Below are 144,179 nucleotides of genomic sequence, written 5' to 3' on the forward strand. Positions count from 1 at the left end.
CAAGGTGACGGTGAAGATCTGCCGGCGGCGGTTCAATGGTAGGGATGTAGAGGATCTGGTGCTGCTGGATGATCAGCCCAGGAACCCAGGCTTCCCTCCCGCTATCAGCTACCCCTTCCAGCCAGAGCAGCAGGGAGACGGGCCGTCGTAGCACAGCCATGGGTCATAGAGTATCCTACGGGGGCCTTTCCAGGGTCATGTTCAGTAGGCATCAAAATGTAGTAAAATGGGGACGTAGGAATGGGGGTTTGAAATAATTTCAAATTTGAATAGTATAATGAATTTTTGTCAGATATTCGAAATACATGTGTTATTGTTTTTTTTTTACCTGAGCACTGCTGCGGGAGGGAGAGAGGCTGGCGCTCTATTGCTGCAGCTGCAGAGGGGGCGAACAGGTGGATGGAGGGAGAGAGAGAGACACCAAGGCAATTCAATGTTATTTATTATCCTATATAACAGTGCCTGTCTTGACTGGAGTAGCCTAGAGAAGCTAGCCAGCTATAGCTAGCTAGGCTAATTGAGGCCACATGCTGTGCTTTTTCCCCAACCCCATTCAGATAAAACAACAGCCTACCTGTTGGTTGTTATTCTTTCTCATTTCGCTACATTTTAATTCAGTAATTTTATTCCATCTTGCATTGCATAAGTGAACTTTCATTCCACTTGTTACACATTTAGCCTCTTTTCCACGTTGATTGGCCTACATAAACAACAAGCTACACATGGCTGCCGGTCTTTTTATGAGGTGCACTGTGCACGTCATAAAAACAACATAAAAAAGTTAGTTTTATTAAATTAGTAATTTGAAATGGCATGGTATATCCTTGTATGTAACAATGTCCCATGGATATTTTAATTTAGAAAAATAATTTTCTGTGTAAAATAGGCCTATATTTCTTTCTTCTCACAAAATTGTATACTCACACAAGTATTCGAATACTAACGTCTGTTCGAATATTCGAATAACCATGCACATCCCTAACTGGGAGGAACTACCTCTCCTGGTCCAATAATACATGCTAATTTCAGTTTCTCGTTCCGAAACGTTTTGCTACTGTGTGCCCTAATGAACACGGCCCTGGTATTTAGAAGTTGTGTGGGTTTGAATGGAGCTGCTCTATGAGTCATACAGTACCACTGAATGGATGGACTCAATGCATCACCACGACTTAATAGTTTTTATGCTTTTATTATTCTTGAGGAGCGTATACCCAGTTCTTGTTCCATAGGTGATTTGGATTCCTTCAGAGTGGGGATGGTAAGAAGTTTAGTCCCTTTTAGTATCGGTTGTGCCTGTCTGCTGCCTACAACAATGGAGAAATGTACACACTTCGTAAGGGTGTGGTTCACAAAATGTCACCACATTTTCCCTCCCTTTGCTTGGGTCTATAGTCACGCCATGCACTTTCCTTCTATGTCCTCTAGCTCAGGGCTCCGGGGTGAAGTTCCCCCTAGATCTAGGATCAGCTTCCTCTCCCTCAATCCTAACCTTAGCCATTAGTCAGGAAAATGCTAAACTGACCCAGGATCAGCCTCTAGGTGCAACTTAACCCTACACCTAGCTCAGGACTATGGTGGGTAGTGCGGCTGCACTGGGTCTGACCCTCAAGCCATTTAATCAGCTATCTGATTAACAACCCGACCACTAGACGAGGGACATTTCTACCGTTAATCAATACCGTTAATAACATGCAACTAAGGAATCCTGTGTGGCTCGTCATTCGAGTTTTCTATTGATGCTTCAAATCTCCCTGAGTGATCACATTACAAATGTTGTGCTTTTTTTGTTTAATGAAGTTACAAAGTTAGTCATGGAATGAGAATGAGGTATACTTTTGATAATTTAACACCGGCTCTCGTATTTAAAATGCACAAGTCCTCTGACAGAATCATTATTTCAACTGTTGTTTTCTGTTCACAGTAGAATGCATTGTCACTATTATAACTCAGTGTGTTTGTCTGAATACAAACGGAGGCATCTTGTTTAGTTGTTCTGCATGATGTAGATCTTGTTGATGATGGAACTTTGACATTCATTTAAAACCACTCTGTTCTATTTTGTGTGAGGAAAGCTGTTGAGAAAATGTCGGGTTTTGTTATGTTTATGAATTGATTCAGTAATTCTAAAGGAGATGATTGGCGTTAAGCCAGGTTCATAGAATTGTATGATATGTTTGATAGTGCTTGAGTCTTTACATTCAAAAATCATCAATGGAAGATCGCTGCTGTAATGTTTTGCTTTTCAAAGCTGAATGATATGAAATGGGTTGCGTTGATGTGTAAATGGCCACAATATTTAGTGACATTTTACATTTCTATGAGCGGTCCCTGTTTCTATATTTTTGTTAATAAAAATAATTTAAGAATGTTTGTCGTCCAATGATTGTCTCTTATCCACACTGACATGAAGAGGGTGAAACACATTTATCAAAGACAAGAACATAGATTAAGTCCCAATTATGGTACGGTTAGGTTGCCCTCAAGTCTTTGGGGTTTGAATTTTGATAGTTGTAGCCTTATTGATTATTGACTGATAGATTATTTCAATTCATCCATACAGGTTTTGGAGAGGTGCAGGGGCCTGCCACACTGGGCGCCCGGGGAGCTGTTGTTGTAGGGGATAAAGTGCCTTGCTCAAGGGCACAAGGGTTGCTGGATCGTCTCCCTAACCTCTAGGCTACCTGTCGCCCATGTAGTATGTCTCAAGCATAATGACTCAGGGTAATGAAAACACATGTAGGATATATTTAAGCAATACGGCACGAGAGGGTATTGTATATGGCCAATATACCATGGCTAAGGGCTGATCTTAGGAATGACGCATCGCCTGGATACAGCCCTTAGCCATGGAATATTGGTCATATACCACAAACCCCCATGCTGCCTTATTGCTATTATAAACTGGTTACCAACATAATTAGAGCAGTAAAAATAAATGTTTTGCCATACCCGTGGTATACTGTCTGATATTCCACGGGTGTCAGCCAATCAGCATTCAGGGCTCGAAACAACCCAGTTCATAATAATCAGATAATGTTCTTGCCATCCACTTTCTCTCATTAGAGTCCTTAGAGTCTGCGACATTTACAAGTAATTGTGCCTAGTCACTCTCCCTGGCATCTTCATTACGTTGGGGCGGCAGCGTAGCCTAGTGGTTAGAGCGTTGGACTAGTAACCGGAAGGTTGCAAGTTCAAACCCTGTCGTTCTGCCCCTGAACAGGCAGTTAACCCACTGTTCCCAGGCCGTCATTGTAAATAAGAATTTGTTCTTAACTGACTTGCCTGGTAAAATAAAGGTTAAAATAAAAAGTTAGTTGTAATAATAATGTAATATGCACCCATCAAAATGCATTTTGAGTCACCCTTGGTCGGCTCCTTGTTCCCGCTTAATAGGTGTTATTTGCTTTACTAGCCAAGTCAAATCCTTATAAATCGTGATTTAATTGGCATATTGGTGGCTGACCTCATCCTGACCCTCCGCTGTCTTGCGTCACCATCATAGTGTTTCCTTCAGGTTGTTGTAGTACTGCTGGAGAGTTAGTATGTGTTTACGCTACTCACAGCTAGTTAACTGTGGAATATGTTCCTTTAGATATACACTGAGTATACAAAACATTAAGAGCACCTGCTGAATATTAGGAAGGTGTTCCTAATGTTTGGTATACTCAGTGTATTATACTTAATGAGTGAAGGGAAAAGGATGTTTTAGCACAGCATGGTTACATACCATATGTATGTAGTGTGATTGTAACAACAAGGCATTGAGGGTCCTTTGGAATGAACATTATTGGATGTGGTGGGGAATTTAATCTGATGGAAAAGTTTTCTGTACAACCCACAGATGGTGTTTCATAGATAGCGATAACACTCACACACATACATGAGTGCATCTGACCCTTGTCAATTTGATGAGTCAAATATTTTAATTGTACCTGTCTCACTCCCTATCAAATAAAGACATATGCCAGAACTAGCAACAGAGCAAAATACTGCATGAAAGACAATGCTGTGTTTAGGTTATGTAAAGTTTATGTAAATAAGCCAGCTGCAGCATAATTTGCTATGTGACCTGATTTCTCTGGCTCTAAACAGCCCATTATTAACCACCATGTTTGTCCTCACATCTGAAGTGTCAGCCGAATAGTTATTTAAAGGCCCAGTGAAGTCAAAAAACAACCTTCTGCACAACAACACTCCCCACTCTGAGCCAACTCCTGTGCTCTGTTGGGTGAGACTTTTGAGCTTTGAGTGGCATGTGTTCGTGCACCGAAGATGAAGAGTTTGAGCTCTGCCCTGGACAGAACTGAATGCACGCTGCCAGTGGCGTGTATTCATGGGTGGCAAGGGAGGCCAGGCTTCCCCCAAAAACAGACCAAGAAAAATAAAACAAATCTTGAGTCTTTATGTGTTTCATAATTTTCGAAACAGCTCCCCTCTTTCTTGGTATATGTAGGCCATCTATTTGATGCCCCCTGGTGCAAAAGAGTATGGCGATGTTGCTGCAAGCCAGCGAGCACCCTTGAATAAAAAAAGCATCAAATAATAGCTAATCAGCATTGAGCTAAACTGAGTGAGCTCAACTGTGAATGGTCCTGGCATTCCAAAAAAGTGTCAAGGGAAGCCAATTTGGATTTGGCTTCACTCCTATCAAATCACATTGAGAGCATAGGTCATTGACAGAAACAACTTGTATTGTTGCACCTCCTTTTGATTTCCTCCAGCGGCTAGCTAGCTAAAATAACACCATGTGTGTGTATCACATGGGTATGTGTGAAACTCACTCCCCAGACTGAAGTAGCCCCACTTATGGCGCGACTGGTAAGATGCTTCAGCAGGGCGGTCACGTACGTTTGCAAGGAAAGGTCCTGGGCTCGAGCCTAGGTATGAGCCGATTCAGGAGTAAGCGGTACTTGCTAGGCAAGCTGCGTGAGGTCCGTTACAGGTGCGGTGACCCAGATCTGCAGTTTCGCTCAGATCAATGCTGGGGACTGGGGTTGGTGTAGAGTAAGTTGGGGGGGTGAATGTAGAAACCCACTCCTTAGCCTGAAGTTGTGCCGCTGAGGAGCCTGCTTTTCAGTGACGCGACTGGTAAGACGATTCAGGAGGGCGGACAGTGTGTTTGAAAGGCAGGCGCCAAATAGACAGAAAGAACATTCTGTTCCTTTCCTGAGACAGAGTTTATTTGTGTTGTAGAATGCAACACAATCTAGAGGAAAAAGAAACACACACCTATTTAGGCGAGGTGCTGGCTAGCGGAGTGGAACACTTGAAAATAAAGGAGAGCTGCACACTCTAAGAGCTCAGTTGCAAAAAAGGAATGCCCAACGTTTCAACAGGCAAACTGTCTTCACCAGGGTATGAACACAACACAGTCATTATTAATGAGACATGGGCCCATCGGAGAAGAGAGAGGAGAGGAATCAGAGAGACAGCCTGGACAAGTGAGGGATGGAGGGATGGAGGTGGAGATGGTGGAGATCAACCGCAGTGGGAGAGGATGGGTAAATTTGAGCTATTTAGGTATGTGGTGTTGTAAGGCAATCCACAACTATGAACTATGTCAGCAATCCCACCTCCTGCCTTACAACACTTGTCTCGGAGTCACCGATTGCATTTACAGTATATAATTAGCTGATATGACCTCACAGCCTAACAATGTCCTACGATTCAGTCCTATGTTTGAATCAGATACACACCTTGGTGTGATAATATGTGAGAGCATGTGTTCCAAATGGCAACAATTCTCTATACACTGCTCTACTTATGACCAGAGCCCATCAACAGTAACTTGATTTACAACATGTTTTGCAAACACCAACTGTCAGGTTTGTGAGCCACTTTGGGTGGAACAGACTGGAAAAATTCAAACCAGCTACTTTTGTGTTATTTCAGGAAATACTGTAATAAAAGGCTTTCCTCTAACCGAGTAATGTTGGTTACCTCACAACAATGCAAAGACACCCCAAAAAAGCATGGAGTGACACCAATGCTTCTATGGAAAAACACCACAAGGGAAATAGTTAAATAACATACTTTTTATTCACTTGAAAACCATAAAATATTCTCTACAAGTTGAACTATTGTGATTATATAACTTGTATTCATCATGAAGGTAGTGTAAATGTCTAATGCTCTAAGTAAATCCTATTTATTAGATTCAACAAATGTACATACACTACTGTTTTGTTTATGTCCGACCATATCTCCATTTGGCCTAAAAATGCTATTTCATTCTCAGTCCAGACAAGACTCAGCCCTTATGAATCCACGTACTTCATGACTAATATTATCGGTAGGTATTTTTTACTTCATGAGTTTGTAGGAAATAACCCAGAACATTATCGCACACAGCATTGCGCATCATCTTTATGCATGTGGATCATGAAATGATTGGAGCAAAGAGAGACCACTCAGACTGCTTTACAAAACAAGATAGAACGCGGTTTATTCATAGCACAACTCATTTTTGGTTACAGAAACATCCAGTTGAAAATAAAATATTTCATAACTTCAAAATAAGCCTTTTTGGGGACAATCTCTCAGAATGCAACCAGTCACTCTCCGGATAATCGTATATTGTAGTATCATAACAATATTCCTATATCACATATCGTTCTGATGTAACAGTTTTAGTTTGCCATCAACTTCTAACTTACATTCAGACCAATTCAATTCACAAGCACTTGAGCAGGTAAGAGTTGCAGAATGCTCCGCGAGGACAGTCGCACATTTTGCCGATTCTCGCGCCCTTTCTCACTGCGCACTGCTCTCCAACGTCGCACTGAAAAAGAGAAAGTAGACAAAATAAGACCGTGTGCGACATTTTTGCCAACAGATGCAAAGGTCTGTGGGGTCATATCCACCTGTCACCACATCAGATCACATCAACCACAAAACATGGCACATGAACGCATTTAGTGAAAGTTAAAATGTTGAAATGTAGTTTTACGCGCCAGTTTAGGCAATCCGTTTTTCGAAATATAGGTCGTTCCATGTTTAGAAGGTTCGTTGAAATTGTTACATTTACCGTAGGGACTTGGCCGAATTTCTTTTCCCAGAATGGAAGTCTCTTGGTCTGCAGCTTTTTAAGAACGTCATGTAGTGCTCCAAGCTGTGGGAAATATTGACACATTAGAATGAGAAATCCTTCCAAAGCAGACCTTTCAAATAGACAAAAATCTAATGCTCATTAACCATTAAAGTCGCAGGTGTTACTAGATAGAATAGAAACTAGATAGAAACTTACCAGTTGCTTTTCGTTGGTCAAATTCGGATCTTTGGGGTAGAAGTCTCTCACACTTCTTGTGTCGAGGTCCAATTCGGAATCCGAGTAGTCAATTTCAGCACTAAGAACGATGGACAGCAACACCGCGCAAACCAACGCTCTGGTCCATAGCCTGGAGCTCTCCATGTTCCTAATGAGATTGCGCACAGTAGAAGATATCATTCGTCTCCAAAAGGTCCCGTTCTAATACTCCAGTTACCGCAATCCAAACACCTTTTATCTGTGTACCGCCGTGGCCGAAGTCTGTGACTTCCGTTGCGCCACCTTAACCATAGATTTTTCATGCGTAAGAGAGATGGCGTGGGTGAGTCATTACGTAAAGTTGGATGGCTTGTAATTGCTTAAAGTTGTGGGCGCTCGCTCCTACAAGGCACAGCTTACTCACTTTTTTTCATTGACGACATGAGATGTTTTCTATGACATGGTACAGTGCCTTCGGAAAGAATTCAGACCCCTTGACTTTTTCCACATTTTGTAACGTTACAGCCTTATTCTAAAATGGATTCAATTGTTTCACCCCTCATCAATCTACACACAATACCCCGTAATGAAAAAGCAAAAACTGTTTTTTTCATGTTTGCTCATTTATTTAAAAAAATGAAATATCACATTTACATAAGTATTCTGACCCTTTACTCAGTACTTTGTTGAAGCACCTTTGGCAGGGATTACAGCCTCAATTCTTATTCGGTATGATGCTAAAATCTTGGCACTCTGCAGATCCTCTAAAGCTCTGTCAGGTTGGATGGGGAGTGTTGTGGCACAGCTATTTTCCGTTCTCTTCATAGATGTTTGATCGGGTTCAAGGCCTTGGTTTTGCTGGGCCACTCAAGGACATTCAGAGACTTGTTCCGAAGCCACTCCTGCATTGTCTTTGCTGTGTGCTTAGGGTCATTGCTTGTTGGAAGGTGAGCCTTCGCCCCAGTCTGAGGTTCCGAGCGCTCTGGAACAGGTTTTCATCAAGGATCTCTCTGTACTTTGCTCCGTTCATCTTTGCCTTGTTCCTGACTAGTCTCCCGGTCCCTGCCGCTGAAAAACATCCCCACGGCATGATGCTGCCACCACCATGCTTCACCGTAGGGATGGTGCCAGGTTTCCTCCAGATGTGACACTTGGCATTCAGGCCAAAGAGTTCAATCTTGGTTTCATCAGACCAGAGAATCTTGTTTCTCGTGGTCTGAGAGTCTTTAGGTGGCTTTTGGCAAACTCCAAGCGTGCTATCATGTACCTTTTACTGAGGAGTGGCTTCCGTCTGGCCACTCTACCATAAAGGCCTGATTGGTGGAGTGCTGCAGAGATGGTTGTCCTTCTGGAAGATTCTCCCATCTCCACAGAGGAACTCTAGAGCTCTGTCAGAGCAACCATCGGGTTCTTGGTCACCTCCCTAACGAATGCCCTTCTCCCTCAATTGCTCAGTTTGGCTGGGTGGCCAGCTCTAGGAAGAGTCTTGGTGGTTCAAAACTTCTTCCATTTAAGAATGATGGAGGCCACTGTGTTCTTGGGGACCTTCAATGCTACAGAAATGTTTTTGTACCCTTCCCCAGAGCTGTGCCTCGACATAATCTTGTCTCGGAGCTCTACAGACAATTCCTTCGACCTCATGGCTTGGTTTTTGCTCTGGCATGCACTGCCATCTGTGGGACCTTATATAGACAGGTGTGTGCCTTTTCAAATCATGTCCAATCAATTTAATTTACCACAGGTGGACTCCAATCAAGTTGTAGAAACATCTCAAGGATGATCAATGGAAACAGGATGCACCTGAGCTCAATTTCGAGTCTCATAGCAAAGGCGCTGAATACTTATGTAAATAAGGTATTTCTGTTTTTGATTTTTAATGCATTTGCAAAAATGTCTAAAAACCTGTTTTCACTTCGTCGTTATGGAGCATTGTGTGTACATTGCTGAGATGTTTTTATTTCATTTATCCATTGTAGAATAAGGCTGTAACTCAAAAAAAAGTGGAAAAAGCCAAGGGGTCTGAATACTTTCCGAAGGCACTGTTTGTACCAGAAAGACCACCCCCATATTCATGTTGGACGGGATGACGAGGTACATTTGGAGAGGGATCATTTGTTGGCAGAGGAAAGACAGAAGAAAAAGTGTTTCTCGGATAGAGCATGGCGCTTGCAACGCCAGGGTTGAGAGTTCGAATCTCACGGAGGACCAGTACAAAACTTATGTACTCACAACTGTAAGTCGCCCTAAATAATAGCGTCTGCTAAATTACGTAAATAGTTACGCTATATCAGTGTAGGAGATTTTATCAAATAATTACACCAGTTTTATAGTGTATTTTGGACACATTACAGATTACACGTGAAAAAGAAAATGTAGGACTATAGTTTTAGTTACCTCTGGTGCCATGTGCTGTAAGTTTATGTCACATTTTCTCGCCAAATAATCATGGCATTCAGAAATTATCTTACGGCAAATATGTGACCCTGTCTTTGTGTGTCACCTCTCCCCTCGTTCTGTGAAGAGACTTGGTTGGGAAACAGACTGAACTGGTCAGAACTGCACATGACGCACTAGCCTACTCATCTTTAACCATTCTGTGCATTGAGACAATTAACCACAACACAAGCAGGGTTAACGTGTAGAGATGATCATTAGAAATATTGACACAGATCACAGAATGATATACTGTGTTGCTGTCTTGCGGTTACATTATGTTTTGTTCTTGATCATCTCGGTTTCTGACGGCAGCATCAAGTGTCTCCGGGTTCGGAGCTGGCTATTCACGAAACATCCGAGACATCTCTTTTGATCTCTTATTTCCGCGATATCCCAGTTTCCTGTCTGTCAGCCCGAGACGGAGATGAGGACTAGAGCGCTTTGATTGCGCTGGGGCTGCTGCGCGTTTGTGTGAGTCACTACTCTATTTTCCAATTACCGACTTAGACGCCGATAGGCCTATTAAAACATTTTTATTCACAGCAGATTAAAAAAAACATGTTTATTAGCAGTGGTGGAAACGTACCCAATTTGTCATGGGCAACTTTGTCTCAAGTAAAAGTGAAAGTCACCCAGTGAAATGCTACTTGAGTAAAAGTCTAAAAGTATCTGGTTTTAAATGTACTTAAGTAAAGTGGTGGAAAAAGTACCCAATTGTCATACTTGAGTAAACATTTTAAAAAAGAGGAAAAAGTAAATGATATTGGCTACATCAAATGTTTTAAATAAGCAAACCAGTTGGCACAATTTTCTTGTTGTTTAAAAAAAAATCGGGGACAGTCGGGTGCAGGTTTCTTACCGTTCCACTCAAGCCAATTTCAATAACTAATTTGTTAATATTTGTGATCAGTTTGCTTTGCTTTTATTGAACGTAGGACTACACAAAGATGTCTGCATTTGTGTTGAGTTGTGATGTTTTGCATTGTGTTGTTGCCATTTATTCAACAGCAAATCAGCTGCTAGGAGAGCTTCTCCTCTCATTCATGTATTTCCTAACTAGACCCAACAACAAAGCACCAATTAACCTACAAATGGAGGGTCAAGGAAATGAAGCTTTTTATTGATCATGGAGGCAGCCAAAGCCAACCCACATTCTGGGAGATTCAGATAATTAGAACCAGATTTCTGTCAGACCAAATAAATCAACCTTGGTGGTATACATAGGGCCTACTTCAATCCATCAATGTAGAAGGCGTCAGGCACTGACTGCAAACCTTAGTCTGGCTCTACTTTTTAGTGCAACAACAGTAGTTACTCCATATATGCTTTTTTAAATCTACAATTGAATGGAAAAGTTTCATTAGACAAAGACTCCAATATTTGTATTGATCTGTCACACATAAAACACAAAAATACCAACAAACACAACAAACACAACAAACACAGTCAACACCACACAATGTCATATAAAGAGCTCCAGACCATGATATTGATTGATTCATTTTATTTTATGTTTGTGTGTGTTTAGGAGTGCAATAGAGAGGAGACAAGTGAAAATACAGTAGAAAAGTACAAGAGAGAGACAGGTTCCAGGTTAAATGTTATCCAACTTGTTTGCCCTGAGTGAGGGATTCTGTTATGATGGTATGAAGGCACACTTCCTTTCTCAGCTCTTCTAAGAGCCATCAAATCAAATCAAATGTATTTATATAGCCCTTCGTACATCAGCTGATATCTCAAAGTGCTGTACAGAAACCCAGCCTAAAACCCCAAACAGCAAGCAATGCAGGTGTAGAAGCACGGTGGCTAGGAAAAACTCCCTAGTAAGGCCAAAACCTAGGAAGAAACCTAGAGAGGAACCAGGCTATGTGGGGTGGCCAGTACTCTTCTGGCTGTGCCGGGTGGAGATTATAACAGAATTTGGCCAAGATGTTCAAATGTTCATAAATGACCAGCATGGTCAAATAATAATAATCACAGGCAGAACAGTTCAAACTGGAGCAGCAGCACGGCCAGGTGGACTGGGGACAGCAAGGAGTCATCATGCCAGGTAGTCCTGAGGCATGGTCCTAGGGCTCAGGTCCTCCGAGAGAGAGAAAGAAAGAGAGAAAGAGAGAATTAGAGAGAGCATATTTAAATTCACACAGGACACCGGATAGGACAGGAGAAGTACTCCAGATATAACAAACTGACCCTAGCCCCCCGACACATAAACTACTGCAGCATAAATACTGGAGGCTGAGACAGGAGGGGTCAGGAGACACTGTGGCCCCATCCGATGACACCTCCGGACAAGGCCAAACAGGAAGGATATAACCCCACCCACTTTGCCAAAGCACAGCCCCCACACCACTAGCCATGCATCTACACTGCAGCTGTCATCCACACGAAGAACACTATATACTGTATATTTACTGAACAAAAATATAAACGCAAAATGTAAAGTGTTTGTCCCATGTTTCATGAGATGAAATAAAAGATCCCAGATATTTTCCATATGCACAAAAAGCTTATTTCTCTCCAATTTGGTGCACAAATTTGTTTACATCTCTGTTTGTAAGCATTTCTCCTTTGCCAAGATAATCCATCCATCTGACAGGTGTGGCATATCAAAGGCTGATTAAACAGCATGATCATTACACAGGCGCACCTTTTGCAGGGGACAATAAAAGTACCACGGATGTCTCAAGTTTTGAAGGAGCGTGCAATTGGCATGATGACTGCAGGAATGTCCACCAGAGCTGTTGCCAGAGAATTGAATGTTCATTTCTCTACCATAAGCCGGCTACAACGTCGTTTTAGAGCCTCCACATCCGGCTTCTTTATCTGAGACCAGCCACCCAGACAGCTGATGAAACTAGGCAGTATTTTTGTGTGTAATAAATCCTAATTTATTGAACTAATTCTGATTTGCTGGGCCTGGCTCCCCAGTGGGTGGGCCTGGCTCCCAAGTGGGTAGGGCATTTGCCCTCCCAGGCCTATCCATGGCTTTGCCCCTGCCCCTGTGAAATCCATAGATTAGGGCATAATTCATTCATTTCAATTGACTGATTTCCTTATATAAACTGCAACTCAGTAAGATGGTTGAAATTGTTGCATGTTGTGTTTACTGTTTTTCAGTATATATATATAGCTGTTCTTCATGCACACATTCCAGATAGAACTGCAGCCAAGTTGGAGGGTGAAGTTGCCCTAGAAACTGATCTTGGTCAGCTTTCCATTTCCTCACTAATGGTTAAGGTTAAGATTGGTGGAGGGGACACTGGATCTGTACCTAGGGGAAACTTCACCCTGGAGCCAGTTACAATCCACATTCATAGTCCACATTTTGCTGACCTGACAGAAAAGTTGTTAACTTTCCACTAATCCAAAACTTGTAATGAAATCCAAAACTTTCTAGGTTTCCAACACCCAGCAATAATTATGTTTGTTATAGATACTAAATTAAAAGGCCATAACAATTGTTTGTGTGTGTGTGTTACAGCCTGTGGTGTGAGTGTGTGTGTGTGTGTGTGTGTGTGTGTGTGTGTGTGTGTGTGTGTGTGTGTGTGTGTGTGTGTGTGTGTGTGTGTGTGTGTGTGTGTGCGTGCATGCATGTGTGTATTACTGCTTGTGTGTGTGTGAGTGTGTGTTACTGCCTGTGTGTGTTATTGCCTGCTTGTGTATCAATGTTGCCTTCCTGTCTTTGAAGTAAATTCCTAGCTGAAAGGCGCTGCTGTTGTGTAGGAGATCTCATCCTTCATTATTTCCTCCCTTAATTATCCCTTCCTCCCCTCTTCCTTCCATCTTCCTCCCTTCTTCATTCTCTCTTCCTCCCCCTTTCCTTCTCTCTTCCTCCCCTCTTCCTTCCATCTTCCTCCCCTCTTTTTCCTTTCTTCATTCTCTCTTCCTCCCCTCTTCCTTCCATCTTCCTCCAATCTTTTTCCTTTCTTCATTCTCTCTTCCTCCCCTCTTCCTTCACTCTTCCTTCACTCTTCCTTCTATCTTCCTCCCCTCTTCCTTCCATCTTCCATCTTCCTCCCCTCTTCCTCCCCTCTTCTTCCCCTCTTCCTCCCCTCTTCTTCCCCTCTTCCTCCCCTCTTCTTCCCCTCTTCCTCCCCTCTTCCTTCCATCTTCCTCCCCTCTTCCTCCCCTCTTCCTCCCCTCTTCCTCCTCTCTTCATCCCATCTTCCTCCTTTCTCCCTAATAAGATCCCACTTCTGCTGTTGTTTGTCTTATCGAGACTCCCAAATCCTCCCTTTGTATCCTTTCTCCCCTGTGTGTGTGTGTGTGCTTGCATGTGTGTGTGCTTGCGTGTGTGTGTGTGTGTGTGCGTGCATGTGTGTGTGTGCATGCGTGCATGGTTTGTGTGTGTGTTTCAGTAGTGTCTAATTATCAAGCCAAAAAGGACTTTGCGATGCTGCCATTGATTCTACGTGGGAGTGGATGATTACGTCCTTCTCACCTCAGATATTTAAATGTTGTTTACTCTCTCACAGTAGAGGGCAATCATAAGATCTGGGCTCAAATGAACACAAAGAAGATGGCTGAATCCCAACTGGCAGCCTATTCCCTATATGGCTTTGCTCAAAAGTAGAGCACTATATATACAGTATAGGGAATGTGGTGCCATTTGGGACGCAGAGGAGAAGACAGCATCCTGCTCTGCACCCAGCTGCTGCGTCATGGCAGAGGGAGTTGGAACAAAGCTAGAAATGTCGTCTTTCGTTGGAATAAACTTGGACTTGCGCCTCACTTCTTTCTTGAGAAGGTTCACTGTATGCTCACACACACACACACACACACACAGTCTTCTTTATCTGGATCCCCATCAGCTGATGCAGGGGTCCAATTCGTCTCTGATCTGTGAGTTGAGTTTTTAGTTCAGTTTAGTTTTATGTAGTATATGGCAGCTAAAAGCAGGGTTGCCAAAGTTACAACTTGTTTGGAAAGCTCTGGGAAAAGTAGACTTTCAATATGTAAGAAAGTTAGACTGTCTCCTCTCTAACCTTCCTGTCTATTTCTGTGGAACCTCTTGAGCTTTGCTGTGGTGAAGCTGTGATTATCTGCACCACCAAGTCAAATCTGCTCTATCTTCATCTCTTCTCCATCTCCTCTCCTCTCCTTCATCTGCACTGATTGGAAAATACTTGGCAGGTGAAAACAATATGGTGGCTCCTCAACATTAGGCTGGCTTCCACCTGGTCAGTCCTTTCAGATAAGAGCAATCAAGGAGAGGAGATGACGATAGAAGTGGTTATGGAGCGGGCCAAGAGCTTCAAGTTCCTTGGCATCCACATCACTAAGGACTTAACATGGTCCACACACACCCACACAGTCGTGAAGAGACCTGTAACAACTTCTTTAAGAGGCTCCTCTGTCCTCCACTCGTTACCTTTATTAATGGCACCTGTTTGAACTTGTTATCAGTATAAAAGACACCTGTCCACAACCTCAAACAGTCACACTCCAAACTCCACTATGGCCAAGACCAAAGAGCTGTCAAAGGACACCAGAAACAAAATTGTAGACCTGCGCCAGGCTGGGAAGACTGAATCTGCAATAGGTAAGCAGCTTGGTTTGAAGAAATCAACTGTGGGAGCAATTATTAGGAAATGGAAGACATACAAGACCACTGATAATCTCCCTCGATCTGGGGCTCCACGCAAGATCTCACCCCGTGATCACAAGAACGGTGAGCAAAAATCCCAGAACCACACGGGGGGACCTAGTGAATGACCTGCAGAGAGCTGGGACCAAAGTAACAAAGCCTACCATCAGTAACACACTATGCCGTCAGGGACTCAAATCCTGCAGTGCCAGACGTGTCCCCCTGCTTAAGCCAGTACATGTCCAGGCCCATCTGAAGTTTGCTAGAGAGCATTTGGATGATCCAGAAGAAGATTGGGAGAATGTCATATGGTCAGATGAAACCAAAATATAACTTTTTGGTAAAAACTCAACTTGTTGTGTTTAGAGGACAATGAATGGGGCCATGTATCGTGAGATTTTGAGTGAAAACCTCCTTCCATCAGCAAGGGCATTGAAGATGAAACGTGGCTGGGTCTTTCAGCATGACAATGAACCCAAACACACCGCCCGGGCAACGAAGTAGTGGCTTCGTAAGAAGCATTTCAAGGTCCTGGAGTGGCCTAGCCAGTCTCCAGATCTCAACCCCATAGAAAATCTTTGGAGGGAGTTGAAAGTCCGTGTTGCCCAGCAACAGCCCCAAAACATCACTGCTCTAGAGGAGATCTGCATGGAGGAATGGGCCAAAATACCAGCAACAGTGTGTGAAAACCTTGTGAAGACTTACAGAAAACGTATGACCTCTGTCATTGCCAACAAAGGGTATATAACAAAGTATTGAGATAAACTTTTGTTATTGACCAAATACTTATTTTCCACCATCATTTGCAAATAAATTCATTAAAAATCCTACAATGTGATTTTTCTGGATTTTTTTTCTCATTTTGTCTGTCATAGTTGAAGTGTACCTATGATGAAAATTACAGGCCTCTCTCATCTTTTTAAGTGGGAGAACTTGCACAATTGGTGGCTGACTAAATACTTTTTTGCCCCACTGTAGGTGGAGAGAGGAAAGAGAAAGGTGTAGAAAGGAGGGAGGGAGAAAAAGAAGGGGAGAGGTGGAGAGAGAAACAAAATGAGTCTTATCAAGAGAGGAGAAGTGATCTCTGTCCAGTGCTATAATTACAGCTGGCCAATGCCACTGTCACCTACATGCTTCGTTAGTACAGGGCCCATCACTGCCACAACACTCTTTTATGGACCCTGATGTAAGAGAGGGAGGAGGAGGACACGAGGGCAAGGTGAAGCTGCTCCTCGGGTCGGTCAATTGTTCTGTGTCTGTGATCTTAACTTTTTCTCTTCCTCTCTATCTCTCTCTCGGTCTCTGTCTGTCTTTTCTCTCCTCGTATTTCTCTCCTCTTCTGTCATTCTGTCTTTGTCTCTCTTCTCTGTCGTACTCTCTCCTTTCTCTCTCCCTCCCTTTCTCTCACTCTCTCCTTTCTCTCTCCCTCCCTTTCTCTCACTCTCTCCTTTCTCTCTCACTCTCTCCTTTCTCTCTCCCTCCCTTTCTCTCACTCTCTCCTTTCTCTCTCCCTCCCTTTCTCCAATTTTAATGTCTTCAGACCTCTAATTTCTTTAAGGTTTTTTTTGTCAATGAGAGTGCCAATCAACACACACACACACACACACACACACACACACACACACACCACACACACACACACACACACACACAGGTTTTGTGTTGATACCAGCTGTGACTGACACCTTATTGGTAGATAGCAAGTGAGACAAGAGAAGCCATGTCCAAATCAAATCAAATTGTATTGGTCACATACACATGGTTAGCAGACATAAATGCGAGTGTAGTGAAATGCTTGTGCTTCTAGTTCCAACAATCCAACAATCCAACGATGATAGCGAGGTGAACAGGCAGTGACTGGGGTGTTTGTTGTCCTTGATGATCTTTTTGGCCTTCCTGTGACATCGGGTGGTGTAGGTGTCCTGGAGGGCAGGTAGTTTGTCCCGGGTGATGCGTTGAGCAGACCTCACTACCCTCTGGAGAGCCTTACATTTGTGGGCGATAGGATGCCAAATTTCTTCAGCCTCCTGAGGCGCTGTCAGCCTCCCACTGTAGTGTCGTCTGCAAACTTGATGATTGAATTGGAGGCGTGCATGGCCACGCAGTCATGGGTGAACAGGGAGTACAGGAGAGGGCTGAGAACGTACCCTTGTGGGGCCCCAGTGTTGAGGATCAGAGGGGTGGAGATGTTGTTTCCTACCCTCACCACCTGGGGGTGTCCCCCTGAGCTGCATGCAACTGGAGCTCAGCATGCTAAATGCAGTCGATGAACAGCATTCTTACATAGGTATTCCTGTTGTCCAGATGGGTTAGGTCAGTGTGCAGTGTGATTGCGATTGCGTCGTCTGTGGACCTATTGGGGCGGTAAGCAAATTGGAGTGTGTCTAGGGTGTCAGGTAGGGTGGAGGTGATATGATCCTTGACTAGTTTCTCAAAGCACTTCATGATGACGGAAGTGAGTGCTATGGTGCGATAGTCGTTTAGCTCAGTTACCTTAACTTTTTTGGGAACAGGAAGAATGGTGGCCCTCTTGAAGCACGTGGGAACAGCAGACTGGGATAGGGATTGATTTAATATGTCCGTAAACACACCAGCCAGCTGGTCTGCGCATGCTCTGAGGACGCGGCTAGGGATGCCGTCTGGGACGGGCGTGTCTTGCGAGGGTTAACACGTTTAAATGTTTTACTCACGTTGGCTGCGGTGAAGGAGAGCCCGCATGTTTTGGTAGCGGGCCGTGTTGATGGCACTGTATTGTCCTCAAAGTGAGCAAAGAAGCTATTTAGTTTGTCTGGGAGCAAGACATCGGGGTCCACGACGGGGCTGGTTTTCTTTTTGTCGTCCGTGATTGACTGTAGACCCTGCCACATACTTCTTGTGTCTGAGCCGTTGAATTGTGACTCTACTTTGTCTATATACTGATGCTTAGCTTGTTTGATTGCCTTGCGGAGGGAATAGCTACACTGTTTGTATTCGGTCATGTTTCCGGTCACCTTGCCCTGATTAAAAGCAGTGGTTTGTGCATTCAGTTTTGCTCGAATGCTGCCATCAATCCACGGTTTCTGGTTGGGAAGGTTTTAATTGTCGCTGTGGGTACAACATCACCGATGCATTTGCTAATAAACTCGCTCACCGAATCAGTGTATACATCATTGTTGTTGTTCGACGCTATCCGGAACATATCCCAGTCGACGTGATCGAAGCAATCTTGAAGCATGGAATCAGATTGGTCGGACCAGCGTTGAACAGACCTGAGCACGGCCGTTTCCTGTTTTAGTTTCTGTCTATAGGCTGGGAGCAACAAAATTGAGTTGTGGTCAGATTTGCCGAAAGTAGGGCAAGGGAATGCTTTGTATGCATCGCAGGAATTTAGAGTAACAATAATCCAGGATTTTGCTGCAATGAATGCAGCCTCGGGATATGTGGCTTCCAGTTTACATAGAGTCCAATGAAGTTCTTTCAGGGCAGTCGAGGTGTCTGCTTGGGAGGGGATATACACCACTGTGATTATAATCGAAGAGAATTCCCTTGGTAGATAATGTGGTCGGCATTTGATTGTAAGGAATTCTAGGTCAGGTGAACAAAAGGACTTGAGTTCCTGTATGTTGTTATGATCACACCACGTCTTATTAATCATAAGGCATACACCCCAGCCCTTCTTCTTACCAGAGAGATGTTTGTTTCTGTCAGCACGATGTGTGAAGAAAGCAGGTGGCTGTACAGACTATGATAACATATCCGGAGTGAGCCATGTTTCCGTAAAGCAGAGAATGTTACAGTCTCTGATGTCTGCCTGGAAGGCAACCCTTGCTCGGATTTCATCTACCTTGTTGTCAAGAGACTGGACATTGGCGAGTAGTATGCTCGGGAGTGGTGAGCGATGTGCCGGTCTATGGAGCCTGACCAGAAGACCACTTCTTCTGCCCCTTCTGCGGAGCCGTTGTTTTGGGTCGCCGGCTGGGATCCGATCCATTGTCCTGGGTGGTGGACCAAACAGAGGATCCTCTTCGGGAAAGTCGTATTCCTGGTCATAATGTTGGTAAGTTGACGCTGCTCTTATATCCAATAGTTCCTCCCGGCTGTATGTAATAAGACTTAAGATTTCCTGGGGTAACAATGTAAGAAATAATACATATGACAAAATACGGCATAGTTTCCTAAGAATGTGATGCGAGGCGGCCATCTCTGTTGGTACCGGATGTAGTGCAGATAGATTAGTGCAGATATATGCACTAATGACGATTATGTTGGCATGCTCACATGGACAGCCAACAATTTCCTTTCCCAGAATGGGATGGCAAATTACTTAGACATCTGCAATAACTACAGCCTGGTGTCTGTATGTATTATTTTCTGAGTAGTTGTCATGTCTATTGTGTTCTGAATGAATGACTCATAGGAGTAACTGCCTTGTTGTCTTGGTGCCAGTTTGAGCTGTGATTTAGACAGTGTTTTAAGGATCATCCCCCTCCTCTCTGTCTCTCTCTGTCTCTCTCTCTCTCTCTCTCTCTCTCTGTCTCTTTCTCTCTCTGTCTCTCTCTCTCTCTCTCTCTGTCTCTTTCTCTCTCTGTCTCTCTCTCACTTTCTCTTGCTTTCTCTCACTCTCTACACATTGAAAACAAAGCCGTGTATAGTTTCCGTGACTGCAGCGGAATGGTCTCTTGGGTCCTCCTCTTTTTTCATATGACGTGGATGTTGATTAAGGTAGCCCTCCACACCTCCTCTTCTTTCTGATGACGTGGATGTTGATTAAGGTAGCCCTCCACACCTCCTCTTCTTTCTGATGACGTGGATGTTGATTAAGGTAGCCCTCCACACCTCCTCTTCTTTCTGATGACGCGGTGTTGATTAAGGTAGCCCTCCACACCTCCTCTTCTTTCTGGTGACGTGGATGTTGATTAAGGTAGCCCTCCACACCTCCTCTTCTTTCTGGTGACGTGGATGTTGATTAAGGTAGCCCTCCACACCTCCTCTTCTTTCTGATGACGTGGATGTTGATTAAGGTAGCCCTCCACACCTCCTCTTCTTTCTGATGACGTGGATGTTGATTAAGGTAGCCCTCCACACCTCCTCTTCTTTCTGATGACGTGGATGTTGATTAAGGTAGCCCTCCACACCTCCTCTTCATTCTGATGACGTGGATGTTGATTAAGGTAGCCCTCCACACCTCCTCTTCTTTCTGATGACGTGGTGTTGATTAAGGTAGCCCTCCACACCTCCTCTTCTTTCTGATGACGTGGATGTTGATTAAGGTAGCCCTCCACACCTCTTTGATTCAGAGGAGTTTGGTTAAATGTGGAAGACACATTTCAGTTGAATGCATTTATTTGTGCAACTGACTAGGTATCCCCTTTCCATCTCTTTCTGTTTCTCTCCCTCCCCCCTCTATTTCTCCCCCTATCTCTCTCCCTCCCCCTCTATTTCTCCCCCTATCTCTCTCCCTCCCCCCTCTATCTCTCCCCCTATCTCTCTCCCACCCCCATATCCTCCCTGTGAATGACTGCTTTAAATGTTTGTTATAGTTTCACCTTTCCACAGAGGGGTCATATTAGTGTGTAGTCCAAACTGTTGTGACCCTACAGACAGAAGTTGGCAGATCATATGTACCGACTTCAGACGAGTCCTAAGACGCTTGTAGGGGTTGTAGAGTAAAACAGAGAACGCCATCGCGTTCATGAGTCTCCTCTTTCCATAATAGTTGTAGTCCAAGTGTTTTTAAGTAACTGGGGGTTGTGATAAGGTACTTTAGTGACACCAAGCAGACAATTGTATCAACATTTCTGGGGCTTGTTGAGTTGGAGGGAGGAGATGCCAAATCTATAGCCCGTGCTGTTGTGGCTTTCCTCGAGAAGTGTTGTCTTAAAAAAGAGAAACTCATGGGGATAGGGACTGACAATGCCTCTGTTCTGACAGGGATTAACAATGGGGTTCATAAAGTGCTGAAGGAGGAGTATGGCCTCATATCTGGTTCTTATTCATTGTGTGTTCCACTCTCTGCAGCTTGCTGTAAGTCATGCTTCCAATGACACCATCCCTCGTAGTGTGGAGTACTTGGTACGAGAGACTTATAACTGGTTTTCAGTGTCTCCAAAGCGCAGGGAGGCCTACAAGGCCATATGAGACAATCAACTGTGGGGAGAAACCTTTACAGATAACCAAGGTGTGTGCCACGCGTTGGCTCTCCATTGAACCCGCGGTTTCAGCACAGTGGATCTGGGCTGATTCCGGTAGAGAGTCAGACTCGGCTGATGTCATGTGGCCAGAGTCTGGCCCGCCTTCGGCAGTATTAGTTATGGCTAGGATGCGGGGATTGAGCTCATGCTGAGTTATCTGGCCCAAATGTATTACTTGGGGCTCGGGCCGATTGTGCCTACTCTCTGGCAAGATGATTACACGGGCTGCTTTATATAATTAACATTTATTTATTTATTTTTCCATTAAATGGTCGTTCAAATAGAACGCATACGGAAGAAAACTACATTTAGATTTCAGCTTTGAAAGTCATTTTGCGCGTTTTCAGTATGGCTACTCGTTGAGCAAACTCCCTTGGGTGCACGTTTTGAACCTAGCTAATGAACAGCTGGAACCTAGCTAATGAACAGCTGGAACATAGCTAATGAACAACTGGAACCTAGCTAATGAACAGCTGGAACCTAGCTAATGAACAGCTGGAACCTAGCTAATGAACAGCTGGAACATAGCTAATGAACAGCTGGAACCTAGCTAATGAACAGCTGGAACCTAGCTAATGAACAGCTGGAACCTAGCTAATGAACAGCTGGAACATAGCTAATGAACAGCTGGAACCTAGCTAATGAACAGCTGGAACATAGCTAATGAACAGCTGGAACCTAGCTAATGAACAGCTGGAACATAGCTAATGAACAGCTGGAACATAGCTAATGAACAGCTGGAACATAGCTAATGAACAACTGGAACATAGCTAATGAACAGCTGGAACCTAGCTAATGAACAACTGGAACATAGCTAATGAACAGCTGGAACCTAGCTAATGAACAGCTGGAACATAGCTAATGAACAGCAAATGATGACAAGAGTGGTGTCTCAAATGGCACCCTACATAGTTCACTACTTTTGGCCAGAGCCATATGAGTCCTGGGGAAAAGTAATGCACTACAAAGGTAATATGGTGCCATTTGGGAAGAAAATTACATCCACTATTGCTGACTGATTCGTTTGTTGTGCCTTGTACCTTACTGACGAGTGACAACATTTTTAACATTGTTCTGTTATTAAAGGTTCAATCTATATTAATTACTGATGTTCAATGGTCATTTCAATTAATGATAAAGATATACCCATTGACTCCTGAAGAATATGGGGTCTCCCGTTTTGGGGTGGGGGCTCCTGTTTTTCTGGAAATCATATTATAGATTGTGGCTTTAAGATATTAATAACTTCAACGTAAACAAATGATTGAATACAAAGCATCAAACGTCTTTTCAAAAAAGAAATGAAAGAAAACATGAAGAAGACGTCACCAGAACTAATCCAATTACATCCTCAGCGCTCTGCAACAACTGACCTTGAAAGCGAGGGAGGTAAACTTTAGATTGCGTAACATGCCCCGACTATGTTTATTACTCTCTTGTTTTTCTCCAACTGCCCCTTTTATCTTTTCTCTCAAATAACTTTGCCTTGAATCCTGACCCATTTCATGTTCTCAGGCTGCTGGGAAGGTCTTCCTGTCAAAACCAATCTCCTCACTTTTGGGAGATGTTTTTTTTTCTTGTGCTTTAAATTTCTTTCTCATCTCTCTGTCCTCTCAAAATCTGGTAATCTCTTTCTGTGTTCTCTCTCTCCTCTCTCTCTCTCTCCCCTCTCTCGTTAAAACCCTCTGTATATTTGACATTATCTACGTCTTCAGTCCTGATGCATAATTCAGAAAGAAAGAAAAAGATGGCCTCTTTCACAGTCGAGTGGGTGGAGGCTATGATTAATGCTTAGCTTTGACAGCTACCGACATTAAATGATAACATTGAGATCTTTAAAGCCTGCCTAATAAAGCCAAACACCATCTGTTGAGATGCTAAATGCGTGGGTAGGTAAAGTGTGTTTATAGCTGTGTGTTTGACAAGGCTTTATTATTCAGAATAATACTCGTCAAGAATGGAATGGCATATCATAAGAGCCTGCCTTGTTGGAATAGATAGACTTGTTAAATTGGGTTAAGCAGTTGTTCCCTGGCCTCTTTCTAATAATGACAAAGAGGAAACAAGCAGCAACTCATGACAGAGAGAGACAGAGAGAGAGAGAAAGGAAAACAGAACGAGGGACAGCGAGAGAGAAAACGGGAGAGATACCTCAATCCACCCATTCCTTGTCCTCTCATCAGCCCTGAGGCAAATGGAGCAGTGGGGTTCATGTGTACACTCAGACTACCTCCCCTCGTCGGCCCTGCAGTCCCTCAGCACTGGCCTTGTGCGTCATCTTGAGGTAATTGAGGGTTCCAAGTTCGGAACCTTTCTGTCAGCCTCCACATCTTGGTATTTTTGTTATTGTTCCTAAAACGAACATGCTTATTTCTGTATTTGCACTATATGGAAACCTTGGCGTCACAGGAGGTTGGTGGCACCTTAATTGGGGAGGTCGGGCTCGTGGTGATGGCTAGAGCGGAATAAGTGGAATGGTATCAAATATGTCAAACACATGGTTTCCAGCACCCTCAGCACCCCTAGTTCCAGTGGCTATGGACAGTAGTAAACACACACACACACACCCTCAGCACCCCTAGTTCCAGTGGCTATGGACAGTAGTAAACACACACACACACACCCTCAGCACCCCTAGTTCTAGTGGCTATGGACAGTAGTAAACACACACACACACACACCCTCAGCACCCCTAGTTCCAGTGGCTATGGACAGTAGTAAACACACACACACACACACACACACACACACACACACCCTCAGCACCCCTAGTTCCAGTGGCTATGGACAGTAGTAAACACACACACACACACACACACACACCCTCAGCACCCCTAGTTCCAGTGGCTATGGACAGTAGTAAACACACACACACACACACACCTAAGCATTATGGGATGTTAATTGCTTAAAGGGAAGTTCCACCCAAAATCTTTTGATATTTATTTCATTAGTTCATTGTTGACAAAACGTTTAGTCCCATTTTTTCTGTTCCATCCATTATAATGAGCTGTCCTCCCCTCAGAGCCTCCTGTGCTTGGCGTTGAGTGAGACATTAAACTTTTGTAATGTTGATGAAAATCTTCCTCTCCTTTCCTCGGCTGCAGCCTGCGCAGAAGTACGTACATGCACACACACATACACAAATGCACACACATGCTGTACATGCGCACACACACACACACACACACACACACACACACACACACACACACACACACACACACACACACACACACACACACACACACACACACACACACACACACACACACGTGCACCCACACATTCACTAACACACAGACACACATGCACACACACGTGCACACCCACACACCGCAACCTTTTTTCATTCACATAACCTTTCACATTCAACGGTTTGGGCTCTCCACAGCACATTAAACACATGTGACAGGAGAGGTGACATGGAAGAAAATATCATAACATGATAAACACGATGTGTTGTGGTTAAGAAGGCAAACAGTCACAGACTGACACACACACAGAGACAGACAGACACACACACAGAATAAAATAGTATGGATTTACTATCAAAATAATGTTATCAATGAAAATACAGGTAACTGACAAAATAACGTAAACCCTTGAATAAATGAGGAATAGAACGTATATTGAAAGAAGGTGCTTCAACACAGGTATGGTTTCTGAGTTAATTAAAGGAAAACTCCACCCAAAAACTATCTTGGAAACTTGAGTGCTGACAAGCAAAACATTTTGGGACTATGTCAACAATGGACTAATGAAACAATTACCAAAATATCGTTTTTGGGTGGAACTTTCCTTTAAGCAATTCAAATCCCATAATGCTTAGCGTCATATTTAAAAATTCCCAGTTGGTCATTATTTAGCTACCATGGCTAGAAGAGATCTCAGTGACTTTGAAAGAAGGGTCTCAAAGGAGTATAGGGTCTTTAAAGGTTGTGTGTGTGTGTGTGTGTGTGTGTGTGTGTGTGTGTGTGTGTGTGTGTGTGTGTGTGTGTGTGTGTGTGTGTCTCAGTCACCAGATCTTAACCCAACTGAACACGTATGGGACATTCTGGAGCAGTGCCTGAGACAGCATTTTATACCACCATCAACAAAACAACAAAATGAAGGAATTTCTTGTGGAAGAATAGTGTCCTTCCAATAGAGTTCCAGACACTTGTAGAATCTATGCCAAGGTGCATTGAAGCTGTTCTGGCAGCTTGTGGTGGCCCGGAGCAAATGGAATGGCATCAAACACCTGGAAACCATGGAAACCATGTGTTGGATGTATTTTATTACCATTCCACTGATTCCGCTCCAGTCATTGCCACAAGCCTGTTCTCCACAATTAAGGTGCCACCAACATCCTGTGAGTCACAGGTAAATTAATTGACTGGCCCTCCGATTTGTGTCAGGCCGAATAACCCTGTTTACCTACGACTATATCCATGATATAGCACTGCCTCTTGTGCCTTACTACTTCATTCATTTATTTTGGTTTTAGAAACACCCCTCAAGATTAATCAGTTCTGTCAAAATTCTAAAAAAGCACTCCCACATCTGAGTTAGCTTGTTGCAAGTGTGGGGGAATCATTTAAAGAAAAAGAAAAACCTGCACACTGCTCTTACCAGTATCACTTATGTGCCTCTTTAATCAGAAAACATCTTCAGCTTGCAGAAAGGGTCTGGAAAACATTGATTACCCCCAAAACGTTTCCCACAAACCAGGGTTGTATTCTCCCATGTAAAACAGTCAGAACAAACATTCTAGGCAATTCCAAATGGAATGTCCTGCCACTTTTATAATAGCAATCCTTCAAACCCCTGTTTGAGTCAGTTATAAACCAAGTGAGCCGGAAGTAGACCAGGACAAACATTAGCAAACCCCAAGACACAGGAACTGACTAATGCCTAAGTTTCATTTGACATTTAAGTAATGAAACTTCCCCTGTGAGCTCAATTGCTAATCACACTGAAGGTGTTTGCGTTGAGTATTTCCATGGATATAAACTTTATTCCCCACTAATTGCCTTACCTCCCATCCCTTAAAATAACAAGCATTTATGGAAATGTCATTCTGAGTCATTGTAATTCAGATCAACTTCAAGGAAGCACCACCTACTCAGATATTGCCTTTGGACTTATTTTCCCCTGGAGGTAGACTGTGACAGGCAGTTGAACTGGGTCGTGTTCATTAGGCACAAAATCGAAGAAAACAGACTGAAAAGGGGAGGGACAACCTAATATTGTCCAATTAGAAACACTTGTTTTCGTTTTCCGTTGCTACCGGTACCTTAATTCAATTACCACAATGTTGCTGCTATGATAATGTGACCAATTCACACTAACATACAGTAATTGCTTACTTTTGTTCCACGATTAAAGTCAAATCAACTCAAATTTATTTATATAGCCTTTCTTACATCAGCTGATATCTCAAAGTGCTGTACAGAAAACCAGCCTAAAACCCCAAACAGCAAGCAATGCAGGTGTAGAAGCACGGTGGCTAGGAAAAACTCCCTAGAAAGGTCAAAACCTAGGAAGAAACCTAGAGAGGAACCAGGCTATGAGGGGTGGCCAGTCCTCTTCTGGCTGTGCCGGGTGGAGATTATAACAGAACATGGCCAAGATGTTCAAATATTCATAAATGACCAGCATGGTCAAATAATAATAATCACAGTAGTTGTCGAGGGTGCAACAGGTCAGCACCTCAGGAGTACATGTCAGTTGGCTTGAAAGTATTTCTACCGCTCCTGCTGTCTCTAGAGAGTTGAAAACAGCAGGTCTGAGACAGGTAGCACGTCCGGTGAACAGGTCAGGGTTCCATAGCCGCAGGCAGAACAGTTGAAACTGGAGCAGCAGTACGGCCAGGTGGACTGGGGACAGCAAGGAGTCATCATGCCAGGTAGTCCTGAGGCATGGTCCTAGAGCTCAGGTCCTCCAAGAGAGAGAAAGAAAGAAAGAGAGAAGGAGAGAATTAGAGAGAGCATACATAAATTCACACAGGACACCGGATAAGACAGGAGAAATACTCCAGATATAACAGACTGACCCTAGCCCCCCGACACATAAACTACTGCACCATAAATACTGGAGGCTGAGACAGGAGGGGTCAGGAGACACTATGGCCCCATCCGATGATACCCCCACACAGGGCCAAACAGGCATGATATAACCCCACCCACTTTGCCAAAGCACAGCCCCCACACCACAAAAGGCTCTGACTGGCCATTTGAATGGGTTATTTCTGACTAAGATCTTTACCCATTTTAAGTTAGATTGCCATTAGTTAATTGACTCTGGCAAGGGAGAGTTGGGATCTGCAAAAAACAAATTTCCAATTTACTCATGCATATTAATACACCCTTGCACATGTGTGAAATAGGACAAATATAAGCACCCATTAGATACTTATAGAGAGAGCAAAGGTCATGATATCAATCTGATCTGAGAACAGACAGGTCATGTGACTTTCTGCCAACCTGGAAGACTTGCTCGCTACATGCTCTGAAATTCTCAATTGCATGCTCCTCGTGTCCTCTCTCTCTCCTCGTCTCCTTCTCAAAACCGATTGGAGGAGAAGGTCAGAGGGTTTTGAAGAGGAAACAGGACTCAAGAAGTATGCAATTGAGATCCTATAAATGTAGACGTTCTAAATAGAAAAAGGATAATCTCTCCTCTCCTCAGGAGAAAGATCTCCTGTTCTTTCCTGTTTATTCCAGTCCAGTCCCTTCTTAGCAATGCAGTTGAAGGAAATTAGACATGGAGCCATTTAGAGTATTGAAATACCATTGGACTGACCACAGGGGTAAAACCGCAACAATCAATCGCCCGCAGCCACCTCATATCTACTCCGTTCACTCACTTTATCGATCATTCTCCACTGACTCACTGGGAAAAACCGAAGCCCTCAATATAAAGTCCTCGTCCAACAAGCCTCCAAAGTAATTAGAGACAGTAAATCATTTATATCGAGAGAGAGGTGTTTATTACAGTTCCTATAATGACTTGCATTATTCACGTAGACCCAGGTATTGAGGTAATGTCTTACTTTCACAATGTCTTACAGTCACATTAGAATCATTTCTGGGTTTGGGGAATTACCCCTGGCCCCAGAGGTCGTTAGTGACCTGGTTTAATCTCCTCTACTTGGCTTTGATGGAAGACCATGGCCGCGCGTTCCAAATGGCACCCTATTATGTACATAATGCACTACTTTTATCTCGGGTAAAACTAGTGCACTAGGGAATAGGATGCCATTTGGGCCACAGTCCACGTTTCAGACTGCAGACACTTTCTGTCTGGTGGGAAATATAGTTGGACGGACGGCGCCCAGAGAGAGAAAGACGAGAACAAAGTGGCCATTGATTAAAGTGAATTACATGATTAAAACCAAAATGTCTTAATTTGCTTTTGGCGAGTGAAAAAAGCAACAAATTGGTCTTTGCCAATCGCCATTAATTTAAAATTTAACATAAATGAAAACATGATAAAAGGTAGACCAATACTTCTGCCGAGCCTATTATAATTGGTATACACAGAAACAAATTTAAAATACAGTAAGGGAACTTTAAACATGCATGCACAGTCACAGCATAATCCTACAACTAATTTAAAATACAGTAAGGGAACTTTAAACATGCATGCACAGTCACAGCATAATCCTACAACTCATTTAAAATACAGTAAGGGAACTTTAAACATGCACAGTCACAGCATAATCCTACAACTAATTTAAAATACAGTAAGGGAACTTTAAACATGCATGCACAGTCACAGCATAATCCTACAACTCATTTAAAATACAGTAAGGGAACTTTAAACATGCACAGTCACAGCATAATCCTACAACTAATTTAAAATACAGTAAGGGAACTTTAAACATGCATGCACAGTCACAGCATAATCCTACAACTCATTTAAAATACAGTAAGGGAACTTTAAACATGCACAGTCACAGCATAATCCTACAACTAATTTAAAATACAGTAAGGGAACTTTAAACATGCACAGTCACAGCATAATCCTACAACTAATTTAAAATACAGTAAGGGAACTTTAAACATGCATGCACAGTCACAGCATAATCCTACAACTAATTTAAAATACAGTAAGGGAACTTTAAACATGCATGCACAGTCACAGCATAATCCTACAACTAATTTAAAATACAGTAAGGGAACTTTAAACATGCATGCACAGTCACAGCATAATCCTACAACTAATTTAAAATACAGTAAGGGAACTTTAAACATGCATGCACAGTCACAGCATAATCCTACAACTCATTTAAAATACAGTAAGGGAACTTTAAACATGCACAGTCACAGCATAATCCTACAACTAATTTAAAATACAGTAAGGGAACTTTAAACATGCATGCACAGTCACAGCATAATCCTACAACTCATTTAAAATACAGTAAGGGAACTTTAAACATGCACAGTCACAGCATAATCCTACAACTAATTTAAAATACAGTAAGGGAACTTTAAACATGCATGCACAGTCACAGCATAATCCTACAACTCATTTAAAATACAGTAAGGGAACTTTAAACATGCACAGTCACAGCATAATCCTACAACTAATTTAAAATACAGTAAGGGAACTTTAAACATGCACAGTCACAGCATAATCCTACAACTAATTTAAAATACAGTAAGGGAACTTTAAACATGCATGCACAGTCACAGCATAATCCTACAACTAATTTAAAATACAGTAAGGGAACTTTAAACATGCATGCACAGTCACAGCATAATCCTACAACTAATTTAAAATACAGTAAGGGAACTTTAAACATGCATGCACAGTCACAGCATAATCCTACAACTAATTTAAAATACAGTAAGGGAACTTTAAACATGCATGCACAGTCACAGCATAATCCTACAACTCATTTAAAATACAGTAAGGGAACTTTAAACATGCACAGTCACAGCATAATCCTACAACTAATTTAAAATACAGTAAGGGAACTTTAAACATGCATGCACAGTCACAGCATAATCCTACAACTCATTTAAAATACAGTAAGGGAACTTTAAACATGCACAGTCACAGCATAATCCTACAACTAATTTAAAATACAGTAAGGGAACTTTAAACATGCATGCACAGTCACAGCATAATCCTACAACTCATTTCTCCAGTGTCAGTGATGTAGATTCTGAATCCCGTTATATTCTTTTATGTTCTTACAAGGGAACTTCAGTATTTTGGGATTTTGTATTTTAATTACCGACTTTAATTACAGACAAACGCATGGATAGCATTTTTATGTCTCTGCCTGCAGCTTGAAGGAAGCTGAAGGTAGCATATCGTCTATGGGTATCTACTGGCCAGCTCCTTTCAAAAGCAGGGAAAAACTTACATGTACCTAAAGCATGACAAAACTGTTTTGTCCAAATAAGTAGCTCTCATTTGTCACTTTTTGTCCTTTCTTGTCAAAAGTAGTTTTCCTCAACATCTTTCTAACCTGATGAGACTCACCTGATGAAATACACGTTGTTTTAATGTTTTTTATGTTTGGGGCTGATTTTTTTTTGAATACATATATTTATTTATTTTGTATTGTATGAGCACTATAGTAGAAATAAGTCATTGTTTGATAGTAAATCTGAAAACTGTGGGTACAGTAGGCATAAACATAGTTGCTAGCTCTGCTGTCCACTACAGAAGACATTTATAAACAAGCTTTTATTTAGTTCTCATTTAATGTGGAAAAAAGATCACCAAACTATTCCTGGGATAATTGCTTATTAAAAGAAATTTGAATAACAAACTCACAAAAAATATAATTACACAATAACACACACCTTTCTTCATACCATAAAATATGCTAATTGTGTTGGCAGCCATTTTAAAAAACCAGGAGGACAAAATTATCCAGGTCACACATGTGATATCACTGAAAAGCCCAGAATGTCCTCTCAAAGGTACAGCAGTACTTAACACAGTGGCATGTATGGCCTTAGAGATGCGGAACAACAACGAATGTCTGCTAGAGAGGACATAAATTCATTGCTGGGTCTCAGGATGATATCAGTCCTTTCTAAGTTCACTAACATCTGGTGATTTCCCTCTTGGTCTAAGGTATATTTAATAACCAAAGAGCGCCATCTATTGGTCAAAAAACAGAATACAGCAACTCAGTCAGACTATACAATGAATAGCAGCAGCAGTAGAATTGAAACCAATCACTTTTGAAGATGGATCAACCAAAATGTAATGTTCTTAATATTTCAGAGAAATGACTTTGTTTGTAAAGCCTTGTTTATAAATATCCTACTTTTTAAGATATTAGTAGTGGTAAGCAATTAGTGCTTTTTGAGGTGGGTTCGGTTTCGTTTAGAATAGATTATACAAAAATAATCATGGTTTTCTGGTTGACACAAAAAAAACATAATGGTAGTGACTGCAAATTACTGCTAATCACTTATTAACCATAATTTATTCACTTTAATAAAATATTTCAGTTGCTGTGTATATTACATTTGTTTTATTTGATGACTTTATTATTTCATTCCAAGTCTTTATATAGCTGCTGTCTATGCAGTCTGACAAAATGTTGTATTTGTTCAAAGTAAATAAGGTATACTTTTATGACGGCGGAATACCAACTATCAATCACTTTGATAATGTATTTTCAGGTAGAGACACCTAGTGAAGCAAAAGCTGCGTTATTGTCTCTTCCGTAGCAGGCATAAAAGAAACACAGACAAGTAGATGAACAATGGATTATGGTAATTGAAGTTAATTACCACGTGTTATGCTATGTTGAATATTGGCCTGTTGGAAACTACAACTCCCTACTACATCACACAGTTCAGGCTTGATTTGATTTATCCATAGAGAAACTGTGTAACGTGTGCAATGAGCTCACAGAAGAAAAAGGATATGTTATTCTATATATATCAATAAGAACAGTATATAGGACTATTGAATGTGATTGTAACTATCTACTTTACTTACAGTATGTCAGGTTAGAAAGAAACAAAGTTATGTCAAAAAAGTTGACATAAAGTGAAGAACTTGAGAACTTAAATACAATACCCACAATACAATGCAGGGCTCCTGAGTGGTGCAGCGGTCTAAGGCACTGCATCTCAGTGCAAGAGGTGCCACTGCAGTCTCTGGTTTGAATCTGGGCTGCATCACATCCAGCACAATTGGCCCAGCGTTGTCCGGATTTGGCCTGGGGTCGTCCGGATTTGGCCCGGGGTAGGCTGTCATTGTAAATAAGAATTTGTTCTTAACTGAATTGCCTAGTTAAATAAAGGTTACATTTAAAAAGTGGCAGTGGGATACATTCATTAGACTGAAGCGTTCACATACCGTATAACAGACAGTTGTGCCCCCAGCAGAACCAGCTGTCACAGAGTGCTGTGCAGCATGTGGAGGCCTGGAAGTGGCTGATGGATAGTCTTGCCAATCAGAAAAGTGATCCAGCCCAAGAGGCCTAAACTGGTTATCTGGTTATCCCAGACCACAGAAGCAGCAGTGACAGAGGAAGAAGCCCACCACCGGTACATCAGATGAGGCGCCTGGCAACAGGTGACAGCAGAGCAGCCAGCCAGAGTGAAGGAGGAGACCTCAGCTCACCCAAGCGCTTCCTCAGTAGCCCCCTCAGCCAGAAAGAAGAGGGATGTAGTCACTGCTGTTCACTCATACTGATATGGATACATCAGAATTGTGGTCAATTCCATTTCAATTCAGTCAATTCTGGAAGTAAACTGAAATTCCAATTCTAAACGTACTCCTAGAGAGGCATTAACGAAAATTGGAATTTCCTGAATTCCTGAATTCCTGAATTGACTGAATTGAAAAGGAATTGACCGCAACCGAGGCAAACAAACATGAGCATTATTCAGTCATGTGTTTTTATTTACCATTTAGATTTGAGTTACATTTATGTAAAAGTAATGATTGTCATGAGAGATTAGAAGCACAGCACATCAAAATGGCCCTGACAGCAAAAGAGCAGGGTTCTTCAACCTTTTGTTGCCCAGGGACCCCTCCCAGGAAAACTGGCAACCCAGGGACTGCGATCATTATGTTAGCAAAACAATTTCACGTCTTGTATTATCATCAGGTGAATGATAATGACAAGGAGAAGTAGTTAACAATTTAGAATGAATACATTTGGTAGATAGTTTTCCATTATTTTGATCTCCCCACATTATAATCAAAGATACTGGTAAATAACACAAGATACACCACCGGTGAACAAGCAACGAGGTGGGCAGAGCCAAGCACGAGCTAGTGCGATCCTATTGGTGCGTTCTAGCAGGTATTTGCATATTTCCATTATGGAAAGCCTACTCTCTGAAGTGTGCATGTGCAGTAACTCCACTCGCCACATCACTCCAAAAACATTTTTTTCCTAACTCTTAGAAAGGGTCAAGTCTACAAAACATAGTGCACTCTGTTCACAACAGATTCTAGTTTTGGGAGCAGAAAACACGTGCACAATATTTGGCCAAGTTTAATCTAGCTCCATCTCCCACTTCACGCCAGGGGACTTCCTCTCATCACCATATTTGGGATGAGACGTTCTAAATGGAGGCTTCAGATTTATACATCCGATGTAGCATCTGTCTCCGACTTCTATCTGTGTTATAATTGGAAGAGGAAGTGTAAACTCCTAGTCTATTAGCTAGAAAGGTAACTCCAAACACATTTCAACTAAGAGCAGTTATAGCTGGTTAAACAAATGTGTTGGCAAAAATGTATGTTCAAGTCAACAAAGCTTACCAGCAGTCCTTTCACGGGTGCTTTTTCAAAGCCTATGTTAGATACTGCAGTGAGTGTATTGACTCCAACCAGTGTAATTTGGTCAATATTAGGAGTTGAGAAATAAAGTTGAGAAATAAGATATTCTCTTATTTTCTACTGTAGGTATGCAAGTCAAAATGTGTTTATTCTGTTGTTACTAGACATATTCATAAAAACATTGAAATATGTTTAGTTTTTTTATTCATATTTTTGCGGACCCCTGGTTGAATACCTCGGCCATAGAGTGGTAAAATATCACTCTGAATGGAGTGACTGTGTAAAAACCAACTAGCTTTTATTAAAAAACAATAATGATCCGGACCAGGGAACACAATCAAAAGAATGTTGGCTCGCACTGGTCAGGGATGAGTTTCCCAAAAACCTAAAGATCATGTTTAGCATTAAGATCATCATTCCTTCATTGCCTAACCAATCTTAAAGCTATGTGCTGTAGTCTTAGTCTATTACCTCATCAGTTTAAGATATGAAGCCTATTTTTCCTCTTGACTGTTGTTCCCCTCAGGTGGACTGGGATAGCTGACAAATGATTACATCTGTGAAACACACTAAAAGACACAAACCATAAAATATGAAAGATGACCTTGCTGAGCCACCCTGTTGTGGCATCTTACCTCACATACACATTTGTAATCTAAGGTGCTCTATATTGCATTTATGTCACACTGTGAACAGAGGTTTGTCCCACAGGCACAATCACATGAAAATTCTTCCTATCTATGCTATCGAAGAAACAAGAAAGGGAAATGTGTTAAAAATGCCTACAGTCCATCCACTTTCAAATCCAATTGGATTTTTCAAATGGATGCATTCTTTGTTATTTCAAAGCTCAATCTGCTCACTATGATAGTACAGAAGGGTATTAAATTCCTTTTTAGACACAGAGGCTATACAGTACCTGATGGATCATTTGCCTAAGTTACTTTCATTAGAGCCCAGCAGGTGTCATTTGAATGGTTTAACGTTTGCTCTGAGAGTACATTGGAACATCGAAAGGCAGTGCATGATGGGAAACCAACTCTAACAGGTATATTAATACATAATGTTTGTTTAATCTCAGATCGACGTGTAAGATAATACTTTCTAGAAAATGTTCATCGTGACTTGTGATTAAAAGGCATAGTTAAAACCTTTTAAAGGGATCATTTACATTTGTCAAAGTTTTTCAGACCTCAAACCTTATCTAAAGAGTGAAGGCCATTTGCACGTCATTTATTGCGTAGGTAGATGTACACCAGGAGGCCTTGCCATCCCAAATGAATAGTAAAAAATGTGTACCTTAAATCCAATATTAAGACATTCTTAGCAACTGAGTGTACATTTACCTTCACCACCAGCAGAGGACAAAATCTGCTTTCCTTAAGTATTTATTTTGTATAATTCCATATAATTTGGTTAAATGACTATTATATAAACTTTAAAACATTAGACAAGAAGAGCTAAGGGTCTATCTTTTCCTGAAGAAATTCTGCTGTATTAAAACTTCTCTTTGTTGACAGTTGTTTGAAATGCAGTTATGCAAGATTATGGTTCTGGCTTTCCAAGATTACATTAAAACTCATTAACCTAATTAGACTCTACATGGCATTGCATTACTGGCTTTGTCGCAAAGGGCATCCTATTCCCTATCCACTATTTGGGATGTACTCACAGTCTTCTTTAATTCCATTACAATGTTTATGAAAGACTGGCTTATCACACCCTATGGAAATTAATAACACAATGTAATTAATTTTGCCACATGTATCTGTGCTGTAGAAATAGCTTTGAAAATTGAACAACCATATTATCCAAGTCACGCACCTCAATATCCGAGGGCTGTGCAATCCAAGAAAAGCAGTTCTTGTTAAATTAATTAAAAATAAAGAGAGTCGTACACTCTTTGTATGAACTTCCAGTAATTTACTGGGTAAACCACCAACGTTTTAGCCTCAGCTTACCTTCTGCAGGGTCTTTTCTTATTAAATGCCTTGTTACCAATGAATCAGAGATACTCTGAACCTTTTTATCAATATTTTATTTTTTTTTTTTTTTTTTATTTCACCTTTATAGGCTTCATATCTTAAACTGATGAGGTAATAGACTAAGACTACAGCACATAGCCAATATATGTGGCATAAATGTCAAGACCTCCCGGGAGAAGTATTGTGTCTAAAGGGAAGCTATAGTATTGCCAGCTTAGAAACAGAATGGGCAGAACAAACATTTCATATGAATGTCCAAAACACGGTGGAAAGTGAAGGGCGAAGAAAGAAGCCTTACTGTAAGTGACATAATTCTCCAACTGGTCATTTAAACCTTTACGGACACATTTCATTTCTTTCATGCTCTGTAAGAGATGCAGAAAACTGTTCATGTCAAAAGGTTCACATACCACCAGCTTATCAGAAGTTAAGTTGTTGGACGATGGTGGTCTTGTGAAGCGCTGTGGTTTAGGCCTGCTTGAAGCTCACTCTTCTCTGGGGTGGGACTGCAGTATGTGGACAGCATTGACTTCTGCCGATATCTTCACCGCTTCCTATTCACGGTAGCTCTTCAGCTGCCTCTTGAGTTCTGAGACAGATTCCTTCACTGGATGGTGGCATGTAAACTCTTTAGACACAGGGGGGGGGGGGGGTAGGCTTTGTTGACTGTGACTGCAGTATGTGGACAGCTTTCACTGCTGTTGATAACTTCATTGCTTCCTTCTCACAGTAGCTCTCCAGCTGCCTCTTGAGTTCTGAGACAGATTCCTTCACTGTCTTAAAAACCAACCTTGGTTAAGGATGGTGGCAGGTAACTCTTCAGACACAGGGGGGGGGGGGGGGGGGGGGGGGGGGGGGTACTATGGTCTTTGAACCTCTGAAGGAACAGGATGTTGTCCTCAGTGTGTGAGAACTGCTCCATCTCAGCACATCTCCTCCTGAGCTCAGTCACTTCCTGCTCCAGTTGCTCCAGGAGTCCTTCAGCCTGACTCACTTCATCCTTCTCCTGGGCTCTGATCAGCTCCTTCACTTCAGAGTGCCTTCTCTCAATGGAGTGAATCAGCTCAGTAAAGATCTTCTCACTGTCGTCCACTGCTGACTGTGCATGTCGTCCACTGCTGCCTGTGCAGATCGTCCACTGCTGCCTGTGCAGGTCGTCCACTGCTGCCTGTGCAGGTCGTCCACTGCTGCCTGTGCAGATCGTTGTTAAGATACACAGAAAGAGAAGATGGATACATTTCAACCAGCCCACTCACTCACCCCGGACATGTAAATATTATAGACTTATACACTGAGTGTACAAAACGTTAGGAACACCTTCCTAATATTGAGTTGCACCACCTTTTGCCCTCAGAACAGCCTCAATTTGTTGGGGCATGGACTCTACAAGGTGTCTAAAGCGTTCCACAGGGATGTTGGCCCATATTGACTCCAATGCTTCCCACAGTTGTGTCAAGTTGGTTGGATGTCCTTCGGGTGGTGGACCATTCTTGATATGCACGGGAAACCGTTGAGTGTGAAAAACCCATCAACTCAAACTGGCACCTACTACCATACCCCATTCAAAGGCACTTAAATCTTTTGTCTTGACCATTCAACCTCTGAATGGCACACATACACAATCAATGTCTACATTTTCTACAGGCTTAAGAATCCTTCTTTAACCTGTCTCCTCCCCTTCATCTACACTGATTGAAGTGGATTTACCAAGTGACATCAATAAGGGATCATAGCTTTCACCTGGATTCACCTGGTCAGTCTATGTCATGGAAAGAGCAGGTGTTCCTAATTTACACTCAGTGTATATAGACATATACTGTATATTTATACTATAAATGTGTGCCTAGTATGCATGAATTCCCACAGAAAGTGAAAACTGGTTTTATAGAACAGCAAGGATGTATTCGCTTGTGAACCATTCTTTTGTTGATTAGTTCTTTATAATAAATAAAAAAGCTAATCTAGAGAGTGGGACTGATGCTGCAAATCGGCACATTGCTAAAGCTTGATGGTACAATGCATTAATGATTCAATGTGTTAATGTTATATTTTCCTTGTTTCTGTCCCGAATAAAATACATATCTATTAACCAGGTAGTTTGGTTCCTGGATGCTGATTGGCTGAAACAGCATTCCTGCCGTGTATTTCATTCAGACAATATACCACGGGTATGACACAAAACTACTTGTTTATTGTTATATTTATGATGGTAACCTATTTATAATAGCAAAAAGGCACCTCAGGGGTTTGTGGTATATGGCCAATATACCACCACTAAGGCCTGTATCCAAGCTCCCCGCTGACAGTTATGCCTAAAAACAGCCCTTAGGCGTGATATATTGGCTAATATACCGAAACTCCTCCTCCTTAAGTCTAATAGAGCTCCCCAGCTTGTTCTAAAAACCCCGAAATGAGTTACCTCTGGTTTGTTCAGTCTTTCCTATGGGGAAAATTACTGCGGAAAGAATAAACGCCGAAAATAAGGTTTGAGGTTAGCACAGACTTAGGAGATGTTACAGGTTTTTTTCACACCCTGATCTGTTTCACCTGTCTTTGTGCACGTCTCCACCCCCCTCCAGGTGTCGCCCATCTTCCCCATTATCCCCAGGGTATTTATACCTGTGTTCTCTGTTTGTCTGTTGCCAATTTGTTTTGTTTGTGAAACCTACCAGCGTTTGTTCCCCTACTCCTGTCTGTTTCTTGCTCCTGGTTTCTAGTCCTTCCCGGTTTTGACCCTTCTGCCTGCCCTGAGCCTGCCGTTCTGCACCTTGCCCACCTCACTGGATTATTGACCCCTGTCTGCCCTGACCCTGAGACTGCCTGCTGTTCTGGACCCTTTGCACCTTCTCTGGATGACTGACCTCTGCCTGCCTTTGACCTGTCGTTTGCCTGCCCCTGTATTAACTTTTTTCTTCGACCCATCTAGATCATACCTGAAATGTGATAGTTTTGTTCTGTGAGACAATACTAGTCAGTTAACATTAACTTTTATGAAGCCTTTACGTGCTTTGTGCTTTTTATGACTACATAAAGGCTTAAATTCCCAAAAAGTGAAGTTAGCTGATGAAGATGATCTCATAGAACTAAACTTAACCTAAGTCTGTTTACCACAGACATACTTTTTTAGAACTTATACAAACCCCTAGATTAATTTTCCCATAGGCTTTGTCCAACGAACCTGGCGGAGTTAGTGCCTACAAAAAGATGTCACTTCTATTGCTCTCTATGTAGATGGTCCCAACACTCACCTTCAGAGAGTCCACAGCCTGTCTCAGCTTCTGCATCTCCTTCTTTATCTTCTGGATTCTCTGCAGGGATTTCTGTTGATTTCCCCTCACCTGCTTCTGTTTCTCAGTCCTTTCTCTTGTAGCTGAGACTGTATCATGGCCTTTATGTTTATCTATCATACACAGTAAACTTCCAGCAGTTTGTCATGATGAGAGTAGATCTTCTCCTGTAGTTGTGTGGAGGCTTCGACCAGGTTGTGCTTCTTAAAGGCAGGAGATTGATAGTGAGGCTGGAGGTCAGTCTCACAGTAAGAGGCCAGACACACCAGACAGGATTTGGGTATGTACTGAATAGGTCTATTCTTGTCAACAACAGCCAGTGCAAGAATCACACTCCACATCTCCAGGTTCAGCATAACAGTGTGCAGGAAAAGTAGCTTGAAGCAAAGTGTTTCTGCTCAGAACAGGTCTTGGGACAACGTGTCTGTCGGCACTCTGGGCAGCTGTAGACAGCCTTCAGATCATCCTGATCCCAACAGCCCTGAATACAGCCCATACAGTAGCTGTGTCCACAGGCAGTAGTCACCGGATCCTTCAGTAGATCTTTAAAAAATGCCTCTGCCATTTTGATACGGCACACTAACAAACTGTGCTGCCAAATAGGAGAGATAACTTTAGTTTTCCTTGTTTGTGCTGAGGAATAGGAGTGGCTGCCACATGGCTATTATGTAACTTCCTGCTTCAATGTGTGTGCAGAGTGCAATGTTCAGTCAGTGCCTACAGGGGGGCATTTGAGTTATCCTGCCCCTGTTACTCTGTCTTTTCTGCTCTGGCTGAGACTGTTTCATCATGGCCTTTATGTTGATCCATCGTACACAGACAACAGATACACTGCTAATCGGTACGACAGTTAACCTCCAGCAGTTTGTCATGATGAGAGCAGATCTACTCCTGAAGACTGGCTGGCTTTGAGTTTTGCCTTAGTGCAGAGCAGAGGTCCCAATTCTCCTGGTCAGTGTCTTTCATGACTCAACAGAGGAATCTGTACGTCCTGATCTCCAATAGACGGAATACACACACTACTGACCTGCTCTGTGCTACTACAGCACAGCATGGGAAGAGTTATACTGGTGCAAAGTCAATAGACTCAATGCAGGGGTAGGAGGAAGTCAGAGACACAGTTCTTTCTGTATAGTTCACTGGTGAAATGGGATGGCGGTATTACTATTCAGATACCCTAGAGAGGTGAAAGAGAATGGACCTTAAAACAGATGGAATACCCTAGTAACAGTGTCACACCCTGACCTTAGTTCCTTTTTTACGTCTCTATTTTGGTTTGGTCTGGGTGTGAGTTGGGGTGGGCATTCTATGTTTTTCATTCTATGTTTTTCATTCTGTTTTGTTCTGTGTGTTGTATTTCTATGTGTTTGGCCCGGTATGGTTCCCAATCAGAGGCAGCTGTCAGTCGTTGTCTCTGATTGAGAACCATACTTAGGTAGCCTGTTCCCACCTGTGTTTGTTGGCAGTTGTTTCCTGTTTTGTGTTTTTTCACCTTACAGGACTGTTTCGTGTCGTTCTCTCTCTTTGTTGTTTTTTGTCATTCAGTGTTCAGTTTATTTAATTACATTTACGATGAACACTTACCACGCTGCATGTTGGTCCGATGATTCCTATTCCTCATCATCAGACGAAGAGGAGAGCCGTCACAGAACTACCCACCACCAAAGGATTAAGCATGGAAGAATGGACTCCTGGACATGGGAGGAAATCTTGGACGGCAAGCGACCATGGGCACAGCCGGGAGAGTATCGTCGTCCTAAAGAGGAGCTGGAGGCAGCCAAAGCGGAGCGGCGACACTACGAGGAGTTGGCTCGAGGAAAAGTGCACGAGAGGCAGCCCCATACTTTTGGGGGGGGAGGCACACGGGGAGATTGGCGGAGTCAGGTAAGACACCTGAGCTAACTCCCCGTGCTTACCGGGTGGAGCGTCGTACTGGTCAGGCACCGTGTTATGCGGTAGAGCGCACGGTGTCTCCAGTGCATGTTCACAGCCCGGTACGTTACATCGCAGCTCCTCGAATCGGCCGGGATAGAGTGGGCATCGAGCCAGGAGGGATGAAGCCAACTCAGGACATCTGGTCTCCAGTGCGTCTCCTCGGCCCGGGATATATGGCACCAGCCCTACGCACGTGTCCCCGATTCACCAGCACAGCCCAGTGCGGCCTGTTCCAAGTCTCCGCACTTGAAGGGGTACAGGGGGTATCCAGCCAGGACGGGTTGTGCAGGCTTGTTGCTCGAGACCTCTAGTGCGCTTCCACGGCCCTTCACTCCGGCGCCGCCAGAGTCTCCCGCCTGTCCGGCGCCGCCAGTCTCCCTCCTATATGGGGCACGCTGTAAGGTTGGGGGCGTGAGTTGGGGTGGGGGGTCAGGGCGTGAGTTGGGGTGGGGGGGTCAGGGCGTGAGTTGTGGTGGGCATTCTATGTTTTAACATAACTTAATTTTTCCCGCTAAGGAACTTATTTTTTTATATTTGAAGTATATATATAAATATATACATGTCTAATGCATGTGTACAATATTTACATATTGGGGTCCTGGTGAAAGCCGATTGAGTGTGCTGGTTGAAATATATCCACCGTCTCTTTCTCTGTGTATCTTAAAAGTGCTCTGCACAGGCAGCAGTGGACGACAGTGAGAAGATCTTTACTGAGCTGATTCACTCCATTGAGAGAAGGCACTCTGAAGTGAAGGAGCTGATCAGAGCCCAGGAGAAGGATGAAGTGAGTCAGGCTGAAGGACTCCTGGAGCAACTGGAGCAGGAAGTGACTGAGCTCAGGAGGAGATGTGCTGAGATGGAGCAGTTCTCACACACTGAGGACAACATCCTGTTCCTTCAGAGGTTCAAAGACCATAGTACCCCCCCCCCCCTGTGTCTGAAGAGCTACCTGCCACCATCCTTGTTCAAGAGGCAGCTGGAGAGCTACTGTGAGAAGGAAGCAATGAAGTTATCAACAGCAGTGAAAGCTGTCCACATACTGCAGTCACAGTCAACAAAGCCTAGCATCGGAGACCCACAATACGCACAAATCTTAAAATACCCTGTAATGTCAAAGTGGAAGATAAATTAAACAATTTTTTAAAATAAGTTACATGGACTCAGTCTGTGTGAAATAATACAGGATATAATTTCTTACCCTTCCTCTGTCCCCCACACATACAACATTAGTATGTCAAGTATTGAATTTCAAGCATAGATTCAACTACAAAGACCAGGGAGCTTTTTGAAAGCCTCATAAAGGAGGGCAATGATTGGTAGATGGGTAACAATAACAAATCCAGACATTGAATATATCTTTAAGCATGTTCAAGGTAATAATTATGCTGTGGATTATTTATTAAACCACCAAGACACATCAAAGATACAGTCATTCTTCTGAACTGAGCCGCAGGACAGGAGTGAAACTGCTCAGGGATGTTATCATGAGGCCATTGGTGATTTTAAAATATTTACAGAGTAAACTGAGGATGGATCAACAACATTGTATTGACTCCACAATCATGACCTAAATGACGGAGTGAAAAGAAGAATACAAATATACAGAATATTCCAAAACATGCATCTTTTATCCAACAAGGCACTAAAGTAATACTGCAAAAAAACACTAAATGCACTAAATGCAAAGCCCTATTTATGATGCAAATCCAACACACCACTGAGTAACTGCCTCCTTATTTTCAAGCATGGTGATGGCTTCATCATGGTATGGGTATGCTTGACATCAGCAAATACTTTGGAGTTTTTCAGGATAAGAAGAAACGGGATGGATCTATGCACAGGCAAAATTCTAGAGGAAAACCTTCTTCAGTCTGCTTTACAGCAGACACTGTGTCCTTTCAGCAGGACAATAACCTACAACGCAAGGCCAAATATACACTGGAGTTGCCTACCAAGAAGACAGTGAATGTTCCTGAGTGGCCAAGTTACAGTTTTTTCTTAAATCTGCTTGAAAATCTATGGCATGACTTGAACATTTCTGTGTAGCCATGACCCCCAACATCTTGACAGAGCATGATGCATTATGAGACATACCCAAGAAGACTCAAATCTATAATTGCTGCCAAAGGTGTTTCTAACATGTATTGACTCAGGGAGCTGAATATTCATGCAACAACTATATTTTAGTTCATTTCTAACCATCTTTAAAATCAAATAAAAATGTCTTCCACTTTCACATTACAGAGTATTTTGTGTAGATTGTTGACCAAAAATTACAATTAAATCAATATAAATCCCACTTTGTAGTACAATAAAATGTGAAGAAATCCAAGGGGTATGAATACATTTGCAAGGTATTGATTCTTGAAGAATATTACTGATAGATGCCTCATGAGCTTAGTTTAACTGTCTTACCCCATCAGAACCCAGAATATAAACTTGTTTTACCCCCAGTGTTTTTTAACAATGTTATTGTAAACTAACACAGTACAAAAAGTGTACACAAACCCTGGTTCAAAACACGAATATAATAATAATAACATGTGCTGTGTACTATGACACAACTTAAAGCCAGCCAGTCTTCAGGAGTAGATCTGCTCTCATCATGGCAAACTGCTGGAGGTTTACTGTCGCACCAATCAGCAGTGTATCTGGATCCACTGACTACTGCCTGTGGACACAGCTACTGTATGGGCTGTATTCAGGGCTGCTGGGATCAGGATGATCTGAAGGCTGTCTACAGCTGCCCAGAGTGCCGACAGACACGTTGTCCCAAGACCTGTTCTGAGCAGAAACACTTTGCTTGCTAAAGTGGTGGAGAAACTGAAAAATACTGCTCTTTGAGTTGTTCCTCCTGCTCAATATCTTAGCTACTTAAAATAACTAACAGTTCATTAACTGTAATTTGGGTTTCTGTATGATGATATACGTTTCAGTAGTCTTAAAATATGTACAGATTGTATGAAAATCAAAGATACAAATCAATGAAATGTACTATATCCATAAAACGTGAAATGACTGTCCATTCTGATTCTAAGCAGGCAATAGTATAACCTTCCTGTAGACGCAATACTGCTTCTGTCAAGTCCTGACCATAGAAAGTCTTTATTTTCTATGGTGGAGTAGGTCAGGGCGTGACTGAGGGGTTAGTCTAGTTTATTCTTTCTTATGTGGGTGTTCTAGTTTTCATGTTTCTATGTTGGTGATTTGTAGGATTCCTAATTAGAGGCAGCTGGTAATAGTTGTCTCTAATTGGGGATCATATTTAAGTAGTGTTTGTTCCCACCTGTGTTTGTGGGATATTGTGTTTTGAGTTAGTGCACAAAGCATCTCTGTAGTCACGGTTCGTTGTTAGTTTATTGTTTATTTGTCTTTGCTTAGTTTCACTTTCTAATAAATAATGTGGAACTCAACATCTGCTGCGCCTTGGTCAGACATTTATTCCAGCGAACGTGACGGCTTCTGCCAAGTAGTCTGGACTTCCCCTGTAACTACAGGCTTGCATGTTGACTATGGCGGTTCCCCCTTGATCACTACATTAGTGTTAGTCTGACAGACAGTGAGAGGATGGAACCCTGCCCCCACCGTCAGTATGATAGCCTCTCCTTACTTTAACATGATTAACACATAGTCTCAGTCTGGTCCTTCCTGTCTCCATTGCTTTGACAGGAGCCCAGGGGGCGTGACGGGTCTGACAGACGTTAGTGAACACACAGGTTCTGTTGTGCCCCATCACCAGGCCCTCACCAGACCATCACTAGAACACTGATGTAATAAGAGGGGTTGAGAGAAAAAAGAGACCCAGGCTGTGTTCAGGCAGATTGGAGCCACGTCTATAGACACTGTGTAGTGAGGCTAACTGAAGACAAACAGGATCAAATTAGAGAAACGAGGGTAGTAGTTGTCTGTCGGCCATCTTAGGATAAGTCAAGGCCAACTGTTTCACCAAAGATAAGTTGAGATGAGGCCAACATGTGGGCAATGAATATTCACATACTTTCAAAGAGATAATTGCTGGAGAGAAGAAGATTGCAAAAAGTGCATAAAAATCATATATTTAGATTATTACAAAAGGTGCATTAAAATCATATATTTAGATTATTACAAAAAGTGCATTAAAATCATATATTTAGATTATTACAAAAAGTGCATTAAAATCATATATTTAGATTATTACAAAAAGTGCATTAAAATCATATATTTAGATTATTACAAAAGGTGCATTAAAATCATATATTTAGATTATTACAAAAGGTTTAAAATCTTATGTTCATAAAGAAGCCTGGAGCGCCTGGCGTTGTAGAAGGTTCTCCAGAATGCCTGGAGACATTCGTCTACATTTCAGCGAGGTATCGCACAAACTGTTTTGGTTGGGCAGTTAGTGTGATTGACCATGATTTCACCACCCCATCTGCATGTTATGTCTTCACAGGAAACAGAATGGATCTTACTTTTATCCTATATAAATATCATATATGAAATAGATTAGTCTTACATAAAACGTGCAATTTGTATTTGATTTTATATATTTTTGTCCATACCTTTTGCAATAGAGAGAATGAGAGAGAGAGAGAAAGAGGAAGAGAGGGAGAAAGAGAAAGAGTAAGACAGAGAGTGTGTGAGAGAGAAAGAGATTCTCATTCACTTTAAGATACCCAATCTGGATATCAGGATGCCTAGTTTCCCATTAACCAGATTCATATTTTTCTTGACACCTCCAATCCCAACAAATACATTTCTTCACATACACACACCAGACGCGCCACCACCCAGACGCATACATTACAATGACACCCCTTAATAATGTATCGCTCACAGCGACAAATATCCCAAACAGAGCGACATTCAGCCATAAAGATGTATCATTATGTTTTTTTTTGCACACTGAAATGGTGCATCATGGTTGGAAAGGCAGTACCATGGGGTTTGTGCTTGACTCGCTATAATTTCCCCCCAAAGCAAGAAACCAGGGGATCTTTAAATGAGCCATGCTCTCTAACATTGCTGTCCTTTTATGGACTTGTGGATGGAGACACTCTGAATTGCTGGGATGTGCACTCAATGCAGTCTGACAGCTAGGTTATGGCCCACTGTGTTTTATACCTGGTTTCAAGTAGTATTTTTTTTCTTTCAAATACATTGAGGGTTTGATTGCGCTTGGCTGAAGTGCCAGATGGGCAGAGGACACAGGGTTTGGACTTCTGGGACGATTTCATTGGTTCCATTAAGCCAGAAAAACTCAATCAAGTGCCGCTAAAGTATTTGAAAGGAACCCAAGACTGTTTGAACCCAAGTCCTTTCTGTTTAAAGATGTTGTGCATTTGAATGTTTGACCTGAATATTTACAGTAATGATGCATTATAAGAGGGTTTGGCTCATATCACAGCGGGAGGATATGGGTCCATTTCTGGTCACAGTGTGTAGTATTTAAGTGAAACAGTTTTGTGTGAATAAACAAACATTATACAGTGTGCAGAACCATGTGCACATGGCTCAATAACCATGATATTGTGTGGAATGAGGGGTATCTACCAGGAATAACAAGGACAGTCATTTATCCTAATCCATAAGAAAGCTTCCATACTTTCCACTGTTGTAAATATGTGTAGGCATGACACTGTCATTTTCACAACAACAACAATTAAACTAAATGACACCAAATTCAGTTACATTTCCAACTGAATTAGGCTGGGATACAATCCAAGGTGTGTTATAGAGCAACACACTGACAATGTGACTTTTAAAGGCAATTTTACAGACGTTTGCGGAGATCACATTCATGGAAAACAATGCGCATGTTGGCTCAAGCATAAATTACCTTTAAAGGTCAAGTGCAATGCCCTGCTCTATAACATGGTTTGGATGGAATACAGGCCTAAGGCTATTGAGCGCAGTAGTGTTTTCACTCAAAAGAGAAGGATGACACTGAACTTCACTACCTGAGTCAGGCTGCTAAACAAGATGGCCGACTTTCCCCATGTCACATACTTATTTTTCTTTGGTATTATGGCGGTCTGCAAACAAATGATATAGGTGCATGTCGCCACCTACTGTTTTGGCTGTATATCAGCCTACTATTCTGTAATATGAATTAATTACACTTTGATAGAGAAAATAAATTCCCTACCAACTAACCCTACACCCATTAAAACCACTATTTCACTACTTTGGCCCTATCTGATCCTATCCCAGGCCAACAGCCTGGGAGAACAGGACACTATCATTCAAATCTGGGGCCTGAAAGGGAATGTCACGCCCTGGTCAAAGTATTTTGTGTTTATCTTCATTTATTTGGTCAGGCCAGGGTGTGGCATGGGTTTTTGTATGTGGTGTGTATGTATTGGGATTGTAGCTTAGTGGGGTGTTCTAGTTAAGTCTATGGCTGCCTGAAGTGGTTCTCAATCAGAGGCAGGTGTTTATCGTTGTCTCTGATTGGGAACCATATTTAGGCAGCCATATTCTTTGAGTGTTTCGTGGGTGATTGTCCTTAGTGTCCTTGTTCCTGTCTCTGTGTTAGTTTACACAAGTATAGGCTGTTTTGGTTTTCGTTACGTTCTTTGTTTTGTAGTGTTTGTAATTGATTTGTGTTTTACGTTTGTTTATTAAACATGGATCGCAATCTACACGCCGCATTTTGGTCCGACTCTCCTTCACCACAAGAGAACCGTTACAGAATCACCCACCACAACAGCACCAAGCAGCGTGTCAACAGGCAGGAGCCGCAGGAGAGGCAACAGAGGCAGCAGCAGCAGGAGCAGCAGCAGCTGCAGTGGGAGAGGCTGCACCACCTGGAGAAATGGACATGGGAGGACGAACTGGACGGTAAAGGACCCTGGGCTCAGCCTGGAGAATATCGCCGCCCCAAAGAAGAACTGGAGGCAGAGAAAGCTGAGAGGTGCAGGTATGAGGAGGCAGCACGGCGAAGCGGATGGAAGCCAGAGAGTCAGCCCCAAACATTTCTTGGGGGGGGCTCACAGGGAGCATGGCGACGCTAGGTAGGAGACCTACGCCAACTTCCTGTGGTTACCGGGGGGCTAGAGAGACCGGGCAGGCACCGTGTTATGCAGTGGTGCGCACAGTGTCCCCAGTGCGGGTGCATAGCCCGGTGCGGTACATTCCAGCTCTGCGTATCGGCCGGGCTAGAGTGGGCATCGAGCCAGGTAAGGTTGGGCAGGCTCGGTGCTCAAGAGCTCCAGTGCGCCTGCACGGTCCCGTCTATCCAGTACCACCTCCACACACCAGCCCTCCGATGGAGCAGCCAGAGCTGCCAGCCTGCATGGAGCAGCCAGAGCTGTCAGTCTGCAAGGAGCTGTCAGTCTGCATGAAGCAGCCAGAGCTGTCAGTCTGCAAGGAGCTGCCAGTCTGCAAGGAGCTGCCAGTCTGCAAGGAGCTGCCAGTCTGCACGGAGCTGCCAGTCTGCAAGGAGCTGCCAGTCTGCATGGAGCCGCCAGAGCTGCCAGTCTGTAAGAAGCCGCCAGAGCTGTCAGCCTACATGGAGCCGCCAGAGCCGCCAGTCAGCGTGGAGCAGCCAGAGCTGCCAGTCAGCGTGGAGCAGCCAGAGCTGCCAGTCAGCATGGAGCAGCCAGATCTTTCAGTCTGCCAGGATCCGCCAGTCAGCCAGACTCTTCCAGATCTGCCAGTCAGCCAGACTCTTCCAGATCCGCCAGTCAGCCAGACTCTTCCAGATCCGCCAGTCAGCCAGACTCTTCCAGATCCGCCAGTCAGCCAGACTCTTCCAGATCCGCCAGTCAGCCAGACTCTTCCAGATCCGCCAGTCAGCCAGACTCTTCCAGATCCGCCAGTCAGCCAGACTCTTCCAGATCCGCCAGACTCTTCCAGATCTGCCGGATCCGCCAGTCGGCCGGGATCCGCCAGTCGGCCGGGATCCGCCAGTCGGCCGGGATCTGCCAGGATCCGCCAGTCGGCCGGGATCCGCCAGTCAGCCAGGATCTGGTAGATCCATCAACCTGCCTGAGCTTGCCCTCAGTCCCGAGCTTGCCCTCAGTCCCGAGCTTGCCCTTAGTCCCGAGCTGCCCCTCAGTCCCGAGCTGCCCCTCAGTCCAGTGGGGTTCTGGGTGAGGACTACTAGGCCATGGTCGGCGGCGAGGGAGGACTATCCAGGGACGCGAGGAGGGACTAAGACATTGATTGAGTGGGGTCCACGTCCCGTGCCGGAGCCGCCACCATGGACAGACGCCCACCCGGACTCTCCCTATTGTTTTGAGGTGCGTTCAGGAGTCCGCACCTTAGGGGGGGGGGGTTCTGTCATGCCCTGGTCAAAGTATTTTGTGTTTATCTTCATTTATTTGGTCAGGCCAGGGTGTGGCATGGGTTTTTGTATGTGGTGTGTATGTATTGGGATTGTAGCTCGTTGTCTCTGATTGGGAACCATATTTAGGCAGCCATATTCTTTGAGTGTTTCGTGGGTGATTGTCCTTAGTGTCCTTGTTCCTGTCGCTGTGTTAGTTTACACAAGTATAGGCTGTTTCGGTTTTCGTTACGTTCTTTGTTTTGTAGTGTTTATAATTGATTCGTGTTTTACGTTTGTTTATTAAACATGGATCGAAATCTACACGCTGCATTTTGGTCCGACTCTCCTTCACCACAAGAGAACCGTTACAGGGAACTGCATCTTCAGACAACATTCCCAGGAACTTTTCAGCAGATCCAGAACCATGTTCGCTGCCTTCACAATTATGTAGCGTTTCTTTGCTTTCTTGTTAGTTTGACTTGTACAGTTGATCACCTGTGTAATAAACACAACAAAATCCACCTTCTTCACTATCAGTACTTCAGGATCCCTCAAATGATAAACAACACTCTCTGCAGGCTGCGGGGCATCCATTGCCATTTCTCCCTTTCGCTATTTGCGCTGCCTCTGCATAAGAGACCTGGTGAACAGCCCAGATTCTTGCTACTTCGACCTCCTTCACCCTGACAGGGCATTCCTGGAACGTGGTTCCCACCACAATTGCAACACTGTGTATCCACCGACTCTTCCACAACATATTTATTCCATCTGCACACACTTGCCACGTGGCCAAACTTTTTACATTAACAACACTGCAATGGTCTGTTCACAGAAGCTCTCACTGTGTATCTCATATACCCCAGCTTTACATCTGTAGGAAGAGATGTACCATCAAATAGCAATAGCACCGATAGGCTTTGCTCTTTCCTTCACCATACAGTTCAATCATACACCCATTACTCCTGGTACATTGTCTATTTTCAGTCTCAATTTCCACCGCAACGCCAGACATGACATTTTACCGGTTCCCTCTTCAGAAAATATCCACTTAGAATTATACTCCGATAATTCAGAGAGACACAATGCACTTTCCTTTTGTTCTTCTGACACAAATCAACACCATACAGCTCCTGGTCACTTTGATTGACACCACCTTTTCCAGTGGGTCCTCCACCATCTCCTTGACTGCTAATGGATCTCACTAAAACAGATTTTCCCATGAAACTAACTCCAACAAGGAACAGACCATTAATAGACCAAGGCCTGTCTTCATGAACAACTTTATCCCGTTTTGCTCCATTCCTCAACATGACAGTTTTCCACTCATTTCATTAACGTTACTTAACTCGTCATCTGACTCAGTGCTTCCTCTTCTGCCAACTTTCCTTCAGTTCGGAGGCCAAGAAGACGACCTTCCATGTCACATACTCCTTCACGTGTTTAAATTAAGGTGGGAAGCCGTAGTACTGACAGAATATTGGCACTGAAAATGACACCTCCTTTACACACAGCTCAGGCTACCAGTCATGCTGTACTGCCTTTTGTTACAGTGGCAAGCAAATAGGTGATGCAAATGTGTTTTGTTTGTGATACCCATGTAAATATTTGCTATGTCCAGGAGCAGCCGTCGGGTTACAGTTGTCTTATGGAACGATGGCATTGAGTTGTATTGACGTTTACTAGCAAACAGAATCATATCTAACCTCCTCAGTTTACATAATGGTTGGTTTCTCCTGTGCGCTGAAAGATGTCCTAAAAGGCAGGGTTGTGATTATTAGGCCATAACGTAGGAAAACATTTTGCAATGAAAACTAATTCAGATAGTCCTACCTCCCCGTTTGACTTTGTTTTCTTCAATGTTGTACCTAATGAACAACACCATGGGTCGTATTCATTGGAGCACATCATAGCAAAATGTTCAGGTAGTCCCTCCCTCCCGTTTTCTTCATTATGAACACGACCCTGAGGTGAACATGTCCTGGATCAACACAGGACACTGGAATGTAGATAGACTGCGAGACTCACATAGACTGTGTTACATGATAATTCCAGCTATGACATTAAGAGACTATAGTAGATCTATGTGTTGAACTATTTTGTAATTGTGTTCTTAATGATAGCTGGAATGCATCATATCTTAAAGTGAATGATTTCTTTAAGTCACAGTTTGATCCCAAAATTACCTTTTGACTTTTGCATTGAGGTATTGAAATAAGAACAGTAAATCCAAAACAAGTGAGATGACCAACATGTTTATTTGTTTGACAGAGTGCACATGCTGTAAATGCTTTGTGGGTTACAGAACACCTCCATGCTCCTCTTTCAATGGAAAGGACTTTATCAAAGCACAAGGACAAAACAAGACAAAACTCAAGTGCCATAATGTTGGCCTACAGCTTGTGGATGCTGCATATCCCTTGCGGTTGTGGACACAGTGGTTTGTCGCAAACTCCCCATATTCCCTAAATATTGCAATAATATTGACCCGAGCCCTTGGGGACATGGTCTAAAGTAGTGGGAATAGGGTATCATTTGGGATACAGGTGATGATACAAGTTGATGATGATATTCCTCTGTCTTGGCTGGAGCGTTGGATGTGGTGGTTCTAGTGAAGTGTTTCTCCTTGAGGGAGTTTAGAGACATTTGAGGAGGAAGGAGTTGCAGCTGCTGACTCTGCCACAGTCACAGAGCTTCCCAATGCGGGGTCCATGCCTCAAGGCACACCGGTCACCCATACCACACTGAGAGACCGAGAGAGAGTGAGGGAGGGGGAGAGATAGATAGACCGAGAGAGAGAAAGAGTTAGTCAGCGATGGTAATGAAAGTTCGAATTAGTTTGCTGTGTGAATGAAGCGGTGTTCGCTGGTTCTTTAGACTCTTCCTCCTTTCAGTTAATTAGACTTAGGGACGCTATCTAGAATAGGCTGTATAAATCCACTCAAATCAAAGGCTGTTGGCATTTCTCCGCTTGCATTTAATTATACTGACAACTTATACTCGTTAATTGGTTTTACATAAACTTTCAATTGAACTGCATTGAAATGGTGGCCAGACTATAGCACAGAGTGGGAGAAACATGGGGGGCTTAAAGGGGATGTTCAGGATTTTACAAAAAAAAGCCAAATGCCCGTGACATCAAATAAAATATGGAGTTGATTTGAGTTGATTTCAGGTGATTTGGCCATTACAAAAAAACAGCTCACATGCCACTATTATTGATTGTTAGCTTGTGGTGGCTAAAGTTAGCTGAAATAGGGAATATTTCAAGTAAACCAAACCATGGATTAAAGCTTCTCCTGACCCATGGACTGCTTTCAGGGTGAGGAACAATCTAACATAAAGTTGTCAAATCCTAAACTTCCCCTTTAATAACAGGCATCCACATTTTGTTCCAAATAAATAAACTCCTATAATATATTTCAGCAATAAGGCCTGAGGGGGTGTGGTATATGGCCAATATACCATGGCTAAGGGCTGTTCTAAAGCAAGACCCAACATGGAGTGCTTGGACACAGCCATTAGCTGTGGTACATTGGCCATATATCACAAACCCCTAAAGTGCCTTATTGCTATTATAAACTGGCTACCAACTTAATTAGAGCCGTACAAATAAATGTTTTGTCAGACCAATGGTATACTCTGATATACCACAGCTTTCAGCCAATCAGCATTCAGGGCTCGAACCACCCAGTTTATAACACCCCTTTGATACTTGAAAAGTACTAAGGATTTTAAATGCAGTCATAACCTCCATTTGGTCAAAAATAACATTGGTAAAAGTTAGTTTTAAACAGGAACATATTAGGACTCACAGGAGGGATCATCCCTCTCTTCTCATTAGAAGGCAGATGGCTCTGCATCTTCACTAGAAGAGCCTCCATCGCATCCACCTGTGACACGGAGTAAAGGAAACAGGGTCAATGGAATTTCTCATTGCTTTTCTCAAGGGGAGTTTTAAAATCTAAACTCCTACATGAGTGCAATTTCCCCATGAGTTGATGTACTACCTAACGACAATGTCAGTGTTATAGAGGCTATATTTTTGTTTCCAGAAGATCCTCTTGTGGAACTTCATCTCTTCAGGTGTCACATTTGACATTTAGCGATATGTTCCAGAGGTTCAACCAGGGATGGACATTAATTAAGATATCCAGCTAGACCGAGGCCGGTACTTTTCAGACGGGCTAGCATAAATGTTGGTCCTATAGCCCGCTGGCCAGTGGACAAAATCTTTAGCTCCATCCCTGTGTTCAACCATGGATAAAACTGATGGATAAATCGGATTCTCAAGGACACCTTTATCAGGACGAACTGCTGAATAAGGTTATGTTGACCATAATACAATCATGGGCGAACATTTAGATTGCATTTATATTTCGAATTATATTGACTTAGATTTAGATATTAAATTGAGAACCTGTAGTGCATGAATATATAGATCAGGACCAACATGCCAGGGTAGCCTGAAACAACTAAAGTGATTCCCTATATGAACTTACAAGTTCTTTCTCTGCGGCCGCGGCAGAGTTCTGCGCGCCAAAGTCCTCTGCGGAAACTTCATGTGACGCCTGTCCTCGGCACATAACGGACATCAGGCCGATACACAGCAGTCGGAGCAGCACTCCTGAGCTATCCATGGTTCTGATGCGGTGCGTGGTAAATGCTGTGCAGTCGTGGCGGCAATAAGAGAGCGCAGGGGATCAAAGTGGAGGGTCGGAAGTTCAGAGTGAATAAATGTGCAACGGACTGCCGGACCTCTGCTTTTATACTAGCGAGTAGCCCCGCCTGTAAGGTAATTTAGCTGGGTTTCAAGACCCATTGCGAGGAACTCCAGTCTTCAATGCATCTTGAATGGCTCTTAATTGTGTAATTGTGTTATTTGAACTGGTGGGTTCAAATCCCACACGTTACACTTTCATCCCATAGCTTCTTATTTTGTCAATTGTTCAGATTTAAACCCCCTCTATTTATAATTGTAGATTATGACGTTGTTTTTCACTCTGTTGCAAGTCCCACCTCAATATATACCAATTACATTGCGTAAGGCAACTGTAGGCTATTAAATCAAATGTTCCTTGTAGGGGCCATTTCTCACGTTGAATGAGACAATTACAATCCCGCAATAGAATTTCAACGGTGATTTTAACTGAGTTGGGGATCAATTGTGATTTCAACATAATTAAAATATCTAATCACTGATATCCATTACAAAACAACCCCGTGTCTCATTTTTCCTTCACAAACCTAATATACAGTGAAATAGAGAAGGACAATGTTCTAATACTGAAGCTAATATAATAACATAAAAGCTCCATTCCCCTTCGACTTTATAAATGATTGCTCAGTTTACACGAAGAGATAATTACATACTACAGAACATACCTAACACATAATACAGAACATGCCTAACACATAATACAGAACATACATAACACATAATACAGAACATACATAACACATAATACAGAACATACATAACACATAATACAGAACATACCTAACACATAATACAGAACATACATAACACATAATACAGAACATACATAACACATAATACAGAACATACCTAACACATAATACAGAACATACATAACACATAATACAGAACATACATAACACATAATACAGAACATACCTAACACATAATACAGAACATACATAATACAGAACATACCTAACACATAATATACATAACATATAATACAGAACATACATAACACATAATACAGAACATACATAACACATAATACAGAACATACCTAACACATAATATACATAACATATAATACAGAACATACATAACACATAATACAGAACATACCTAACATATAATACAGAACATACATAACACATAATACAGAACATACATAACACATAATACAGAACATACCTAACACATAATACAGAACATACATAACACATAATACAGAACATACATAACACATAATACAGAACATACATAACACATAATACAGAACATACAACAAGAATCATGATACAGTACTTTCACTGCCCCCCCCAACACCCCCAACACACACACACTGGGGAATTATAGAGAAACACTCATCTGTTCCAGTCCATTCATCCCCTATTGATTCCCTGGCTTAAAGGTGTGTGACATGATACACCTCAGCACTATGTCCAGTCCTCACTTGAATATAACCTGCAATTAAAGCTTCGTTGTATTTTCCTTTAACTCACAGCAACATGTTAATACAAGACAACACACTGGCATACCTTTCGGCCTGAGCCTTCCTCAGAGTGTTAGTGGCTCTAACTGGCTCACCCAGAGTCTCTCTGGACAAATTATGGAAATGATTTGCAATTCCTTAAAACGAGTACTCCAGTGAACTCAATGGTGTTGTTCCTGTGTCTTTATCTACAGTCTGAAGTTTAAATACACTTAGGTTGGAGTCATTAAAACTCATTTTTCCACCACTCCACAAATTTCTTGTTAACAAATTATAGTTTTGGCAAGTCGGTTAGGACATCTACTTTGTACAGACAGATTATTTCACTTATAATTCACTGTATCACAATTCCAGTGAGTCAGAAGTTTACATACACTAAGTTGACTGTGCCTTTAAACAGCTTGGAAAATTCCAGAAAATGATGTCATGGCTTTAGAAGCTTCTGATAGGCAAATGTACATAATTTGAGTCAATTGGAGGTGTACCTTCAAACTCAGTGCCTCTTTGCTTGACATCATGGGGAAATCACAAGAAATCAGCCAAGACCTCAGAAAAAAATTGTAGACTTCCACAAGTCTGGTTCATCCTTGGGAGAAATGTTCAACACCTGAAGGTACCGCGTTCATCTGTACAAACAATAGTACGCAAGTATAAACACCATGGGACCACGCAGCCGTCATACCACCCAGGAAGGAGACGCGTTCTGTCTTCTAGAGATCAACGTACTTTGGTGCGAAAAGTGCAAATCAATCCCAGAACAACAGCAAAGGACCTTGTGAAGATGCTGGAGGAAACAGGTACAAAAGTATCTATAACCACAGTAGAACGAACCCTATATTGAGATAACCTGAAAGGCCACTCAGCAAGGAAGAGCAAGGAAGCCACTGCTCCAAAACCGCCATAAAAAAGCCAGACTACGGTTTGCAACTGCGCATGGGGACAAAGATCGTACTTTTTGGAGAAATCTCCTCTGGTCTGATGAAATAAAAATATAACTATTTGGCCATAATGACCATTGTTATTTTTGGAGGAAAAAGGGGGACGCTTGCAAACCGAAGAACACCATCCCAACCATGAAGCACAGGGGTGGCAGCATCATGTTGTGGAGGTGCTTTGCTGCAGGAGGGACTGGTGCACTTCACAAAATAGATGGTATCATGAGGAGGGGAAATTATGTGGATATATTGAAGCAACATCTCAAGACATCAGTCAGGAAGTTAAAGCTTGGTTGCAAATGGGTCTTCCAAATGGACAATGACCCCAAGCATACTTCCAAAGTTGTGGCAAAATGGCTTAAAGGACAACAAAGTCAAGGTATTGGAGTGGCCATCACAAAGCCCTGACCTCAATCCTATAGAAAATGTGTGGGCAGAACTGAAAAAGCATTTGCGAGGAAGGAGGCCTACAAACCTGACTCAGTTCCACCAGCTCTGTCAGGAGGAATGGGCCAAAATCCCCCCAACTTATTGTGGGAAGCTTGAGGAAGGCTACCTGAAATGTTTGACCCAAGTTAATCAATTTAAAGACAATGCTACCAAATACTAATTGAGTATATGTAAACTTCTAACCCACTGGGAATTGATGAAAGAAATAAAAGCTTAAATAAATAATTCTCTCTACTATTATTCTGACATTTCACATTCTTAAAATGAAGTGTTGATCCTAACTGACCTAAAACAGGGCATTTTTACTAGGATTAAATGTCAGGAATTGTGAAAAACGGAGTTTAAATGTATTTGGCTAAGGTGTATGCAAACTTCCGACTTCAACTGTATCTAACAATGACCTCTTATCTCTTCTGCAGTAGATAACCACCTTTGAACTGTGTTGCAGCTTGTTGTCATTGTAGAGACATATTGCACAACGGTATTCCCAGGGAATAATGTCAAGTAGAAAACTCAATAGTCGTAGAACAGCATTTACCAAATGTTGGGTAGAGACAAATAGGCTGTGGCTGATACCGTTTGAGTCTAAGCTTACATCGGAGTACTGGCTAGAACTGCAAACTGCAAACTGCAAACTTAACATGTGTAAATATTTGTATGAACATAACAAGATTCAACAACTGAGAAAAACTGAACAAATTCCATAGACATGTGACCAACAGAAATTGAAAAATGTGTCCCTGAACAAAGGGGGGGTCAAAATCAAAAGTAACAGTCAGTATCTGGTGTGGCCACCAGCTGCATTAAGTACTGCAGTGCATCTCCTCCTCATGCACTGAACCAGATTTGCCAGTTCTTGCTGTGAGATGTTACCCCACTCTTCCACCAAGGCACCTGCAAGTTCCTAGACATTTCTGGTGGGAATGGCTCTAGCCCTCACCCTCCGATCCAACAGGTCCCAGACATGCTCAATGGGATTGAGAGGCTCTTTGCTGGCCATGGCAGAACACTGACATTCCTGTCTTGCAGGAAATCACGCACACAACAAGCAATATGGCTGGTGGCATTGTCATGCTGGAGGGTCATGTCAGGATGAGCCTGCAGGAAGGTTACCACATGAGGGAGGAGGATGTCTTCCCTTAAACGCACAGCATTGAGATTGTCTGCAATGACAACAAGCTCAGTCCGATGATGCTGTGTCACACTGCCCCAGACCATGACGGACCCTCCACCTTCAAATCGATCCCGCTCCAGAGTACAGGCCTCATTGTAACGCTCATTCCTTCGACGATAAAGGCGAATCCGACCATCACCCCCAGTGATACAAAACCGCGACTCATCAGTGAAGAGCACTTTTTGCCAGTCCTGTCTGGTCCAGCGACGATGGGTTTGTGCCCATAGGCGATGTTGTTGCCGGTGATGTCTGGTGAGGACCTGCCTTACAACAGGCCTACAAGCCCTCAGTCTGAGCACTGATGGAGGGATTGTGCGTTCCTGGTGTAACTCGGGCAGTTGTTGTTGCCATCCTGTACCTGTCTGCAGGTGTGATGTTTGGATGTACCGATCCTGTGCAGGTGTTTTTACACGTGGTCTGCTACTGCGAGGACTATCAGCTGTCCGTCCTGTGTCCCTGGAGCGCTGTCTTAGGCTTCTCACAGTACGGACATTGCAAGTTTATGCCCTGGCCACATCTGCATTCCTCATGCCTCCTTGCAGCATGCCTAAGGCACGTTCACGCAGATGAGCAGGGACCCTGGGCATCTTTCTTTTGATGTTTTTCAGTCAGTAGAAAGGCCTCTTTAGTGTCCTAAGTTTTCATAACTGTGACCTTAATTGCCGACTGTCTGTAAGCTGTTAGTGTCTTAATGACCGTTCCAGAGGTGCATGTTCATTAATTGTTTATGGTTCATTGAACAAGCATGGTAAACAGTGTTTAAACCCTTTACAATCTGTGAATTTATTTGGATTTTTACGAATTATCTTTGAAAGACAGGGTCCTGGAAAAGGGACGTTTCTTATTTTCTGAGTTTAATCAGTGTCGATGCGTAGCGTGCCTTTCGGAAGGTTATTTCAGTGCCTGTAGTAGGCAGCAGAGGGCGCTGCGCCTGCAGTTTCGCCGAGTGGCTGCTGATGGGCGTTTCCTCGAACGCATACTTTAGGATTTAGGAAGGAACACACACCCCAGTGACATCAGTTAGGTTTGAAGAAGAAAAAAAGTCTCAGCTCTCGACTCAAACCGTGCAGTGGAGCAACAAGGGGGCCGAGAGCGCCTTCCCGACTTTTTCAATTATATAGCCCGCAAAGAGAACTGGACGCGACTATAGGCTATCATCTCAACTACTATAACTTGACCTCGTCAACCCGGGGAGTGAGGATTATAACACTTATTCAGAGAATATGTCAACCTCAGACGAGGCAGACGGGCTTCGGCCGAGATATGGGTGTGAGTATCTAAAAACTTTTCCTGCTCGCTCACCTTGGGATCATATTTTACCTCCGTTTACAGAAGTTTAACAATTTAATTGTTTTAATCAATACATACATTTTCACAGGCGTTTTTTCTTCGTTCTATCTATATTCACATGTTTGATTTTGGTTCGACTTTTGACAGCGTGGTAGGTAGGCTCTGACTTCCGCGTTTTCATCTACATCGGCTACAATATTGCAATTTTACGTGGCTACATCGAATTAAATTAGCCTACATTGAATTTGGTCAATGCAATCCGGGATCCTTGAGACGTCATTGAAGTAATAGAGTTTCAAATGGTTAGGTTTAGTCAAGGGTAAAGGTAGGGGTTAGGTTTTTAAGGTAGGGACGTCTATGGTATAGCACCAACTCATTGAATTTTGACATGTTTGTATTTTTCACAGTAAAGGATAAGGCGCTACATTGTTTTCTTATAGGGAATCTGAAGTAGCAAGACGATGCAATAGTTGAGTGGTTTACCTGGTCGATTCATTGAAATTTATTGATGGCCTACTATAGTCTATTGATATGTGAACTAGTATCCATTGATCTTAATAAAAACACTAACGTTCGGATATTGTCTTTTTCAATTATATTTTATAAAATAATTATAGCATTTTTGTATTGGTTTACATTTGTGATTTTATGCACTTTGAAATGATTCTGTAATCTAATTTATTCGTTTTTAATTTTTATTTATTCGTTATTTTACCAGGTAAGTTGACTGAGAACACGTTCTCATTTACAGCAACGACCTGGGGAATAGTTACAGGGGAGAGGAGGGGGATGAATGAGCCAATTGTAAGTTTGGGATTATTAGGTGACCGTGATGGTTTGAGGGCCAGATTGGGAATTTAGCCAGGACACCAGGGTTAACACCCCTACTCTTACGATAAGTGCCATGGGATCTTTAATGACCTCCGAGTCAGGACACCCGTTTAACGTCCCATCCGAAAGACGGCACCCTACACAGGGCAGTGTCCCCAATCACTGCCCTGGGGTATTGGGATATTTTTTAGACCAGAGGAAAGAGTGCCTCCTACTGGCCCTCCAACACCACTTCCAGCAGCACCTGGTCTCCCATCCAGGAACTAGACTTTCCTGAGGCAGTCGGTAGCCTTGGCTTAAGTGGGAACCATACCACTGTACTTGCTGGCTTGTCAACTGCTTTCAACATTACTGCCACTGTAAATTACCAAGTTGTTTGATACATTTATTAGGCTAATAAATGAGATTAAGGCCGCTCAATAATAATAATTGTAATCATAGTCAGTAGAATAAAACCCCACAATAAAATCCTGGAAATTGTAAGTGGCAATTTTTTTGACTTTTCCATTCTCTAATGGTCACGTAGCCTAGGTTATAATGAATATGCTCGTTATTCAGAAGGCCTAGACATCACCAGAAGGAGCCTGAAACAATTAGCTCTTGTAATGGAGTGCTCATGCCCACTTTTTTCTCTCCCTCCCAGCTCTAAAAATATATTTCCAGCAACATTACCATGCAGGTCTCTTTAGCCTAGGCCAGTGGATCCCAACCAGGGGTACTTCGACCCCTGCTGGTACTTGGCCTATCCACAGGGGGTACTTGAGTAGACTCATGAGACCATAGGTCTACTGGTAAAATGCACACGAGGGGGTACTTCAGGGATACTCCTGGCCGAGAGAAATTCAGTTGGTGGTAGAGTAACAGAAAAAGGTTGGGAACCAGCGGTCTAGACCCTAGCCTAGACCACAGAACTGTGAGCTACGAGCTTTGTTTACCTGCAGAATAGGTTTGATTTATTACGGTCTCTTCAGAGTTCTTTGAAAGAATGCCCATGAATTTCATTTGGCCTATTTGCTGGATCACTTGAAGTGATAAGAAAGACATTTTCCACAGAAATAAAAAATGTCAAACAAACGCTGGAGATTTTTAAACAAAGTTTGCATAGGCTAGCCTACATTTACCTAGCCTACATTTACCTACTGTGTAGTGAGTGACTAAAGCTAAGTTGTCCTCCCCGATCAGTAACCCTTGAATCATCTCATTATGTGGAACTGGCGGTGAGGCCAAGTTGTAACCAGACTGGGAGGGGATGGAGTAGCCTAGCGCTGAGGACAGTTCAACATGACAGCTGAGCTGAATCAGCCTGTCAATCAATCAACACATGATTTCTTGGGACTGTTTACATCTTTATGATGGCGGCCAACACGACTGTCAGTTGTGATATTCAGGATGGATGGGACAGTCTCTACCCCTCCTACATGCAGAATGAGAGAAGTCTGTCTCACTGTTCATTTGAAGGTTCTTGCATTTTATCTTGTTAATCGTCCCTACTTGTTTGTGTGTCTGCTAGTCTGTGTGTTTACTATAAATCTGAGTGTGAGCTAGACTCAACTCAGTGTGTGTACTGTGTATGTTTGTAAATGGAGTGTTTCTTGTACAGCTATGCTGTTATGAGCGAGCTAGTATTCACCTAGTGAGTGTTGTTTTCCAGCCGTTCTGGATGGTGTCGAGCGACTCACAGCAGAGGAGATGGACGAGAGGAGGCAGCAGAACATGGCCTACGAATACCTCTGTCATCTCGAGGAGGCTAAACGGTAAGACTGTTTTTCATTAGTTGGTATATTGCCTTTTCTTCTGGCTGGTATAAAATGAATAAAAGCAGACAAATACAAATTCTGCCGGATATGTACCTGGGGAGACTTCAACCCGCAGTAGGAAAGGAAGGGAAATGGCTCTCACCACAGTCTGTGAAGGACAGAGAATGCAAATAGTCTGCCATTGATCCACACTTCCAATGTGAGAGAATACAGAAGTGTTCTTAGGGAATCTGGGGCCCTATAAGGAAACAGGGGCCCTGTTTCGTATTCTAGCACCAGTGTTGCATCTCAGCTATTGCAATGGTTTGTTGTAATTGCTGTCATGGGCTTTACCTCAGAGTATCATAACATGTGGGTGAACTGCTCCCTATCGGACTTCCGTGTTCAGACTTTAATTGGGCTTTACCTCAGAGTATCATAACATGTGGGTGAACTGCTCCCTATCGGACTTCCGTGTTCAGACTTTAATTGGGCTTTACCTCAGAGTATCATAACATGTGGGTGAACTGCTCCCTATCGGACTTCCGTGTTCAGACTTTAATTGGGCTTTACCTCAGAGTATCATAACATGGGGGTGAACTGCTCCCTATCGGACTTCCGTGTTCAGACTTTAATTGCTTTATTATTTTTTTGAGGAACAGATAGTTGGAATTGTCACATACTGCTGAGATCAACAATGGTTGGCAATGTGATCTTGAATAGAAAAGCTTAAGTGTTGTAGATTAAAACTAGGTTTAATGAGCGTCATGCAAGGTAAAAGTGTGTGTGAATATCCTTGTTAATTTCCAGCACCTGGAATGGAACCTGTTGTTCTGGCCTAGTAGTACAAATGTCAGTATTTTCTGAAACGTTGACTTCTGTAAGGTTAGACATGTTTTTATGTCCATGTCAGTCATAGTGCTCCCTAGGTATCACATTTCATATCATTTTTGGACTGCCTTATTTGGTGGTCATTATCACTGTGTGTTAGCAACCCCTCTTGAGGTTGAGGTTTTTGTATGTGTGTTGAAACCTGCTTGCAATGCTGCAGTTTCCACATTGGATGTGCTGTTTACTTTCTCCCTGTATAACATGTGGTACCAGAACTAACATGCTATACTCATTCATTAATACCTGCTCACTGTCATGTGATGTTTGAAGTGTTTCATATTGTAGAAGTATTGAAAAGTGTGTTTTGTCTGTTGTGCTGATCAGGCCTACAGGTTAATGATGCCTGAAGTAGCTAGTGGCCTAGGTTTTGAGAGGACTCTGACACACACCCATCCCCTAGGTCCCCCAGTGGACTCACACACTCAGAAGAGGAAGGAGTGAACGAGACAGGAAGTGACTAAGTCCCTGTTGAGTTTAGTATCTTCTGCTGTTGCCACAGAAACCCCTGGCCGTCATAGCAACGGTTTCCGGTGTGAGTGTTTGACTATGTTGTGAAGATAAAACAGTGGTACGCTGGTCTGTTGGGTCTTCCTCCTCTCCTGTGTTTTACCACTGTCTACTAGTTCTCTAAACATGGCTTGACAAATATATTGCTAAAGAGGTGAGAAGAGCCTTATGTCAGGGCCTAGGCCCTGTTAAGTCTACATACAGCGTTTTCCAAACACCTCTGAAGTTGTCTGTGGTTCGCATGCAGTTCTGTCCCTACAGTATCTTTAGCAGATGAGGTATCGCTAGCTGGTTAGCCTAGCACCAGAATGAGCGTTGTGTGGCGACGTCACCCTGCCTGAGAATTAAAGTAGTGTCACCCTTGCTGAACAAAGACTATAGTTTGTTGTAGCGATTGGTTAGAAGTTACAATGCTGCTAAGTGAGTGTGAATTGTGATGTTCTGTGAAGTGCAGAAAGCCCTGTGTTGACTCCCAGGTCAGAACAGAGACTGGACTTACTCTGTATATAATGAGACTCCAGCTCCTGATAGGTAGGTGCTTGTTGTTGTACAGTGTCAGGCTGGGGAGACCATTGTGTTCCAAATGGCAACCCAGCCCATAGGGCTCTGGTCAAAAGTAGGGCACTATGTAGTGCACTAATGTAGGGAATATGGTGCCATTTGGGACACTCCTAGAGAGAGAGCGAGAAAGTGAGTGTCAGGTGAAGGAAAGCGGCAGACAGGTGAACTATTAGCTTGTGAACACAGCCTGGAGGCAAGGAATGCTTATGCTCATGAAGGTGATGTGTGGTATGATGGGAATGCTTCTCACACAGATATGAACACACTGTGTATGTGGACATGTGAGTAATTACTCTCCCTGTCTCTCTCTCTCTCATATATGCAAAAAAGACCTTTGTGTTATCTGTACCAGTCATTTCCATGCATTGCAGTGTTTAGTTCTATAGCTGTCACTTCTGCCTGTAGATTATGATGTTATCAGAGGAGATATTTGAATATTGCTCATCTCTCACTGACTATTTGAGGAATTTCCTAGGTGGCCAATGACAAATGACCAATAGCTGTAGACATACTGTGTGAGAAATAGGCCTACAGTTGCTGAAGTAAGGTTGCAGGTTTTTTGAAGAGTTGTTCAGGACTTTGATTCAGGTGTACAGTACTACTGTTTGTTCTTCTCTTTGTGACACAACAACCACGTGAACCTTCTTTTCTCTTTAGTCTCGTTCTCTCCCTTTCTCTCTCTGTGGGAATGGTCTTTCCTGCATGTTATTTATTGCTTTACACCGGAGGCTGGCTGAGCTTTCTCTGCCTCCAATTCAATCTGAAACTACATCTGGAGAAAGTAGTTAGCAGTCAGCTTCTAGGGTAAAGTGGTGAAGATGCTCTGTAAGAGGGTTCCCCTTGGGTTCCCCTTGGGTATAAAGAAAAGAAGGCTGATGCTTAACATTAATAAGTTGTACAACTGAATGCATTCAACAGTAATGTCTTCCTCATTTAACCCAACCCCTCTGAATCAGAGAGGTGTGGCGGGATGCCTTAATCGCTGTCCATGTCATCGGCGCCCAGGGGGTGGGTGTTGGTGGTTAACTGCCTTGTTCAAGGGCAGGACAGCCTTGCTGGCTCTGGGATTCGAACAAGCAACCTTTTAGGTTACTGTCCTAATGCTCGTAACCAACGCTCTGACCGCTAGGCAACCTGTGACCAGAATACCATATCGGTAGTTATGTTAGTCTGTATAGACATGAAAAATAGATACTTAGTTGAACTGTACACGTGCAACAATACCACAACTAAACTACATTTAACAAAAACAAAGCTAATTGAAATGTGCAGTTGTTTAAGGCTCCACCTACTGCTTCCGCTCAGTGTGTTCAGTATTACTAGTGTCTGATTGTCCCATCCTGGTATGGGGACATGCAACATTAGGTGGCAGTTGGAGGGTGGATGAAATCTGAAGACAACACCAGGTTTTGGTCTTGTCAGGTTTTTGATTGGGTCGTGTTCACTAGGCACCAAATGGAAGAAAACGTGTTGGAACATTGAGGGATCAACATGGACTTGTCCAATAAGAAATGATCATTTTAGTTTTCTGTTTAAAAATGTTTCTGTTGTGCCCTAATGAACACAACCTTGGTAAACCAGCTCCTAACCTTGAATTGAAGAACTTCCCCCTGTCATCTTAAGCCTGTGAACAGACAGCCTAACACTTTCAGATGTTTTATTGTGTACTTGTGTCCTGTTAGAATGTGGGAAAGTGTAAGATAAGGACCCGTTTGCCTTCCCCATTTTGTGTGTGTAGCCTACCCATCCACCCTCTACATGTATCAGCAGTAGTTGAGCAGGGGCCTACCTCCGTTTAACAGTTAAGGAGAGATGTGGATAGCTGGTACATGAGATTACTGGGAGATCTACCCTGTATATACTTGACCTAGCAGCACAGACCAACGATGAACCAGAGATCATTCTGAGAGGGAGATCATTCCTTAGTACATCTCAGAACTATGTAGTGCTGTTAATCCTCCTCCCTTCACTAGTGTATTATAAACTCACTCCACAACCACACTTTATTTACCACCTTATTTCTCTCAAGCCGCTGCTATTCATTGTATTTGCTCCCCTCTGTGGTGACGAGTTGGTGCTCGTACACAAAACGGGTCTTTTTTTTAGAGCGGAGTGAGAGCATGACACACACACACACAGGTCCGCCAACCATGTCTTCCCATAACTCTTCTGAGGCAAGGTCCCATCTGTGTGTTGCATACGGCCCTCCTGCTGTTGACAAAGATGCACAAGTGGAGTCCAATGTACATAGGTCTTTGATACCATATGGATTTTAGAGGGTTAAATGTACCATCTTGCAGGCATTTACAAGAACATCAATACACACTATTGTATTATCTACTGCTATTTGGCTTTCATCTGCCAGTGGTTACATGTAATGAACATACAGCTAACCACTAAGCAGCATGTTATGCTCTCATGAATATATTTTCAATTGTTTGTTTTAGTGAGTTGGTGTAAACCAACGGATGAATTTTAGATCCGCTGTCTGCTGTGAAAGGGTCTGTAACTACAGTATGTAACTGTAGTTGGCTCTGTCAAACACAGCAGGCTTTGTGGAGAAGTATTGGTGAATGGAGGGATGTTTCATGGCAGTAGACGAAGAGAAGACGTGCAGAGTGAATGTGTGTGTTAAATCATACCGTTCTGACTGAGTTACTGTATTTCTTGAGAGCCTCCATCTAATCTTCCCTCTTCTTTAGTTCGACAGTATAGTTGTTGCAACGCGTTATGGAGCCCCAGCCGTCAACAGAAGAAATCTGCTCATCTGCCCTCATTCCTTCCCTTGATGCCTCCCTCCATCTCTTTACACTGCCTTCTCTCTAGTTGTACAGTAATTTTATCGCTCTCCCTCCCTCCCATTTACCTCCCTCTTCTCTCTGTGTACAGTATATTTGATCGCTCTCCCTCCCATTTACCTCCCTCTTCTCTCTGTGTACAGTATTTGTTTCATCCTTCCATGTGAGAAACAAATTAGAATACTTTAATGAACTACAGTTGCTTAGCTGTACTAAACCACCAATCAACAAGAGATACACAACATAGTTGCATGCAGGTAGTGAATGCAGTAAATACCCAGGTCTCTGGCTGTTGCCATGAAGGAAGTCTACCGTGCTTAATGTCCAATACTTTCTCACACACTCTGAAATTAGGGTTGTTCATTTAGGCACCAAACAGAAGTAAACATTCAAACAGGGAAGGGACTTATTTGACTTGTCCAATAAGAAACGCAAATTTTTATGTTCCCTAATTAGTGCTGAGGGATTCACTGAAATTGCTGTACATTTTCAGTTTTTAAACCACGAATTCACCAACGTTGGCTCAAGAATTTGAATTCCATCTTGTAAATTTGTAAAAAAAAATGTTTTACCCAAACCGACCTCAAAAGTAACTAATCACTCAGCACTATTTACATTTTTAAATTTAACCAGGTAGACCAGTTGAACAACTTCTTCTCATTTACAACTGTTCGACCTGGCCAAGATAAAGCAAAGCAGTGCGACCAAAAACAACAGAGTTACACATGGAATAAACAAACGTACAGTCAATAACACAATAAATCTGTATACAGTGTGTGCAAATGAGGTAAGGCAATAAATAGGCCATAATGGTGAAGTAATTACAGTTTAGGAATTAACACTGGAGTGATAGATGTAGAAATACTGGTGTGCAAAAGAGCAGCAAACAAAATAAAAAAATAAAAAATATGGGGATGAGGTAGGTGGTTGGATGGGCTATTTACAGATGGCTGTGTGCAGCTGTAGTGATCGGTAAGCTGCTCTGACAGCCGATGCTTGAGGTTCGTGAGGGAGATGTCTCCAACTTGAGTGATTAAAATTTTTTAATTTTATTTCTATTTTTGTGAGAAAAAAAATGGTGTGCAATTTGCTCCAGTCATTGGCAGCAGAGAACTGGAAGGAAAGGCAGCCAAAGGAGGTGTTGGCTTTGAGGATGACCAGTGAAATATACCTGCTGGAGTGTGCTACGGGTGGGTGTTGCTATGGTGACCAGTGAGCTGAGAAGGCTTTTCCTAGCAAAGACTTATAGATGACCTGGAGCCAGTGGGTTTGTTGACGAATATGTAGCGAGGGCCAGCCATCATACAGGCCGCAATGGTGGGTAGTACATGGGGCTTTGGTGACAACAGATGGCACTGTGATAGACTGCATCCAATTTGCTGAGTAGAGTATTGGAGGAAATTTTGTACATGACATCGCCGAAGTCAAGGATCGGCAGAATAGTCAGTTTTACGAGGGTATGTTTGGCAGCATGAGTGAAGGAGGCTTTGTTGCAAAAATCTAGAATCAGCTTTTTATTACTTTGGAGTTTATACTCTAGCCAGACACCTAGGTATTTATAGTTGTCCACATATTCTAAGAACTATCCCAAATGAACAGGACCCAGTGCTGCTCAGTCAGCCCAAGTTCCCCTTTACTGAAGCCATTTTCAAGTCATTTCCTGTTTCAGTCTTTTCCAGGCTGGAGTATAGCAGCTGCATGGAGGATGATGTAATCACTGGGTTGTTCTAGACAACAGAGATACAGAATGTATCTAGGGCCTTGATGAAATCAAACTGTTTTGATAACATAATGATGCCATATCTCCTCAGGTGATTGTTGTGATATCATGACAAATTGTATTGATTATTTATGAAGTCATTTCTGCACAAAGTGCTATACAGAAACCCAGCCTAAAACCCCAAACAACAAGTGACGTAGAAGCACGGTGACCTGGAAGAAACCTAGATAGGTTCCAGGCTCTGAGGGATGGCCAGTCCTCTTCTGTGTTGGGTGGAGATTATAGGAGTACATGGCCAGAGTACATTGTACATTTAGATTGTAATTTACCTGAGATTATAAACTGGTCAAAACATATTCAATGGTGGTGAAGAAAGTCCTGCAGGCTCTAGTTTTATCTTGATTATTGTCCAGTCATATGGTCGAGTGCTGAAGGAAAGACCTAGTTAAGCTGCAGCTGGCCCAGAACAGAGCGGCACGTCTTGCTCTTCATTGTAATCAGAGGGCTGATATAAATACTATGCTGCCAGTTTTTCTTGGCTAAGAGTTGAGAGACCGACTGCATCGCTTCTTCTGTTTATAAGAAACGTGTTGAAAATCCCATTGTTTGCATAGTCAATTTACACACCGCTATGACACACACTTATCCCACCAGACATGCCACCAGGGTCTTTTCACAGCCCCCAAATCGGAAAAAAAAGCGTAGTGTTGTATGTATGTCATTGTTGCATGGAACTCCGTTCCATATTGCTCAAATAGTTTGTTTTTTAAACAGTGACACCTCATGGCACAACACCTCTCCTGTATTTGACCTAGATAGTTTGTGTGCATTGATATGTTGTCCACATGTTCCTTTTTTAATGTACTTCTGTCCTTGAGCTGCTCTGGTCTATTTAATGTTCTGTATGATGTCATGTTCTGTATGGACCCCAGGAAGAGTAGCTGCTGCTTTTGCAACAGTTAATGGGGATCCTAATAAATACCATGATGTCCTCAGGGGACTGTTGTGATATATCATGGTCATAAATCCTTAGTTATTGTTCAGTAAAGGCAGTCTGTTTAATATTTGTGGTGGCTATATGTACAATGGTCACATCGTAGTTTCATTTTTATTGTCAAATTTGAAGGTACAACAATCATTTTCTATTGGCCCATAAATTAGAAGCTGCAACGTAGTCCTTTTTGAATGGCCCTTAAACTTGGCCTGGTAATATTGTCCTGTTTGAATGGCCCTTAAACTTGGCCTGGTAATATTGTCCTGTTTGAATGGCCCTTAAACTTGGCCTGGTAATATTGTCCTGTTTGAATGGCCTTTAAACTTGGCCTGGTAATATTGTCCTGTTTGAATGGCCTTTAAACTTGGCCTGGTAATATTGTCCTGTTTGAACGGCCCTTAAATTGTTGTTGAAGGAGAGCCGACTCTGTTGGTCACCTGTGGGTGTCACTGGTTGCTTGGCAACAACAGGGAAAGCCTAACTGTTGTGGTGATAGGTTCTGACAGTGTCCGCCCTACATTATCTGCCTCCAAGGGAGAGATATGGAGGGAGAGAGAGGAACTGAGAGATGGTGAGAGGGAGAAGGGGACAGAGGGCAGGAGAAAAGAAACGAGAGAGGGAGGGGTCAGCACAGCAGTCCGTAGAACACTAGAAGTGACTTTTCCGGTTTAGATATCAGTTAGGGGGTAAACCTCAGTTGATAAGACCAGGAAGGGAGGTGTGTGAGAGCTATAGGGGTAGAGATGTTGCTGCAAAGTGTGTGATGGAGAAATGTGGTTTCGTGATGTGACTGGTCTGTCCTTCCTCTTGCTTGATCACCAAGCTTTGCCTCGTCTGGTCTCCTCCCCTGTTTTGAAAAGACACACACACACTGACACACGTAGGACATAGAAGTGTGTGTAGTATTCCTCTTGGCATTGATGGGTAGTCTGGCGTGAGTCAGGCAGGTTGGGCGGAGGGGAGATTTCAGACGAGACACTGACTGAACAGAGGAAATGCTTTGTCTCTTTGAACTGCTCTGATCTGGAGCGCGTGTGTGTAAGTTGTAAGCGTTTGAATGTGTGTCGTGTGTTGAATGTGTTTCCCAGTCACTAGCCCCCATGAGTCAGTCAGGTGTCATCTCTCTATCCTAACCAACAGCTGGAAAACTCATGAATAGATGACCCCCCCCCGGTGATGAGAAGAGGATCGGTTGCTCCTGGTAGTTTGTGACGAGGGGAGGTCAGTCGGGTCCGAAGGATTCCTGTGTTGCAGCAAGGCATGTAATGGGCTATTTTGCTTCCTCTCTCTCTCCCCCCTCTCTCTCTCTCCCTCTCTCTCTCGCTTCCCCGGGCTCCGAAGACATGGACGTTGATTAAGGGAGCCCTCCACATCCCTGATTCAGAGGGGTTGGGTTAAATGCGGAAAACACATTTCAGGTTGAATGCATTGTTGTACAACTGACTAGGTATCCCCCTTTCGTTTTGCTCTCTCGTTCCATCTCGCTCGCTCTCTCCATCTCGCTTTCTCTCTCTCGCATTCACTCTGGTGAATCACTGTGTAATTACTACAGGAACCTGGTGATAAAGGCCCACTGTGTGGGGCCATCCAAGTGGAAGAGATTGGGTTACTCACTGTAAAATTATTTGCACATAATTGAATAATATTCTCCTCCAGTTTCCCATCAAAATACAAAGAGAAAAGACAGCTGGGAGGAAGAGGAGAGAGTAAATAGAGAAATGTTTCTAGACCTCCACAACATTGTTCTCTAACTAGATAAGGAGCACCATGGATTTGCCTTTTCCTCCCATCTCAGCCCTCTATAAACATACCTGTCCACACACACAGACCCACGCCTACACAGACTTGACATTGTGGAGAAAGGAACTGGTCATTCAGATCAGTGATTTCATTAAGATGGGAGACAAGGGGTGGCACAATTCTAAGTCCACAGCCTGATCAAATCATACGGATGGAAGGATGGATCTTCGAAGTGTTGGAACTGAGCCTGCAGCCTGATCGGATCAAAGGGAAACATTAATTAAAGCAAGAAGGGAAGAAAGGATGCACTTTTGAAGTATTGGAATGGCACCGGCGGCCTGCTCTGCTCATAGTGGCTATCATCCTGCTTGTGTTTGGAAACAGGCTGCGAGGCAGAATGTGTGTGTTTGTGGTCTGCTGCTCTGGGAGAAACACTCTGGGGTAAAGTTTCCCCTACGTACAGTTCTAGAATCATTCAATTCTCCCAATCCTAATATTACCATTAGTGGGGAAAATGCTAAACTGTCCCAGGATCAGCTGTCTAGGGGCAACTTAATCCTGGGAGAGAGGAAGGCTAGAGGGAGTATGCTCTAGGGATTCTCCATGGCCACAGCAGCTAGCGCTACAGACTGTACCTGTCACCTGATTCAAATGGGGGAGGTACTAGTAACTTTCTTCCAGCAAGGTTCCAGCATCTTTGTTGGATGCGTAGCCAGGCCTGCACAATGCAGCTTTGCTCGGCACAGCTTTAGTATTGTGGTGTGAAAACGGTATTAAAGGGGACTGGCTAGGCTAACAGCTAGCGGTGCCATAGTGTCCAGGAGAGTCCAGTCCCCCTGCTCTCACACTTCCTGGTAGTGTACATCAGGAAGCTTCCCACAGCACAGAGGTCAGGGGTCAATCCAATAGGAAGAGACTGCTACCTGACAACTGTCTCCTCAGGAAGACATACAGATTGTGGAGAAACACTGACTGTTTTTCGGTACAGTGGAGGCTGGTGGAAGAAGACATTGAAAGACCATTTCATTGTAATGAATGAATTTGTTTAATACCGTTCCATTGAATCTATTCCAGACATTACAATGAGTCTGATTTAAAGTGACACCAGCCTCCACTGTTGCAGTCATACCCTGTTGAAGACCGAGAGAAGACATGCTAGATAAAACAGTTCTAGTATCTAATAGGCTAGCCTCCAATGTTATCTCTCTGCATTCCTGACAACACTGCCATATTTCACGTTGTCATTTTATCTCTGGAAAATTGCTTGTGTGTGTCATGTTCACAACTTTGACATTTCTTCTGGCATCTCTCCTGCGTGCGGAATTCAATTGTCATTGACATTCTGCAGTCCCATTCATAGGTGTGTGTTTGCTTTGGTCTGGCCCCTGTGCCTCTGATAAAATACCCATTAGTATGGCACCTTTATGAAGCCTTTCACTGTGGAGCAGTGAAAGGAGTATTTGTTCCCCTCTACCCACCACAGCCCCGTTACCTGTGGCCTGGCCACACTGGGCCTGTGTTGGGAGACCCAGAGTCATGACTTACTGGGAGGGAGGACTTGTTTCAGATGGAGGGTTTGGGTTTGTTGGCCTGTGTACTGCAAATCGTGTGTGTGTGTGCGCGCCTAATACAGGATGTGTGCCAAAAGTGGGAGTGTACCTTTTTCTTTAGTAAAGGGTTCCTACACACTGAACAAGGCTGAAATGTTTGTGTTCTGTAACTCTGATGCAGTGAAAACAATACAAACCATAATAGAAGAGTTAAGGGAGCTTCATACTACATTTTTTTGACCACACACCTTTTTGCTGATCTGAATTCACCTGTTTTATGTACCAACCAAACTTCTGGGAGCGCGAGGTCCCCTTTTTGAAAAGGGACGTACAGAAAGTGTTTTCCTTCCTTCAAAGCTGATTTTTGACAAACTCACGTTGTCTTCCAACTGTGAAATGGCTTCTACCCAAGGATAGACTGGGCTTTCACAGCAGAGAGCACACTGCTATGGGTACTGGGACGTTACTAGAATGGTGACCTACTGGGAGGCATGGAACTACTGGTTGGTATCCAGGCCCTCTGGTTCTTCAGTGGACTAGCACGATCACGTACACTCTGTAACGGGGGCCGAGCACCGTCGCGTACACGCTGTAACGGGGGCCGAGCACCGTCGCGTACACGCTGTAACGGGGGCCGAGCACCGTCGCGTACACGCTGTAACGGGGGCCGAGCACCGTCGCGTACACGCTGTAACGGGGGCCGAGCACCGTCGCGTACACGCTGTAACGGGGGCCGAGCACCGTCGCGTACACGCTGTTGATAGTTTAAAAGTGGCGTTCTCATCTCTTCTGTCCCCTGTACCCAGAACTGCAGGTTCCTCAGTGGCTTAGCACGACACATACACACTGTAAAAATGTGTCTTCAGGTCTGACATCAGGGGATTTACATGCCAAGAGGAATGCTGAGAATGTTTAGGTGTGGTTTGTTAGAGGTGAGAGTACTCTGCTGTACTACGTACTGGACTGGATGTAATCTGCTCCCCTAGTTGACATCTACACCGGGAAGCAAAAGTATGTGAACCCTTTGGAAATACCTGGTTTTCTGCATAAATTGGTCATCAAATTTGATCTGCTCTTCATCTAAGTCACAACAATACATTGTGCTTAAACTAACACACATTATTGTATTTTTCTTGTCTATTGAATACATACTTTTTCCAACCTACCCTTTTAATGTTTAAATTATGTGAACGCCCTAGGCTAATGTTTTCTCCAAAAGCTAATTGGAGTCAGGAGTCAGCTAACCTGGAGTCTAATCAATGAGATTGGAGATGTTGGTTAGAGCTGCCTTGACCTGTTAAAAAAAACTCACAAAATGTGAGTTTGCTATTCACAAGGAGCATTGCCTGACGTGAACCATGCTTCGAACGAAAGAGATCTCAGAAGACGTAAGATTAAGAATTGTTAACTTGCATAAAGCTGGAAAGGGTTACAAAGGTATCTCTAAAAGCCATGATGTCCATCAGTCCACAGTAAGACAAATTGTCTAGAAATGGAGAGTTCAAGACTGTTGCTACTCTCCCTATGAGTGGCCGTCCTGCAAAGTTGACTGCAAGAGCACAGCGCAGAATAATCAATGAGGTTAAGAAGAATCCTAGTGTCAGCCTAAGATTTACAGAAATCTCTGGAACATGCTAACATCTCTGACGAGTCTATTATACGTCAAACACTAAACAAGAAGGGTGTTCATGGGAGGACACCACGGAAGAAGCCACTGTTGTCCCCCAAAAAAACATTGCTGCACGTCTGAAGTTTGCAAAAGTGCACCTGGATGTTCCACAGCACTTCTGGCAAAATATTCAGTGGACTGATTAAACTACAGTTGAGTTGTTTGGAAGGAACACACACTATTGTGTGAGAAAAAAGGCACAGCACACCATCAAAATCTCATCCCAACTGTAAAGTATGGTGGAGGGAGCATCATGGTTTGGGGCTGCCTCAGGTCCTGGACAGCTTGCTATCATCAGAAAAATGAATTCCCAATTTTATCAAGCCTACATTCTGCATGCAGAATGTAGGCTATCTGTCTGCCAATTGAAGCTCAACAGAAGTTGGGTGATGCAACAGGACAACAACCCAAAAGACAGAAGTAAATCAACAGAATGGCTTCAACAGAAGAAAATACGCCTTCTGGAGTGACCCAGTCAGACCTCAACCTGATATTAAAATGCTGTGTCATGACCTCGAGCGGTTCACACCAGACATCCCAAGAATATTGCTGAACTGAAACCGTTTTGTAAAGAGGAATGGTCCACAATTTCTCCTGACCGTTGTGCAGGTCTGATCTACAGAAACCGTTTGGTTGAGGTTATTACTGCCAAAGGAGGGTCAACCAGTTATTAAATCCAAGGGTTCACATACTTTTCCCACCCTGCACTGTGAATGTTTACATGGTGTGTTCAATAAAGACATGAAACCATGTTATTAGTTTAAGCAGACTGTTTGTGACTTAGATGAAGATCAGATCAAATTGTATGACCAGAAATCCAGGTATTTCCAAAGGGTTCAGTTTTTCTTGCTGCTGTAACTCTGAGGTTCAGTTGGTATGAGCCTGGCAATGCCAATGTCATGGGTTCAATTCCTGCAGGGATTACATATTAGTGTTAGTACACAGATTAATATACATTTCTGCAATCCCTGTGACTGGATGAAATTGACTGCTAAGTGGCATCTTAACTATGGTGATATGAACACATGAGTTGATGATATACTGTGTATTGGTTCAAATGTAGTGTACTAAACACACTGTTAGTTTTCTAACAGTAACAGAACTGATACTTTCAGCTCCTAGGAAATGAAATGCTACACTGTGGTAACTAGAGGCAACAGGAGAGAAGAATAGTCCTCTCAGAGATTTACAAACTCCGGAGGGGTGAGCAGTTGAATGTCACTGAGTTTAGTGTGTGTGTGTGTTCTGCATGTTTCGGGGCTTTAAGCTGACCTTTTTTTACAAGGCGCCTGTCTGCTCCTAAGTTAAAATGTAGGCGCACACAAATGTAGGAGCACAATGAAAATGAGGTAGTAAAACTAGAATCCTTAATTTTCTGTGTACTGTTGGTGTGTTTCTGAAGGCACTCAATTCTGTGTATCATGCAGCTCTGAGGTTTATTACCAACCGAAAGCACCTGACTCACCGCTGTGCTCTCTCTAGTGATGTTGGCTGGTCTTCACACCGCTGTGATCTCTCTAGTGATGTTGGCTGGTCTTCACACTGCTGTGATGTTGGCTGGTCTTCACACCGCTGTGATCTCTATAGTGAAGTTGGCTGGTCTTCATTGACTCAGGCTTAAACATAGATAGTATAGCAAAGTGGCAGTTTTCCCAAAAATGGCATTTCTCTGTTCTTCTTTGACAAAGTCAGAAAATAAATGCCAGTTACGGTCTCACTCCTTCTTACTTTTAACGGTTACTAAAATCCAGAATGGATCATGGAAAAAGGTGTTTTAGCTACTCAGCTCTGTGGTCTTGGAATCATCTCCAGACCAGCTTGAAACCCAGCATCTTGTTTCCTTGGAGTTTAAAGGTTTGGTTGACTTACATGTTACTGAAACATGATAGTCATTAGGACTTTACGTGGTTCTACTTATGATTAAAATCATATCTGTGACGCTTGTATGGTTCTGGAATTCTAATAAATGTGTTTTACGTATAAAAAAAAGTAAGTTGTTAGTTTGACTGTTCCAAACATTGTTCCCTTCTGCTGCCATCCTGGATGGACCAGGTCTTAATGAGACGAACCTGGATGAAGGTTAAATAAAAGCTCTTTGTCCTCCAGGTGGATGGAGGCGTGTCTGGACGAGGAGCTCCCGCCCACCACAGAGCTGGAGGAAGGGCTTAGGAACGGGGTGTACCTGGCCAAACTGGGCAACTTCTTCGCCCCACAAACCGTTTCCATCAAGAAAATCTACGACCGCGAGCAGACCCGCTACAAGGTGAGGACCGAGGAGATGCACTGCAGACTGTAACACACACACACACACACACACACACCAGATAAGTGCAGGTTAAAGGGACAAAGATGTTCTTATATTAATTAAGTTACCAGGGGAGACAAACAACCTTTTGCCAAACTCACACCGGACTATCCACCAAGGTGTAGGGACAAGTTGCACCTAGACACTGATCTGGGGTCAGTTTAGCATTTTTCACCAATAATAGTAAAGTTTATGATTGGGGGAGGTGACGCTGATCCTAGATCTGTTTCTAGGGAAAACTTCACCCCGGAGCACCTATCAATGCCCCGAGGAACAGACATGCATCAATGGTCCTATTCTATCAACACAGTTTGACTTAAGTTAAATAACCACATTGTTATTACACTGCAAGAATGCACCCAAGAAATCCCCCATCTCCAGTCTTACCTTAGAAATGTTTTAGTTGAGTAGGACCCCAGGTTACTCACTGTCTGAGTCAGGCTTGATTTACTCAATGGGGAAGGAATGAATCGTGTATATTACTATAACTGTAATTGTTTGTTTGTGTCACATTGTAACTCACTGTGTTTTGTTTCATTCCTGCAGGCCACTGGGCTTCATTTTAGACATACAGACAATGTCATCCAGTGGCTAAACGCCATGACAGAGAAGGGCCTGCCGAAGGTGAGTGATGGGCTTACACACACACACCCAGACAGACAGACATAGCAGTCACTGTATTCTCAATATCAGGGAAGGGTATTTTCCCCGTACCACTCCTGTGTAACAAGCCGGGGGTTGCCTGGATCCCACTCCCAGACTACTGAACCCTCAGCCCTGGGTCACGTTCAATAGGAACAAACAGAAGAATGTTTTGAAACATTCACATTCTTATTGGACAAGTCCAGGTAATAAGTAATTAATTACCTAGTGTTTTAGCATGTTTCGTGCCTAATGAAGATGTCATCTGTCCTCAGATCTTCTATCCCGAGACTACAGACATCTATGATAGGAAGAACATGCCGCGCTGCATCTACTGCATACATGCTCTCAGGTACACACACACACACACACACACACACACACAATGAATTTAAATTTGTATAGATTTTCTGAATACTCTAGGAAAACCTTTCATCACAAATCAGAGATGGCAGTGGTTCAAACTGTAGAACCCAGTTCCTACATCTGAATATCAAAATGTATTTTATCAAACAAAACTATGTTCCATTTTATCTCTGGGACCCTCAGGATGACAAATCAGAGCAAGATTACTGAGTGCATGTTATTTACCTTCAGAGATGAATGTATCAAACCAGTTGATAAGTGATCAGTGTCACGCCCTGGTCAAAGTATTTTGTGTTTATCTTTATGTATTTGGTCAGGCCAGGGTGTGGCATGGGGTTTTTGTATTGGGGTGTGTTGTTTTGGTGTTAGTATTGGGATTGTAGTGTAGTGGGTTATCTAGCAAAGTCTATGGCTGTCTGGAGTGGTTCTCAATCAGAGGCAGGTGCTTATCGTTGTCTCTGATTGGGAACCATATTTAGGCAGCCATATTCTTTGAGTTTGTGGTGGGTGATTGTCCTTAGTGTCTTTGCTCCTGTCGCTGTGTTAGTTGACAAGTATAGGCTGTTTCGGTTTTCGTTACGTTTATTGTTTTGTAGTGTTTGTGTTATTTCGTGTTTACGTTTGTTTGATTAAAAATGGATCGCAATCTACACGCTGCGTTTTGGTCCGACTCTCCTTCACCACACCTAGAAAGCCGTTACAATCAGTTTGTTGTTGTGCTCTCAAACCATATCATGCTATTTCTTTCACTATAATAGCTACTGTAAATTAGACAGTGCAGTTAGATTAACATGCATTTAAGCTTTCTGTCTGTATAAGACATATCTATGTCCTGGAAATATTGCTGTTACTAATAACGTCATTCTAGTCATATTAGCGCACTTTAGCAACAACCGTCCCGGTATAGGGACACCGATCCTGTAGATCCTTAAGAGGTTTAAAATTATATTAAACCCTGATCTGCCTCTCACAGTGCTACCTGAACTCTCACAGAAAAGTCACAATAGACAAATTGTCTATCGTAATATTTTATCTCGGTGAAAAATGTTCAACTTTTTCTGCTTTGCTCTGTCCTACTCAATACTGCCTGTATGTGAAGTTGAAAACGTAGACTGGATTTGTGCATGTTGACTCTCAGAACTAGGTTTTTGGAAACCTGCCACGTTTATGAGGTGAATGGTACGATTTTGGACTGGTGAGGTATTCGGCACCAAGGAGAAACTCCAACCGCCTCAGCCTTGCGATGGCAGTTCACGTCCCAAATGGCACCCAGTTCCCTATAAAGTGCACTACTTTTCACCAGCGCCCTATTGGCCCTGGTCAGAAGTAGTGTACTAAATGGGGAATAGGGTGCCATTTGGGACACAATAAATCTGTTAATAGAACATTCCAGCTGCATGTAAAATGGATGCTGAGCCTGTTCAGTCCAGAGGCTGTACATCTACTGATCCATGTCCCAGATTGCACCATATTTCCTTTGTAGTGCACAATCTAGGGAACAGGGTGCCATTTGGGAAGGGTCCTTGGCCTTTTAGAGTCAGGAAGTCAACACTACAGGACTGGGTGGCAGAGGGGGGTAGGAGGTGTGTGTGTGTGTAACCCCCAGCTCCAGTCCACACTAGATGAATGGCTGTTGACTACAATGCCTTCTGGCCCCCTCCCCTGGTGCCGCACACATGCCAGAACACAGCTCCAACAGCATGTTTATCTCGCTCTCTTTCCCCCCACACAGTTTGTACCTGTTCAAGCTGGGTCTAGCCCCTCAGATCCAGGACCTGTATGGCAAGGTAGACTTCACAGGTGAGTCCCAATACCACAGTGTTCAATTTTCTTTCACTCAACTCATTCAGTTTGTCATTGTTATTTTTTTTGTTTTAAAGTCAAACAGTTAACACGACTAACATAACATATGATGTTAAACATGATATGTGGTTCAGTTGCTCACATACTAAACATGGATACATGTACTATTAGTGACTTTAGATAAAGTGTCTTCTAAGTGAAAAGCAGGCATAGTGTTGGCTCCAGTCCTAAGTTACAGTTCCACAGGGAAGGGGTTTTACCAGGCAGCTAGCAACAATGTGAAAGTCATTAGTGATAGAGCAGCAACAGGAAACACCATCTGTCTGCCAAACGCCTGACCAGGGGGTATGTGTATTACTCTCAGGCCAGGAACAATCACTGTCTCCTGTCTGTTTAGCGTCTAATATACAGTTAGCCTACTATTTACAGTATGAAGGGTACTTATGTCCATTAAGTACAGCGTTTGGCTCCAACCTAGCACTATAAAGTCTGATTCTACGAATCGCATACTCCTCAAGAGATAATTAGTTGAATCTCTCTAGTCTGTCTAATCTACAGTTTGAAGGGTACTGTACTTTAGCCAGTGTGGTCCAGTATGTGTAGGGTGTGGTTCCAACCCAGCACTAAAAAAAATCTGTCCAGCCTCTAGCTCCTCTCTCCAGCCTCTACCCTCTGTCTTAGCCATGCTCCTCTCTCTAGCTCCTCTCTCTCCAGCCTCTACCCTCTGTCTTAGCCATGCTCCTCTCTCTCTAGACTCTAGCTCCTCTCTCTCCAGCCTCTACCCTTAGTCTTAGCCATGCTCCTCTCTCTAGCTCCTCTCTCCAGTCTCTAGCCTCAGTCTTAGCCATGCTCTCTGTCCATGCTCTAGCTCCTCTCTCTCCAGCCTCTACCCTCAGTCTTAGCCATGCTCCTCTCTCTAGCTCCTCTCTCCAGACTCTAGCTCCTCTCTCTCCAGTCTCTAGCCTCAGTCTTAGCCATGCTCTCTGTCCATGCTCTAGCTCCTCTCTCCAGTCTCTACCCTCAGTCTTAGCCATGCTCCTCTCTCTCCAGTCTCTAGCCTAAGTCTTAGCCATGCTCTCTGTCCAGCCTCAGTCTTAGCCATGCTCTCTGTCCATGCTCTAGCTCCTCTCTCCTGTCTCTACCCTCAGTCTTAGCCATGCTCCTCTCTCTCCAGTCTCTACCCTCAGTCTTAGCCATGTTCCTCTCTCTCCAGTCTCTAGCCTAAGTCTTAGCCATGCTCTCTGTCCAGCCTCAGTCTTAGCCAAGCTATGCAGAGACGCCTACAGCTCAGGGAACACCCAGTGCCTAATACCATTTCCCTCCAAGTGCAAGAAATACACTCCCCTTTTGTACCATGATTGTTTACAGAACAACCCCTGCCCTCTTTCAGTACTCCCACCAAACAACTGTTGATAGACCTAATGCCTAACCAACTCTTTCTCCCTCCCCTCCTTTATACCTCACTTCCCCTCCTTTCCACCACTCAGAGGAGGAGATTAACAACATGAAGAGTGAACTGGAGAAGTACGGAATCCAGATGCCTGCCTTCAGCAAGATTGGTGGCATCCTGGCCAATGAGCTGTCAGTGGATGAGGCTGCGTGTAAGCACCTATCAGATATCAGAGGGGCGGGTCTAACTGCCTGTTTGGTTGAGTGGCAGGACTAAGACTTTGGTTGATTTCAACATTTTATAACAAATTGAAAATGATAGTATAATATTACGTAGCATCTCTTTCCTTTTAAATCCATTTCTGAAAATATTCCACACATTTCTGATAATGAACTCCTCTCCAGTGCATGCAGCAGTGATAGCCATCAATGAGGCCATAGACCAGGGGGTTCCCGAGGGCACCATGGCTGCCATGCAGAACCCCAACGCCATGCTGCTTCAGATGAACACCTGCTCTGCCCAGCACTACCAGGACATGCTGCACAGTGCCAAGGCTGAGAAGGTGGCCAACTCACGCAAACGGGTATGAGAGCTTGCTGTAAATACTGGGATAGAGAATGAGTGGCAGGGTTGGGGAGTCGATTCCATTTAAATTCTATCAATTCAGAAAGTAAACCGAAAGTCAAATTCCAATTGTTTTCAGTAATTCAGTTGACTGTCTGAATGGATTGAATTGGAATCCACCCCAATATTGGCTGCTGTAGTAGTAGTGTTTTTATTAGAAGTGTATTTGGCTTTCTCCAGCTGTATAGTTCCTGTAAAGCGGTGACCATCAATATTTCTCCTGGCGAGCTGGACTACAGTAGTGTTTTGGCCTCTAAGTGCTATTTAAATAATAATCTGATGGTCAACACCCTGATTAGCTGAATCAGCTGTTTCACTGCTGAGCTTGGACAAAAACCTGCAATACATTGTTTTTCCTTGAGCAGACTTCAGGATCACTGGTTGTACAATGTTGACGTCACAAATCCATGCTTCTATGTGCAACAGAACTAAAATATATGTATCTTGATGAGCAAGTTCAGATGGTACCTCCCGGTTTCTGAGTGTTTTGTTCCGTTTCATGCCTATTGAACACTACCCTGATGTTGCTCCTGTTGCGCTGTCCCTCCTACTGTAGCTGGGGGAGAACTCTGACGCAGAGAGAGATGTCTATGAAGAGCTCCTCACACAGGCTGAGATCCAGGGCAACGTCAACAAGGTCAACTGTGAGTAACACACACTTCATTCTGTATGTTGATGAATCCACATGAGAATGCAGACGTGTTTTTAAATGTTTATTAAGTTTGTAGTCAACAGACTCGCAGATTTAACATCCCTGCGTTGTTTGTTTTTTGATTCACTGAAGTGAGTTTTGCTTCTAGCTGATCTGGGGTCAGTTTTAAAACCTTATCCTAGATTTGTACCTAGAGGAAACTTCATCCCAGAGTGTTCTAATAGGTTTTTCTAACACTTTCCTCCCCCATCAGTGACCAGTTCCCTGAGTGCAGCCGAGCAGGCCCTGCTGAGTGGTGATGAAGACCGGCTGTATGAGGCACTTCGCTCCCAGGCTTTGGGCCTACACCGCCTGCAGGCCCAGAACAAGGGCTGGTACCTCAAACAGCTGATGGCTGCCCGCGAGGACAAAGAACAGGTACAGTAGGTGGAATTATTCCAGGTTATTTGTGATTCATCCCACGTTGGGATATCTGGAAGACCATTGCTTACAGCGGGGTTGTGTTCATTAGGGCAACAGACAATTGACAATGTTTTGAAACAGAAAATGAAAAATGTCTGTTATTGGACAAGGTAGTCACTCCCTGTTTCAGTCCGTTTTCTTCCTTTTTGGTGCTTAATGAGCACAACCCTGGTTGCTTTTCTATGTGATGTTGATCACCTCCCCCATATCTTAGATGTGAGCTTTTTCACACTGTTGAAAATTAAACTGAATATTACGCAACCCTGTTTAGAGTAGTTCCTCTTTCTTTGTCTTTCCCAGAATTCTCCAGGGGAGGTGCTGACTAAAGATGAGTTGCAAACTGGAGTAGATGCAGCCAATGGGATTGCAGCAGGCTACCAGAAAAGTAAGCAGCGGTGACTGCTCGGTCTGGGGTGAGGTGGACCCTGGGTACACATCTAGGATGTGCTTCTCTCGCCCAATCCTAACCTTAAAGGTCCAATGCAGACGCTTTTATCTCCAAAATCATTTCTTAGTTGGGTAACAAATTAAGTGCCTTGCTGTTCTATTAGAATTGTCGAAAATAAACAAAAATAGCTTCTAAGCAAAGAGTCATTTCTCAAGCAAGGGAGTGCACTCTGGGAGTGGTCTGAGTGGGGAGGGGAAAACTGAAATCTAGCTGTTATTGTCGAAGAGGTTCGGAACATAATATTCACAGTATTATATTCACAGTATTATATATTCACAGTATTATTCATAATATTCACAGTATTATTCCAACCTCATTGTATATCTATCTATCTCAGAGTACCATTCAAAAGACACCTACTCATTCAAGGGTTTTTCCTTATTTTTTTCCTATTTTCTGCATTGTAGAATAATAGTGAAGACATCAAAACTATGAAAAAACACATGGAATCATGTAGTCACCAAAAAAGTGTTAAACAAATATTTGAGATTCTTCAAAGTAGCCACCCTTTGCCTTGATTACTGCTTTGCACACTCTTGGTATTCTCTCAACCAGCTTCACCTAGAATGCTTTTCTAACAGTCTTGAAGGAGTTCCCACATATGCTGAGCACTTGTTGGCTGCTTTTCTTTCAATCTGCGGTCCAACTCATCCCAAACCATCAATTGGGTTGAGGTCCGGTGGTTGGAGGCCCAGTTATCTGATGTAGCACTCCGTCGCTCTCCTTCTTGGTCAAATAGCCCTTACAAAGCCTGGAGGTGTGTTGGGTCATTGTCCTGTTGAAAAACAAATGATAGTCTCACAAAGCATGAAATGGATGGGATGGCGTATCGCTGCAGAATGCTGTGGTAGACATGCTGGTTAAGTGTGCCTTGAATTCTAAATAAATCAGACCGTGTCACCAGAAAAGCACCTCCACACCACCACTCCTCCATGCTTCACGGTGGGAACCACACATGCGGAGATCATCCGTTAACCTACTATGTGTCTCACAAAGATATGGCGGTTGGAACCAAAAATCTCAAATCTGGACTCATCAGACCAAAGGACAGATTTCCAACGGTCCTAATATCCATTGTTCGTGTTTCTTGGCCCAAGCAAGTCTCTTCTTATTATTGGTGTCCTTTAGTAGTGGTTTCTTTGCAGAAATTCGACCATGAAGGCCTGATTCACGCAGTCTCCTCTGAACAGTAGATGTTGAGATGTGTCTGTTACTTGAACTCGGGGAAGCATTGATCTTGGATGCAATTTCTGAGGCTGGTAACTCTAATGAATTTATCCTCTGCAGCTGAGGTACCTCTGGGTCTTCCTTTCCTGTGGCGGTCCTCATGAGAGCCTGTTTCATCATAGCGCTTGATGGTTTTTGCGACTGCACTTGAAGAAACTTTCAAAGTTCTTGAAATTTTGCCGATTGACTGACCATGTCTTAAAGTAATGATGGACTGTCGTTTCTCTTTGCTTATTTGAGCTGTTCTTGCCATAACATGGACTTGGTCTTTTACCAAATAGGGCTAACTTCTGTATACCCCCCTACTTGTCACAACACAACTGATTGGCTCAAATGCATTAAGAAATCAAATGAAATCAAATTTATTTATATAGCCCTTCGTACATCAGCTGATATCTCAAAGTGCTGTACAGAAACCCAGCCTAAAACCCCAAACAGCAAGCAATGCAGGTGTAGAAGCACGGTGGCTAGGAAAAACTCCCTAGAAAGGCCAATACCTAGGAAGAAACCTAGAGAGGAACCAGGCTATGTGGGGTGGCCAGTCCTCTTCTGGCTGTGCCGGGTGGAGATTATAACAGAATTTGGCCAAGATGTTCAAATGTTCATAAATGACCAGCATGGTCGTATAATAATAAGGCAGAACAGTCAGATGGACTGGGGACAGCAAGGAGTCATCATGTCAGGTAGTCCTGGGGCATGGTCCTAGGGCTCAGGTCCTCCGAGAGAAAGAAAGAGGGAAGGAGAGAATTAGAGAATTCACACAGGACACCGAATAGGACAGGAGAAGTACTCCAGATATAACAAACTGACCCTAGCCCCCCGACACAAACTACTGCAGCATAAATACTGGAGGCTGAGACAGGAGGGGTCAGGAGACACTGTGGCCCCATCCGAGGATACCCCCGGACAGGGCCAAACAGGAAGGATATAACCCCACCCACTTTGCCAAAGCACAGCCCCCACACCACTAAAGAATGCAATTCCACAAATGAACTTTTAACAAGGCACAACTGTTAATTGAAATGCATTCCAGTTGACTACCTCATGAAGCTGGTTGAGAGAATGCCAAGACTGCAAAGCTGTCTTCAAGGCAAAGGGTGGCTACTTTGAAGAATCTGAAATATAAAATATGTTTTGATTTAACACTTTTTGGTTACAACATGCTTCCATATGTGTAATTTCATAGTTTTGATGTCTTCACTGTTATTCTGCACTGTAGAAACTAGTACAAATAAAGAGAAACCCTTGAATGAGTAGGTGTCCAAACCTTTGACTGGTACTGTGTGTAAGAAAATACATAAAAAATATGTTTTACATACAGTACCAGTCAAAAGTTTGGACCCACCTACTCATTCAAGGGTTTTAATTTATTTTAACTTTTATATTCATAAATTATAAGTGTCTTCAGACCCCTTGACTTTGTCCACATTTTGTTACGACAGACGTTTTCTAAAATGTATGATTTTGATTTAATCCATCTACACACAATACCCCATAATGACAGAATGAAAACAGTTTTTTTTTTTAATGTTTGCAAATGTATTAAAAATGAACAGATACCTTATTTACATAAGTATTTAGACCCTTTGCTATGAGACTTGAAATTGAGCTCCGGTGCATCCTGTTTCCATTGATCATCCTTGATGTTTCTACAACTTGATTGGAGTCCACCTGTGGTAAATTTTATTGATGGGACATGATTTGGAAAGGGACACAGCTGTCTACATAAGGTCCCACAGATGACAGTGCATTTCAATGCAAAAACCAAGCCATGAGGTCGAAGGAATTTTCCATAGTGCTCAGAGAGGATTGGGTCAAGGCACAGATCTGGGGAAGGGTACCAAAACATTTCTGCAACATTTTGAAGGTCCACAAGAACACAGTGGCCTCATCATTCTTAAATGGAAGAAGTTTGGAACCACCAAGACTCTTCCTAGAGCTGGCTGCCTGGCCAAACTGATCAATTCCGGGGTGAAGGGCTTTGGTCAGGGAGGTGACCAAGAACCCGATGGTCACTCTGACAGAGCTCCAGAGTTCCTCTGTGGAGATAGGAGAACCTTCCAGAAGAACAACCATCTCTGCAGCACTCTACCAATCAGGCCTTTATGGTAGAGTGGCCAGACAGAAGCCACTCCTCAGTAAAAGGCAGATGACAGCCTGCTTGGAGCCTGCCAAAAGGCACCTAAAGGACTCTTGGACCATGAGAAACACAATTATGGGGTCTGATGAAACCAAGATTGAACTCTTTGGGCTAAATGCCAAGCATCACGTCTGGCGGAAACTTTGCCCCATCCCTACGGTAAAGCATGGTGATGGCAGCATCAAGCTGTTGGGATGTTTTTCAGCGGCAGGGATTGGGAGACTAGTCAGGATAGAGGGAAAGATGAATGGAGTAAAGTACAGAGGTCCTTGATGAAAGTCTTCTCCAGAGTGCTCAGGACCTCAGACTAGGGAGAAGGCTCACCCTCCAACAAGACAATGACCCTCAGCACACAGCCAAGACAACGCAGGAGTGGCTTCAGGAAAAGTCTCAATTCCCTTGAGTGGCCCAGCCAGAGCCCGGACTTGAACCCATCTCTGGAGAGACCTGAAAATAGCTGTGCAGCGACGATCCCCATCCAACTTGACAGAGCTTGAGAGGATCTGCAGAGAAGAATGGGAGAAACTCCCCAAATACAGGTGTGCCAAGCTTGTAGCGTCATGACCAAGAAAACTCGAGGCTGTAATCGCTGCCAAAGGTGCTTCAACAAAGGAGTAGAGGGTCTGATTACTTATGTAAATGTGATATTTAAAAAAACATTTATTCTAAAAACCTGTTTTTGCTTTGTCATAATGGGGTATTGTGTGTAGATTGAGTGAAAAAACCAATGTCATCCATTTAAGAATAAGGCTGTAACGTAAGTGTGGTTAAAGTAAAGGTCTGAATACTTCTAGAATGGGCTGCACACTCATACACAACACAGGATAATCACTTTTAACTGCACTGGTGGGGAAACTACCTTAGGGTTACCTCTTCACTCATTACCAACTGGTGTTCACGTTATCCTCATGAGGACATGGCCTGCAGCAGAACACTGCAGTTTACCCTTTAGTTACCCATATCACTGGCTGTTTCATGTTCCTGTGCTGATTGCAGTATGCTTATCACGTGTCTTTTCCACATGGTTTTTAACCCTACGTATAGTCAGGCTACTCTGTGTTCCGTTTGTGGGTTTGACCCTTTGTGTCTCTCTCTTTGTGCTGTGTATTTAAAGAGGTTTATTTTTGCTTGTTGACGTTTTAGCTTATTTTTCACTTCACAACTGCCGCAAGGATTGGGTTACACTTCCCCTCTACCTCTCTTCCCCTATATACAACCACTTACTGATTCAATCTGTTTCCACTAGTATTGCTACAGAACATGCTCAAAAAATACTTGCCACCCTGTATCGCTCTGTCTAGTGTGTTAGTCCTGTCTCTGTATTTAATCATGTTCCTCACCCTGTCTCTCTGTGTTGTGTATTTAATCCTGTTCCTCACCCTGTCTCTCTGTGTTGTGTATTTAATCCTGTTCCTCACCCTGTCTCTCTGTGTATATAGTGTTGCAGGCGGTGGAGAGGATAAACGCGGCCGTCAGAGCGGGTGTGCCCGAGAACACGGCAGCAGAGCTGATGAACCCTGATGCCCAGCTGCCCGAGGTCTACCCCAGCGCTGCCGACCTCTATCAGAGAGAGCTGACCAGCCTGCAGCAGCAGAGCCCAGATGTACGCGCACTCACACACTAATGCACACACACTGTCTCAATCGATGTGAGACACAGTTGGTCTTTGTCAGGCATTACAACTGTATTGATGATTGTACTTATTGACAATACATCTTGAAATATATTTTCAGAAAGACATATTAGTTAGCTAAACTGTCAGTGATGCACAGGGTTCAACATGGTTGTGCATTAGAAGGCAACTATATTGATGACTTAAGTACAATATATTGATAAATGTATCAGAAGTATGGATTAGTTGAACGTTCTGGTTGTGTTCCCCAAGGGTTCTCTGTCCCATCCGGAGCTGCTGGTTGCCGTGGAGATGTTGTCGTCAGTGGTGTTGATAAATAGGGCGTTGGACGTGGGCGACCGGAATTCCATGTGGAGACAACTGGCCAGCGCCGTTACTGGACTCAGTAACGTAGAGGACGAATACGCACAGAGGTACGCACAGAGGCAGACACTTGTCTGTCACTAGTTGTGTAGATCCTGCTGTATGCCTTTGAAGACATCTTCAGGCCTCAATCCCAGATTTGGATAGACTGGCACCATCTACAGTAACCTCAGAGATATGAAACTATAAATGATGTATTAATGTGTTTTCTAACCAGATCTTGTAAACGCCTGTCATGTTTTTGTTGCTGATGACAACTACATTTACGTTGTAGTAAACATGTACGTCTGTAATCGACAGTAAATCATTTTCTGGCACTCAATAAATGTCCCGGTTTGATGTCTGTTCAGTTGACTGGTTAGTCTGTAACTATGAGGTTTAATGTTGTCTTTTCAGTTGACTGGTTAGTCTGTAACTATGAGGTTAGTTAGAATTAGAAGAGATGAGATGGTAACAATAATTCCCATTAATTTAGGATCAGCACTCATTAACCCTGGTGTTGGTGTCTCAGGTATATGGATGAATTGATGAGGCTGAAGGCAGTGGCCAGGGAGGAAGGCAGTGACTATCTGACCTGGAACGACATCCAGGCCTGTGTTGACCAGGTCAACTTGACCATACAGGAGGAGCACGAACGTGAGTGGACCACACACTTGCATGCACACACGCAAACACACGTGTGCACACTTGCAGGAACACACATGCACATACTTGCCAGAATGCATGTACACATACATGCATACATGCATACATACATGCATACATACACACACACACACACACACACACACACACACACACACAGCAGAACTCTACTTCCAAGACGTGTAACCATAAAATAGTTCTGAAAGAGGAGACTACTGATAATGAGTCACTCCACCTCCATTTATTTGGCTTTTCAAGATCACTTGACCTCAGTATTCCTCAACATGTTTGAAAGTCTGAGACATTCCCATAGAGAAGTACATGAGAGCTCATCTCCTATCTTTATAATGTCCTCTAGTGTGACATTGGCAGTGCTGTGAAAGCAGTCAACGGTGATGCCCAAGCTAAACAGGCTTTGGGCCAAGTGCACCCTCTATGCAACTCTATGAACATTCCTCATCAGTCTGAAGTCTGAGTTGAAAAAGAGAACATAACGGTGATGTCATAGAAACAGTGGTGTCATAAGATCTTTAAAAAGATAGCATTACTTTTTCAAAAATAGATCTCTTCCACTAATAGATGGACAATGCTAACATATGGGTTTTAAAGTGTCTAACATACCAGATTGTCTCTTCTACCTTCCCATATCTATGTCTCAGGCTAATCCTTATGTTTGTCACTTGTGATGTATTATATGCCCTTGTGCTCATAAATGCTTCAAAGGATTTGTCCTTTGCTAACAGTAAAGATGTGTTCTCTTAATCAACCCTTTGTATGTGTGTGTAGGTATTGTGGCCATCGGTCAGATCAACGAAGCTCTGGATGGGGGAGACCCACAGAACACCCTAGAAGCCCTCCTGCACTCTGCAGCCAAGCTAACAGACGTAGACCCCTCTGTCGCCCAGCACTACTACGACAAACTGCTTGAGGCGCGCAGGGAGAAGGCACATGTAAGGACCAATTCATGTGTACACACACACACACACACACACACACACACAATGGGTGTGTTTTGGCACAGAGCTGCTTGACTGGGTTGGTTTTGGCACTGAGCTGCTTGACTCATGTCACACCTTAAACACACTTTACGTAGCGCACAAACCCATATTACACCCTCTCCTTTCTGCTTTACTGGGACAGTGTCTTTTTCACCTCATTGTAATGAACTGGACCAGTCACCTGGGTAGAGGTGTTAGACTCCTCCACTTTCTCCTTCTGTGCTTGTCTCTGGTTTCAGAGCATTACTGACTGATGGGAGTCTCTGGTTTCAGAGCATTACTGACTGATGGGAGTCTCTGGTTTCAGAGCATTACTGACTGATGGGAGTCTCTGGTTTCAGAGCATTACTGACTGATGGGAGTCTCTGGTTTCAGAGCATTACTGACTGATGGGAGTCTCTGGTTTCAGAGCATTACTGACTGATGGGAGTCTCTGGTTTCAGAGCATTACTGACTGATGGGAGTCTCTGGTTTCAGAGCATTACTGACTGATGGGAGTCTGTCTGGTTTCAGAGCATTACTGACTGATGGGAGTCTGTCTGGTTTCAGAGCATTACTGACTGATGGGAGTCTGTCTGGTTTCAGACCATTACTGACTGATGGGAGTTTGAGCATCGGTGTTGGATGCCCTTGAATCACACTAGCATAGAGCCCTGCAGATGTTTTCATCTGATAGGCTTTTTTGACCTAAAATTACAGAAAATTGAAAGTTTGATGCAAAAACACACTTGACCCAACTATTTGCATGTAATATGCAAAGTAGAAGCAGATCATGTGGTACTGTAGATATTTAACACTTGTTTACAGTTGAGTAGAGCAGCAGTTTCTCGTCAAAGCGTCTGTTTGCTTGGTGATGGATAGGTCCCGAGGTCGGCAGGGGTGTGTTGGAGTGCACAATGCTACGTCGGCATTATACAAACACCCGAGGCACTGTATGCAAATATAGCTCATCTACAGTTAGTTCACAGGTGTTTTTTCAATAGTTTGTTGAGTGTGTCTCTAAGACAGACCTTCAAATATAGTGCCTAACCTTTGTTCCAACATATGCTTAATAAGTATGGTTTATAAAAATTGGCAACATTGGTGTCAGAAGTGGATGGGGCTACCTTAAGGACTACAGGCTCTGTACTATAAGTAAACATTTATCTTTAACTTTCTTTTAATATACACATCTCTAAACAACCAGAATATTATTGTAGTCGTGTAAATATAATTGTTAGTCTGTGTATAAATATTATTTTTGAGTGGTGTTTTCTTGGCTGATGCCCTGAGGGACAGTGGACTGACTCCATGTGATTCAGCCCCATCATCCCCACATGACTCCCACTAACCCCCCTCAGTGATGTCATGGTGTGATCATGCTTTCTGCTCCCCCGGCTGGTCCTGCTTACCCCTCCCACTCACTTCCTGTCTGTCTCGCACCCCCATCTTTTCTTTCATTTTCATTCTCTCTCTTTTTGACTCTCCTTCCCCTGGTCTTTTCCCTTTATCATTTGAATTTAATTCAAGAGCTTTATTGGCATGGGAAACATTAATATTGCCAAAGCAAGTGAACTCTCTTTCATCTCACTCCCTCTTTCTCCTTTCTTTCAACTTAACAACAAAAGGACTGACTAAAATAGCCTTTATGTACAGCAGTCAAACTCTACAGCCCAATTCAAAGCCAAACGGGCTGACCGAGACTATCAGTCTTGTTACTGGGAAGTAGATTAGTGCAGATACAAGCCATAAACTCATTAGACCTCACACATACACACACACACACACACACACACACACACACACACACACACAACCTCTGACTAACTTAACTGTGTTATCTTGCCTGGGTGGGGTGATGAGTGTCGTTGTTCTTGTATGTGCACATCTATGTAATGGTCCCATATGATGTCACCACTCTAGTCCCACATTTGGTTGTGTTTGCTGGTAAAACAGAAACAAGACTGTAGAAGATGCAGGTGGGGTCAAAAGGGTAAGGGCCATGGTTTACCACAGACAAAAGTGCCGATGTGAACTGCTGTGGGGAAGACTGTAGATGTAGAACCACACAGAGAAGTCACATATTAGGAAATTCTGATAGTTATTGGGCCAAAGCTTTAGTTTAGCTCAGTGAGCTGCACTTTCCACAGAAGCTGGCTTGTCCAAGTTTTTAACCAGAATGACTCATCATTGCTAAAACTTAAGGCCAGAAGCATTAAATAGAAAGTGTCCACAGTGTGTGTATTTCTCACAATTTTTCCTGTTAGAAGTTGGCTTATAGAAGTTGGCCTCCGCCCTTGTACTCTCACAGCCAGTGTGCGGGAGAATGTTTTAATTGTCAACAATGGGCCGGTCACATCTCAAGCGTTCCCGTCGTGGCAATGTGACGTTTGTTTGCCAAGACCTTTTTCCAAATCACGCTTTTAGGGAAAGAAGAAAGGAAGGAAGGAGAGCGAGGGAGGAGGGGAGTGGTAAAGAAAGCAAGCCATTTCCCTGGTGATCTTTTTCACAGGCATAGGAAATAACAAGCCAGGACTACTCTGTCTGCTTCCTTAAAAGGGCACGAAGCTGAGCACTATATCAGAAGGGGACTTTTCATAGTAGACCCATTTAGTTGGTTTCACCTGGGGCTCTCGTGGCCCCTCCATGGTTCTGATAACTGAGGGGAGCATTCTCCTTTGTGGTGGGTTGGTTTTGGACAAGACCGACAGACATACACCGAGTGTACAAAACATTACAGACACCTGCTCTTTCCATGACAGACTGACCAGGTGAAAGCTGTGATCCCTTATTGATGTCACTTGTTAAATCCACTTTAATCCGTGTAGATAAAGGGGAGGAGACAGGATAAAGAAGGATTTTTGAGCCTTGAGACATGAATTGTTTATCTGCCATTCAGAGGGTGATTGGGCAAGACAACATATTTTGAACAGAGTATGGTAGTAGGTGCACCGGTTTGTGTCAAGAACTGCAACACTGCTGGGTTTTCACTCAACAGTTTCCTATGTGTATCAACAAGGGTCCGACACCTAATGGACATCCAGGCAACTTCACACAACTGTGAGAAGCACTGGAGTCAACATGGGCCAGCATCCCCATGGAACACTTGAGTCCCTGCCCCGGTGAATTAAGGCTGTTCTGGGGGCAAAAGGAGGGGGGTGCAACTCAATATTAGGAAGATGTTCCTAATGTTTGGTATACTCCGTGTGTACACACACGTAGGGGTCAAGTATCTTCATTGTCTCCAAAGGATCAAATCCATGGCTGAAAGTCCTGCTCTAGGAGGGACTCGTTCAGATTTGGATGACTCAGTCAGACACGTGGCACAGACACAGGAAGTTGTTAGAAACAAGAGGTTCCGGCTGGATTTCAAAGGACTGATGCTGCTCATGTGCTCCACAGCTGCAGGTGGAGGGGGTTGATGGGATATGGGGATAGTAGCAGATGGGAAGGAATGGGAGCTGTTGAAGGAGAACGAACACAGGGGTATATTCATTATGGTGGAACTTTCAGATCATATCTGGCTGTATCTGTTCTATTCTTTTCTGTAACATCACGCCATCCTGAACAGGCCCCAGGTTAATACATAGAATCTGATTTCAGACTCTAGACCTACTGTAGATCTATACTTTTGTGCAATGATTCACTAATGAATTCTTTAGCCTTTTGGTGGACCATAGAGCAATAGGTTTGAGATATAGTTTTGTATACACATCTAGGTTTCTAGTGTGTGACTATAGGCCCCTGTTTGTTAGAGCACGCCGCAGCAAAATGTTTGTAAAAGAAAATGAGTTTCTTATTGGACAAGTTCAGATAGTGTGTCCCTGTTTCACTCCACGTCGTGCCTTCTGAACACGGCCCAGATTTCCTTCTCAGACGCTGATGTTTCATCAGGGATTGTTCATGTGATGCCAGACATCCATGTACAGCCTGTGATATTTTTCTGTGCCAGTCTTGTGGTCTGAGGGTTCAGCTTGACGGCCAAAGTAAACACAGTGGGGGGGACAAGTCTGGAGCTCTGTACGAGTCCAGCTTCATCGCTCACATCATCATTAAAGCATGTACGGCTCTGTGTGTGTGACTCATGCTCACTGTGTGTGTCCATGGGCTGCATGTGCACTTGCTGTGTTGTGATGTTTTTATGTTATGTATACATTCACAAGCTGTGTTGTGATATGTGTACGTTCGCAAGCTGTGTTGTGATATGTGTACGTTTGCAAGCTGTGTTGTGATATGTGTACGTTTGCAAGCTGTGTTGTGATATGTGTACGTTTGCAAGCTGTGTTGTGATATGTGTACGTTTGCAAGCTGTGTTGTGATATGTGTACGTTTGCAAGCTGTGTTGTGATATGTGTACGTTTGCAAGCTGTGTTGTGATATGTGTACGTTTGCAAGCTGTGTTGTGATATGTGTACGTTTGCAAGCTGTGTTGTGATATGTGTACGTTCGCAAGCTGTGTTGTGATATGTGTACGTTTGCAAGCTGTGTTGTGATATGTGTACGTTTGCAAGCTGTGTTGTGATATGTGTACGTTTGCAAGCTGTGTTGTGATATGTGTACGTTTGCAAGCTGTGTTGTGATATGTGTACGTTCGCAAGCTGTGTTGTGATATGTGTACGTTCGCAAGCTGTGTTGTGATATGTGTACGTTCGCAAGCTGTGTTGTGATATGTGTACGTTCGCAAGCTGTGTTGTGACCACTGACTCCTCTGATACCAGTCAACATCCTGGAATAGAGGACTTCTCTGTAGGAAGACTTTATATATATATTTTAAGGACATGTAGGGACTAGACTGCATTACTGAGGCAATGAAGGGAGGGTTCACTGGCTAAGAACACCACCCTATCGGCTTTCACTTCCTCTATTCTGATCATGGTTCATAAGGGCACACAGTGAAAAACATTTAAAAATCTGTTGTAATAAATTGAGCGTTTCAGTCCCTCCCTGTTTTAGTCTGTTTTCTTCTGTTTGGTGCCTAATGAACACAACCCAGCAGTTGTGTGTTTGTCAGGAGTCCTAGTTAATAAGATGTGTCCTTTTACTCCCATCCCCTCTCTGGCACCACACCCTTTCTGTATCGCTTACCTGCCCCCAGCTGCAAGGCTGATTTCCAAACCAATATGAATTAGCACTAACCCCTTAATTACTGTCAATAAAGCTATCCTGCCACTGACGGATTGAGAGCCAGTGTTCCCCTTAGGTAGAGCTCTAGGATCTGCTTCCCCACCCCAATCCTAACCTTAACCATTTGTGTGGGAAATACAAGACTGACCCTGTATCAGCATCTAGGGGAAACTTCACCCTGGATGTTGCTAGCGCAGCCACTACCTGCCTACCTGGCTTGCACAAAGAACCACACCTACCTAGAGTTTTGGTATCGGTCTCTCCCAGCCCCCCTCCCCTGAAACACTGCAGGTAGGTGGGGGAGGGCCAGGTAGGTGGGGGAGGCACAAAGAGGGCCTGTCCTGTTGGCCTATTAGCAGCTAGCCCCGCTCCCTCCGGAAACCAGCTAGCAGAGAGAGAGAGTTAGCTAGCTGTCTGTGCTACTGCGTACTTAAAACACAGACTTGACAAACTCATGTCATGGTTTCAGTTAGCTAATATGCTCATCCAATTGACTTGTCTTGATGGCCAAGAGTATACACAGGGAGGGAATGCTGTTGCAGGAATGTGGACTGATATGAGAGGTATTTCATACTTCTGCAACTTAGATATCAGACTAAAGATGTAGATTCTCACTGCCTGCTGTAGGCCTTTACACTAAGCAGGTGTTTAGTGCTATCAGATGTTTGGTTTATAACATCAGCCATTATTGACTTCTGTTCTCCATCTTCTGCGATTGAATTGGATTTCTGTTGAAATAAGTGGAATGACCAATGTCCTGGATTTTCATATGGAATTCTGTTGTAAGTTGTGTGGGCATGACATTGCCATTGTGGTTGGATGCCATTTAGACCCAAGTCCTCTTATTCAGCAGGAGGAGATCGCCCTCCAGTGGTAATTCAGTAGAATGGCAGTAAATATGCTGCAGACCCGGTGGGTGGGTGTGTGCTGTTTTGGAGTTAGACTGACCACCTCACTGTTCTTCCAGGAGACCGAGGACCCCTCTGCTGTGCTCTGGTTGGATGAGATCCAGAATGCCGTACTGATGTCCAATAAGGATACCCAGGAGGCCTTGCAGTGTAAGAATAGTACACACCCTAGCTGTCCCACAAGCACCTTTTCCTCAGGGTTCCAAGCAGACCTGGGTTCACATAGTATCTGTTTTATTTCAAATACATTTGATTGACTGCCTGAAGTGTCATATGGGCAAGCTTAGCACATTTGGGACTATTCCATTTTTCCAGCGTTTCAGAAGGGCAAGCTTAGCACATTTGGGACTATTCCATTTTTCCAGTGTTTCAGAAGGGCAAGCTTAGCACATTTGGGACTATTCCATTGGTTCCATCGTGTCAGGCAATCTCAATCAAACACAGCGAAGGTATTTGAAAGAACACATACTATTTGAACACAGGTTTGGTTCCAAGCTATTTCCTGTAAGTAGAGTATGATGAAATACTGAAAAACCAAGTAAAAAAACCTTGCTAAAAAAAAATGACTAGTCTCCCTGTTTCCTCATCAGTCTCCCAGGCCATCCAGGCCATCAACAGAGCGGTGGACAGTGGCGAGGCGCCTAAGACCCTGGCTGCGCTGCGCTCCCCTGGGGCCGGCCTCTACGGAGTCACCCCTGAGTGTGTCCAGAACTACCAGGACGACCTGGCCAAGATCAAACAGGACAAGACCCAGGATGGTGAGGAGGATGGTCATGGCTGCATCCCAAATGGCACCCTTTTCCCTACATAGTGCACTATTGACCAGACCTCTATGGAGGGGGATATACTGTATATGCCCTATATAGGGCATTGGGTGCCATTGGGCCACAGTCACACACTGTGGCCAGTTTTCTTTCATTACTTTTATTGTTTTGTGTTCATTACCTGCAATTAGTTTCTTCTACAATGGAGTTAGTGCAGGAACATGTAGGTTCCATTAGTAGTTGTGACTAAATGGCATCAGCCAGAGCAAGTTAATGTTCATAGTCAAAAGATGTTTCTTACCCAGGAACTGCAGATATAAAGGAGCTTGATCACTTGCTTTAGTACAACAGACGAGGTATACATGGTTCCCTGACTGACAGATGGATGGAGCTAGATATATCAAGATGTACAGTCTGTAAATAACTTGGTGTTCATGTTCCAGGTGACAACGGCAGTGACTGGATGAAGCACTGGGTGAAGGGAGGACACAACTACTACTACAACCTGAAGACAGGAGAGGGTTCCTGGACTGAACCTGCAGACTTCCTCCAGAACAAGACCCAGCTCAACAAGGAGGACATCCAGGTAGGCTAAGATGGATACTGGGAGCCCTGGGGTGAAGTTTCCCCTGTGTACAGAGCTAGGATCAGTTCCTCCTGCCCAAATCATAACGTCAACCATTGGTGGGGAAAATGTAAGACTGACCGTGTCTAGGGGCAATTTCACCCTACACCATACAGGGCTTTGCCTCTTCCTCTCTGGCTGTATTCATTGAGGTGAAACATTCAGAACCTTGTAGATAGGATTGTAATGAATAGAACGTACATGAGACTCTGTTCTACAAAATGCTTTTCTATGTGGACGATCTGTAACACTGCACCCAGCTGAACAGGCCGCAGTACTGTGGTGTTGTAGTGATGTAGCTTTGTGGAGCATGCTAACAGCGCTCCTCCTACCACTCCCATTGTTTTTAAAGGAAATGCTAATGCTAAACTCCTCCGTAGCTAAGTGGACAACCTCAAGTCTTACATTGTTTATGCTCATGCAAGCAAATGTATAGTTGAGATCATTGTGCGCAACTCAGACCTTAATCAAATATATATATTAGTAGTTAAGTGTGTGGATCCCAAGTCTGAATACTGTCATGGTCCATACAGACTACTTTCTTGGTATCTGTATGATTAGGTGAATTTGCCATTTGAGATTTTCCTTTATCATTCTCACTTAACTCCCATCTCTTTTGCTAAAAACAGACACACCTTCCACTGCCACCCCTAAAGCTGTGTTGATAGTATGTCATTATGTAAATGGCCCTGTGTGTGACTGGCTCTCTGTGTTGTCAATCAGTCTGTGGTTTCCGGGGTGACCACCACCTACAACCGGGAGCAGCTGTGGCTGGCCAATGAGAGTCTGATTGCCAAGCTGCAGGCCGGATGCCGTGGCTACCTGGTGAGGAAAGGCCTGAAGGAGAGAAAAGACTTCCTGAAATCTCAGGACCCAGCCATTACCACCATACAGGTCAGAGGTCAAACTCTTCCCTTCCTTTGGACATGGAGTGAATCTCAATATTTCCTTGATTCCTCAAATCCTTTCTCATCTCCTTCTCAAAGATTCCTCCCCTCGGATCTTCTCCTTCAATGCGCTTTGAGGAGGTGGCGAGGAGAGGGGGCGCGAGCAATCAAGGAAATACAATTGAGATTCACCCATAGTCATTACACATTTCACAGTACACCCTTTGAAAATGTGTATATTTTAAATGTGACCTTTATTTAACTAGGCAAGTGAGTTGAGAACAAATTCTTATTTACAATGATGGCCTAAACCCGGCTGACGCTGGGCCAATTGTGTGCCGGCCTATGGGACTCCTAATTCTATATGCCTATGGGACTCCAGGGGAGGCAGGTAGAGCTTGGACTAGTAACTAGATCGAACCCCCGAGCTTGTCGTGGTAATTTCCTGTATTACTAAGTGAAAGGAGAGTTTACAAACCACACAAAAGTCAGAGTTATACTTTAAACTTAATATTTTAGTAATATGAGCTTCACCATAGCCCTTTGACTCTCAGATCAATTCAGTGTCAATAAATTAATTCTGAGAGTGTCAACATAATGGCAACAGATCTTTTATAGCAAAGATCCACCCCTCAACTCACAATGACGAACCACAGGTCTTAGGAAAACTGCACAAAGGAAGACTTTTACTTGAGAGATGAGTATCCCATAGCCAGACAGCATTGGCTATAAATTATCGTTCAGTTTGCTCTTAGACGAGGTTCTACTTCTCGTTCTTGATATTACCAAAACATTACCTCATCCAATGGCATATATCAATTGTCAATTCTAGATTCTCCCATCTCAAATACAATCCCTCCAGGACAACTCACGGAGAGGAGTGAGCCTCTAGGTCATATACCATGAAAGACAAGTTTGGACATCAGAGGGGACATACAGTGGTTCCAGACATTGTCATACTCCCCCCCCCCCCCCCCCCCCCCCCCCAAATGGGAAAAGTAGGGAGTGACTGGTGTACAGACATTGTGGAGCCAAGAGATAATTGTTCCCCCTCAATCATCTGTTCACATATGAAGACAAGCCTGACCTCTCCCCTCTCTGGGGCCCAAGTAACTTTCCCACATAAGCATATTTCTGAAAGTTGATATAACATCTTATTTATCAATGTTACCTAACTGATTCTGATTCTGCTACGACAAGCTGACGAGGTTAAAATCTGTAGTTCTGCCCCTGAACAAGGCAGTTAACCCACTGTTCCTAGAGCGTCATTGTAAATAAGAATTTGTTCTCAACTGACTTGCCTAGTTAAATAAAAATCATGTCTGGATGTGATAGAACATACACAACCCCAGTGCTACACAGCCAGTCTCAAATCATTCCCTTAGCCCTAAGCCTTCAACAGTATCTACCCAGTTCTGCAAACACTGAAGGCTTTGGGCCAAGTGGGAACTGCTGACATTTTAAAGAAAACATTCTACCACTTTATTGCCATGTTTCACTTTAAGGGACACTTTCTCAGACTCAGATTAAGCCTGGTCTAAGAGCACTTTCAATGGTGATTCTCCATTGAGCATGATTTTTAGTCTAGGACACAGACCGTCTGTGAATTTGGCCCTAAAAATGCTCTTGTGCTTAACACTGGTCCTGTATATTTGTCTGTATCTTACAGGCTCATTTTAGAGGCTACAAGCAGAGGAAGGTCTACATAAAGAGGAAGGAGTACCTGAATGACCACAGCGAGGATGCTGTAAAGGTAAGGTCTCCACCTACTGTACGTGTAGCCATCTTTATAATTAAACAACAATACAGGACCTTGATTGGTGGGTCCTGTTCATTGGGGCATGCAACGTTCTAAACGCTTTGCAAAATAAACATTTACTTTTCTTATTGGACAAGGCCAGGTTGTCCCTCCCTGTTTCAGTCCATTTTCTTTTGGGCCTTAATGAACATGAGCCTGTGTTGCTGCTTTTCCTTTAAGTCTGAGGTTTTTGGTGAATTTCAAATCTTTTTTAGTATTGACCTAGTTGAGTTATTGTTTTAGATCCAGTCGATGGTGAGGATGCACCAAGCTCGCAAGAAGTACAGAGACCGCCTGAAGCACTTCAAGGACCATGTGAGTTGATGTATTTAGTTAACCCTTATTGTACAAGATACACAAGTCATTTAAATGTATTAGTAGCGGTTAGTTTGAATCCCAGATTGAACAAATGTTAACCATTTGATATTAGGGGTACTCAACTGTTACCCTACGAGATCTGGAGCCTGCTGATTTTCTGTTCTACCTGATAATGAATTCCTGGTGTCCCAGGTCTAAATCAGTCCCTGATTAGAGGGGAACAATGAAAAAACGCAGTGGAACTGGCTTCCAGGTCCAGAGTTGAGTTTGAAGGTTAATTACTATTTTTTTTTTAAAGAAGATATTTCTGTAAAATGAGTATGAATCTTTGACAAAGGTCCAGTAGCTTGTAGAGTCTGGTTCCTGTTAAGGTTTCCTGCTGCCAGGGAATGTTGCCTTGTTACTATGCTACTACTTGACTCTAGCCCAGGTAACAGCTACGCACGTTGTCAATTTTGTGAAAAGTCCTACATAAATGTGATTGAGGTGAGTTGTAGTTATATGGTGTGCCCCAGGGCTGTCTGTTCTCTACTCTTCTGTATTCACTGAATGACATCACATCTAACTCTTTATATCCTCGCCTGACACATCCACTGACATTTACTCTCTCTGCGTCCTAATGGCACCCTATTCCCTAAATAGTGCACTATTTTCAAATGGCGCACTACTTTTGACCAGAGCCCTATGGGCCCTGGTCAGAAGTAGTGTACTATATAGGAAATTGGGTGCCATTTGGGACACACTCGTCCCACATTAAATGTCCGTTCAGCTTAATGAGGTTACTAGGCTAGATGGCTCTCTGTACCCTGACTAACTGCAGATTACCAACGTAATGTTTCTCTTTACAAATGTCACCCTATTCCCTATATAGTGCACTACTTTTGACCAGCGCTCTATTAAGGGAATGGGGTGCCATTTGGAACACAGTCATGTTCTTGATCAGTGAAGTGACTGCTGTTTGCTCTGTTGTGGCAGATCAATGATGTGGTGAAGATCCAGGCGTTCATCAGAGCCAACAAAGCCAGAGACGACTACAAGACACTCAGTGAGTATGATGATGATGAGAACCCTCACCCACCACTGGCTGTCTCTTTTCACCATCTTCTCTCGGTACGGAGTCTCGTCTCCCAGCTGTTCTTTCTGCCACATACGACTCCATCCTGACTGAATCCCTCTCTCACTGTCTCTCACTGTCTCTCTCACACAGTCAACGCTGACGATCCTCCCATGGCGGTGGTGCGCAAGTTCGTCCACCTCCTGGACCACAGCGACCAGGACTTTCAGGAAGAGCTGGACTTGATGAGGCTCCGGGAGGAGGTGGTCACCAACATCCGCTCCAACCAGCAGCTGGAGAATGACCTGAACCTGATGGACATCAAGATCGGCCTGCTGGTCAAGAACAAGATCACCCTGCAGGAGGTGGTGTCCCACAGCAACAAGCTGACCAAGAAGAACAAGGGCGAGCTGTCCAACCTGATGATGATGAACAAACAGAGAGGAGGCCTGAAGGCTCTGAGCAAGGAGAAGAGGCTCAAGCTGGAGGCCTATCAGTATCTTTTCTACCTGCTGCAGGTACTGTAGATGCTGTGTCAACGCATATATGTATCAATCTCCTCAAACAGTTAGCAAAGCTGTACTGCAAAGGGAATCGCACTCGCAAACAGTTGAGAAACATAAAATACTGTATGTGACAGTAAGCGAGAGACTAGAAACAGAACAGGAAAACGATGGTTAGATTGGATGTTAACGTGTTTCCTTTCTGTCCTCCCTGCAGACCAACCCCACCTACCTGGCCAAGCTGATCTTCCAGATGCCCCAGAATAAGTCCACTAAGTTCATGGACTCTGTGATCTTCACCCTGTATAACTACGCCTCCAACCAGAGAGAGGAGTACCTGCTGCTCAAACTCTTCAAGACCGCCCTGCAGGAGGAGATCAAGTAAGGAGCTAATACTTGAAACAATCGGATTCATCAATAAGGCCTGGGGAGGTGTGGTATATGGCCAATATACCATGGATAAGGGTTGTTCTTACGCATGACGCAACGTGGAGTGCCTGGATACAGCCCTTAGCCATGGTATATTGGCCATATACCACAAACCCCCATGGTACTGTATTGCTATTATAAACTGGTTACCAATGTAATTACAGCAGTAAAAAGTGTTTTGTCATACCCGTGGTATACGGTCTGATATACCACGGCTGTCAGCCAATCAGCATTCAGGGATTGAACCACCCTGTTTAACTTAGCATATGCCACTTACAGTCATGCATATTTCATATGGGTAGCCCTAGCGGGAATCGAACACATGAGCCTTGGCGATGAAGTGCTATGCTCTACCAACTGAGTCACAGAAACACTTATACAGTCTAGCAGTGTCTCACATGTTCGTAACCTTGTGTTCTCAGATCCAAAGTGGATCAGATCCAGGAGATCGTCACGGGCAACCCCACGGTCATCAAGATGGTGGTGAGCTTCAACCGCGGCGCCCGAGGCCAGAATGCACTGCGTCAGATCCTGGCACCTGTCGTCAAGGAAATCATGGACGACAAGACGCTGAACATCAAGACTGACCCGGTGGACATCTACAAGAGCTGGGTCAACCAGATGGAGACACAAACTGGAGAGGCCAGGTGAGAGGAGGAGGAGTCTGGGTAATGGAGTTCAGAGGAGACTGTCAGAGGAGTTGGAGTTTGGCGTCAACTGTTCAAAGATGGAAAGTATTAGAGCTGTGGTTGACTGTGTACCTTTCTCTCGCTCTTTCCCTCCCCCCTTTCTGTACCACCTCTTGCCCCTCCCCCTTCTCTCCTCCAACAGTAAACTACCCTATGAGGTAACACCAGAGCAGGCTATGAGTCACGAGGAGGTGCGCACTCGCCTGGAAGCGTCCATCAAGAACATGAGGACGGTCACAGACAAGTTCCTGTCCGCCATCATTGTCTCTGTGGACAAAATCCCGTAAGTGTCTCTAGCTCTGTTCTCAATAGAATTACGAGAAGGGACAGAGCCCTTCAGACCACAGCAATTTGATTGGAACACTCTATGTCTGCCTGTCCACCCGTCATCTTGAATGAGAATGTCCATTCTAGTCATTTATATTTCCATGCTGCTCTCATTTAATAGGGGTTGGTCCAAACTACTACTGCCCTCGAGGGCCACATCTACTAGTTCTCAACCTTACCTTTTTATCAACAGGTGATTTAGACCTGGAATCTGTGACATGAATTGCTAGTTTTAAATGTTGTAAAGGAGAAGCAGCAGACATTAGATGTAGCCTGTGACTCCCTGTTTTTCATCCCTGCTCTACAGAACATGAACCACAACTGTGGGTTATGATGCTTATCACTTCTATGAGAGAGGGTCACTTATAGGGAATAAACCATTTCTAAATACACGCTAGAAAAGTAAAGAAATAGGTATTTGTGTGTGTCAGGTATGGGATGCGTTTCACCTCCAAGGTGCTGAAGGACACACTCCATGAGAAGTTCCCCGACGCTACAGAGGACGAGCTTCTAAAGGTGTCATTATATCATTCTTATACCATAGTCAACCGTTCCACTGTACTGCTAGAACTGTGCTCTGCTCTACGGTGCTCTGCTCTACGGAGCTCTGCTCTATGGTGCTCTGCTCTACTTTGCTACTTGCACTGTTATCCTGGTGAGCTTGACTTGGTATCACCCTTCTACTGAATGTGGTTTCCTTCTCTTTCTCTTCCCTCTCCTTAACTCCATCTCTCCTCTCTCCCTTGTTCTCCTTCTCTCTTCCTCCCCTTTCTACAGCTATGCTCTCCTCCCTTGTCTTCTCTCCTCTGTTGGAACATGTCTTTCTGTACTCCTGCTGAGACAAGGTGAGACAGTCCCCCCTCCTTCTCTACAAACACCCAGGCTGCATACCAATTCTGTTAAAAACCTTCCTTCCTCTTCGCTGCAAACTTCCCTCGTCTCATTTTCTCCCTGACTACAAAGTTTGAATCTCCGAACATTACTTAACTTTTCAAGTCCAAGATTAGTGGCTATAATATATTTGCTATAAAGAAAAGGAGTCCAAGATTACTGGGACACAGCAACAGTTTTATACAACCAGTAAAACCCTGTCCACTGGTGTCCCTTGACAGGCTTGTTGTTGCCTGTGATGCCTACAGGAGGTACAGTGCTCTATCTAACGGGGGTGTGTCTGTTCAGATCGTGGGTAACCTGCTGTACTACCGCTACATGAATCCGGCCATCGTGGCGCCCGACGCCTTCGACATCATCGACCTGTCGGCCGGAGGTCAGCTGACCACAGACCAACGGCGGAACCTGGGCTCCATCGCCAAGATGCTGCAGCACGCCGCGTCCAATAAGATGTTCTTGGGGGACAACGCCCACCTCAACCCCATCAACGAGTACCTCAGCAGCTCCTACCAGAAGTTCAGGTGCAGTGGAGGACGTTCTTTATGGGTCGTGCTCATTAGGGCATGCTATGGAAAATGTTAAAATGGAAAACATTTATCACTTATCTCTGTCTTGTGCTATAAATATTATCTTGGTGCATTTAATCCCCACCTAAGTGTTGAAATGGATGCAGATCAAAAAACATTGTTCCATTGTTGATCCTTTGAAGGGGCCTGGCATGTGTTTGAAGGGGCCTGGCATGTGTTTGAAGGGGCCTGGCATGTGTTTGAAGGGGCCTGGCATGTGTTTGATGGGTCAGAAGACATTTACAGGATCATAAAAACATGAAATTGTGCTTTGTACAAGCAAGAGTTAGAATATGTGTTGCTTCTCTTTTTTTAAATAAATTGTCAACCAAAGATTGTGACACGTGAATTTACATCTAACTTAAACATGGAAATAATGGCTGGTAAGAGTGCGTCCTGAGGTGGGAGGGGCATGTGCGTAGCTTCTTACCCTCCTTGTATCTCTGTCCCTCCGCAGGCGTTTCTTCTTGGCGGCGTGTGACGTCCCGTCATTGGAGGACAAGTTCAACGTGGATCAGTACTCTGACCTGGTCACGCTTCAGAAACCTGTCATCTACATCTCTATAGGGGAGGTCATCAACACACACACGGTCAGTCTCTCTCTCACACACACACACAGGAAGACATGCTTATTTCTGCCCTCATAAATAAATGAGTACTCTCTTACACACACACACACACACACACACACACACACACACACACACACACACACACACACACACAGGAAGACATGCTTATTTCTGCCCTCATAAATAAAAATGAGTACTCACACACACACACACACACACACACACACACACACACACACACACACACACACAGGAAGACATGCTTATTTCTGCCCTCATAAATAAAAATGAGTACTCTCTTACACACACACACACACACACACGAAGACATGCTTATTTCTGCCCTCATAAATAAATGAGTACTCTCTTACACACACACACACACACACAGGAAGACATGCTTATTTCTGCCCTCATAAATAAATGAGTACTCTCTTACACACACACACACACAGGAAGACATGCTTATTTCTGCCCTCATAAATAAATGAGTACTCTCTTACACACACACACACACACACACACACACAGGAAGACATGCTTATTTCTGCCCTCATAAATAAATGAGTACTCTCTTACACACACACACACACACACACACACACACACACACACACACACACACACACACACACAGGAAGACATGCTTATTTCTGCCCTCATAAATAAATGAGTACTCTCTTACACACACACACACACACACACACAGGAAGACATGCTTATTTCTGCCCTCATAAATAAATGAGTACTCTCTTACACACACACACACACACACACACACACACACACACACACACACAGGAAGACATGCTTATTTCTGCCCTCATAAATAAATGAGTACTCTCTCTCACACACACACACACACACACACACACACACACAGGAGGACATGCTTATTTCTGCCCTCATAAATAAATGAGTACTCTCTCTCTCACACACACACACAGGAAGACATGCTTATTTCTGCCCTCATAAATAAATGAGTACTCTCTCACACACACACACACACACACACACAGGAAGACATGCTTATTTCTGCCCTCATAAATAAATGAGTACTCACACACACACACACACACACACACACACACACACACACACAGGAAGACATGCTTATTTCTGCCCTCATAAATAAATGAGTACTCTCTTACACACTTATCTCAGTGAGTTTACTTTTTCTCTGTTGTGAAAAACCCAAATTATACATGGAGTCATTTTGTAAAATGTTGTACAACTAGTGTATTTTCTCATAGCCAGTACCACAGAGGGATAATGTGTTTGTTTGCTCCCATATGAAGCCAAAGGCAAATGTCCACATTGTGTGAACAATAAAGATTTTCACATTGTAATGTTCCTGCTCGTCCCCACCCCCCCAGCTGCTGTTGGACCACCAGGATGCCATCGCCTCAGAGCACAACGACCCCATCCACGAGCTGCTGGAAGACCTGGGAGAGGTGCCCACCATAGAGTCCCTCATCGGTCAGTACCGTAGATATGCCATAGTCCCTCATCGGTCAGTACCGTAGATATGCCATAGTCCCTCATCGGTCGGTACCGTAGATATGCCATAGTCCCTCATCGGTCAGTACCGTAGATATGCCATAGTCCCTCATCGGTCAGTACCGTAGATATGCCATAGTCCCTCATCGGTCGGTACCGTAGATATGCCATAGTCCCTCATCGGTCAGTACCGTAGATATGCCATAGTCCCTCATCGGTCAGTACCGTAGATATGCCATAGTCCCTCATCGGTCGGTACCGTAGATATGCCATAGTCCCTCATCGGTCAGTACCGTAGATATGCCATAGTCCCTCATCGGTCAGTACCGTAGATATGCCATAGTCCCTCATCGGTCAGTACCGTAGATATGCCATAGTCCCTCATCGGTCGGTACCGTAGATATGCCATAGTCCCTCATCGGTCAGTACCGTAGATATGCCATAGTCCCTCATCGGTCGGTACCGTAGATATGCCATAGAGTCCCCCATGGGTCGGTACCGTAGACAAAAGTATGCTGTGTTCATATATTCATACATGTAAAATGTAGAGGGGCAAGATGAGAAAGGAACAGGCCTAATAAATGTTTCCTATGTGTCCTGCTCTGTCCTACTCCGTCAGTGAAGAAACCATAGTCTTCTAAATGTCTCACCGGTCATCGCTCTCCCCTCTTAGAGCTTCCTTCCATCCTCCCCACAACTTCATGGGATTCTACAGTGGATGTGAATGACACAACTTCCTCTCCTCTAACTGTCCCCTGTTCTCCCTCCAGGTGAGAACCCCCTCCCCCCAGGGGACCCCAACAGGGAGACGATGGGGAAGACAGAGGTGTCCCTCACCCTCGCCAACAAGTTTGATGTTCCCGGAGAGGCCAATGCCGAGATGGACGCCAGGACTCTACTGCTTAAGTAAGAGTAATATTTGTATACAATAAAAAAATACACACTTTCTTAGGGCTCTTTCTCGATTGTCTAAATCGGTCCTCGCTTCGCCTTCTCGACTGCTCTTATCTGAAAGAACTGACCAGGTGGAAGCCAGCCTAATAATGAGCTGCCACCATATTGTTTTCACCTGCCAAGTTTAATTTCCAATCAGTGCAGATGAAGGAGAGGAGATGGAGAGGACAGATTTTTAAGCAATTAAATCCAAGGTGTTAGTTCAAAAGGAGGCCAAATTGAGTTCCCGGACTCAGTTGTTTGTGCGTTCCCAGCTGAACCTCATCTTCCCTCTTTCTAGCCTGCTACACTAGAGGCGTAACCTTTGCAGAGCGTGAGCCGCTCCAATGAATTTAAATGAAACCTGGGTGTGAGCGCCGGCTCCACGGGAGGCTCGCGCTGCTCAGAATGTTTTTTCGCTCTGGTTGTAATTTCCAGATTTCGACTCTCAGCTCACACCCAAGAACAATCGCATGAAGTGGCTTTCGCTCTGCTCACACCGGCTAGAAGTTACGCTTCCTCTAGCAGCTAAAATAAACCTACTGTTGTCTTGACACCCTAGAATAGCTCCTATGTCTCTTTCCCCCTATCTTTCTCTCTCCAGCACCAAGCGGCTGATCGTGGATGTGATCCGGTTCCAACCTGGAGAAACACTCACTGAGATTCTGGAGGGTGCTGCCAATCCTGAACAGGTGAGACACTGAGGAGGTAGGGATGAATGAGGGAGACCTGGACAAAATGTTTCAGTGCAATAGTGAAGGTGTAAACTTGGCAGTATAACGCCTAAACAGTACATTGAGCTCAAAGTATTGGGACGGTGACACATTTAGTTGTTTTGGCTCTGTACTCCAGCACTTTGATTTGAAATGATACAATGACTGAGGTTAAAGTACTGACTGTCAGCTTTTAATTTGAGGGTATTTTCATCCAAATTACAGCGCTTTTTGTACATAGTCCCCCCCATTTTAGGGGACCTATTAAAGTAGTCTCAACTTTATGATTTGTTCCTAGCAATGATGATAAAATCAAGCTTGTGACTACCTTCTTGTTGGATGCAGTTGCTGTCTTGGTTGTGTTTACGATTATTTTGTGGCCAATAGAAATGAATGGTAAATAATTGAAGTTGCTTTAAGTGTCTTGTTTTGAACACTTCTACATTGTGGATGCGACCATGATTACAGGTAGTCCTGAATGAACCGGGATGAATGTTAGAGGCATAAATATCATACCCCCCGTTATTGTAATGGTGAGAGTTCAGCATGTCTTGGGGTATGATACTTGTGAGCCTAACTTTCGTACCCTGCACACACTAATTGACAAAGAAACAAAACAAATGCTTTGTTTATATCAAAAAGGCTTTAGGCACCTCGAGTGGTGCAGCGGTGTAAGGCTCTGCAGGGCTTGAGGTGTCACTACAGATCCGGGTTCGATCCCAGGCTGTGTCGCAGCTGGCTGCAACCGGGAGGCCCATGATGCCGCACAATTGGCCCAGCGTCGTCTGGGTTAGGGGAGATTTTGGCCTTGTCCCATTGCTCTCTAGTGACTCCTGTGGGGGGTTGGGCACATGCACGCTGACACGGTCACCAGCTGTACAGTGTTTCCTTCGACACATTGGGTTAATGGAGCAGTGTGTCGAAGCAGTGCGGCTTGGCAGGGCCGTGTTTTGGAGGACACATGGCTCTCGACCTTTGCTTCCCCCGAGTCCGTACGGGAGTTGCAGCGATGGGACAAGACTAACTAACATTTGGGTACTTTTTCCAACACTGCAAAACAAGGTAGAAACTGAGATGCACTTCCTATCCTCCTTCCAAATGTATGACCATATTAGATACACATATTTGCCTCAGAGTACACAGAACCACAAATGATTTGAAAACAAATCAGATGTTGATAAACTCCCATATCTATTAGGTGGAATACCACAGTGTGACATCACAGTAGCAAGATTTGTGACCAGTTGCCACAAAAAAGAGCAACCAGTGAGGCACAAACACCACTGTAAATACAACCCATATTTACTTTTTTATTGATTTTCCCTTTTGTACTTTAACTATTTGCTCATTTTTACAACACTGTACATAGCCATAATAACATTTGAAATGTCTCTATTCTTTTAACTTGTGTGTAATGTTTACTGTTCATTTTGGATTGTTTATCTATTTAATTTGGTTTGGCAATGTAAACATGTTTCCCATGCAAATAAATTCCTTTGAATTGAGTGGGAGGGGAGGATGTAAACCTGTAATATTAGTTAGCAGCTCACTAACACTCTGTTTTTGATGATATCGTTGTGCCATAGAGGCAAAGCAGAGAGGACACACCTCTAAGGACTGGTAGTTTGCACCAGTTTAAAGTAGTCAACTGAGTAGAACTACTCTGGGTTCAGGAGTTATCACTTTTGCTTGGCTTTATTCAACTATGATTTGTGCACAATGACAGTATATGGTGAAGTTGCCCCTAGACGCTGATCTTGAGTCAGTTTAGCATTTTCCCCACTACTGTTTAGGTTAGAATTGGGGGAAGGGAAGCTGATCCTAGATCTGTGCCTTGGGGAATCTTCACCCCAGCGCCACAGCAACACATGACACCACCCCTGTTTTCCCCCTTCCAGGAAGTGGAGTACCAGCGTGCTATGCAGCGGCGGGCCATCCGCGACGCCAAAACCCCAGAGAAGATGAAGCAGGCCAAGCCGGTGGTGGATGACAGCCTGACGCTGCAGGGCAAGAAGGACAAGATCAGGAGCAACCTGCAGCGCCTGGCAGAGCTGGGCAAGGTGCACCCTGAGAACCGCTACCAGGACCTCATTAACGACATCGCCAAGGTAATGTACAGCTCGCTAGTTGAAGCTGTGTGTGTCCACCCCTTGAACCACTTCCAGGACCCTAATCAATGACATTGTCATGGTACCTTGTGAAAGAGAGTCAGTGTTTCTGTCTGTCACGTGATGTGTGTGTGTGTGTGGTACTTATAGTATATGTGTTTTTGTGGATGTGCCACATAAAATATAACGTGTTTGTTCCAGGACATCCGAAACCAGCGGCGGTATCGGCAGCGGAGGAAGGCGGAGCTGGTGAAGCTCCAACAGACAAATGCTGCCCTCAACTCCAAGACCGCCTTCTACAACGTCCAGATTGACTACTACAACCAGTACATCAAGACCTGCATGGACAACCTGGCCAGCAACAAGGGCAAGTGAGTGGCCTTTGTCTTCATACCAGAGGGAAGACGCTAGCCTCCAGGTTTGAGAGGTGGGCAGGTGACCGGAGGGATGCAGGTTGGAATCCCAGGGTTCACGGAGGATGTTTTGTGTGTCAGTAGAATAAAGGATCAAGAGCTCAACTCTGAATTCTTATTACAGAAATGTTTGTTTTAAGTGAATAAGATGGACGGGGAAACTTGCACTGCAGAGGTCAAGGGTTTGAACCTATTAGAGGGCTGGGTGGAGCCATTTTCATACTTTTTACATCTGGGTTGTGTTCATTAGGACACACGTTAACAAAATGTTGAAAAACGTAACAAGTGTTTGTTATTGGACAAGTCTAGGAAGTACCCCTCCATTTTATTCAGTTTTAATTCCATACCTAGTGAACATGACCCTGAAATGGAATGGAACTACCAAAATGTTAAGTTTCTAAGAGGAGGGAAAAGCAACTCAGGTTGCAGGAATGTCATTACATGGACTGCTATTTCCTCTATGTTACGATGTGTGACAGTGTTATGGACACTATTCTCTCCCTCCCTCCCTCAGGCTGTCAAAGAAACCAGGTGACACCAAGGCCAAGAAGAGTAAACAGGTGTCTCAGAAGTACACCGCCGCTCGCCTCCATGAGAAGGGTGTGCTGATCGAGATTGAAGACCTGCAGACAAACCAGTAAGTTAAAGATAGACCTTGGATGTTTAGTTAATAATTGTTTACCAAATGTTGTCTTGAAAGTTAGCTGTATGGGATTTATGATGTAATATGGATACATCTCATGACATCACACAAATCCTTAGTTTTAGGCAAACAATTGTGACATCCCCTCCCCCACACACAGGTTTAAGAACGTTATCTTTGAGATCTCTCCGTCGGAGGCGGTTGGAGTGTTCGATGTGAAGGCCAAGTTCATGGGAGTGCACTTGGAGACGTTACAGTTGGAATACCAGGTATACATGTGAATGATGTACAGTGATGCTGGGATGTGAAAAAGGTGGTCAAATGGGATTTTATGGTTGATATTTCTGTCTTTTTTAATACCTTTTCAAATGATTCCTTCTCCATTTCTCCTCATCTCCCTCGCTCTCCCCTTTCTCTGCTCCTCTCCCTCTTCCTGCCTCTCGTGATCTCCCTTCCTCTCCATCATCTCTCTTACTCATCTCTTACTCTCCCTTCTCTTCTCTCTCCCAGGACCTCCTGCAGCTGCAGTATGAGGGTGTGGCTGTGATGAAGCTCTTCGACAGGGCCACCATCAATGTCAACCTGCTCATCTTCCTGCTCAACAAGAAGTTTTATGGGAAATAGATGGATGAGACTGGGAGATGGATGGAAAGAGAAGGAGAGGGGGCTACAGACACTGTTGAGAACAGAACATCTAACAGAGAGCCTTGGCTCTATGCTGTCTGATCTTAGCTCGGTTTCTTCCGCACTACTTTAAGTATATGTATTCATTATGTGCCTTATTGAGATGGAATATTCACCGTACGGTATGTGCCTTATTCGCCAAGGAAAAGTCCACCGGAAGCCTGCTGGATGCTCCAAGTGTATCCTCGTCAGGATCCAGAGTGCTTGTTGCGTTTTGTGTTACTGTAAGACTGTCAAAGGTATAAGATATGGATTTGTCTGTCAGGTGCTTGTTTTCCGGTAATTTGAAACGCAATTCAACAGTTGCATGTTGATGACATCGCAAGCAATTTTGTCATACAGTATAACTTTAAGAAACTTGCAAATCCACTATTGGCATAGGAAATAGCCTTTCAAGAGTAGACTGAACAATCAATGTAGAAAAGATGTGTTATGCTTTGTGTTGAATAAATTTATAAAATAACTGTCCTTATTTATTCTTTGTGTTGTCAGTTCTCCAAGTATAGTTAAGGTTACTTTTATTTTCCTTTTAAGGAGCATCGTTGTCAGAGCAAATCACGTTTCTTAGTTCTTTAGTCACACATTCACTATTAATTGAAAATACGGTGACTTCAGTTGATTTGACTCCGTTCACCACTCTGAAGGAAACTGTTCACACACTCAGTCTAGAGTGCAGTATTATAGAACAATGACGAGAGATATGCTTTAGGTTCCAGTAGATGTCACTCACTGTACACTAAACAAACAGTCTCAGCACAGAATCCTTATGACAATCTGCTCCCTTTCAGAAGACTGGAAAGCGTGATATACAGTACTGCCCTGTCAGAATGGGTTTGAAATGTTTGTTTTTAACCAGTGTACCCTTGTGTTGAAGTTAATCTACACTGGGCCTAACCAGGATATAGTTATCTAGGAGCCTAAGCTCTTTCTGTGCTATGTTTCGGCCGTAGTCCATAGAATGTTTTACATGTTTTAAAACAAATAAAGCTTTAATAATTTAATGTTTCGTGAGATGCATATTACCAGTGACGTATAAAAAAAAAATGGTGACACTTTAAAACATTAAGATTTTTAAATGATTAAATGCTAAGAATGCTTACACATGATTATACATTTTAATGTTTAAAAATTGCTAAATACACATTGGTTATTATGCACACTTTATGAATAGTAAATTAACTTGAAGGGAAGGTTTCCCAAAACCAGCTCCAGCCTGGAGCAGCAGGGTAGCCTAGTGGTTAGAGCGGTGGACTAGCAACTGGAAGGTTGCAAGCATCAACCCCTGAGCTGACAAGGTACAAATCTGTCGTTCTGCCCCTGAACAGGCAGTTAACCCACTGTTCCTAGGCCGTCATTGAAAATAAGAATTTGTTCTTAACTGACTTGCCTAGTTAAATAAAGGTAAAATTAAAAAACTAAAAGTCCTGGACTGAAATAGAGATTCAGGATGAACCTAATCTGTGTCTGGGAAACTGGCCCTATTAGTTAAAATGGATTGTTTTGCAGAATGTCAGTATAATTTCATTTGAATTGTATGATGTAATATTTTATATACAATATTTTTTCTCCATGTGGACACTAGCCAGCAGGTTCTAGTTCTGTATGTCCATGGATGATTGGATAGGTTTGAGAATTAAAAGTACAATTTAAGAACCTGAATAAATCAAGCTAAATTACTTTCACGTGTGTGCCACTGTGGTAAAATACATATTTACGATTGTTATGAGCACTTAAATGTTTCCTTCATTTATTTAGTAGACATTTGTATCCAGGTCAATTACCATTCAGTTCACTAAATAATGAGTGAACAACCGTATGATAAAGGCTAGGCCGGAAGTAGGACAAATATAAGCACCCATCTAATTTGTATTATTATTTAAAGGCAATTTCCAATTGAGACGAAAATATCTGCAGCGTTTACCTAGAATGTGAACATGGTAACATTACTTTTAAAAGGCCCATTGTTGACAGGCCGATCTGATTAAATCCTGGCCTAGGTGTCCTAAGCAAAACACGAACAGAAATAGCAACATGTTCCCCATGGTTTCAAATACACAAAATGATGTAATATGCAGTTTCTTATCTTAGTGGATGCTATGATTAAATGATGTACAAAATGAAGCAAAAACATGTTTTTTTTCCAGACAAAGGCTATGTTTGAATTCCTAGGCTATATTCAGAAGTGGTTACAGTCATATTTCAGTGTATCAAGTGATCCCTAGTGTCAAATAATCTCAGTTTGGCAACCATCTCTACAATGAACTAGGTTTCCATCCAATTGATGCCAGATTTTCATACAAATATTTAAAAATCTGCATAAAGAAAATCTGACTTCTTGTGGATAAAAATCAGTGTGATGACGTAGTGCACACAAAATGTACTTTTTCGATTAAGTTTTCATGTCCCGAATAAAAATCAAGTTCATTGCGTTTCCAGTCCATTTTCAACTCTACCAATAGTTTTGTCACAAAACTGTGCTCTTGGCACATGTGCTCAAGCCAACAGCTCACAGATACATTGAGGGTAGGCTAGTCTACATGACAAGATTGTGGATAAGAGCGAGAATATTTGTATTTGTCAAATGGCAGTTAAGCATCGATCATCATGTCTCCAGAATAAGACCCTCGATATTTAGTGGAAAGAAGCATCAAGTCCATCATTGTGCACTTTCACCACGCTGTGAAGTTCATAACTTATTTCATCTGTAGTCGAATCAACTACACGGTTTACTGAGTCGTAGTGGGAGGACCACACACCATATCATCATGTGACTCCAAGTTTACTTTAATATGATGGTTATTATATCAATATTTGCGCATAAAGGTGCTTGACCGACATTTCTTGCATAATTTATTTTATCGAAACAAAAAGATCCCACCATGTCGAACAAACAATTTATCTGTTGGCTTTTATAAAATTGTACCAAAACCTCTGTTTCTATCACAGCTGTCTTGACTTTGTATTTATACTGTATGACTTAACTCGCATAAAAACTGGATGGAAACTTGTTATTGGCTGCAGTGAAAATGATTCCGTTGAAGTGTTTCTATGCTACAATATTCAGTTGGATAATGCGGCCAGGTACACATCCCCTTTAAGAGTTCTTCATTGCCCTCCTGTGGACATAACCGGTAAAGGTTGTTTTACAGTTTCAAGCAGTTTTTTTATTTTTATATGGCAGGATCAGTGGGAAAGGGATCTCACCAACAAAACTATGGAGCGATATGCAACAGGAGACAAGACGAGAAGAAGCTCGACTTTACCGCATGGATTTGAATGTTTACATGCTAACTAAATATAGCCTGTAAAAATAGTTGTTACAGTCGACCTGCCTGCCTAATCAGAGGACCAGAATCGAAAGCAATGTTTTTGAGATCGAGAGAGTGGATTATGTTACATGCTGATTTGGATAACCCTCGCGCTGCTACTGCAAGATCTTTCCGACACTTGTTGAAATTACATTTTGAAATCTTCTCCACAAGGGAAAGTATTCGCTAATGAAAACATTGCTAACAACTATATTTGGGCAACGTTAGCAAATATTGTTTTAGTTTACAAATCTTTAGCAAACGTAAGTTGCGCTTCTCTTCTGCTGTTCGTGTCGCGTTACGCGGTAGCTACTGTACGAGCTTGCTGCGTAGCTGTAATTTTTATCGAACATTTTTATACACTGCATAAAATGACAGTTTTGATAGCTTTGAAGAGGTTGAAGTACTTATTATTTGTTATTTAGCTACGCGTGTTGCCTCAATTGACAATGCATTGCTGGATACGTCCTCAAATAACGTTACTATTTTAAGCTAAATTGTTAATGAAGAAAATGGAAGTGACAGGTAGCTAGCTAGCACTGGCACTCTCTCACGCTAGCTAGTTAACATAACTAGCTACTGATTGAGTTTCAAACAAGTTGTTGGCTTATTAGTTTAGCTAACTATTTACAAATGTAAATATTTTCCCATGCATTAACAATACGTTGGGATGTATAGAACTCAACTTCGGTAAGCGTTACCTGCTGGCACCGAAAACACATATTTTGGAATTTGTTTGTTTACAAACACTTGTCAGCTGAACTGTCCACTATTGTTAACTTATGTGGCTATCAAGCTAACGTTAGCTAGCACCGACAATTTGCCAACGCGACGATTTGAAGCAGCACTGATGGATTCGCTAAAAGTGGACTGACAATCAAAACCACACTCTCTATATTTGTGCCCCAAGCACTCGCTTTACATTTTTTAAGTAACATTTATAAACTGTGCGGCCCACACCATGTCCGGATCCCCGGGCTCGGGTGGCTCAAACCCCAGGAAGTTCAGCGAAAAGATAGCGCTGCACAACCAGAAACAAGCAGAGGAGACGCTGGCCTTCGATCAGCTTATGACAGATCTCACTGTCTCAAGGGTAAGCAGATCCCTGTCTATAAATATCGAATTATTAAGTGTGATTTATTTGTGCATGAGTGGTCTCAAGCTAGATAGGAATGCCATGTTTAGTTTGATCAAGGAAGTTGGACAGGCAAGCCAGCAGGGTGTGAATGCTCTCTGCTGTCAAGCAGCGGGGCACCTGTCAAACTTGTGTCACAATTCATTGAGGTTATGGTTAGGCAGGTTACTTCGAAATAAGGCTAGCTGTTTAAAAAAATAACCATATGGCTATTGTTTACTATATAACTACAATGACTGTAGTTAACAATACGGTTTTTAATACTTACAAGGATAATCCTTAAATAAAAGTTAAATTCATCAGGGTTGTTTGGAAATATATTTAGCCGAAACAGGAGGCTATCAATCGATGGGTGATTAGTGGCTGACAGTTCACACTCACTACTTAGACATAGGTCAGCATTGATCATTGCCGTGTGTGATGTGAACAGAAACATCACCAGTAAACATGCTTTCTGCACCACCCACTCTTGCACTCATCAGCCTATTTTTGAATGAAATGATTGGTTAATAACCAGCCAGCTGCTGCATATTATTCTATGAGTCATCATTAACATCAATGTGTTGTTGTCATATGATGTATAGATGGCAATTGTAATGGCGCCTCTAATTTTGCCTGCACAATAAACTGTGACTTAACTACATTCCCCTGTAATCATCCATTTGAATATACACTCAAGAAGTGAGATCTTCGGGCCTGCCTTTTCTGCACTGAATGGGACCCAAACTGCAAATTATGTGCCGATCTCATCCATTTAACTTTTTATAAAATTTTCATTTGAGTCATTTAGCAGACGCTCTTATCTAAAGCAACTTACAGCTACTAATGTTAATGTAGCTACGGTAACATTGAATTGGGCAGTCCTTTACATTTGTGTGGACAATTGCATTCTAAAACACCCAAGACCAGTTTACTGTGTTAGGCTGCATCAAGGTCTCAAATCAATCCCCTCTATTGTGAACGAGCAACTCTCACATTGCTTTACAGTGGGACATACACAAAGTCATGCTTCTCTTATCTTCAATTGAGCCCTCGAGGGCTTTATCTCCTGCATGTATCTTAATGGAGTAAAAAGGCAGAGTTATTGGGGGCGTTGGGTGACTCATTCCTGGTTTTGCTCATTGTTGGTAGCCTGCAACCGTTGGTTTTTGGCAGGTCGAATATAAAGATGACAATGGCATCCTTGTATTGGGGACTTATTTGTTGAGGAATGTAACTGTTTTTCTGGGTGATTTGTGAGGTTTTAATTGCACTTCCCAAGACTGTGTTTTAATGTGTGTGTAAAATAAAATGAATGGCCAAAGCTTGCTGGGAACCATGTGTAGACATACCAGCCCCGCCTCATCTACTCATAACAAGTTCACCATGTGTATCCAGCTAGATGGGAAGGAAACTTCTTGTGTGTCTGATTAATTTGAAATGTACCAGCTTTGCATCCAATGTCATGTTTTTCTTGTTGCCGACTACTTGAGACTATTTTAATACCAAACAACTAGCACCACAGCCTCTATGTAGGGACACTCTTAGGGACTTACAGTCATTCTTCTCACAACTCCACACAGATGGAATCTACAAGGGTAGCATTTCTTGCAGTTCCTACATCCATTTTAGACTTTAATGATGTGTATTAGGGCTGCACGATATGGGAGAAATCGAATAGCGATAAAAAATTTTTTTTTATGTAGTTCTTTACCAAATATTGTGGTTTGACAAAGGTCATAACTCTTGGTATAACTTTTGGAATCCTAGAAATAAAATTACTTATATTAAGAAGCAGAGTGGAAAGCAGAATTGTTTGTTTTAGAATAGAGGATGACCGATTATGATTTGTCAATGCCGATACCAGTTATTGGAGGACCAAAAAAAGCAGATTTTCTTAAAATATTTTACACACTTATACAATTTTATTTATTTGTAATAATGACAATTACAACAATACTGAATGAACAACGAACACTTATTTTAACTTAATATAATACATAAATAAAATCTATTTAGTCTCAAATAAATAATGGAACATGCTCAATTTGGTTTAAATAATGCAAAAACACAGTGTTGGAGAAGGTAAAAGTGCAAACACAAACACAGTAAAGTTTGAATGAATGCTTACGAGTCAGACTGCTCTATCAAATATCGAATCATAGACTTAATTCTAATATAATAAACACAGAAATATGAGCCTTTGGTCATTAATATGGTCAAACCAAGACACCCAATTTCGAAATCAAAACATTTATTCTTTCGGTGAAATACAGAACTGTTCCATATTTTATTGTACGGGTGGCAACCCTAAGTCTAAATATATGCTGTTTCATTGCACAAACTTCAATGTTATGTCATAATTCTGGAAAATGAGTTCGCAACAAGCCAGTCAGCCCAACTGTAGCATATACCCTGACTCTGCGTGCAACGAATGCAAGAGAAGTGACACAATTTCCCTAGTTAATCTTGCCTGCATGAATTTCTTTTAACTAAACCATGCAGGATAAAAAAAAATATATATACTTTTGTGTATTGATTTTAAGAAAGGCATTGATGTTTATGGTTAGGTACATTCGTGCAACGATTGTGCTTTATTCGTGAATGTGCTTTTGTTAAATCATCCCCTGTTTGGCGAAGTAGGCTGTGATTCGATGATAAATTAACAGGTACCGAATTGTTTATATGCAATGCAGGACAAGCTAGATAACTACATATGGTTGATGATATTACTAGGTTAACTAGTGATTATGTGAAGATTGATTGTTTTTTTATGAGATACATTTAATGCTAGCTAGCAACATACCTTGGCTCCTTGCTGCACGCGTGTAACAGGTGGTCAGCCTACCACTCAGTTTCCTCATGGAATGCAATGTAATCGGCCATAATCGGCATAAAAAAAAAATGCAGATTACCAATTGTTATGCAAACTTGAAATCGGCTTTAATTAATCAGCCAAATGACTACATCGACCATAATCCTTTGCTAGTTACAGCCACTTTCACTTAATATTTTTTTGTTGTGTCATTAAGAATTAAGGCACTTCAAATACTTCCAGCTTAATGCGCCGTCGGGAGTTTCCATAGCGCTGACGTCATCCACTTATTCCTATCACCATCTACTGGTTTTTATGACAAATGGGAGGCACTTGGTGTGGGATGCAGCTGCAAGAGGAGAAAAAAAATGGAGTAAACTATAGCAAATGTTACAAGTGGCTGAGGTGTTTCAGAATATGCGATATAAGTCTGCATGCGATATAAGTCTCTTGTGATGTGGATATTGCACATGTCAATATTGCGATTGATGTGATCTACACACAATACCCTGACGACAAAGAAAAAATGTTGCTAGTTTATAAAAAAATATGACATTTACATAAGTATTCAGACCCTTTACTCAGTACTTTGTAAATGCTGCCAAAAGGTGCTTCAACAGTCTTCTTGGGATAACGCTACAAGCTTGGCAGACCTGTATTTTGTGAGTTTCTCCTGTTCTTTTCTGCAGATCCTCTCAAGCTCTGTCAGGTTGGAAGGGGAGCATCGCAGCACAGCTATTTTCAGGTCTCTCCAGAGATGTTTGATTGGGTTGAAGTCGGTGCTCTTGCTGGGCCACTCAAGGACATTGAGACTTTTCCTGAAGCCACTCCTGTGTTGTCTTGTTGGAAGGTGAACCTTAGCCCCAGTCGGATAATCTGCTCCAGAACGCTCAGGACATCAAGGATCTTTCTGTACTTTTCTCCCAGTCCCTGCCGCTGAAAAACTTCCCCCACAGCATGATGATGCTACCACCATGCTTCACTGTAGGGATGGTGCCAGGCTTCCTCTACCTGAATGCCAAGCATAACATCTGATCTTGGTTTCATCAGACCAGAAAATCTTGTTTCTCATGGTATGAGAATCCTTTGGTTACCTTTTAGGAAAGCCCGCTTGGCGTTTTTATCTTGTGCCTTTTTATTGAGGGGCTTCTATCTGGCCACTCTACCATAAAGGCCTGATTGGTGGAGTGCTGCAGAAATGGTTGTCCTTCTGGAAGGTTCTCCCATCTCCAAAGAGGAACTCCAGAGCAACCATAAGGCTCTTGGTCACCTCCCCAATCAAGGCCCTTCTCTCCTGATTGCTCAGCTCTAGGAAGAGTGGTGGTGGTTACAGACTTCTTCCATTTAAGAATGATGGAGGCCACTGTGTTCTTGGGGACCTTCAATACTGCAGAAAGTTTTTGGTAACCTTCCCCAGATCTGTGCCTCAACACAATCCGTTCTCTGAGCTCTACGGACAATTCCTTCGACCTCATGGCTTGGTTTTTACTCTGACATGCACTGTCAACTGTGGGACCGTATATAGGCAGGTCTGTGCCTTTCCAAGCCATGTTCAATCAATTGAATTTAGAACAGGTGGACTCCAAGTTGTAGAAACATCGCAAGGATGATCAATGGAAACAGGAAGCACCTGAGCTCAATTTTGAGTCTCATAGCAAATGGTTTGAATACTTAGGTAAGGTATTTCAGTGTTTTAATACATTTGCAAGAATGTCTAAACTGTTAACTTCATTATGGGCTATTGTGTGTAGATTGATTTTGAATTCCATCCTTTATTATACAATGGATTTAACATAACAATGTGGAAAAGTGAAGTGGTCTGAATACTTTCCGAATGTGCTGTATATACAAAAATATAAACGCAACAACAATTTTACTTAGTTACAGTTCATGTAAGGAAATCAGTCAATTGAAATAAATGAATTAGCCCCTAATCTATGGATTTCACATGACTGAGCAGGGGCGCAGCCATGGGTGGGCCTGGGAGGTCATAGGCCCAGCCACTTGGGAGCCAGGCCCAGCCAATAGTAATTTGTTTTTCCCTACAAAAAAGGGCTTTATTACAGACAGGAAATACTCCTGTTTCATCAGCTGTGAGGGTGGTTGGTCTCAGAGGATCCCACAGGGGAAGAAGCTGAATGTGGAGGTCCTGAGCTGGCGTGGTTACACATGGTCTGCAGTTGAGTCCAGTTGAACGTACTACCAAATTCTCTAAAACAACGTTGGAGGAGGTGACTTATGGTAGAGAAATTAACAGGTGGATGGATAACCTTGGCAAAGGAGAAATGCTCATTGATAGTGACAAAGCAACAACCTAAAACTGTCCCAAACACAGGATTAAAACAAGCTTATATTTTGGGTTCTGATTGGGTACGACAGTTGAACTCCGCTCATGAAGCATATATTCTTCAAGATATATATATGTATGGTATGTGTGTGTGTGTGTGTCTGTGTGTGTGTATATACAGTGCCTTGCGAAAGTATTCGGCCCCCTTGAACTTTGCGACCTTTTGCCACATTTCAGGCTTCAAACATAAAGATATAAAACTGTATTTTTTTGTCAGAGTCCATGAGACGCTGCCAGAAAACATCTAATTAAAACTCACTGTTTCAACATTCACAACAGGCCACTACAGAGTTGAAAGTGCTCGAGTGGCTCTCTGTTTGGGTCTGTTTTAGGGCTGGGAATTGCCAGGGACCTCTCACAATACAATATTGTCGTGAAATGTTGGTGCCGATATGAATTACAATTCTATACAGTGAGCTCAAAGTATTGTGACTGGGACACTTGCCAGAACAGCATAGGCAGATGCAGAAGATGGTATAGAGTACAGTAGATACATATGAGATGAGTAATGTAGGGTATGAAAACATTATATAGAGTGGCATTGTTTAAAGTGGCTAGCGATACATTTAATTACATCAAGATGGCAAGATGCAGTAGATGGTATAGAGTACAGTAGATACATATGAGATGAGTAATGTAGGGTATGTAAGCATTATATTAAGTGGCTAGTGATAAATTGATTACATCAATTTTTCCATTATTAAAGTGGCTAGAGTTGAGTCAGTATGTTGGCAGCAGCCACTCCATGTTAGTGATGGCTGTTTAACAGTCTGATGGCCTTGAGAGAGCTGTTTTTTAGTCTCTCGGTCCACCTCTACTGACCTCGCCTTCTGGATGGTAGCGGGGTGAACAGGCAGTGGCTTGGGTGGTTGTTGTCCTTGATGATATTTTTGGCCTTCCTGTGACATCGGGTGGTGTAGGTGTCCTGGAGGGTAGGTAGTTTGCCTCTGGTGATGCGTTGTGCAGACCTCACTACCCTCTGGAGAGCCTTACGGTTATGGGTGGAGCAGTTGCCGTACCAGGTGGTGATACAGCCCGACAGGATGCTCTTGATTGTGCATCTGTAAAAGTTTGTTTTTGGTGACAAGCCAAATTTCTTCAGCCTCGAGGTTGAAGAGGCGCTGCTGCGCCGCCTTCACCACGCGGTCTGTGTGGGTGGACCATTTCAGTTTGTCCGTGATGTGTACGCCCAGGAACTTAACTTTCCACCTTCTCCACTACTGTCCCGTCGATGTGGATGGGGGCTGCTCCCTCTGCTGTTTCCTGAAGTCCACAATCATCTCCTTAGTTTTGTTGACGTTGAGTGTGAGGTTATTTTCCTGACACCACACTCCGAGGGCCCTCACCTCCTCCTTGTAGGCCGTCTCGTCGTTGTTGGTAATCAAGCCTACCACTGTAGTGTCGTCTGCAAACTTGATGATTGAGTTGGAGGCGTTCATGGCCACGCAGTTGAGTGAACAGGGAGTACAGGAGATGGCTGAGAACGCACCCTTGTGGGGACCCAGTGTTGAGGATCAGCGGGGTGGAGATGTTGTTACCTACCCTCACCACCTGGTGATACCATCAGGAAGTACAGGACCCAGTTGCACAGGGCGGGGTTGAGACCCAGGGTCTCGAGCTTAATGACTAGTTTGGAGGGTACTATGGTGTTAAATGCTGTGTACAAAAAGTGCTGTAATTTTCTAAATGATTCACCCGATATGGTGAAAATACCCTCAAATTAAAGATGAGTCTGCACTTTAACCTCTTGTCATTTTATCATTTCAAATCCAAAGTACTAGAGTACAGAGCCAAAACAATTGAAAATTGATAGTGTAACTTTATTGCAATTTGATGTTCCAAACATATTGCTCATGCAGAGGGACGAGAGACCCATGAGAAAATACGTTTTGATCATTCATGGAATTAAGTGCTTAAAACACATTGGCTCCCTTTTTGTTAAAATATGGAGAACATGCTATGAGGGAAAAATGTTTTTGGTGCAGGTACAGCCAACTAGTGCAAAAATCATGTTGCGATATTGTCAAATAATATCCCAGTATGTAAACTAGCGATTTGTATTTTATTTTTATTTATTAAAATCTTGCACCTCACTAGTCTGTTTTCACCGGAGGGTAAACTGCTTTCCCACCACTGTGCATAGTAGACCTAGGCTATTTCACTGAATGGTCAAGGAGTTTGCCAGCTAATGTGGATAAATGCATAGGGTAGCCTACATGTAGGCTTATACAGATGTTTCTGTTTCTACTGAAAGCAAAGTGTTCATGTGTCTTTATAAAGTTGTTGTTGCACACTCTCTTTAGGAAAGTAAACTAGCAAAGTGTCTTCCTGCTCTGTGAAAAATGTCTACACCGGTGCTTCGTGGTCTGCAGATGCTTTCGGCTTCTCCTATGTTGTTCATCTGCAGTTTGTCACTAAGGCCCTCGTATGGGTTGTTGTGGAAATCGCCTGGATTTCCTCTCTTAACCCGTGGGAATAATGTCACCGCAAGGTCTTTGACATTTTGTCCCTCTGTGCCATCTTTATGAATAGTATTATTGGATACTCTGAGGCGCTGGAATGTGTGTTCTGTTTATGATGGATGTATTTTTGGGTTGTCTTGTTGCATTATCCCGTCCTCCGGAACCCCATTTGTTAAGCACTGTTTTACCCGATTGGCTGGGAGTATTTAAAATAGTCCTGCATTTTGTCTTTGGTGGGACAATCTTATGATAGGTAATTTTTTATATTAAGGTGTGGTCTATGCCAAGTTAGGCTATGACCATGTTAGGTAGGCTACCTATCTGGGAAGCTGGGGAAAACAGATATGGTTTTGGCAATGAGATTGCTATGCATTAAGGGGAAATTCCCACTTCTACACAGACACCAAGACCCTCCCCCTGCCACTCAAGACTAAAGAACACTTCTTCCTCACTCACAACAAGCAGTTTAAACTCTCTTTTTGCATTTGAGGTTTGGTCCTACAGAATCGGTCAAATGAACACCGAAACGATTAAACTTCGTACAATTAATGAAAAATGTTCTCACGATACCCTTTTTATGTCTCAACTCCCAAAATGTAGAATAGAGCAGACCCTACTAAAATGAGAGTCCCAATAAACATGATTTGGTTGAATGTAATACCACTAGCAGCATTTTAGCAACAGACTTATGTGCTAGCTGTCTGGTCTGTGTTTTTATAAATGTGCAGTGAGTATACAAATACAGATTTATATAAGAAATTGGCAACTCCTTCTGATTCTTAGTAATAAGCATCTTATCCCGGTAGGCCACTTGATTTCAATATCTAAACAAAGTGAACAGAGTTCTTCAAACAGGTGGAGATGGACAGGAGGGTGTATTCATAACAGTTCAACTGTTATACCATGTTAGCAAGCAAATACACCCAAGTTGGCTAGACTTGAAATATAAAGTTTAGGTGGCTACTCATTAGCACGTGATTGTTTGAGACCTGTGTTAATATTTTATGACTGCTACAAGAAGTTGGGCACTATTGCTGAAATGTGCATATTCTGGTAAAATGTCTAACAACATTGCATTTTCATAGACTTGAAAGCCAGATCAATGATTATTGCAAAAAAAATGCAGGTGGAACTTTTGATGAAATTGGGTCTTTATGGTTGTGGAAGTCATATTTTTAGCCAAGGTATAATTTTACAAGCCGTGAATTCATTAGATTATTCCTGACTGTTTGAAATGGGGTGTTTTGACCTTTAAATTGTGGAACAAGGCTTTATTTAGAGAAAGTTAAAATCTCTCTGTGTGTACAGTTGTGGGCAAAAGTTTTGAGAATGACAAAATATTAAAGTCTGCTGCGTCAGTTTGTATGATGGCAATTTACATATACTCCAGAATGTTATGAAGAGTGATCAGATAAATTGCAATTAATTGCAAAGTCCCTCTTTGCCATGCAAATGAACTGAATCCCCCCAAAAACATTTCCACTGCATGTCAGCCCTGCCACAAAAGGACATAATTTCAGTGATTCTCTCGTTAACACAAGTGTGAGTGTTGACAAGGACAAGGCTGGAGATCACTCTGTCATGCTGATTGAGTTCGAATAACAGACTGGAAGCTTCAAAAGGAGGGTGGTGCTTGGAATCATTGCTCTTCCTCTGTCAACGATGGTTACCTGCAAGGAAACACGTGCCGTCACCATTGCTTTGCACAAAAAGGGCTTTATAGGCAAGGATATTGCTGCCGGTAAGTTGCACCTAAATCAACCATTTATCGGATCATCAAGAACTACAAGGAGAGCGGTTCAATTGTTGTGAAGAAGGCTTCAGGGCGCCCAAGAAAGTCCAGCAAGCGCCAGGACCGTCTCCTAAAGTTGATTCAGCTGCGGGATCGGGGCACCACCAGTACAGAGCTTGAATGGCAGCAGGCAGGTGTGAGTGCATCTGCACGCACAGTGAGGCGAAGACTTTTGGAGGAAGGCCTGGTGTCAAGAACGGCAGCAAAGAAGCCACTTCTCTCCAGGGAAAAACATCAGGGACAGACTGATATCCTGCAAAAGGTTCGGGGATTGGACTGCTGAGGACTGGGGTAATGTCATTTTCTCTGATGAATCCCCTTTCCGATTGTTTGTGGCATCCGGAAAAAAGCTTGTTCGGAGAAGACAAGGAGAGCGCTACCATCAGTCCTGTGTCATGCCAACAGTAAAGCATCCTGAGACCATTCATAAGTGGCGTTGCTTCTCAGCCAAGGGAGTGGGCTCACTCACAATTTTGCCTCAGAACACAGCCATGAATAAAGAATGGTACAAACACATCCTCCGAGAGGAACTTCTCCCAACCATCCAGGAACAGTTTGGTGACGAACAATGCCTTTTCCAGCATGATGGAGCACATTGCCATAAGGCAAAAGTGATAACTAAGTGGCTCGGGGAACAAAAGATTGATATTTTGGGTCCATGGCCAGGAAACTCCCCAGACCTTAATCCTATTGAAAACTTGTGGTCAAGCCTCGAGGTGGGAGGACAACCAAAAACCCACAAATTCTGACAAACTCCAAGCATTGATTATGGAAGAATGGGCTGCCATCAGTCAGGATGTGGCCCAGAAGTTAATTGACAGCATGCCAGGGCGGATTGCAGAGGTCTTGAAAAAGAAGGGTCAACACTGCAAATATTGACTCTTTGCATCAACTTCATGTAATTGTCAATAAAAGGCTTTGACACTTATGAAATGCTTGTAATTATACCTTAGTATTCCATAGTAACATCTGACAAAAATGTCTAAAGACACTGAACCAGCAAACTTTGGAAATTTAATATTTGTCATTCTCAAAACTTTTGGCCACGACTGTATACACACAACTGTTCAAAAATGTGGGGTCACTTAGAAATATCCTTGTTTTTGAAAGAAAAGCACTTTTTATCCATTTAAAATAACATCAAATTGATCAGAAATACAGTGTAGACTTAATGTTGGAAATTGTAGCTGGAAACTGCAGATTTTTAAAAATGGAATATCTACGTAGGCGGACAGAGGCCCATTGTCAGCAACCATCACTCCTGTGTTCCAATGGCACGTTGTGTTAGTTAATCCAAGTTGATCATTTTAAAAGGCTAATTGATCATTAGAAAACCCTTTTGCAATTATGGTAGAACAGCTGAAAACTGTTCTGATTTAAAGAAGCCAGAAATTGCCAAGAAACTGAAGATCTCGGACAACACTGTGTACTACTCCCTTCACAGAACAGCGCAAACTGGCACTAACCAGAATAGAAAGAGTGGGAGGCCCCGGTGTCCAACTGAGAAAGAGGACAAGTACATTAGTGTCTAGTTTGAGAAACAGACACCTCACAAGTCCTCAACTGGCAGCTTCATTTAAACAGCACCCTCAACACCAGTCTCAATGTCAACAGTGAAGAGGTGACTCCCGGATGCTGGCCTTCTAGGCAGAGTTCCTCTGTCCAGTCTGTGGTCTTTTGCCCATGTTAAAATTTTATTTTTATTGGCCCGTCTGAGGTATGGCTTTTTCTTTGCAACTCTGCCTAGAAGGACAGCATCCCGGAGTTGCCTCTTCACTGTTGACGTTGAGACTGGTGTCCATCTGATTTTTAGCCATATCGCTCAGCCTTAGTCCAACATCAGTGGTCTTCTCTCTTACTTTGTAGACAGACATTGGCTCATCTTACACCTGCAAGCAAGATGTTGCCGGCTTGTCAGACACACCGAGAGAGAACAGCTTTCCCTGGAGCTCGAGCCACGTGTTCAATTTGAATGACATTTAATCACAACAAGAGCTAAAGGTCTCCTGAATGTCCCTGAGGCTGTATAGTGTTAAATTAAACCTAGCTTAGCTCCTTGTCAACTATTTTACTGTCCTCTCTTCTCTGAGAGTTCCTCTTCTGTGTAAACCCATTGATTGCATCAAATGAGGTCAGTCTTTGAGATTCAAATTTTGTCCTTTGGTTAGTGTGAGGAAGAAATGCCCCACGGATTTGCCTTTTCCTGATCAGAATTGATAATTGGAACTGTTTACCTTAGCCGAACAAACCATGCTCTGTGTGGTCCCTGAGTTGGTCCTGTGTTGGAGGAGCACAGGGTCTGTATCCACAAAGTGTCTCAGAGTAAGTGCGCTGCTCTAGGATCTGTCCATATACCCTACTGTTATTCATTATCAGCTCTCCTACTCTGAGACACTATGGATAAGGGGCCCGGTGTGGAGACGGGCTGCTATACCAGATTAATTTCTATGAATTGGTGAATGGATAGGTTACAAAACATTTGCTTCTGGTGGTTCCCTTTAATGAACAGATGTATTCTCCAGATCCTAGACTACGTCATTGGACAGAAATGACACTTCCCCACACCCATGAGCAAAAGCGTAACCTAAGTATTGTTTGTCTAAAACCTAAGGATTTCTGTAATTTCATTAAATAAGAAATTGATAGTATATCATGTATATGAACCATACAGCCAACATTGAAGGCAATGTTTGATTTGAACCAATAAACTAAACCAGCAACACAACTTCCATTGTCTTATTTCTCTGATGTACAACTTTCTGTCACTCTTGCTGTCTTGTACATATTTGCCCAGGGGTGACCATTGGCCAATCTTAGTCATGTAGGCAGGAGTATGAGAGGAGTTGATGCTGGGCTGGAGCAAAATAAAGCGGAGGGCATGCTAAACAACTGTTTTTTTAGCGCGGCTGTGCTGTGGTCATAGGTACAGGGCGGAGCAGAGTAAAAAAAGTTGTTTCGCACAACCTCGAGCGTACAGTAGCCTTTCTTCAACGGGTTACCATTAAATGTTGAAAATAGGCTACTTTCATCCCTCAAAGAAAATATAGGCGTAGTTCTGACACATCTATGGTTGCTAGTCAAGCGGGCTGGCCGTTGACTATCGCTTTGGTTGCCAGAGACGCGACACATACGTTCGTTGTTAATGTTCCGTTGCCGTCCTGGCTGGCAACGCTCTTATCCTTTGCTAGCTAGCAAACTACGGCTAACACAGTCAGCTCAAACAGTGCAGCTAGAATAACAGCAAAGTAGCTGCAATTGCATTTGTTTAAGATGTTTTGGATACATCCATAACAATGAGCTAATGATGTGTGATTTTTGCCCTTCATAGAAAATGTGCTTTCTTGTCAGGGCACTGTTCATAGGAGCTAGCCAACTACACAGCTAACGCAATTACTTCAAACTGAAGCTGGTAGGACCGCAAACTAGCTGCATGTCGTTTGACCTGTTTCTGTATTTCTTTGTATAGATCCATAAATATTATGCTGATTTCAACTGGTTGAGAAAAGATTGAACGTGTCAGGACGAGACTTTCTTTTGCAGGACCGCTATTGGACATCCCTCTAATAAATCCTGCTCCTCCTCCCCCTGTGGCTCCTTGGTTACTGACTGCCGTTCTGTTGTTGACCAACAGGTGCAGTTCCAGAAGATCCAACAGCTACGTCAGACCCAGACCAGGGCCCAGTACTATGGAGGCTCCCTGCCCAACGTCAACCAGATCGGCAACGCTAGCGCCGACTTCCAGGTGAACCCCTTGACTTATTCCACATGTTGATGTTACAGCCTGAATTCAAAATTGATTAAATATATTGTTTTATTCTCATTCATCTACACAAAATGCCCCGTAATGACAAATTGAAAACATGTTTTTAGACATTTCTGCAAATGTATTGAAAATAAATTCAGAAATATCTCATTTCCATAAGTATTCACACCCTTGATTCAGTACTTTGTAGAAGCACCTTTTGTGGTGATAACAGCTGTGAGTCTTTCTGGGTAAATCTCTAAGAGCTTTGCACTCCTGGATTGTACAATATTAGCCCCAACGTCTTCAAGCTCTGTCAAATTGGTTGTTGATCATTGTCCTGATTACAAGTATTCCCATAACCATTGTTCCCTCTAAGTTGCGTGCGGGCACGCAGTACCCCCAAGACTTCATCGCAGCTCCCCAGTACTGCTGCGCAGAAGAAATATCAGCCCACGGAGAGAAGCACGAGGATTGAACTACATTCAACTTTCTAGAGATTTCCCCATTAGTTAACACTATCAACCATTCCCTTTACTCTGGCAATTGTGCTTGTATCAAGGCAATATTAGCCACTTTCAATGCAACATACCGAAACTAAACAAATAATGCAAAATATTTTGTTGTCGGCAGAACGCATCCGAGTAGGATTGTATTACACAGGACTCCGCCCATAACCAAACAGCGCTGCAGTAGGTCTATATGCAAATAGGCCATTGCCGTATATGGATCTGTGCCATTTACTTTGAACTGGACTCTGTTTACAGCTGTGGTCATGAGTAGATGCTATTGTGTTGAGATCAAAGTGAGCGCTGCATGTAGCCACGTGTGCACTTTTAGTTCATATCCTTTGCTAGTTAGTGAGTTATTATGCCAGGTACAGATTAGAGGTTGACCGATTAATCGGAATGGCCGATTTAATTAGGGCCGATTTCAAGTTTTCATAACAATTGGAAATCTGTATTTTTGGGCGCCGATTTGCCTTTTTAAACAAAAAAAAACAACAAAAAAAAAAAAAATATATATATATATATATATATACCTTTTTATTTAACTAGGCAAGTCGGTTAAGAACACATTCTTATTTTCAATGACGGCCTAGGAACCGTGGGTTAACCGCATTGTTCAGGGTCAGAACGACAGATTTTCACCTTGTCATCTCGGGGGATTCGATCTTGCAACCTTACAGTTAACTAGTCCAATGTCTAAAAACACAATAACGACCTGCCTCTCTCTCGTTGCACTCCACAAGGAGACTGCCTGTTACGCGAATGCAGTAAGCCAAGGTAAGTTGCTAGCTAGCATTAAACTTATCTTACAATAAACAATCAATCATAATCACTTGTTAACTACACATGGTTGATGTTACTAGATATTATCTAGCCTGTCCTGCGTTGCATATAATCTGACTGAGCATACAAGTATCTAAGTATCTGACTGAGCGGTGGTAGGCAGAAGCAGGCGTGTAAACATTCATTCAAACAGCACCTTCGTGCGTTTTGCCAGCAGCTCTTCGTTGTGCGTCAAGCATTGCGCTTCGTTGTGCGTCAAGCAAGCCTATCAACTCCCGAGATGAGGCTGGTGTAACCGAAGTGAAATGGCTAACTAGAGGGACGGAAGCTATACTGTTACACTGGCAATACTAAAGTGCCTATAAGAATATCCAATAGCCAAATGAAATACAAATGGTATAGAAGGAAATAGTCCTATAATAACTACAACCTAAAACTTCTTACCTGGGAATATTGAAGACTCATGTTTAAAAGGAACCACCAGCTTTCATATGTTCTCATGTTCTGCGCAAGGAACTGAAACGTTAGCTTTTTTACATAGCACATATTGCACTTTTACTTTCTTCTCCAACACTTTGTTTTTGCATTATTTAAACCAAATTGAACATGTTTCATTATTTACTTGAGGCTAAATTGATTTTATTGATGTATTATATTAAGTTCAAATAAGTGTTCATTCAGTATTGTTGTAATTGTCATTATTACAAATACATAAAAAAAAAAAAAAAGGCCGATTAATCGGTATCTGCCTTTTTGGTCCTCCAATAATCGGTATCGCCGTTGAAAAATCATAATCGGTCGACCTCTAGTACAGATAATTTGGAATCAGGAATAGGGGAGGGAAGACGTCTTTGAAAAGCGAGGAGGTAAAGAGCTTATTTTTGTCTTAAAGGGGCAGTGTTGTATTTTGAGACAGGCTTGAATAAGCTAAGTAGGCAGATGGTAGCATCATTTGTCTGATTCTCTGTTGTAATGCTATGGGAATAATAATGTATTTTATTTTGTAAAGTGGTTTCTTCCATCAAACACAACAACATTGTCAGTCACCTCCTGGATAAACAGGTTAATGTCAAGCCCTGCATGTTTTTTTTCAATGTAGGCCTAACATTGGCTGCTACTTGAGTGATAGAACAGCTATTTCCATGTAAAAATGTTATGGGATGCATTATTATCTTCTCCATGCTCAAAGGGATATTCAATATCTGCTTTATTTGTACCCATCTACCAATGGGTACCTTTGACATTATGTGTAGGCCAGTGATGAGGGACCAGGAAGTGAACTCCGGTCTCTGGTGTGGGGATAACATGTGGACTAGTTGGCTGTGTTACACCCTCCGCCAAACTCAGGCACAGGGTACCATGACCCGTCAGTAATTTAAATGTCAATATTGTACAAGTCTGCCAAGCTAGACTAAGTAGTAGGGTACAGCAGTGTTATGGAACATTTGGATAGAACTGCTTTCCTGTCCGGTACAGTAAGGTCTAATGTCCATGTTGGACTTGACTTTTCTAGCTGTTTCAGTGCGTTGCACCCTCCCGAATGCAACCAAGTCCAACTATAACACCATAACTGTAACTCTCACAGCTGCCAGGATTACAGTGCTACTATGATGGCAGTAGTATAGATGCATAGAAACAACTGAAGTTTTCACTGCTTGGTATGGACTTCAAGCTGACAGAGCATGGTCCCTTGCTGTAGCAGATAAAATGGCTAGGTAATGACATTTTTTTTTTTAAACAATATTACTGTAGACTTAAAGGGAAACTTCTGGATTTTGGCAATGAGGCCCCTTATCTACTTCCCCAGAGTCAGATGAACTCGTGGATACCATTTTTATGTTTCTGTGTCCAGAATGAAGGAAGTTGGTTGGTAGTTTTGCGAGCTAATGTTAACTAGTGTTACCCATAGCGCAATGACTGGAAGTCTATCTGCTAAACCTAGGCCTCCATTTGACGTGTTTGGTCATTACTTATATGGCCAATACATTTATATGCACCAACTAGACATTCAACCAAGAAGGGCCACCAGATTGGTATGAGTATGTATTTTGAAGAGTAGTCCTACTCACGCTTTTGCATGGTTTTGGCAAAGAGATCAACCAAACTGTGTCCCCTTGCCCAGCAACACACACTTATAGTAAAAACTACAGTATGTTTGGTACACTTACTGTAAAAACCACTGTTTGATGCACATTTATTGTAAAAACTACAGCATGTGTGACAGTTTCTGGAAACGGAGACTCTCCTTGTAATCACTGCCTAACAGAGACAATGTCCCTCTCAACAAATCCAGACCTCAATGACGCCCTAGATGGTCCCACACACACACGACGCTCTGCACAGTATAGCACTATACTCTCAGAAATTCAAAACAGCAAGCCTCTCTTGAGGACTCTTAACTAAATAATTCAGATGTTATCCTACCCAGACAAGCAACAACAAAGTACTAAGATCTGTGTTCTGGCTTCGGTCTGTCTCATTCAGAAGAAACACACAGTGGGTGAATGTGATAGCGCTGTAGCTGCCCACGTGGGCTTGCCTGAATCGGTTTGTCCTCAGAGGATAGAGCGCTAACGTTAGCCTAGATGTGTATGCTACAATACAGTAGCTCCAGGTAAAAGTGCCCTTGTTGTGTTGAAGAATGGCTCTTTTGAGGGGTGGGATTAGGGGTCTAGGTGTGCATTCCAAATGGTACCCTATTCTCTTTTTATAGTGCACTATTTTAGACCAGATCCCTATGGGCCCTGGTCAGAAGTAGTGCACAATAAAGGGAATAGGGTGTCATTTGGGACGCAGACCTAGAAACCAGACTCGATCACAGTAGAAGAACATGACTCTTTACTCCTTAGAGATGCTAGTACAGGTTTAATGGACCTGGCTGCACTTGATCCTAATCATTTGTTAGTGCTCGTTCATTGTAACTGTAGTGTTTTCATTTTGGTTAGGGTTTGATATCTGTCTGAAATCATGGAGTAAAGTAGGTTGTTAGTTGTGTAGTACCTAAACACTGTAGACCCCAGCCTGTCTCTCTCTCTTTTTGCCCCAGCCTGTCTCTCTCTCTTTTTGCCCCAGCCTGTCTCTCTCTCTTTTTGCCCCAGCCTGTCTCTCTCTCTTTTTGCCCCAGCCTGTCTCTCTCTCTTTTTGCCCCAGCCTGTCTCTCTCTCTTTTTGCCCCAGCCTGTCTCTCTCTCTTTTTGCCCCAGCCTGTCTCTCTCTCTTTTTGCCCCAGCCTGTCTCTCTCTCTTTTGCCCCAGCCTGTCTCTCTCTCTTTTTGCCCCAGCCTGTCTCTCTCTCTTTTTGCCCCAGCCTGTCTCTCTCTTTCTGCCCCAGCCTGTCTCTTTGCCTCTCTCTCTGCCCCAGCCTGTCTTTGCCTCTCTCTCTCTCTGCCCCAGCCTGTCTCTTTGCCTCTCTCTCTCTCTGCCCCAGCCTGTCTCTGCCTCTCTCTTTCTGCCCCAGCCTGTCTCTGCCTCGCTCTCTTTCTGCCCCAGCATGTCTCTCTCTCTCTCTTTCTGCCCCAGCCTGTCTCTCTCTCTCTCGAACTGCCCCAGCCTGTCTCTCTCTCTTTCTGCCCCAGCCTCTCTCTCTCTATTCTTTCTCTCTCTCTTCTTTCTCTCTCTCTATTCTTTCTCTCTCTCTATTCTTTCTCTTCTCTCTCTCTCTCTCTCTCTCTCTCTCTCTCTCTCTGTATATATATATATCTATATATCTATCTCTATCTCTCGATCTCTCTATATAGTATTACATTTTAATAGTTCTAATAATATTAAGAGCCACAATGAGTATAACAAAAGTAATGCTGGTACTAGTTGTAACATGATTTCTAATAATGGAATAGTAATGGCATGGAAGCATTTTATGCTTACGGACTGTCCCTCAGGTTGTGGCAGGAGACCAGGTATTTTGTTCGTGTGTGTGTCTCTTTCTCTCTCATTTTAACATCTCCCTCTTCCTCAGGGTGGCTTCCCAGGGGCCTTGGACAGTGTCAGGGGGACACGTCACCATGGCCTGGTAGAGAGGGTGCACCGGGACCGCAACCAACGCATAAACTTGCCTCACCGCCGGCCCATCGACAAGCACGGACGGCAGATATCCTTCCACAAGTAGTACCAGTAGGAACCAGTTACCAGTAGTATTTGGTAGTAACTCGTGCATATAGAAACTAGTACCAGTAGTACGTAGTCAACTTACCTGTAGCAACTATTACCACACTTAGTACCCGTACAACATCTGGGGCCCTCAGAAATGTGTTTTGCTTCTTAACTGTCAGAATTCTCACAAGCATGTTGATAAAGCTGATGACAACGGTTTACAACTAATAAATGCTATAATTTGTCAAACTGTCAATCAATCCATTACGTCTGAATTTCAGCATAGAGGTTCATGTTGTAGCCTATGCAGAGGGCTGCACGACACTTGTTGTGCCATTGGACTACAGTGTAGCTTACCCAGCATGTGATGTGCTCTTAAAATGCATATCTATGGAATTGTTGATTGCATTTATTTTCTTTGTTTTAACAGGGAGTCACCATTGAGACCAAGGTCTCTTTTACAAGGAATCAAATACAATGTAAAATATTGTAGCAGCTAGCAAGATGGTTGCACTGTTGGTGTTTGCTGTGAGTCCTTTTGGCAGGTTTGTGTGTGGTGTGAATTTGTGTGTGCTCACTGACCTTTGCTAGTGTGGGCAGAGTGTTGTTGAAGCCCAAGGCTCAGTTAGTCATTATAAAAACATGACATGTAATACATTGTACTAGTCACTGACAGTTCGGCTTAATGGACATGGACATTGGTGGGAGAGTGTGCCTGTGTTACTGTTGTGATTCCCCTATATTAATTTAGCAGGGGCGAGCAACTTCTGCTAAATCACTGCCGCCACTGATAAATAATAGTCATTTATTTTCTGAATGGTAATGTTTTCAGAGTAAAAATAAGCGACACACTTACTGACCAATTTATTAGGTACACCCATCTAGTGCTCTGTCGGACCCCTCTTTGCCTCCAGACAGCATGAATTCATCGGGACATTCTACAAGGTGTTGGAAACATTCCACAGGGATGTTGGTCCATGCTGACGCGATGGCATCACACAGTTGCTGCAGATTGAACGGCGGTACATTTATGCTGCAAACAGCCCGTTCCATCTGGGGATTGTGCAAGCCACTCTAGTAAACTGAACTCGCTGTCATGTTCCAGGCAATGTTTTTCCACTCCTCAATTGGCCAGTGGTGATTGCGTGCCCACTGGAGCCGCTTCTTCTTGTTTTTAGCTGGTAGGAACGGAACCCTGTGTGGTCATCTGCTGCAATAGCCCATCAACAAGTTCTGCACTCCACTGTTGTACTGCGTGGTTATTTGGCTCTTTGTGGCCTGCCTGTTAGCTTGCACGATTCTTGCCATTCTCCTTCGACCTCTCATCAACGAGCTGTTTTTCGGCCACAGGACGTCTGCTGATTTATTTATATATATATATATATATATATATATATATATTTTTTTTTTATTCTCGATAAACCCAAGACACCGTCGTGCGTGAAAAGCTCAGTAGGGCAGCCGTTTCTGAGGTACTGGATCCGGCAAGTCTGGCACCAACGATCATACCATGCTCAAAGTTGTTTTGCCCATTCTAACGTTCAATCGAACAGTAACTGAATGCCTCGATGCCTGTCTGCCACGTGACTCAATGTCTGTTAGAACGATCCATTTTTGAGAACTGGGTGGTGTACCTAATAAACTGAGTATATGAAGTATGTAGAAAAGATAATGGAGCCACATCTTTTTTTAATAAGATCATCTTTGAGAACTAACAATCACCAAAATAAAAACTATACAGTCAGGGAGGATGTGAAAATCCACAGTGTGAGCATTTCACTTGTATTTGTGAATAAAAATAGTCAAGTATTATCACATTTATAGCAGAATAATTGCTGCAGTAGTCTACTGAAGTGAAACTTTGTCCTTGTTTCTTGGCTATTTACATTTATCTGTTCACAAGCTATGTTGAGTTTCAACTGCTAGGGAAGAGAAGCAACACTGATACTAGTCGCATTCAATCTCACAGGCACAAAACATGACACTCATCACATTACCACGGTAACCACCCGCCCTAAAGGGGCAGGTGAAATGTTTTCTCTCATCTGTGATATTTTCATTAAAGACTTGGGTCATCAAAAATGAAAAATTGAACAATACTACTTCTTACATTTTATTGTTTTAGAAACATTACAAAACATGCTCATCAGTTTTTTGGTGTTCATGTAATTTTTGAAAAAAAAAAAAATATGAGTGGATGGTAGATTTTTATCTGCAGTGGCTGGTGGACCAAAAAGCACATTTTAGGTCTTTGAGTAAGGGAGAGTTAGTGTTTACATGCATTTAGTGCTTGTGCCTGTATCAGAGAATGTGGGATGGTGTGAGTGAGACACGCAGTGAGTGTGTAAAAGAGAGCGGAGAGTGTCTGAGGCTGCAGTGTTATGTAAGCACTAGTGACACTGACATACATACTGGCTAGTTGTAATGCTACACTGTGACATACATACTGGCTAGTTGTAATGCTACACTGTGACATGCATACTTGCTAGCTGTAATGCTACACTGTGACATACATACTGGCTAGTTGTAATGCTACACTGTGACATACATACTGGCTAATTGTAATGCTACACTGTGACACACACCTACTGGCTAGTTGTAATGCTATGCTGTGACATACACACCTACTGGCTAGTTGTAATGCTACACTGTGACATACATACTGGCTAGTTGTAATGCTACACTGTGACGTACACACCTACTGGCTAGTTGCAATGCTACACTGTGACGTACACACCTACTGGCTAGTTGCAATGCTACACTGTGACGTACACACCTACTGGCTAGTTGCAATGCTACACTGTGACGTACACACCTACTGGCTAGTTGCAATGCTACACTGTGACGTACACACCTACTGGCTAGTTGCAATGCTACACTGTGACGTGCACACCTACTGGCTAGTTGCAATGCTACACTGTGACGTGCACACCTACTGGCTAGTTGCAATGCTACACTGTGACGTGCACACCTACTGGCTAGTTGCAATGCTACACTGTGACGTGCACACCTACTGGCTAGTTGCAATGCTACACTGTGACGTGCACACCTACTGGCTAGTTGCAATGCTACACTGTGACGTGCACACCTACTGGCTAGTTGCAATGCTACACTGTGACGTGCACACCTACTGGCTAGTTGCAATGCTACACTGTGACGTGCACACCTACTGGCTAGTTGCAATGCTACACTGTGACGTGCACACCTACTGGCTAGTTGCAATGCTACACTGTGACGTGCACACCTACTGGCTAGTTGCAATGCTACACTGTGACCATCTCCCTGTATGACCCTTAAAGTGGACTGGCCGCAATGACCAGCAGGCACAGATCTAGGATCAGCTTACTCCCCCAATCGTAACTCTGCAACTACTCCTAATATTTTCTCATTTTTTTAAGTTCCTTTCTGTGAATCAAGTTGTTATGCAGATGTTCTTGCCTTGGAGGCTTGTCCAAGTTACATAACTGGAGAATTAAAAGAATGGCTGAGAACTGGACTGAGAATGTAGTAGTTACTGTTGCTAGCAGATCAAGTTCTGGGAAGTTGTCTTGGAGACAGACGGGAGTGTGTGAGAGGGGGGAAGAGTGTGTTTGAAGGCGAGAGAGAAAGGGGGAGTGTGTCACTCTGTGAAAGCGTGTCACTCTGTGTGCACGTGTGTGATCTCGCCATGTTGCAGTAGAGAGAGAGAGGGGAAGTCGTTTTGGTTTTGAAGGATATTTCATCTGGACAACTCCAGGTTAGCCTGTAGTAAAGAGTGTTGTTAAGTTATTCAGAGTGAGGCGCGCGCAACACAACACACTCTTAAAATAAAAGCGTGCACATTCCCTCCGCTCCAGTATTTGTATTTATTAGGGATCCCCATTAGCTGCTGCCAAGGTAGCAGCTACTCTTCCTGGGGTCCAAACACATTAAGGCACTTACATTACACAAGATAAAACAGTATATCATATAACATTATTATACCACTACATATTTACAATACAATATGTATAATAAGTTATTTCAATGTGCCTGTATGTGTGTCTTCACTGTCCCTGCTATTTCATAAGGTGTATTTTTGCTTTTTAAAAATCTGATTCTACTGCTTGCATCCGTTACCTGATGTGGAATAGAGTTCCATGTAGTCATGGCTCTATGTAGTACTGTGCGCCTCCCATAGTCTGTTCTTGACTTGGTGACTGTGAAGAGACCTCTGGTGGTATGTCTTGTGGGGTATGTCTGCATGGGTGTCCGAGCTGTGTGCTAGTAGTTTAAACAGACAACTCCGTGCATTCAGCATGTCAACACTTCTTACAAAAACAAGTAGTGATGAAGTCAGTCTCTCCTCCACTCTGAGCCATAAGAGATTGACATGCATATCATTAACTTCAGCTCCCCGTGTATATCTAAGGACCAGCCGTGCTGCCCTGTTTTGAGACAATTGTAATTTTCCCAAGCCTCCCTTTGTGGCACCTGACCACACGACTGAATAGTAGTCCAGGTGTGACAACACTAGGGCCTGTAGGACCTGCCTTGTTGATAGTGCTGTTAAGAAGGTAGAGTAACAGTTTATTATGGACAGACTTCTCTCCATCAGCTACTGTTTCAACATGTTTTGACCGTTTACAATCCAGGGTTACTCCAAGCAGTTTAGTCACATCCACTTGCTCAATTTCCACATTATTCATTGCAAGGTTTAGTTGATGTTTAGTGAATGATTTGTCCCAAATACAATGCTTTTACATTTTTTAAATATTCAGGACTAATTCCTTGCCACCCATTCTGAAAAAAACTGCAGCTCTTAAGTTTTGCAGTCATTTTAGTCGCTGTAGTAGCTGACGTTTATAGTGTTGAGTCAGTATCTCTGGAGAGGAAGGGACTAACACACACAGTAGTAGGCTCTCCTGGTTTTTGGCTCTGTGTGTGCAAACAGGCCCTTTGTTTGTGTAAATAGAGGTTGCTCCAGTGTGTGTGTGTGTGTGTGTGTGTGTGTGTGTTTGAGGTCTGGATACTGAGTCAGCAGCACCCTGCAGCATATGATCTTCACACTGGGAGAAGGAAGAGGCTGGGCAGAGGAGTATCCTCCAGCCAAAATGTGTTTTCACTCTGCAGGCAATCTTTTTTTCTTCCCCCCCCTACATGCCAGATGTCCCTCACAGTTGGAGCTTGTTTTTCACTCGAGTCGGACTGGTCGAGTCTGCCAAGATCAGACAGGCGGTGAAAGAGAGCCGAGGAGATTTCACTACGCCCACTCTTCTAGAACATCCTCTCCTTTTCATCCCCTCTTCGCTCTCCACTCAGGGTTTTCTGAAGCACTGTAGATTTTAGCAGCAGTGGTTGGACTGTACTGTAGTTGTTTAACTAACCTACTACTACAGTATACACTATTGACTATCCTCCCATTTCTCTCGTTTATTTCAACACCCTTCACTCCATGTGGGTTTACTAACTGAATGAACTGAAGAAGGCTTTTAGTTGAAACGTTTGTGTGAAGGCGTCTGCATGTTTCCCAGACGAAACAGTTCTGTTCGGGTGCACAACATTTTTATTTTTTCTCGGGGCAAGCCGAAGTCTACTCCCTTGTCGGCGATTGGTCAACAGTAGAAGTTCTTCAATGAAGTGCCTGTTGTCTTTCAACGAGACACTACTTGTCCTAATGCACATGCTTTCACTTGAGAAATACTGCACCAAACATCCTAGTCAGATGAAAAATTGCCCCACTGCAAAAACAGAAACTAAAGAAATCTGTCATTAATTTTTTATCTTTGATTAATTCTAACTATTTTGAGTAAGTGTATACTGGCTATGGTGTCTCAAAAGGGACAAACAGTACTATTGGCACTTTTTCTTGTTTTTCAAGTGAAGGTCTATTAAGGGAATATGCTAGCACACTGGTTCGGTTCGCCTACGGCTGGGCTCCAGCCGAAGTGAAGCATGCTGACGCTTTAAAATTCCTCTTTTTAAAACTCCTGTGTGTGTAGACATACGTTATTTTTTATTTTGAATTATCACTGTTATAAATGAGATGGTATCAGTTTTCTGGCACTCTTGTAAATGAGGTGGTATCAGTTTTCTGGCACTGTTGTAAATGAGGTTGTATTGGTTTTCTGGTGCTCTTGTAAATGAGGTGGTATGGGTCCTCTGGTGCTCTTGTAAATGAGGTGGTATGGGTCTTCTGGTGCTCTTGTTAATGAGGTGGTATGGGTCTTCTGGTGCTCTTGTAAATGAGATGGTATGGGTCTTCTGGTGCTCTTGTAAATGAGATGGTATGGGTCTTCTGGTGCTCTTGTAAATGAGATGGTATGGGTCTTCTGGTCCTCTTGTAAATGGAGATGGTATGGGTCTTCTGGTCCTCTTGTAAATGGAGATGGTATGGGTCTTCTGGTCCTCTTGTAAATGGAGATGGTATGGGTCTTCTGGTGCTCTTGTAAATGAGATGGTATGGGTCTTCTGGTGCTCTTGTAAATGAGGTGGTATGGGTCTTCTGGTGCTCTTGTAAATGAGGTGGTATGGTTCTATAGTCAGTCATCAGGTCTGTGGTCAGTTTACTATCTAATCTATTAAACTCTCTGGCAGGGTGATGCCAAGCACCCAAGTACTGTGATGTCCAGAAGAGCATACTGTGTGTGCTCTAGTCCCTTTCTCTCTAGACATACTGGAGCAGAGGGATCATTTGTGTGTATGCGTTTATTTTATGTGTGTGCGTGTCTCACGTCTCACTCTGAATAACTTACCAGCACCCTGTTTGCCACAGCCTGCCAGGGAGTCATCCTGATGAATTATGGGGAATGGAAAAACTCAATATCCATCCAAATCAAAGACTTCCTCTCTCTGCTGCTGAAGCCCGGCGAGATCACACACACTCTCCCCCTTTCTCTTTTGCTTTCTCACACACACACTCTCTTTTCCCCCTTCTCTCCTCTTTCCCTTTCTCACACACACCCGTCTGTCTCCAAGACCAACAATAGACAACTTCCCAGAACTTGATCTGCTAGCAACAGCAACTACCTGCGTTCAGTCAAGTTCTCGGCTATTCTTTTAATTCTCCAGTTTTATGTAAGTTGGACAAGCCTTCAAGGCAAGAACTGAAACATCTGCATAACTATAACTTGATGCACACAGACTTGAACAGTAAGGAACTCCTTATGGAAAAAGAAAAGGTTGAATAAATATATATTAATGTGATGCAACTCTCAGAGCACCACCTAGTCGGCTCGATCCAACGCTCTTAACCGCTAGGCTACCTGCTGTTTACTTATGGATCATTCAAAAGCTGAAGATGACCACAACACTGAAGTTTTCAGTATATCTAATGGTGGTTTTTAAATTATTATAATTTTTTTAAAACTGGGGCAAAATAAACCATATAATTGAAAAATCTGTCAACGTACCCTTGAGCAATGCACTTAACCCTAATTGCTCCTTAAGTCACTCTGGATAAGAGCATCTGCACAATGACAATTGTATTGAAGAGGGTGGACAAAGCTTTCAGTGTGAATGCTCTCTTTTCCTCCCTCTACCTCTTTCTCCATCTACCAATCCATTTCCTGTCTTTTCTTTCTTTCTCTACCTTGCCATCTGTCTTTCTTTGTACCTTACTTTCTTCTCTCTCGCTCTCCCTCATCCTTTCTCTCCATCATTCATTGTCTCTCTCTCTCGGTCTGCATTAGCAGCCCACTTTGAGTGTTATTAGATCTCCCCCAGTGGTAATCCATCCGTTGCTTCTGGCTTTGCGGACCAGGAACATGCATGTCATAATGTCTCCCGGTTGCCCCGTTGTGATGTCATGTAAACTTTATTGATCACATCAACAGAACATGTTTAGCTAATCCCTGTCTTCTAATCAGCCATGTCAGCTGGCCTATTAAGAGGACCGCACCGTGTTCTTGTTTTTCAGAGCTTTCAGGGTTAGGCTATACGCAGGATGCTAGTCCCTTTTTAAATTGCACTGCGTTACCCTTAGGCTGACCAAGACAAATGTCTGTCTGTGACAATTGCTCCAGGCTTCACATATGAAAAACGGACACACTGCTGTAAGTTGCTTTGCAGCATATTATTATATTCTGATCATCACATGTCCTGTCGTTGCAGCGAAAGCTTTCCACTCAGTGATATCTATCTACACCTATATATTATGTAAAGGTTAGCTTATTGCACTGTACACACCTTTTTCTATTCATATACTGTCCATACTGTCTTTACACACCATTATATATTTAAGCAATAAGTCCCGAGGGGGAGAGGTATATGGCTGTTCTTTCGCACGACGCAACGTGGAGTGCTAGGACACAGCCCTTTGCCATGGTATATTGGCCATATATCACAAACCCTCAAGGTACCTTATTGCTATTTTAAACTGGTTACCAACCTAATTAGCGCAGTAAAAAATAAATGTTTTGTCATACTCATGGTATAC

The 144,179-nt window shown here is 43.1% G+C and overlaps 6 protein-coding genes across 9 annotated transcripts in view; 3 read left to right on the forward strand and 3 right to left on the reverse strand.

The window, feature by feature from the left end:
* The window catches only part of LOC116359560 (protein CDKN2AIP homolog A-like), a 24,376-nt gene extending 22,008 nt beyond the window's left edge, over positions 1-2,368 (forward strand). The window contains exon 5 of the mRNA XM_031812392.1: positions 1-2,368. This exon is cut by the window's left edge and continues 504 nt beyond it. Within this exon, the coding sequence (XP_031668252.1) occupies positions 1-151 (151 nt within the window). The 3' untranslated portion in view covers positions 152-2,368.
* Positions 2,369-6,419: 4,051 nt separating this feature from the next.
* LOC116359643 (cocaine- and amphetamine-regulated transcript protein) lies at positions 6,420-7,555 on the reverse strand. Its single transcript, XM_031812763.1, has 3 exons — positions 7,247-7,555; positions 7,028-7,111; positions 6,420-6,781 (listed from the first exon to the last, which is right to left on the reverse strand). The coding sequence occupies exons 1-3, from the start codon at positions 7,445-7,447 to the stop codon at positions 6,674-6,676; spliced, it is 393 nt and encodes a 130-aa protein (XP_031668623.1). The 5' UTR covers positions 7,448-7,555; the 3' UTR covers positions 6,420-6,673.
* Positions 7,556-36,967: 29,412 nt separating this feature from the next.
* Positions 36,968-37,576, reverse strand: LOC116359561 (shootin-1-like). Its single transcript, XM_031812393.1, has 2 exons — positions 37,531-37,576; positions 36,968-37,380 (listed from the first exon to the last, which is right to left on the reverse strand). Exons 1-2 carry the CDS (start codon positions 37,565-37,567, stop codon positions 36,968-36,970), a joined length of 450 nt encoding a protein of 149 aa, XP_031668253.1. The 5' UTR covers positions 37,568-37,576.
* A 14,322-nt stretch (positions 37,577-51,898) lies between these two features.
* Positions 51,899-54,400, reverse strand: cartl (cocaine- and amphetamine-regulated transcript-like). Its single transcript, XM_020488632.2, has 3 exons — positions 54,162-54,400; positions 53,475-53,552; positions 51,899-52,403 (listed from the first exon to the last, which is right to left on the reverse strand). Exons 1-3 carry the CDS (start codon positions 54,297-54,299, stop codon positions 52,296-52,298), a joined length of 324 nt encoding a protein of 107 aa, XP_020344221.1. The 5' UTR covers positions 54,300-54,400; the 3' UTR covers positions 51,899-52,295.
* Positions 54,401-59,424: 5,024 nt separating this feature from the next.
* iqgap1 (IQ motif containing GTPase activating protein 1) lies at positions 59,425-113,293 on the forward strand. Its single transcript, XM_031812428.1, has 37 exons — positions 59,425-59,681; positions 62,185-62,287; positions 76,806-76,962; positions 77,551-77,628; positions 77,922-77,998; positions 79,745-79,812; positions 81,303-81,416; positions 81,610-81,788; positions 82,386-82,473; positions 82,735-82,898; positions 83,244-83,328; positions 88,198-88,361; positions 88,644-88,804; positions 89,266-89,390; positions 90,186-90,349; positions 96,468-96,558; positions 96,999-97,166; positions 97,616-97,758; positions 98,521-98,691; positions 100,354-100,437; positions 100,726-100,797; positions 101,776-101,845; positions 102,008-102,372; positions 102,575-102,738; positions 103,209-103,433; positions 103,618-103,758; positions 104,234-104,318; positions 104,982-105,214; positions 105,717-105,849; positions 107,208-107,310; positions 108,102-108,237; positions 108,869-108,956; positions 110,876-111,085; positions 111,287-111,456; positions 112,013-112,135; positions 112,302-112,410; positions 112,652-113,293. Exons 1-37 carry the CDS (start codon positions 59,636-59,638, stop codon positions 112,763-112,765), a joined length of 4,971 nt encoding a protein of 1,656 aa, XP_031668288.1. The 5' UTR covers positions 59,425-59,635; the 3' UTR covers positions 112,766-113,293.
* A 2,670-nt stretch (positions 113,294-115,963) lies between these two features.
* The window catches only part of crtc3 (CREB regulated transcription coactivator 3), a 76,500-nt gene continuing 48,284 nt past the window's right edge, over positions 115,964-144,179 (forward strand). For 2 of the 4 annotated variants that reach the window (XM_031812958.1, XM_031812961.1), the window contains exons 1-3: positions 115,965-117,226; positions 130,295-130,405; positions 135,651-135,782. In XM_031812958.1, the coding sequence (XP_031668818.1) occupies positions 117,095-117,226; positions 130,295-130,405; positions 135,651-135,782 (375 nt within the window). In that variant the 5' untranslated portion in view covers positions 115,965-117,094. Of the gene's footprint in view, positions 117,227-130,294; positions 130,406-135,650; positions 135,783-144,179 lie in introns of all 4 variants that reach the window. The other 2 variants (XM_031812960.1, XM_031812959.1) reach the window with 2 other exon arrangements.

This window comes from Oncorhynchus kisutch, unplaced genomic scaffold (genome assembly GCF_002021735.2).
Source record: "Oncorhynchus kisutch isolate 150728-3 unplaced genomic scaffold, Okis_V2 Okis03b-Okis08b_hom, whole genome shotgun sequence".
NCBI lineage: Eukaryota > Metazoa > Chordata > Actinopteri > Salmoniformes > Salmonidae > Oncorhynchus > Oncorhynchus kisutch.

What these genes read in the sequence shown, in the direction of transcription:
- LOC116359643 (XM_031812763.1), bottom strand. Translation starts at nt 7,447, where the DNA reads ATGATATCTTCTACTGTGCGCAATCTCATTAGGAACATGGAGAGCTCC. An exon ending in TGACCAACGAAAAGCAACTG is followed by an intron (nt 7,112 to 7,246) that starts GTAAGTTTCTAT and finishes TATTTCCCACAG; the next exon opens with CTTGGAGCACTACATGACGT. An exon ending in AATTCGGCCAAGTCCCTACG is followed by an intron (nt 6,782 to 7,027) that starts GTAAATGTAACA and finishes TCTCTTTTTCAG; the next exon opens with TGCGACGTTGGAGAGCAGTG.
- LOC116359561 (XM_031812393.1), bottom strand. Translation starts at nt 37,567, where the DNA reads ATGCCCCAACAAATTGAGGCTGTTCTGAGGGCAAAAG. An exon ending in GGCTGTTCTGAGGGCAAAAG is followed by an intron (nt 37,381 to 37,530) that starts GTGGTGCAACTC and finishes CGATCTGCACAG; the next exon opens with GCAGCAGTGGACGACCTGCA.
- cartl (XM_020488632.2), bottom strand. Translation starts at nt 54,299, where the DNA reads ATGGATAGCTCAGGAGTGCTGCTCCGACTGCTGTGTATCGGCCTGATG. An exon ending in CGGCCGCAGAGAAAGAACTT is followed by an intron (nt 53,553 to 54,161) that starts GTAAGTTCATAT and finishes TCCGTGTCACAG; the next exon opens with GTGGATGCGATGGAGGCTCT. An exon ending in AGAGAGGGATGATCCCTCCT is followed by an intron (nt 52,404 to 53,474) that starts GTGAGTCCTAAT and finishes TCGGTCTCTCAG; the next exon opens with TGTGGTATGGGTGACCGGTG.
- iqgap1 (XM_031812428.1), top strand. Translation starts at nt 59,636, where the DNA reads ATGTCAACCTCAGACGAGGCAGACGGGCTTCGGCCGAGATATGGGT. An exon ending in AGCTCCTACCAGAAGTTCAG is followed by an intron (nt 105,215 to 105,716) that starts GTGCAGTGGAGG and finishes GTCCCTCCGCAG; the next exon opens with GCGTTTCTTCTTGGCGGCGT. An exon ending in CTGGCCAGCAACAAGGGCAA is followed by an intron (nt 111,457 to 112,012) that starts GTGAGTGGCCTT and finishes TCCCTCCCTCAG; the next exon opens with GCTGTCAAAGAAACCAGGTG.